The sequence below is a fragment of the Chelon labrosus genome (assembly GCF_963514085.1).
Source record: "Chelon labrosus genome assembly, chromosome: 5".
Lineage (NCBI taxonomy): Eukaryota > Metazoa > Chordata > Actinopteri > Mugiliformes > Mugilidae > Chelon > Chelon labrosus.
Genome location: NC_140341.1, coordinates 4,288,989 through 4,429,598, shown reverse-complemented (window position 1 = coordinate 4,429,598; position 140,610 = coordinate 4,288,989). Strand labels below are relative to the sequence as shown.

Here is a 140,610-nt window from a genome sequence, read left to right as displayed (position 1 = left end):
ACAAAACATTCTCCAAACTGACCATCCAGTTCAATTTACCACCTTTCTTAAGCTGTTTCAACATAAACTGAGCATTACAACAGTCATGGAGGGGGATATAGTGATGGATTTTTTTATTAGAATACCTTAATTTCACTATTGTGTCAATAAACACAAAATATACTGTATAGAGTATTTACTGTATATGTATGGATATTTCCCTACTTGGCCCTGTGGGCTGTCTTCGCGCCTTATCTGTTACGAGGACTGCACACATTTGACCAGAGATCTCGGATGTTATTCATGGTATCACCTGGAGCCCTTAAGCTTCTTCTGCTTTTTCTACTGTTTGTCCAACACTACTAACTCTGGCTGCTTAGTCACGACAGATTTGTCCGTCAGTATCTGGACGTCCCAGAAGATAAATCCAAATGAATCACCAAAGACCCCTCACACGTCCTCCACTCAGCATTCCAATGGCTCCCCTGTGGACGACGGCTCCTTCGTCCCTAAAGCCATCCTCCTCCTCAACTCCTCCCCACACACACTCTCTCTTTCTCTCTCTCTGACTCCCCCCCCCCCCCCAATACTCGTATACCAGAGACTCTTGGTTTATGTATTACACATTGTACCTCGGCTATAACTTGTAAATACATATTCCCTGTAACTTCTGTTTACTGTTTACATTTGCACTTTAGTCACTTTACTTATACAGACTGTTTACATTCTCCACAGATATTTTGGATAGTCATAACATTTATGGCATGGTAATTTGTATATACTTTGGATTTTGTATCTTGTTCTGTCCCTGTTTTTTTTGCAACTTAAATGTCTGTACTTGCACGTTAAGCTGCTCACTGTGCCTTAAATTGCCCCCCGGGGACAAATAAAGTTTTCTGAATCTGAATGTTAGTCCATCTCTAACCACGTCTTAAAGACATAAAAGCCCGGATGGCTTGTGACTTTCTACTTCTAAAATTAAACTGAAATGATTGTATGTGGATCTAAAATATTCAGCAACACACTAGTCATACATTTCATCTGAAGTGTATCACGCTGACACCCAATATTACGGGGATTTCTTTTTGAACACATAAAACAAGGGGCCAGGCCTGCCTTCTTTAAACTATGCAACATTGTCAAAATTAGGAATATCCTGTCTCAAAGTAATGTTGATAGTTCAAGCATTTCTTACTCTTAGGCTAGGTTACTATAATTCATAATTATCACAATGTCCACATAGCTTTCTAAAAATCCTCCAACTGATCCAAAATGCTGCAGTGATGAGAATTAGCATCATATTCTTCCAATATTAGCTCCTGCTCACTGGCTTCCAGAAAAAATCCCCCATACATACAAGGCCCTTTATAACTAAGTTCCATCCTATCAGGAATACCTCATAGTACCATATAGCCCCTGTAGAACCCTTAAAGGGGAACTACTGTTTTTTTACAACCTGGACCTTATTTCTGACATAAAATATGATCGTTTACTCACCCATATAACTTTGGTGTCATTTGGAGTCATTCGGATGATATTTAGATCCGCGTATATCCATATAGTGAGAGTGACTGGGGCACCGAAATGCAGCCTATAAAATAACGCATTACCTGCTGAGAAACTTGTTCATTTCACCAATATTTTGTTATGATACACTAGTGCTATTCCCCGTTGAGTCCGGAGTTACCTGTTATGTATTCGCGGACATGCAGCGGTTTGTTGTTCTTTGGCCAGCTCTTCCTCTCTGCCTCCGCATCCTCCTTTCAACGAGTTCCTCATCCGTATATTCTGGGTTTAAAACAGTAAGGACATCCATCATGAACAAAGTCGTCTTCCACAACCTCAGAATCGGAAAAATATTCAGCCATGTTGCAAAAAACTAGTAGTAGCAAATTACAGGTAAACAAGCGCGCTTAGAGATGACATCATCCAGGTCAGAGGTTAGTAGGTCAATCTACAGACCCCGGATGATGATAACTGGTAATTCCTGACTCAACAGGGAATAGCACTAGTGTATCATAACAAAATATTGGTGAAATGAACGAGTGCCGTGGCAGATAATGCGTTATTTAGAGGCTGCGTTTCGGTGCCCCAGTCACTCCCACTATATGGATATACACGGATCTAAATATCTTCTGAATGACACCAAATGACACCAAAGTAGTGAGTAAACTATCGTATTTTATGCCAGAAATAAGTCCAGGTTGTAAAAAACAGTAATTCCCCTTTAAGTAGAGGCTTAAACATAATTTATAGTCCCACATCACTTTGCAAGCGCAGGCACAACACAGCTCCAGACCTTAACCGCCTTAACCTGACGTGCATCTCCCCAGAATTGTAGATAATATTGCGGCAACGGAGTCCACAGTGGCTGTGATAAGTCTAAAATGCATTTCCTGCATGATGTGTCTCAGTGGCCAGACAAGCACAGAAAGTTCTACCTTGGTCAGCATCCTACGCACATCAGCACTTAGGTTTAAATGCCCAACAGCGTATTCTCCGAGTAGACCGGTAGTACACATGAGTCTTATTACACTGCTTTGAAACACAAAGATATGTAATATTGGCTCATTTTCCTCAATAAACAAATGCACAAGTATAATGTTTCAGTTGCATTTGTTTGATTGGGTTAGAAAATGATGCACATTAAGTTAAGAACTGATAACTGTAAGCTATGAACACTTGGCAGGTTGGTCGGGACATGACCACAGAAAAGAAACATGCAACTCCGTAAATCAGAAAGTTGCAGTTACAGGCCAGAAACATTAAAGAAAGGTACTCGCAATTCTACCGAGAATAAAACAGAGGAGGGGAGGGACGGTATAAGAAGATAAATCAGTGATACGACAGAGAGTTCTGGTCGGAGAGCTGCTGGTACTGCAGCTGTCTGATGATGGAGATCCAGGATGAAGTGGAGCTCTGTTTTCCACATCTCCTCAACACATCCTGCAGGAAGCCGACACTTGACTGGTTTGAAGTTGGGATCCTGAACATTCTGCTATCATTCATCTCTGTGATCACTGTGGCTCTCAACCTGATGGTCATCATCTCAGTCTCCCACTTCAGGCAGAGATTCCTTTCTCAACAACTATTACGACTGTTTTGTAATGATTTCTGTGAGATCAAATTTTCATGAATTTATGATTGGATGAATGGATGACTGAATTCATTCATGCATAATAGCTGAACAATGATTTGACACAGTTTATCTTCTAACAAACTACTTTGACAGTTTCAATATCCTAAGCAAGTGTGAACATTTTGACTGAACACATTTTGAAATGATTAATTTGTAATTGATGTTTTTCTGTCTCCTTCCAGGCAGCTCCATACATGCACTAACTTCCTCCTCCTCTCTCTGGCTGTGTCAGACTTTCTCGTGGGCCTGGTGTTAATGCCAGTAGAAATCTTTAGAAAAACAGCCTGCTGGATATTTGGGGATGCCATATGTGTTCTTTATTGTTTACTGGGATCAGTCATTGTCTGTGCTTCAGTAGGACATATAGTACTCATATCAGTTGACCGTTATATAGCTATTTGTTATCCTCTGCATTACCACACCAGAGTCACTGTGTCAAGAGTAAGACTCAGTGTCTGTCTTTGTTGGCTCTGTTGTGCTTTGTACGGCAGTTTTTATGTGAAGGATGTCCTGACTCAACCAGACGGAAGTAAGTCCTGCTACGGAGAATGTGTGCTTGTCATTGACTATGTTACAGGAACTATTGATGTCGTTTTATCCTTCATTGCTCCAGTTACTGTCATCATAATCCTTTACATGATGGTATTTGTGGTGGCCGTGTCTCAGGCTCGTGCCATGCGCTCTCATGTTACAGCTGTCACCGTCCAGGTTTCATTGACTCTGACAAGAAAGAAATCTGAGTTGAAAGCAGCCAGGACTCTTGGTGTTCTTGTAGTTGTATATCTGATGTGTTACTGTCCTTATTACTGTTACATTGTGTCTGAGGCTGTGCTCAGTACTACATCAGGAACTTTTGTAGTCTTCCTGGCTTATTTCAACTCTTGTCTAAACCCTGTGATCTATGCACTGTTTTACCCCTGGTTTAGAAACGCTATTAAACACATTGTCACTCTGCAGATACTGCAGCGTGGCTCCCGTGAGGCCAACATACTGTAGAGAGACTGTGACATGGCATTTTGATGAAACACTGAACCCTACCCCACAGAAACATCTCTGGGAAAAGCTAACGATGGTCTTATTCTATCAGACAATGCACTGACATCTGTTCTGGTTCTACTTGATCTTCAGAGACTCGAACAAATGTGTGGGATCAAAGAAACTGCACCAGAATGCTTTAGCACATGTGTTTCAATTTGTTTATAGTCACAGTTTTTGTTTTTTTTTGCTTTGTTTTCATCACTGAATGAAAATGAATCACACATGTTAGTCAATCTGTAACCGTGTCTTAAAGACATGAAGCAGAAAAACAGGCCCAAACCAGGACATTACTACCCTCATGTTTCATGGATGGATGAGGTTCTGACTCTGGAATGCAGTGTTGTTTCAGCTCCAAACATGACGCCTCTCATGTAAACTAAACAATTCTACTCTGGTATTATCTGTTAATAAAGCTTTTTTCCCCAATAGTTTTCTGGTTTGTCCACATGATGTTGACTAAACTGCAGACAGGCAGAAATGTTCTTTTTGGAGAGCAGTGTCTTTGTCCTTGCCACACCATGGTTATTCTGTGTTCTCCTGATGGTGGATTCATGAACATTAACATTAGCTAATGTGTGAGAGGCCTTTAGCTGATTAGAAGTTCCTTAGGGTTCCTTTGTGACCTCTCAGAATATTATGGAGTGAAGGCGAGCTCAGTGGCTTCTTTTACATCTCTTCTTAAAACTCACCTTTATCGATTGGCCTTTTCTTAATTTTGTTTTACCATTGTTGTATGATTACTTTGTTGTGGGTGGGTGATTTTAAATTTTAATTCCAATTTTATTTCTCTTGATGGTTTTATTATGATTGTTGCTAGGCATCTGACCCGTTTTATTTCTGCTGTTGTTATACAGCACCTTGTAACTTGTCTTGGAAAGGTGCTATATAAATAAAGTTATTATTACGTTGATTTGATACACTTCTGAAAGATTTACACTCTTATTGGGCCTTGAAATTACCTTGTAACCCCAGCAGTGGACTTACTTTTACAACACACAAAGAGACGATAACACAGGCAGACAATCCAATGAGCAGCACTCAGCAGGAACGATGTAACCAGGTAATCAGTCAGAAAATAGCAAACAGGGATCCAGAGAGCGGAGGCCGAAATCTTGGTCAAAGACAAAAGGCTGAGACGGTTACCAGGAGGCAGACGAAGCAGAAGAATCAGGGACAGGCGAGGGCGATACTGGGAATTCGGGCAGGAGAACGCTGGAAAGTCTTGCATGGCAAATAACAATCTGGCAAAGGAGTGAGTGTGGAGCTGGTGCCTATTTACTGGGCTGATTGCATGAGATGAGAGGCAGCTGTGTGCACAGGTGAGCTGAGTAGACTGACGAGGTGGGCGTGGCTGGCAGGCTGAGTAGGGCAGATCCAGGGTCAATGGAAAAATACTGAGAGTCTTGTGACTGAACTGTGACAGGTGGATGGGAATGGAGACAGAGAGTGGGACATACGATCATATGCTTTATAGAAGTAGCACATGAATGCATGGTTAGTGATGAGACATGAGAATAGAGGATAGGTGCTCAGTACATAATGGGTCCCCCAGTAGCCCAGATCTATAGCAGGATAAATAAGGGATGGTCCACGGTTGGCCTGTGCCAGCCGTAAATATTAGTTTCATCAAAACCAAAGTCACACGAGTCGTAACAAAGTCTTCTCCGAAGAATCGGTGCATCACAGAAGTCCTTGGTAGGGTCTTCCAAGGCAAATTGGTCTCAGGGGAGGGGCCAGACAAAGCCCGATTCAAATGGTAAATAGTAAATGGCCTTGTTTTTATATAGCACTTTTTTACCTATTGTTACTCAAAGCGCTTTACAGTCACAGACGCATCTACCCATTTGTTCACACAAGCACACACACATTCACACAACAGTGCCACACACTGGGAGCAACTGGGGGTTCAGTTTCTTGCTCAAAGACACATCGGCATGTTGCACATTCCGGGGATCAAACTACTAACTCTCTGATTTGTGGACAACCCGCTCTACCAACTGAGCCACAGCCGCCCCAAAGACCTCGATGAGGCCAAGTTACTACACCTCGCCAGGATTAGAGAAACCAGGGCACCCACCTGGAGCTTGCCGGTGAGTGTCTCGTGGCCAGGTCTTTCTTCATGGGGCTTAGCTGGGCTCAACCCAAAGAGCCAACATGGTGCTGCCTTCCTGTGGACCCACCACATGCAGGAGAAGTCATCTGGGTCGGATGCGATGTTAGATGGCCTTTTTGGTGGCCGTAGGGGGAGTCCGGAAGGGGCTCCATCTGGGGACTCCATAGTTCTTCAGGAGACTTCAACGCCCATGTGGGCAACGATGGAGTAACTTGGAGTGGAGTGAATTGGAGAAACGGCCCTAATATTAACCCGAGGTGTTTTGTTGTGCTGTGCTGGTCACCACCTGGTGGTGAATTGGATCAGGTGGCAGAGAAGGCTGCCAGTCAGTAAACACAAATGTGTATTGAGGGTAAACTGGGAATGACTGGGGGAGGCCTTTGTCCACAAGATCTTCAACTCCCACCTCTGGAAGAGATTCTAATGCACCCTGGGGATGGATAAGGACATCGAATCCAAGTGGGCCATGTTCAAATCCTCCTTGTCGATGCCTACCGTGGCAGCAACCTTCGAACCCGCTGGTGGAGGCCCATGGTGAGGGAAGCCATCAAGCTGAAGAAGGATGCCTGGTTGGCCCAGGGGACTCTGGAAATAGCAGGCAGGAATTGGGATACCAGAAGGACTGCAGCTTCTGCGGACTCAGAAGCAAAATCTCAGGTGTGGGAGAAGTTTGGAGAGGCTATGGAGACGAACTTTCGGTTGGCCTCTAAGAGGTTTTGGCAAACCGTATGGCGGCTCAGGAAGGGAAAGTAAGGCTTAGCCCAGACTGTGCTGAGTCTGGGAGGAGAACTGCTGACTCGGACTGGTGATGCTGTCGGATGGAGGAAGGAACACATTGAGGATCCCCTGAATCAAGAACGTCAAGAAGGAGACAGAGTCTGAGGACTTGGATGAAGTGTCATCCATATCCTTGGCAGAGATCGCTGAGGTAGTTAAAAAGCTCCCCAGCGGCAATGTCACATGCAGGTCTGGGACAGTACCTGTGGAGTGGCAGACTGGGGTGGAGGTATCCATTTTATTTTTAAAAAAGGGGAACTGTTTTTTGCACGCATTGGGACGGTTTGCAGCTGAGTTTGAAGTAGTATGGTGGTATCCATTTTATTTTTAAAAAAGGGGAACTGCTTTTTGCACGCATTGGGACGGTTTGCAGCTGAGTTTGAAGTAGTTGAGATGAGGGACAGCACTTCCAAGTCTGAGGCCACGGTGCTCTACCAGATAATGCTGGATTGTTTTTTAGGGGTTGGGGGTGAGTTCCTGCCTCAAGCAAGGGATCTCAAGCATCTTGGGGTGCTGTTTGCAAGTGATGGTAAAATGGAGCAAGAGATGGACAGATGGTTTGGTGCAGCAGCTGCAGTAAGGCGGGCGCTATATTGAACTGTAAAGCAACGCTATTGATTTACCAGTTTATCTTCATGCAATGCTTTTACACCATGTTTTTCTTCCCATCTGTACAGTATACTGTATGTATTCACTAAACAAGATCTGTAGCTTGTAATAATGTTTGAATTAGCGGTAGAAAGTGAATCTGAGGTAAGTTGGAAGAGAATGGACATAAACATTAAAGAAAGGTACTCATAATTCTTCTGAGAATAAAACAAAGGAGGGGAGGGATGGTATACCAAGATATATCAGCTAATCAACAGAGAGTTCTGGTCGGAGAGCTGCTGGTACTGCAGCTGTCTGATGATGGAGATACAGGATGAAGTGGAGCTCTGTTTTCCACATCTCCTCAACACATCCTGCAAGAAGCCGACACTTCATTGGATTGAAGTTGGGCTCCTGAACATTCTGCTACCGTCTATCTCTGTGATCACTGTGGCTCTAAACCTGATGGTCATCATCTCAGTCTCCCACTTCAGGCAGAGATTCCTTTCTCAACAACTATTACGACTGTTTTGTAATGATTTCTGTGAGATCAAAATGTCATGAATTTATGATTGGTTGAATGGATGACTGACTTAATTAATGCATTATAAGTGAACAATGATGTGACACAGTTTATCTGCTAACAAACTACATTATTATTATTCTTATGTAGATTGTTGGTGGTGTATAAGAACATAGCAGTTTCAATTTCCTAAGCAAGAGTGACCGTTTTAAATGAAGACATTCTGACATGATTAATGTATAATTTATGTTTTTCTATCTCCTTCCAGGCAGCTCCATACAACCACTAACTTCCTCCTTCTCTCTCTGGCTGTGTCAGACTTTCTCGTGGGCCTGGTGTTGATGCCGTTAGAAACCGTTAGAAAAACAGACTGCTGGAAATTTGAGAATGTCATATGTGTTCTTTATTGTCTCCTGGCTTCGATCATTATCTGTGCTTCAATAGGGAACATAGTACTCATATCAGTTGACCGTTATGTGGCTATTTGTTATCCTCTACATTACCACACCAGAGTCACTGTGTCAAGAGTCAGACTCAGTGTCTGTCTTTGTTGGCTGTGTTCTGTTTTGTACAGCATGTTCTATGTGAAGGACGTTTTGACTCAACCAGACAGAACTAAATCATGCTTCGGAGAATGTGTGCTTGTCATTGACTATGTTACAGGAACTATTGATGTTGTTTTATCCTTCACTGCGACAATTACTGTAATCATAGTTCTGTATTTGAGAATATTTGTGGTGGCTGTGTCTCAGGCTCGTGCCATGCGCTCTCACATTACAGCTGTCACAGTCCAGGTTTCAGTGACTCTAACAAGAAAGAAATCTGAGTTGAAAGCAGCCAGGACTCTTGGTGTTCTTGTAGTTGTATATCTGATGTGTTACTGTCCTTATTACTGTTACATTGTGTCTGAGGGCGTGCTCAGTACTACATTTGGAACTTTTGTAATCTTCCTGGCTTATTTCAACTCTTGTCTAAACCCTGTGATCTACGCACTGTTTTACCCCTGGTTTAGAAACGCCATTAAACACATTGTCACTCTGCAGATACTGCAGCATGGCTCCCGTGAGGCCAACATACTGTAGATAGACTGTGATGTGGCATTTTAATACAACACTGCACAGAAACAGCTCTGGGGAAAGCTAGCAATTGTCTTATTTTATCAGACAATGGACTGACACCTGTGCTGGTCCTGCTCCATCTCAGTGCAGCATTTGATACGACTGATCACAATGTCTTGCTACAGAAAGTAGTACAAATGTGTAGGATCAAAGAAACTGTACCAGAATGGTTTAGCACATGTGTTTCAGTTTGTTTATAGTCACAGTTTTTTTTCATCACTGAATGAAGATGAATCACACATGTTAGTCAATCTCTAACTGTGTCTTAAAGACGTGAAGACCTGGATGACTTGTAACTTTCTGCCACTAAACTGAAATGTTTGTATTTGGCTATAAAATATGGCTCTGAATTGGTGGATAGTTGATCTTGTTGAGGAAGGTTGCTGCGCTCTTAAGGTCCCCTAGCCATTGAGCATGGGTGTTATGTGACGTCTCCTTCTTCCATAAGCTTATCCAGTATTGCTCAGCCCCAGCAATGAGAGTACACTACATATAGTTTTCTACACTTTTGAGAATTTTTCCAGCAACTGCTGAACAGTTATCTTTAGGGGAGTGAACTTTAACCTATTCCTTAGTACAGAACCTTCAGTTCTGAGATGCTGATGTGTTTTCTCATGTGAACTGCTTGCTTCAGGTCCTTTCACTACTTTTCTATCGGATTAAGATCAGGACTTTGACTTGACTGTTCCAAAACATGACATTTGTACTTCTTTGCCCATTCTTTTCTAGAAGTCTTGTGTTGTCTTCTTGCATAACCCTCTTAAGGTTCAACTCATGGAGAGATGCCTTTATATTTTCTTTTAGATTTTTCTCATATAGTTCATAATTGTTGGGTCCATCAATGACCGCAAGACGGCCCAGATGCAGAAAAACAGGCCACAATTTTACTTTGGTCTCATCTATTTCTATCTACTTTTTCCCAATAGTCTTCTGGTTTGTCCACATGTTCTATTTGGAGAGCAGTGTCTTTGTCCTTGCCACACCATGGTTATTCTGTGTTCTCCTGATGGTGGATTCATGAACATTAGCTAATGTGAGAGAGGCCTTTAGCTGCTTAGAAGTTCCCCTGGGTTCCTTCGTTACCTCTCAGAATATTATGGAGTGATCTTTGTTGGTCGATGTCCATCAATGATGGCAAGATGGCCCAGATGCAGAAAAACAGGCCCAAACCAGGACATTACAACCCTCATGTTTCATGCAGGGATGAGGTTCTGAATCTGGAATGCACTGTTGTTTCATCTCCAAACATGACGCCTCTCATTTAGACCAAACAGTTATTCTGTTACACAAGCATTCTTACTTTTGTTTAATATTTCAATAAAACTTTAATCCACAAAAAACTGCAATCAAGTCAACACTAGCAAAAGCAGAACCAATCTCAGTAAACAAATGTCCTTAACGCATATTGGCATTAGGAAAAATCAGTTATACGCCCTATAATGTCAATACAGCTAAAAATCCCAAAAGAAGGAGAGCAAAGAAGAAAGCAAGCAGAACATATGAGCAAAAATGTAATGATTAAGGAGTCTTTTGAACTGCGAGTGCAGATTCAAAGCCGGATGGTTCTCTCTTGACAATAACAAAGTTATGTTTAATGTTGATGTGAAACGAGTTACTGGCCACCGGATACATTCTGAACAGCATTTGTTTATTTTGGATTGTTGCAATAATAATAACACATATTTGCATTGCTTCCCATCTTAATAAGAGTAACAAAAACTTGATTTAAAAAAAAAGTGTTATTTTGTTTAAATCTTGCATAAACTATGAAAATCGTGCAATTCATGCACAGATATTCCTGTACATTGTTTCAGGGGGGTTATGGTGTTCCATGAATGTTCTGCCTGCTAGCATCTTACACACTGCTGTTATGTGCTGGATTGTCTCAGGGGCATATATACTGTATGTCAATGGTGGGCTGTCAGGGCCAGCAAAGCCTTCTCTGCTGGCATAAACTTTAACAAAATCACAGACTGGCAGTGTAACTTCTGCCTGGGCCTTCACAGTTAAAAGCGCAGGTGGCAGAAGCTTGGAACACATTGTAATGATGCTGTTCCTTTAACCAATCACATTTCAAGCTAGTATTCTGAGGCCTTCTCTGTGGCCTGCGATAGCTTCAGCGTTTTCACGTCCTCTGATGGGACGGTCAGAGAGCCACTCTGTTTAAGCCAAGCTAGCAGTTCAAGTTCGTCTGTTGCGTGCTGCACAAGCGAATCTTCTCCGTTAACGTTTTGATGTTTTTGGAACTCACGACGGCGGAGAAGGAGACGCTATCGATTCTGATGCAGATCTTCTAGGAAAGACATTTTCCCAGCAGACTTTGAAGGACAAGCTGGATACTGCAGAAAAGGCAGGAACTCTGGCAAATAAAAATCAAAACTTTCAAAAGACAAAAAAGGTAACTAAAGGCAAAAAACACTTGAAACACTGAGGGTACTGGTAACATGCAGAGGAGCAAAAACACTAGAAACAGTGGAGACACACAGGGGTGGTAAAAACACAGTAGAACGACGCGACAAGGAATAAAGGGGAAGGCAGGGCTATATATGCACACACGAGGAAGAGGAGGTGACGAGACACAGGTGACAGAAATCAACAGACAGACAAGGAGGAAACCAATTACCTAATGAAAAGCACAGGGAAACACAGGGAGTAATGCAACAGGAAATCAAAAACTTAACAAAATAAAACAGGAAACAGGAAAACAAGAAACATGAACGAAACTCAAAACGTGAACACAGAAACCACAAAACCAGAACCATCACATGTCAGGCCTTAAATGAGAATGGATAAGTTGAATAGTACTTTAATAGGTTGGTTAACCCATCTTGCTACAGTAAAACTTGCAAATTCGCCTGTGTAGATGGCAAAGGTGTGACACTCCACTGTCCAATGTGAACAGAGAGGGATGACTCTGGAAGGAGGATAAGGGACTAGCAGAAAAACATGAATCAGGTGTGCCACGGCTGAAAGTTGGAGACTTCATCGTCCTTTCTGTGACGATGAAGACCCAGGACGAAGTGGAGCTCTGCTTCCCAGAACTACTTAGCCCCGGAACTAACACTGCACTGGTCCGAAGCTGTGGTCCTGAGCATTCTGCTGTCGTCCATCACTGTGATCACTGTACCTCTCAACCTGCTCGTCATCATCTTAGTCTCCCACTTCAGGAGAGATGAACTTTTCAACAAAATCTACAAAGTTATATATATAGAAGGTAGACATGCCTTTGTGCTAGTACTATAATATTGCACCCTTTCATCCACTGTTTATGAGTGGGATTTTTCACACACATACTACGGTAGGAAAAATAAAATGATTGGATTCCAGTTTAGGTTTAGGTTGTTTAGGTTTTAGGATCCTGTTATTGTGTATTCAGTATCACAGTGTTTTGCCTCATTGTTGTGTGATAAGATACGTTTGTGACTTTCCCGCTGGCATGGAGGAGCTCAACAAGTCATGCAAGGTGTTTTTGTTGTTTGAATTGCTCTAGAAGATGCTGACCTTTGCCATTTTTATGTGAGGCCCTGTGAGTAAATAATACTTTTTTTCTGTCTCCTTCCAGGGGCAGCACAGTGGCGAGGTGGTTAGCACTGATGCCTCACAGCAAGAAGGTTTTGGGTTCTAATCCATCAGCCTGACTGGTTCCTTTCTGTGTGGAGTTTGCATGTTCTCCCTGTGTCTGCGTGGGTTCTCTCCAGGCACTCCAGCTTCCTCCCACCGTCCAAAGACATGCTGGTTGGGTTCATTGGTGATTCTAAATTGGCCGTAGGTGTGAGTGTGAATGGTTGCCTGTCTCTCTGTGTTAGCCCTGTGATAGACTGGAGACCTGTCCAGGGTGGACCCCCCTCTCGCCCAATGACAGCTGGGATAGGGATGAATGACTGAATGTCTCCTTCCAGGCAGCTGCACACTTCAACCAACATCCTCTTCCTCTCTCTGGCCGTGTCAGCTCTGTTCTGCTCTCTGCAATAGTCTCTTTTTGAAGGATGAACTGACCATCACTGTCATCATAGCTCTGTACCTGAGAGTATTCGTGGTGGCCGTGTCTCAGGCTCTTGCCATGCGCTCTCACGTTACAGCCATCATGCTCCAGGCTTTATTGACAAGAAAGACATCTGAGTTGAAAGCAGCCAGGACTAACCCTAACCCTAACCCTGCCCATTTTACTGTGTCACCCTTGCTGGGGGTAAATAACATTGACCATCTTGACAACTCAATGTTCTTCTGGGAAACCTTTGGACCTGGCATTCGTGGCACAGACGAAAAGTCAAAGTAAGCAAGAAAGAAGAGCAAAGTAAGAGTGAGTAAAGATAAAAGAGAACAGAGAGGATGAAGAAAGTAAAGGAGACAATAAAGAACATTGGAAGCACTTTTGGGAGGGTTCATGAGACCATGATGAGGATGAAAAGGGTCTAATGTGTTGAGTAGGGGAGGAGAAACAACATGGCCCAATAGAGAAAAAACAGAGCGTAGACGAGTGACGAAAGTGTGCCCCAGAGAGAGATAATAAAAAGGACGTATGTCAGAGTTCTGGTCAGAAAGCTGCCCGGCTGCAGCTCTCTTCAGATCTCTGATGACGGAGGTCGGTGATGGAGCTGAACTCTGCTTCCCAGAGCTCTTCAACACCTCCTGCAGGAAGCCATCTCTCTCTTGGGCTAACCTTGTATTTCTGCGATTTCTGCTGTCCTCAGTATCGGTGGTCACTGTAGCTCTCAACCTGCTCGTCATCATCTCAGTCTCCCACTACAGGTATGAAATTGTAAAATTTAAAAACTGTTAAGGCTCAAATGACAAATACACAGTTGGATATAACCAGACGATTTGACTTTGAAGGTGTATATGCAGACAGAACTTTTGAAAACTGAAATACATATATTTGCTCCATTTTAAGTGCCTGTTTGTTAATTTTCCAGGTCTGTGCTCCCAGTGTTTAAGTTATTTTGTTCTATGCCTCCAGGCAGCTCCACAAACCCACCAACCTCCTCCTCCTCTCTCTGTCGGTCTCAGACTTCAGCGTGGGCCTCGTCTTCTTCCCTGGTGAAATCCTAAAAAAAACCGCCTGCTGGTTTCTTGGTAACTTCATGTGTTCACTTTACAAATACATCGTCAGCCTTGCCTTCACTGCTTCCGTTGGGAACATGGTACTCATATCAGTCGACCGCTATGTGGCTATTTGTTATCCTCTGCATTATGCCACCAAAATCACGCTGACAAGAGTTAGACTGTGTATTTTCCTCTGTTGGTTGTATTCTGCTGTCTATGGCACTCTTTTTGTGAAGGACGACCAAATTCAGAAAGGCAGCTTTCATACCTGCTACGGAGAATGTATATATCTCACTGGCTATATCTTAAATGTCACTGATCTGGTTTTAACCTTCACTGTTGCAGTTACTGTCATAGTACTCCTGTATCTGAGAGTGTTTGTGGTGGCTGTGTCTCAGGCTCGTGCCATGCGCTCTCACGTTAGAGCCTTAACTCTCCACAACTCGGTGACATCGAGGAAATCTGAGCTGAAAGCTGCCAGGACTCTGGGTGTTCTTGTAGTGGTGTTTCTCATATGTTTCTGTCCATTTTATTGTGCTGCTCTTGCAGGGGATGTCTCGTTCACTACTTCAGTCGTTGTGTTCTTTCTTCTCTCTTTCAACTCCTGTCTAAATCCTCTGATCTATGCCTTGTTGTATCCCTGGTTTAGGAAAGCTGTTAAACACATTGTGACTCTTCAGGTACTGCAGCCTGGCTCCTCTGAGGCCAACATAATGTAGAGAGGTCACAGCTGTAATGTGACAGCACATGGAGCAACGCTAAAACACAGCAGTCACAGGCAGTCACACTTCAGCCCACAGTGACTCCAACATTGAGGGAATCTGAGTTGAAAGCTTCCGGTCCTCTTAATGTTCTTATAGTTGTGTTTTCTCTATCCCCATTCTTAATATTCCATCTGGAGACTGTGGGCTCTGGCTTTTCTGTTGTAACCCCTGTTTAAACTATGTAATCCCTGGTTTAGGAAACTATCACATCCACTGTCATTCTTCAGATACTACAACTTGATGCCATACACCCCCGTACTGTAAAGACTGTGGAGTAAGATGAGATTGCTCTATGGAATCTCTTCTCGTTTGTCTGAATGTAAATATATATAGGTATTAAAAAAAATCTCTTTTCTTGTTCTTAAGAACAAACTGTGTGAACAACAAGTTACAAGCACAGTTTAGACTGTTAGGAACATTTTCTCCATGTTTCTCGTAGCCCTTAAATTCTTACTTACAACAACACATTAGGGGTCTTTGTCTCCCCAGTAAAGCCTTTTTTAACAATTAAGATGGACTTGTGACAGCTTGATAGTTAAACTAGCAGTTAAACTATCATTAGATTACACATATCGTTATCCTCATAGCATAATTCCCTAAATCATATATAACAAGAAAAAAACACAATTTATAGCAAGCACATTGGTATTTTTTATTGATTTTGTAACAGTGGCCAAAAAATAACTTAGGCAATTATGCTATGAGACTAACGATATGGTAGTTGTACATTGTATGGATTTTTCAAAGTGATTCACGTGTTTTGACATTAATTACAGGGTTAAAAGACAGACAAATAAAAATGGACAGCAGGCAACAAGTGAAGCAAAGTATCACTGGCGTATACACACATCACATCCAGCATGTAATTCCACTTCTTTAATGAACCCTCTTAGCAAATTGCTTGGCTTTATTAAAACTCCCAAATATGACTATATTTGATATGTTCAGTAACGGTGCACATTTAAAGCTCATGCAGTGAGTGTGAAACTGACACAATCACTGCATGAGCTCTAGAGCAGAGGTCTTTAAATCGAGGTCCACAGACCTGAAGGGGGGTTGTGAAATTCTTGGCTGATTAGACCGTTTGTCATACTTTCTTTAGATATTTAAACTGAAATGTCATAACATGAATGCAACATATTGTAGTGAATGGATAAATGGAGGCGCAGGATGTTATCTTTCAGTCAGAAATGCACACATTCAGCGACAGACAGGAGCTCTGTCAAGCTGGGCGCCTGTTGCCATGCTGCAATATTATTTGAAAAGAAGATACCTTTGTAAAAGGAAAAATAAAAAATAAAAAGAATAAATAAATGAAAATGAATCCTTGTGCAGTCATTTTTGCAAGATATTCCTGGCTAAAACAATGCAATCCTATCCACAACTTCTGAGACCAGTATATGATTATGCCAACAATATGGACATTGTTATGAGCCAAAATGGAATGTTTTGTAACTTGAACAAAGAAATCCCAAAAAACAAGGTAGGTGTATAAATGGCAGTGGTATCACCACCCTACCAACTCTACCGTGCACATGTTTAAAAAAAAATAAAAATGCATGAATATAAGAACCTGTTATATGAATGCACAATAACAAGATACGTGTATACATGGCACCACTCTGAGCAGCCCATCCCAGCTGTCATTGCGCAAGATGCAAGGTTCACCCTGGATTCGGCACCAGTCTATCTCAGGGCCAATACAGAAAGACAAACAACCATTCATACTCACAGCCACAGCTACGACCAATTATGAATCACCAGTTAACCCAACAAGCATGTCTTTGGACTGCGGGAGGATGCCGGAGCACTCGAAGGAAACCTGTAACTCAGGTTCACTTGGTGCTATATTCATTACAAAAGAAATAAAAGCTCAAAAGGAGACCGTTAGCATTAACTGTAGGTTAAAAGCAGTTATAGAAAATCTAGTCACTGATTTCAAGCATTGTATGTTCAACAACTTAAAGGGGAATTACCGATTTTAACAACCTGGACCTTATTTCTGCCATAAAATACAATTGTTTACTCACCCATCGAACTTTAGGGGCCTTTCGAGACGTTTGGACGATATTTAGATCTAGCGGAGCGCCACGTACATCCATATAGTGGGAGTGACTGGGGCACCGAAACGCAGTCTCTAAATAACGCATTATCTGCCGTGAAACTCGTTCATTTCTCCAATATGTTGTTATGATACGCTAGTGCTATTCCCCGTTGAGTCCAGAGTTACCTGTTATCATCATCCGGGGTCCATAGATTGACCTACTAACCTCTGACCTGGACGATGTCATCTCTGAGGGCCGTGCGCACCCCGTGTGGCTTGTTTACCTGTAATTTGCTACTGCTGTTTTTTGTAACATGGCTGAATATTTTTCCGATTCTGAGGTTGTGGACGACGACTTTGTTGATGATGGACGTCCTTATTGTTTTGAGCCAGAGTATATGGATGAGGAGCTTGTTGAAAGGAGGATGTGGAGGCAAAGAGAGGAAGAGCTGGCCAAAGAACAACAAACCGCTGCACGTCCGTGAATAAATAACAGGTAACTCCAGACTCAACGAGGAATAGCACTAGCGTATCATAACAAAATATTGGTGAAATGAACGAGTTTGGCGGCAGTTAATGCGTTATTTAGAGGCTGTGATTCGGTGCCCCAGTCACTCCCACTATATGAATATACGCAGATCTAAATATCTGATGAACATCTCCAAATGACACCAAAGTTATATGGGTGAGTAAATTATCGTATTTTATGCCAGAAATAAGGTCCAGGTATATATATATATATATATATGGCATGCCGTTCAGGAAATTAATCTTTGAATATATTGAATGAAACCTTGAATATATTGAATGAACATTTGAATATATGGAATGAATCTTTGAATATATTGAATGAAACTTTGAATATATTGAATGAACCTTGAATATATGGAGTGAACCTTTGAATATATTGAATGAATCTTGAATATATTGAATGAAACTTTGAATATACTGAGTGAATCTTTGAATTTATTGAATGAACTTTGAATATATTGAATGAATCTTTGAATATATTGAATGAACTTTGAATATATGGAATGAACCTTGAATATATGGAGTGAACCTTTGAATATATTGAATGAATCTTGAATATATTGAATGAACTTTGAATATATGGAGTGAACCATCAAATATATTGAATGAATCTTGAATATATTGATTGAACTTTGAATATATGGAGTGAACCTTCGAATATATTGAATGAATCTTGAATATATTGATTGAACTTTGAATATATGGAGTGAAACTTGGAATATATTGAATGAAAGTTGACTGACGTCAGACTTCACAGCAGTGCTTGCGCGGCCATCTTGTTTAGCTTGTGGATGCTGCAGCAAAAAGTGACAGAGTGACAACGAGTCAGGCCGCTCGCAATCTCGTTGCGGCAATATTAAACAATGAGGACATGGTAAACACACTGGCGAATGCGTGTACGGGCCAAAATCCTCCCGATACCCCTGCCCAATACCCTGCCCGTTCTTCTAACGAAGAAGGTCGTTCCTTTTTGCAGTCCGCTGTGTGAGTAACGTGCCCAAAGCTGACAATGTGTCGCCGATCATCAAATACGTTCAATACTAAACTAAATATTCAGCCTGCATTGGTCTATGAATGTGGGTGATTCTTTTTGCATCTAAACAATATATGAAGAGCTTCTCTTTCAGTTCACGAAATCCCTGTGATCGCAGCAGCTTCTCCAGTCCCGGAGAAGAGCCGCGTCAGAGCGCAGTGCCGTTACGCACGGCCATTCACTGTGTTTTGCCTTCATTAAATCACCTGAAAACTATATCAAGCTAACCATACAGACCTACATACAGACCTATACACACAGCAGAGTGTTCCGTTAATAGCTCTGCCATGGTTCAAAAGGAGCGAACTTCTTCGTTAGAAGAACGGGCAGGGTATTGGGCAGGGGTATCGGGAGGATTTTGGCCCGTACACGCATTCGCCAGTGTGTTTATCATGTTCTCATTGTTTAATATTGCCGCAACGAGATTACGAGCGGCCTGACTCGTTGTCACTCTGTCACTTTTTGCTGCAGCATCCACAAGCTAAACAAGATGGCCGCAGGCACTGCCGTGAAGTCTGACGTCAGTCAACTTTCATTTAATATATTCCAAGTTTCACTCCATATATTCAAAGTTCAATCAATATATTAAAGATTCATTCAATATATTCAAGGTTCACTCCATATATTCAAAGTTCATTCAATATATTCAAAGATTCATTCAATATATTCAAAGATTCATTCAATATATTCAAGATTCATTCAATATATTCAAAGATTCATTCAATATATTCAAAGATTCATTCAATATATTCAAAGATTCATTCAATATATTCAAGATTCATTCAATATATTCAAGGTTCACTCCATATATTCAAAGTTCATTCAATATATTCAAAGATTCATTCAATATATTCAAAGATTCATTCAATATATTCAAAGATTCATTCAATATATTCAAAGATTCATTCAATATATTCAAGATTCATTCAATATATTCAAGGTTCACTCCATATATTCAAGGTTCACTCCATATATTCAAAGTTCATTCAATATATTCAAATATTCATTCAATATATTCAAAGATTCATTCAATATATTCAAGATTCATTCAATATATTCAAAGATTCATTCAATATATTCAAAGATTCATTCAATATATTCAAGATTCATTCAATATATTCAAGGTTCACTCCATATATTCAAAGTTCATTCAATATATTCAAAGATTCATTCAATATATTCAAGATTCATTCAATATATTCAAGTTTCATTCCATATATTCAAAGTTCATTCAATATATTCAAAGATTCATTCAATATATTCAAGATTCATTCAATATATTCAAGTTTCATTCCATATATTCAAAGTTCATTCAATATATTCAAAGATTCATTCAATATATTCAAAGATTCATTCAATATATTCAAGATTCATTCAATATATTCAAAGGTTCACTCCATATATTCAAAGGTTCATTCAATATATTCAAAGATTAATTTCCTGAACGGCATGCCATAATATGTATATATATATATATATATATATATATATATATATATATAACTTTTAAACACTATCCCAGCAGGTTCATGCTTTGAGGTCCTCAGGCAGAGGTCTATTGTTTTAGGGGCCTGGTTGAAAAGCAAAGGGCACAGGGCCTTCTCAGTCAGGGCCCTTCAGCTGTGGAGTGATCTGCCAGAGGAAATCAGGTCAGCTAAGTCAACCATTTCCTGTTGTTTTTTTTATGTTTTTAACTGTTTCATTGTCTTAATCTTAATCATTCTGTTGTTTCTTGAAGACAGGCATTGTTGTGGTAGACATTTTGAGTTGTACACTTTCATGTTGAGTTGTTCATTTGTTGTGTTAATTGTCTCCGTGTCCCAGTAGACGAGGAGGGACAACAAGGTCCAAATGAGACATGGAGAGAAAAGAGGAGTGGTGAAGTGTGGGGCAGAAAGATAATAATAAGGACGTATGTCAGAGTTCTGGTCAGAAAGCTGCCTGGCTGCAGCTCTCTCCTGATCTCTGATGACGGAGGTCGATGACGGAGCTGAACTCTGCTTCCCAGAGCTCCTCAACACCTCCTGCAGGAAGCCGCCTTTCTCTTGGGCTGACATTGTCTTTCTCCGATTTCTGCTGTCCTCAGTCTCGGTGGTCACTGCAATTCTCAACCTGCTCGTCATCATCTCAGTCTCTCACTACAGGTAGATATAAACTTACTTTACTTACCTACAGTTTCTTTAAAATTGAGAAGTATTATAACTTAGCAGAAGACCTGACTTTGAAGGAGTGTATGCAGACCAAATTCTGAAAACTCAACTCAACATATAACCAATGGAAAGTCAGCATTTGCTCCATTTAAAGTGCTTGATTGTTAATTTTCCATGTGTTTGTTCTGTTATGTTTAGTTATGTTGTTCTATGCCTCCAGGCAGCTCCACCAACCCACCAACCTCCTCCTCCTCTCTCTGTCTGTCTCAGACTTCAGTGTGGGCCTCGTTGCCCTGCCTGGTGAGATTGTCCGAAAAACAGCCTGCTGGTTTCTTGGTGATTTCCTGTGTTCACTGTACAAATGTATTGTCGGAGTCATCCTCACTGCTTCAGTTGGAACCATGGTACTCATATCAGCCGACCGCTATGTGGCTATTTGTTATCCTTTGCATTATCCAACTAAAATGACTTTGACAAAAGTAAAACTATGCATTATTCTGTGCTGGCTCTATTCTATTCTCTATGGCAGTATCTTGGCAAGGGATGACCCCCTCACAAAATTAAACTATAATGCCTGCCATGGAGAATGTGTGTTTCTACTTAGCTTTATTGTAGATGTCTCTGATATGGTTTTTACCTTTATCCTTCCAGTTACCGCCATGATAGTTCTGTATATGAGAGTGTTTGTGGTGGCTGTGTCTCAGGCTCGTGCCATGCGCTCTCACGTTAGAGCCTTAACTCTCCAGAACTCAGTGACATCAAGGAAATCTGAGCTGAAAGCTGCCAGGACTCTGGGTGTTCTTGTAGTGGTGTTTCTCATATGTTTCTGTCCATTGTATTGTGCTATTCTTGCAGGGGATGGTTCATTCTCTACTTCAGTCATTGTGTTTTTTCTTCTCCTTTCCAACGCCTGTCTAAATCCTCTGATCTATGCCTTGTTGTATCCCTGGTTTAGGAAAGCTGTTAAACACATTGTGACTCTTCAGATACTGCAGCCTGGCTCCTCTGAGGCCAACATAATGTAAAGAGGCTGTGGAGTGACTGTTCAGCCTATGGCCACTGTACCTCGTGTGCACCTATGTTACAGCTGTCACATTTAAACAGCATTCAGTGATTCTAACACTGAGATAATCTGATTTAAGAATATTAATGATCTTGTAGTTGTGTTTAAAATGTGTCTTTGCTCACAGTGCTGTGTAACTCTTGCAGGGGACAGCTTGCTCAGTGCTCCATCAACTGCCTTTTTGTTCTGTCTGCTCTCTTTTGACTCAAGTTTAAACCATGCAATCATCACATTCAGCATGTTGTTGCATTCAGAATGTCATTTTTAGACAAAAAAATAAAAAAGTTACAAGCATCATTTCTACTGTTTGGAAGGTCTGAACCACCCACCCCCTTCATAAACCTCATGTTTTTGTGACAGGAATCCTTTCTACCTAATACAACAAAAGTGCTCTGAAAGCTTTTCAGGATTTAAAAATGAGTGTTACAACATTCACAGGCCGAGGAAAAGAGCAAAGCCCTGATCTCCTTTGCATGAAATCTTGCCCCCAACTGACTGAAAACATGAAGTTCATTTGGGAAGGTGACAGCAGAACTCGTCCGGTGTTCTTGGATTTAGTTTGATTCTAACCATTGACCCTGACCCCGGTGAAACTAACAACTCACATAATTTTAGGGGAGCTAGCTGCCCCATTGCTAAGAAACAACCTCAAGATCCCCACAAGAGTTTATAAAGTCTGCAACTCTGACCAGAGATTTTCAAGGATCTGTTCAGTTCAATTCAATTGTATTTATATAGCATCAACAATACAAATTGTCTTAAGATGCTTTACAAAATCCGGTCTGAAACCCGGCCTGAAAACCCCAGAGCAAGCATGAAGGCGACACTGGCAAGGAAAAACATGCTTTTAACAGGAAGAAACCTTGAGCAGTACCCAGCTCATATGGAGGGGTAGCAAATCTTGTGGCTTTGTTTTAAATGGCTAGATACAGAATGACCTGGATGACTCCTGTACCTTCCCTTTACATGGGCGTCCAGAAAACGGCTTACTTCTAGGTTCCACTATGATTTGCCACAGAGCCCACAGAGAAATGACTCAGATCACTCAGAACCATGTACTCATTGAGAGACTTCATCCATTATCTTTTCTTATCGTGTTCAGGATCATGGAGGGCTGTGGAGGCTTTCTCAGCTTGCATTGGGTGAGAGGCAGAGTAGACCTTGTACGGGTCACCAGTCTATCACAGGGCTAAAACAGAGACCCTGGCCCAGGCCATGCAGATTATTCAACCAACCTGACTCCCATTTAGAACCTCGTACTTCTTTTGCTGGAACATAAGCAGTGTTGTTTCAGTTGAATCGGATCAGGTCGAGTTGTCTGTGAGAATTTTAGCATTAGTTGAGTAATATCCGTTTTTATACAAATGTCCCAGGTTTTGGCTTTACAGTTGTGAAGGTTTTACTGACTGGACTTAGGTTGCAATGTCCCAAGAGCTTACAGGGGTCATGGATGAGCTGTTATGATTGAAATAAATGAAGGAAAGGAAATAAGGATGAAGAGCAACAGACATATGGTAGGAAAGGGTGAGACAGAGGGCTGGACAGAAGATGATAGTGTATTACATCATTGTCCAGCAGACAGAGAGAGATGACGAGAGGTGGAGAGGACCGGCAGAAAAAGATAAATTCGTCCAATGAAAGCTGAGAGTTTCAGACAGAGGGCTGCCAGCGCTCTTCTCTCTGACGATGGAGACCCAGGACCAACTGAACCTCTGCTTTCCAGACCTCCTCAACACCTCCTGCAGGAAACAAACGCTGCACTGGTCTGAAGCTGTGCTCCTGAACACCCTGCTGTCCCTCATCTCTCTGATCACTGCAGCTCTCAACCTGCTCGTCATCATCTCAGTCTCCCACTTCAGGCAGATATGAACATTTTATCACGTTTGATTAGTTTTGGAGTTGGCTGGTGTTTTTAAAACGATTTTTTTGGATCCTTTTGGATGGCACTACATAAAAACCCATTTGTCATGTTGTTTTCTGTCTCCTTCCAGGCAGCTCCACACACCCACTAACATCCTCCTCCTCTCTCTGGCTGTGTCAGACTTGGTCGTCGGCTTCCTATTGATGCCAATAGAAATCCTCAGAAAGACAGCCTGCTGGTTTCTCGGCGACCTCATGTGCTCTCTGTATAATTATGCGTTCTTCATCATTACTTTTGCCTCAGTGGGAGACATGGTGCTCATATCAGCCGACCGCTATGTTGCAATTTGTGACCCCATGCATTACCCCACCAGAGTCACTGAGAAAAGAGTTAAACTCTGTGTTTGTGTTGGCTCTCTTCTATTTTCTACAGCAGCGTCTTTTTAAAGGATGATTTGACCCAACCAGGCGAGCATAAATCCTGCTACGGAGAATGTGTTATCGCAATCGGCTACGTTGCAGGAGTTATTGACCTCGTTATAACCTTTATTGTTCCCATCACTGTCATCATAGTTCTGTACATGAGAGTTTTTGTGGTGGCCGTGTCTCAGGCAACTGTTGATATATATTTTTTACCTCCAACTCCAATATGAGCCGCTCAGGTCCACGCGCCATTGGTTGAAGTGCAGGCTGAAACTCAACACAGCTGACTAGCATGTTGCTGCCTTAATCACAAAACAACACCAACACACCTGCACACAGGTACAAATGCTATTGTAGCCCTCCCAACCAACTCTAATTTATTACAGAATGGTCCTGGTAAAATCCTGTATACCTGATGACACCTTTTGCATGGTAGCTGAATTAGAGGGAGTCTACAAAAATATTAATCTTTTAATGTATCTACCTTAACCAGAGCATATACTCTGCCTAGGGTGCAGAGAGGCCTGGTTAGCTTATTTTATAGCTATATTGTTATTGAGAACTTTAATACTCCCATGCATGTACCTTTAATACACTATAGCCCTAATACCACCACATTCAAATAAACATTGTAACTGCAAATACACATTGCAACAGGAAGAAATGTTTATTGTACAGACAAAAACATAGGCAATCACCCTTTACTTTGACCTGGTGACCCTTTGAGTCCTTGAAATAACAACCAAAAAATACACCCGGGGTTTTATAAGTTAATTATGGTACCATAACGTTGGCGCGCATGTTGAGTTGGAGCTCATGTGTCCTTATGAGAGTGTTTCTCAGTACTCACGGATAACCCCAGTTTCCTCGAACCCTGGGCTCAGAAGAATAAAGTGAAAGGAGATGAAGACAACTAGTCCTGCTGACACGTCCTCGTGCAGCAGCAGGTTCTCTGGCGACAACGTGGATCCTGAGCGCTCTCTACAGCAGCAGCAGACCAGCGGCAGGCATGTAGACAGGCATGTAGGCCCGGAGACACACTAAGCATAAATTCAAAACACTAATAAACTCACTGTTTGTTCTCATACATTTTCATATTGTCACCAGTTCAAATAATGCTCATACTCACTCAGGAAACTCGGCGCAAAATATTCCTCCCTCATACACACACGGTCTCCTTCTCCCCGCTAGCGGGAACCAGGCTAACTCTAGCTCTGTACCAACGATAATGGCGTCGTGGACATTCAGTACAATTCCCGGCTGAAACAGCTCTGAACTTGGCTTACTTTTTTTTTTTACATTTGGTACCGGTAACACACAAACAGATCCTCTGGTTTAAGGTTTTAGTAACAACAGTAACTTTCAACGGTTTCAAAATAGCTTACAACCACTTTTCCATGGGTCATGGGTCATGGGTCTCTCCCCGTTACTAGCCCGCACCTCGTCTTCTCTCTTTATTTAGTCCCACCCCCTTCAGAATCCGATAGGTAATTTACACTCCTCTCCAACAGGCACGAATTGGCTAACAACAGACTGTCACCTGGTTACTCAAATAAACAAAAGAAATGTCATGAGACATTCACAGGCCACTATGAACATGGGACCTTTTAGTACCTTCCCCAAATGAAATGCACTTATTAATTTCTCTGTATTAATTCAAGCTTATTTCACCATAGAAGTAATTTAACAGGCAATATTGCAAAATATACTTAATATTTGTAAACCAACACATGTAAATACATATCATTTAGAGCAGGGCGCTACACTATCAATAGAATAGACCACTGTGAGGTAGGCTCTGTGTAGACTGGTTGCAGGAGTATAAACCAAGATTTACCAACATTCATTATGAAACTGCTTGTTGCGTAATGAAAGCAGTAAGGATTAGAAATAACCAGCAGACAATAAACATAACTGAAAAAGCAACACAAACAACCTTTAACAGTTTTCCACACTGCAATGCTTCAGTGACTTGAGAAGATCCACATACAACCTGGTACAATATCCACAGGCCAACAAGCACTAGTCAGATGATATTTTTATGCAAAGTTGGCAGGATCCAAAGGCCTCAAGTTGTGTTTTTGCACAAGAACCATGTGTAGAACGCTGGTTTAGAGTAAAATAGATGAAAGTAATAAAAATACAACAGTGGTTTGTTTCTTGAGGACAGACATTGTCGTGCTACACATTCTGAGCACCAAGAAATGAACGATTGAGTCAGAAAATAACTCAGAGTTTTACACTTTCATGTTGAGTTGTTCGTTTGTTGTGTTAATTGTCTCCGTGTCCCAGTAGACGAGGAGGGACAACAAGGCCCAAATGAGACATAGAGAGAAAAGAGGAGTGGTGAAGTGTGTGGCAGAAAGATAATAATAAGGACGTATGTCAGAGTTCTGGTCAGAAAGCTGCCCGGCTGCAGCTCTCTCCTGATCTCTGATGACGGAGGTCGATGACGGAGCTGAACTCTGCTTCCCAGAGCTCCTCAACACCTCCTGCAGGAAGCCGCCTTTCTCTCAGGCTGACGCTGTATTTCTCCAGTTTCTGCTGTCCTCAGTCTCGGTGGTCACTGTAATTCTCAACCTGCTCGTCATCATCTCAGTCTCTCACTACAGGTAGATATAAACTTACTTTACTTACGTACAGTTTCTTTAAAATTGAGAAGTATTATAACTTAGCAGAAGAACTGACTTTGAAGGAGTGTATGCAGACCAAATTCTGAAAACTCAACTCAACATGTAACCAATGGAAAGTCAGCATTTGCTCCATTTTAAGTGCTTGATTGTTAATTTTCCACGTGTTTGTTCTGTTATGTTTAGTTATGTTGTTCTATGCCTCCAGGCAGCTCCACCAACCCACCAACCTCCTCCTCCTCTCTCTGTCTGTCTCAGACTTCAGTGTGGGCCTCGTTGTCCTGCCTGGTGAGATTGTCCGAAAAACAGCCTGCTGGTTTCTTGGTGATTTCCTGTGTTCACTGTACAAATATATTGTAGGAGTCACCGCCACTGCTTCAGTTGGAACCATGGTACTCATATCAGCCGACCGCTATGTGGCTATTTGTTATCCTTTGCATTATCCAACTAAAATGACTTTGACAAAAGTAAAAATATGCATTGTACTGTGTTGGCTCTGTACTAGTTTCTATGGCAGTATCTTGGCAAGGGATGACCCACTCACAAAATTAAACTATAATGCCTGCCATGGAGAATGTGTGGTTCTAATTAGCTTTATATCATATGTCTCTGATTTGGTTTTAACCTTTATCCTTCCAGTTACTGTCATGATAGTTCTGTATATGAGAGTGTTTGTGGTGGCTGTGTCTCAGGCTCGTGCCATGCGCGCTCACGTTAGAGCCTTAACTCTCCAGAACTCAGTGACATCAAGGAAATCTGAGCTGAAAGCTGCCAGGACTCTGGGTGTTCTTGTAGTGGTGTTTCTCATATGTTTCTGTCCATTTTATTGTGCTATTCTTGTAGGAGATGGCTCGTTCACTACTTCAGTTACGTTCTTTCTTGTCCTTTTCAACGCCTGTCTAAATCCTCTGATCTATGCCTTGTTGTATCCCTGGTTTAGGAAAGCTGTTAAACACATTGTGACTCTTCAGATACTGCAGCCTGGCTCCTCTGAGGCCAACATAATGTAAAGAGGCTGTGGAGTGACTGTTCAGCCTATGACCACTGTATATCGTGTGCACTTATGTTACAGCTGTCATATTTACACACCATTCAGTGATTCTAACACTGAGATAATAAGATTAGAGAATATTAATTAAGAATATTAATGATCTTGTAGTTGTGTTTAAAATGTGTCTTTGCTAACAGTGCTGTGTAACTCTTGCAGGGGACAACTTGCTCAGTGCTCCATCAACTGCCTTTTTGTTCTGTCTGCTCTCTTTTGACTCATGTTTAAACCCTGAAATCTGTGCCCTGTTTCATCACATTCAGCATGTTGTTGCATTCAGAATGTCATTTTTAGACAAAAAAATAAAAAAGTTACAAGCATCATTTCTACTGTTTGGAAGGTCTGAACCACCCACCCCCTTCATAAACCTCATGTTTTTGTGACAGGAATCCTTTCTACCTAATACAACAAAAGTGCTCTGAAAGCTTTTCAGGATTTAAAAATGAGTGTTACAACGTTCACAGGCCGAGGAAAAGAGCAAAGCCCTGATCTGCTTTGCATGAAATCTTGCCCCCAACATGAAGTTCATTTGGGAAGGTGACAGCAGAACTTGTCAGGCGTTCTTGGATTTAGTTTGATTCGAACCATTGACCCCGACCCCGGTGAAACTAACAACTCACATAATTTTAGGGGAGCTAGCTGCCCCATTGCTAAGAAACAACCTCAAGATCCCCACAAGAGTTTACAAAGTCTGCAACTCTGACCAGAGATTTTCAAGGATCTGTTCAGTTCAATTCAATTGTATTTATATAGCATCAATAACAATACAAATTGTCTCAAGATTCTTTACAAAATCCGGTCTGAAACCCGGCCTGAAAACCCCAGAGCAAGCATGAAGGCGACACTGGCAAGGAAAAACATGCTTTTAACAGGAAGAAACCTTGAGCAGAACCCAGCTCATATGGAGGGGTAGCAAATCTTGTGGCTTTGTTTTAAATGCTTAGATACAGAGTGACCTGGATGACTCCTGTACCTTCCCTGTACGTGGAGTATGAAAGGACGTCCAGAAATCGACTTACTTCTAGGTTCCACTATGAAGGGCCACAGGGCCCACAGAGAAATTACTCAGATCACTCAGAACCATCTACTCATTGAGAGATTTCATTCATACCCTACTTTAAGATCAGCCAGGATCAGCAATGGCTTGTGTGAGAAACTAATAAAGCCACTTCTTTTCTCGTAAAAAAAAACGTCTAGCCCCTTTTGCACCAGGTTGAGGTAGGACATTGCAGTGTGCTTGCTGAAAGACTCAGGCATACAAAACATTATTTTATGTTGGTGGTTTTGAATGACCCCATGAGTGTATCATCCATTACCCTGGCCCAGGCCATGCAGATTATTCAACCAACCTGACTCCCATTTAGAACCTCGTACTTCTTTTGCTGGAACATAAGCAGTTTTGTTTCAGTTGCATCGGATCAGGTAGAGTTGTCTGTGAGAATTTTAGCATTAGTTGAGTAACATCCGTTTTTATACAAATGTCCCACGTTTTGGCTTTACAGTTGTGAAGGTTTTACTGACTGAACTTAGGTTGTAATGTCCCAAGAGCTTACAGGGGTCATAGATGAGCTGTTATGATTGAAATAAATGAAGGAAAGGAAATAAGGATGGAGAGCAATAGACATATGGTAGGAAAGGGTGAGACAGAGGGCTGGACAGAAGATGATGGTGAATTACATCATTGTCCAGCAGACAGAGAGAGATGACGAGAGGTGGAGAGGACCGGCAGAAAAAGATAAATTCGTCCAATGAAAGCTGAGAGTTTCAGACAGAGGGCTGCCAGCGCTCTTCTCTCTGACGATGGAGACCCAGGACCAACTGAACCTCTGCTTTCCAGACCTCCTCAACACCTCCTGCAGGAAACAAACGCTGCACTGGTCTGAAGCTGTGCTCCTGAACACCCTGCTGTCCCTCATCTCTCTGATCACTGCAGCTCTCAACCTGCTCGTCATCATCTCAGTCTCCCACTTCAGGCAGATATGAACATTTTATCACGTTTGATTAGTTTTAGAGTTAGCTGGTGTTTTTAAAACAATTTTTTTGGATCATTTTGGATGGCACTAACATAAAAACCCATTTGTCATGTTGTTTTCTGTCTCCTTCCAGGCAGCTCCACACACCCACTAACATCCTCCTCCTCTCTCTGGCTGTGTCAGACTTGGTCGTCGGCTTCCTATTGATGCCGATAGAAATCCTCAGAAAGACAGCCTGCTGGTTTCTCGGCGACCTCATGTGCTCTCTGTATAATTATGTGTTCTTCATCATTACTTTTGCCTCAGTGGGAGACATGGTGCTCATATCAGCCGACCGCTATGTTGCAATTTGTGACCCCATGCATTACCCCACCAGAGTCACTGAGAAAAGAGTTAAACTCTGTGTTTGTCTGTGTTGGCTCTCTTCTATTTTCTACAGCAGCGTCTTTTTAAAGGATGATTTGACCCAACCAGGCGAGCATAAATCCTGCTACGGAGAATGTGTTATTGCAATCGGCTACGTTGCAGGAGTTATTGACCTCGTTATAACCTTTATTGTTCCCATCACCGTCATCATAGTTCTGTACATGAGAGTTTTTGTGGTGGCCGTGTCTCAGGCTCGTGCCATACGCTCTCACGTTACAGCCGTCACTGTCCAGCGCTCAGCGACTCTACCAATGAAGAAATCTGAGCTGAAAGCAGGCAGGACTCTCGGTGTTCTCATAGTTGTGTTTCTGATATGTTTCTTCCCATATCACTGTGTCGCTCTCACTGGGGAAGACTCTGTCAGTAGCTCATATGAATCGTTTACCCTCTATCTGTTCTATTTCAACTCCTGCGTCAACCCTGTCATCTATGCAATGTTTTACCCCTGGTTTAGAAAAGCTATTAAACTCATTGTCACTCTGCAGATTCTTGCGCCTGACTCCAGTGAGGCCAACATACAGTAGCCGGGCTGTGTACGAGATCTTCGAGTTTTTTTTGTGTGTGTGTTTTCTATGAATTACTGCAGCTCAGAGTCACTATAAGCACCATGAATTGCTGAAAGGCAATTACCTAGTTTCTTTTCTCGTAGGAGACCCATTTCTCTTTTGCTCCACAGGGCTGTGCTTCATGTCATCCAATCAATCGCTGTATTTGCATCATGCTTAAACAGCAAACTGTTTTCAGATCATGCAATTGCCATTCATCTCCGGTTTATATCACAATTTGACAAATAACTTTTCTTGTATACCTTTCTGATAAATTAATGAATTCATTTATAGGCAACTGATGCATGCATAAATGTGTCAGTTACTGCAGTCTCACATATGAGGGGACTCAAAATGATTCTGGGCCCTAATTTTTCGACTTGCAGTATTTTTTAACACGATTAAGCAACTACAGTTCTATTCTGATATATGATGCACCAAAGACTAATGTCAACCAATAAAATTAGTTGAAATGTCACTTAAAATGTTTTTATTTAAAGTGGTTAAAAGGGTTATTTAAGGGCTGTAAACAATCTGAAAACTGTTAAATATAAACTGTAACTGGTCAAAAAAGGGCATCTGCCAATGAATAGCTCCTTTTAAGAACAAGGTAATTCAGTGCTTTACATAATAGAAAGAATCAAGAAGGAACAAAATATCACGTATATTCAATATAAGGTGATGTTACATTCAGTGGAAAACAGAAAACAAACTAAATCTTACAAGCAAGAAGATGACAACACAAGAGATTAAATGTAGATCCCACTGAGTAATATAAATACGTAGTTGGCAGTTTTAAGATTTATGGTTAGTGTTTTCCAGATATGTAGAGCATAGAAACTAAATCATGCTCCTCCACACTTGGCTTTGACTCTGGGAAAATGGATGATGTGTTGTTTCACTCACAATATAGACCAGGATGATCCAGTAGGAGCTTATCAGGCAGATACTAGCTGATGAAACTGACTGAGAGCCTGTCACACAGGTTGAGAGGTCACAGAGGTGGTCTACTCAGTAGCCTTCAAATTTGTAGTAAGAACCAAAGAGACAGATTTTCAAATAGCTGTATATACATAGTTTGTATATATATACATAGACTGTTCAGTAACTGTGCAATTATGACTTTAGTTGAAATATGCACTTGCAATTTAGACAAACTCACACCCTCAGAGCAGACAGCAGCCTTGTGCACCCGCACTTAGACATATTCTGATGAAAAATGTTTTAACGGTTCGGTTGTTGATTAGATCAAAAGCTAGCATACACCAATCAGCGACAACATTAAGAGGAGAAGTAAAGAAGTAAAGAGAAGTAAATAACATCGACCATCTTGTGACAATTCAATGTTCTGCTGGGAAACTTCTGGACCTGGCATTCATTGGTGTGGATGTTACTTAGACATGTAGCACCCACCTAGACCAGACCAGGCACCCCCACCCCATAGCAATGACACTCCTTGATGGCAGCAGCCAACCCCAGCAGGATGCAGCCTGACACAGGCACACACACAAAAACATTTTAGGAACAACTAAAAAAAAAACATGAAGAACAGCACAAGGTGTTGACCTGGCCTCTAAATTCACTAGATCCCAAACTGATCAAGTATCTGTGGGATGATCCACAGAGGCCCCTCCCCTCAGCCCACAGGACCCAAAGGCCCCCACTAACATCATTCTGTTGCCAGACACCACAGGACACCCTCAGAAGGCCCATGTCCATTCTCTGATGAGTCACAACTGTTTTTGAAAAATCCTAAAGTCAGATTTGCCCGAAGGCCCTAAATTGAAGGCTGAAATGTTGTTGCTCTTCATTTCTTGACTGTGTAATCATTATGACTGTGTCATTCCTTCAGGAGACAGGCATGGTCGGGGGAGAACCCTGAAAGAAAGTTGGTTAATTCAGACATATAATTCAGAAAAAGACGGGACAGGAGGCCAGAAGGCTCGAATTGTGTGAAAATGCAAGTGTGAGAGGAGTTAAGGAAGGCTGTGGAGAATTATTGGTTATCCTGAAGGGAGTTCTAGTTCAGCAAGGCTTTGGCTCAGGTTGTGATCAGTAGGAGAGGAGAGCAGGTAACTCTGTCTGGAGATACTGTTGAGCAAGGTAAAGAGAATTTTGAAGAATTTGTGAACACATCTTCTGTACAGACGTGAGCATCTCTCTGTGTTAGCACTGTGATAGACTGGCGACCTGTCCAGGGTGTACCCCACCTCTCACCCAGTGACCGCTGGGATAGCCGACCCTCTCAAGGGCAAGTGGTTACAGAAAATAAATAAATGAATGAATGAATGAATCTTCTGTAGAGGAGGAAGTGGTTGAAAACTTCAGTTATATCTCTGGCAGGGGTCGCGTTAACTGAATATTTTCCGTCATTGACCGTTTTTTTAAAATGGTGACGGAAAAATCTGAAGACAGATTTGACAGATTGCAATTTACACCCCAGACCACTTGGTGGCGAGTGAGCATATTAATTAGCTCTTGTCTCTCTTGATTAGTAGTGTAAGAATCGGTTAAGAGTTGGTTAAGTTTCGTTTATCTGCCGGTCGAGTGAGTAGCTGCTGACTCTCGGTTAAGCAGGGATCCACGAGCAGTGGTTATGAGTCGGTTAAGTTTCGATTCTCTGCATATTGTGTGTAAGTGAGTGAGTGTCTGAGCTCCTCAGTTTGCTAGTGGTCAAGTCGGGTAGTACATTTTGTTTTTGTGCCGAGTGAGATGTAAGATGTTTGAATGGTGCCATTTATTGATTATATATCAATCAAACGTGGTAGGACTCAACTGAGCCGGTTAAATAGACTCTAGATTCATGATTCTTGAGTCGTCTTTGATGGCCGGTTACATGAGCCGAATCTTTTTTTCCACCGCTACTGAATATTAATTAAAAATGAATGAAAATTAAATGCCATTGAATATGTCATTATTATAATTAAAAAAAATATATAAATAAATAAAAAATAAAAATAAAGTGACGGGTAAAAATGGATTATGATGGGATTTTTATGACCCTGTCAGTGAAAATGACAGACAACGAAAAAGTCTAGCGCAACCTCGGATCTCTGGTAGAGGTCCGTTAATGGTGCGTTCACGTCAGCAGTCAGAGAGCGACAAGCTACAATACATTTTCAATTGAAACCAGTCACATGAAGCATAAAGCTGACCTCTGACACTTGCCACTACTTGTCGGGGAAGGTGGGCAACCTGAAAGTTGCGTCCTCTGACGTGGTGATGCATCAACCGATCACAGCTGTTTGCTTCACTTGTTTCAGTCCTGTCAATGGCCAATGAGCGCTTGGGTGACTTTCCAATGGGGACTCTGCAACAATATTCGCTTGTAGCTTTTGTCTTTCTTAGTGTGAACGTACCATGAGGCAGTTAAAAAGCTCCTCTTCAAGAACGACACTGTGCTCAACCTACACACAACACTGAAGAGTCCAGTAGGTCAATAAAACCCAATGTCCAGAGCTTTCAGCATTGTTCTTCTAAGGGATGACCATAGGGTGGGCTCTGATTATTAAGCCTTTGCTATTATCAAGCATACTTTTATGCATGCTATGACTGGAGGTAAGCATACATGGACATTTGTTTTGACAACACGACCAAGCCCAAGAGAAAACGAACCACTGAACAAGAACATGGACAAGGATGCAGAGTGCAATAATAAATTACATACAGAATAGAAAATAAGGGTCCAGTTTTTTTGGCAACTGTGTGGCACATTTGCCATTTGGACAGTCTTAAATTTTAGCCTGCATTTGGACATCATTTGAGCCTTGCTATGGACATCTGTGTCTAAATGTTAAGAAAATCTTTTTTTTTTTTTTTTTTTTTTACTCACTCTAAAGTTCTAACATTAACATTTATTTCAAAAGTCGTCATGCCGCGGTTGGAGTCTGGGTGGGAGGATAGTTTTTTGTGTCCAATAGACGGCAAAAGAAAGTTGAAGGGAGTGGTTAAAGTGAGAGAGTTCCATGTTATATGGCTTATTTTATGTTCAGAAAGCTGGCAGAGGTGCAAGTCTCTGAAGATGGAGACAAATGACAAAGCAGACCTCTGCTTTCCACAACTCCTCAACACCTCCTGCACGAAGCCTGCGTCTCCACGGTCTGAACTTGTGTTCCTTTACATCCTGCTGTCCTGCATCTCTGGGCTCACCGTGGCTCTCAACCTGCTTGTCATCATCTCAGTCTCCCATTTCAGGTAATGATACATTGCTCTGGTTTCTTGTTACAGCTACCATTGACTGAATTTGGGTTTGAGGTAGTAATTAATGTACTCTGGCCCACTATTTTTGCAGAGTAATGGTCGAATGTTTGGCACCAGAGACCACTGGTCATTTTGTCATTCAGATGTGAGACTTTGATGATATATTGATTTGTTTTCCTTCTTGTATCTCTCCACAGGAGGCTCCACACTCCCACTAACATCCTCCTCCTCTCTCTCGCTGTCTCAGATTTTCTCGTCGGCTTCCTACTGATGCCGGGAGAAATCCTCCAGCAAACAGCCTGCTGGTTTCTTGGCGATATCATGTGTTCCCTGTATAATTATGTGTCCTTTATCATTACTTCTGCCTCAGTAGGAGATATGGTGCTCATATCAGTCGACCGCTATGTGGCTATCTGTGACCCTCTGCATTACTCCACCAGAGTCACTGAGAAAAGAGTTCAACTCTCTGTTTGTCTGTGTTGGCTCTGTTCTGTTTTCTACACAACTTTTATTTTAAAGGATGATTTGATTCAACCGGGCAAGCATAATTCCTGCTACGGAGAATGTGTTATTGCAGTCAGCTATGTTGCAGGAGTTATTGACCTTATTTTAACCTTTGTTGTTCCCATCTCTGTCATTGTAATTCTCTATATGAGAGTTTTTGTGGTAGCCGTGTCTCAGGCTCGTGCCATGCGCTCTCACGTTGCAGCCGTCACCGTCGAGGTTTCATTGACTCTAGCGACAAAGAAATCCGAATTAAAGGCTGGCAGGACTCTTGGTTTTCTAATAGTTGTGTTTCTAATATGTTTCTGTCCATATTATTGTGTTGCACTTGTTGGGACCGACTCAGTCAGTAGCTCCTTGTTTGTCCTGTATCTGTTCTATTTTAACTCCTGTATAAACCCTGTCATCTATGCACTGTTTTACCCCTGGTTTAGAAAAGCTATTAAACCTATTATCACTCTGCAGATACTGCAGCCTGGCTCCCGTGAGGCCAACATACTGTAGAGAGGCTGTAAAATAAGACATACATTTGTAGACATACACGTTGATACATGTTGATAAAATAATGTTGTTCTGTGAAATAACGATTTTCGAAATTCATATTTTTAAATGTAAATAAGTTTAAATATAATCACGTCTCTTTAAGTAGATGCTGTTTCTTTCTACACTGACAGTCACATTTCCCTTCATTTCACTTCCTGCAACGGTAACAGACCTGCTGAGACCTGGTGTTCTTCGTCTACCACAGAACCATTTAACTATTGTAATTGTACTTATGTGGTGTTTCCATGGTTATTTATATTGTGACTTTTTATACTTATTTGGTAATGGACTTCCATTGACGTGATTCATTCCCTACCTTCTTAGGCAGTTCGTTGAGATGGTTGTTGTTGGGCTAAGCCTAAGCTCGAACCATAAACTAATTGTAATCTTTCCCCTAAAATTTAATCTTATTTAACTGTTAAAGCGTTCTGGGAAAACAACAATGAAAAATTGTTCCCCACAAATTGATAAAAACAAGATGACACACACACACACCTACAGTCTTTAAGTGACACACAACTGTTGTCCTTTAGTCAGATTAGTTCAGTTCATCATCAAGGTGGAAAGAGTGTTTCCCTATCCAGCCCCTCCCCCCGCGACCCTTCACAGGACAAGTGGTTACAGGAGATGAATGAATGAATGAATTAATTAATAAATGCTTTTTGAATACATATAATTGACTGTTTAATGTTGCACAAGAGTGAATGTGGCCAACCTCCACCCTGAAGAACTCTTTGATGGTGTAATTTCATTGCTCCTCAAAATTCCAAATTTGATGAAACTGATCATTTGATTTTATGATTCTGATCGTGAACACCATGTCCCAACACAAGCAAGCACAATAAAGGTGCACAGCCCCACATTAATTATTGCCGGCCATGTGAGGCCCAGCATTCCATGTGAAGCATTGTACAGTGGACAATTGTTCATAACTGTGCATTTCATTCTATACCAATTATATAACTATAACTATATAACTATATATATATATATATATATATATATATATATATATATATATAACTATATATATATTTATATACAGTATAGATAGATAGATAGATAGATTTATGCAACACCACAAGTCATAGATTTATTCATGTCTAACTACAGCAATTTGAGAGATTTGGACTATCAGCAAAGGCTTTCCTACAATCGAGGGCATTTACACAAGCAGATTCAGAAAAGGACTGTGAGTATCAGCAAAGACTCTTTCCACCTTGATGATGGACTGGTTACCCGACTTCCATTGGGACAAAAGACTGTGCGGAATCAGGATCGGTAACAGCTGCTTTCCAGAAGCTGTTAGCTTCACAAACTCTGCCATATACTAGACGCTTTTTCACCTTTTGTGAGTTGTGAGGCAACCCCCAACTCTATTAGTTTGTCTCTCAACAGCAGGGACTGGATGGTGATGAACGCGCTGGAAAAGTCAAAAAACATGATCCTCACAGCAGCATACCCCTCGTCCAAGTGTGAGAGAGTCCGATGGAGCAGGTAGAGGATGGCCACCTTTTCCTGGTATGCAAACTGCAGTGGGTCTAGAGTGTGGCGAACGTGGGACCTGATGTGATGGAGTAGCAGCTGCTTCATGGTCTTCATGAAGGGCAACGGTTTGTAGTCGTTCATCTCCCTTGGGTCTAACTTTGTGGGGACAGGGATGATGCAGGATGTCTTACACTGCAAGGGGACCCTCCTAAGGTGTAGACCCAGGTTAAATGCATGCTGAAGGGACTCCCTCAGCTCAGAAGTACAGGTCCTAAGTAATCGTGTGGACACTCCATATGGGCTGACTGCTTTGTTGGGACGGAGCCTCCTTAGCTGACTGTGGAAGGTGATGGTGAGAGTGAGGTGCCATTAAGTCTGGTGTTGGTGGGTCTTCATGCCATCCCACACCTCTTTAGTGCAGCCATCCTTCAACTTTTGCTCCACCTTAGATCTGTATATCTCCTTCGCCTCTTTCATCTGGACCTTGAGTTCCTGATGCATGTGTTTCAGCTACTCCTGGTCACCGTCCTCAAAAGCCCTCTTCTTCTAGTTAAGGAAAGTATTGATTTCACTGGTGATCCATGGCTTATTGTTGGGGTAGCAGCATGCAGTTCTGGTAGGAACAACAACATCCATAAAGAAGTTGATGTAGTCGGTGGTGCATCCAGTGACTCCCTCTAAGTCCTCACTGCAGGCCTCCTGCAGCACTCCCCAATGGTGGAAGAGGTTTAACCATGTATGCACCCTTCACGTTTGCATACAGAAGATCAATAGTCCTATTTGCCCTGGTAGGACAACCCACATACTGGACGAAAGCAGACAGTGTAGAGTCCTCGTGGCGCCACGTGGTTGAAGTCGCCAGAGACCAGCATGAAGGCATCGGGGTGCTGCATCTGAAGTCTGGCGACAGTTGACGTCACAGGTGATGTAAACAGACACAGCGATTGCATGTGAGAACTCCCTTGGCACGTAGTATGGCCGGAGACTCACGGCTAAAAGTTCTATATCACAACAGCAGATGGTTACATGCCCTGGGTTACTCCACCTAGAGTAAATAAACAGTCCAAGCCCTCCACCTTTCCTTTTCCCACTTGCCTTGTTGTCCCTGTCCACTCTGACTGTAGTGAAGCCCGGTAGATCCACGTTAGCATCAGGGATGCTAGGCGTTAACCACGTCTCCATGAAGCACAGCAGACTGCATTCCCTGTAGATTCTGTCCAACACTCCAGCCAGTTCATCCGTCTTGTTGGCCAGTGAGTTCACATTCCCCATGACCACTGATGGAAAGCAGGGCTTGGATCTCCACTGCATTGTTAAACACATAGCCTTCAGCTTGGCGCGGGCTCTGCAGCCCCAGTACGGCCATCCTACCTCCTCAGGTAAGTGGGGTGTGTAGGAGGCAGGTGATCCCTCGTATAGACGATACTACCAACATAGTTATTCATTAAAAGTTTCGGAACCATGGATACCGAAAATACACAGACCGTGTAAGAGATAAAAAGTAATAGTAATACTAAAAGAAAGTTTAAAGCAAATCCAATCCGTGCACCCAACACACACACATGCATACACTTACAATCACACACACATCACTTCAGTTAGATTATTCTAAATATTGTGTGTCTTTCACTTGATTTCATCATGCAGCACAGACATTGCAAATGTCCGGATCTTTTCCCTTGGCAGAGTGAGGGAGGGAAGGCAATGTGTTTAACCCTCCTCTTTCTCCTTGGTCAAAAGTGAGAGAGTCATCAGCTACATAGCCTTTTTGTTAAGAAAGCTGGCAGAGCTGCAAACCTCTGAAGATGGAGACCAAGGACGAAGCAGACCTCTGCTTCCCACAGCTCTTCAACACCTCCTGCAAAAAGCCAACGTCTCCTCACTCTGAACTTGTGCTCCTTCACATCGTGCTGTCCTCCATCTCTGTGCTGACTGTGGTTCTCAACCTGCTCGTCATCATCTCAGTCTCTCACTTCAGGCAGGGATTTATTTATTTATTTTCATTTTACAGCTACTGTGGATGTAATGTAAATTGTCTTTGAGCTAGCAATGATAGATGTTGCACTCAGACTTTTACTGAAAACTCAAATCGTGTTTTACAACAGTCTACTTAATTTTCTCTCTGCTGTGACCTCAGTAGCTTTAAGTGTCTGCAATTCACCTGGTATTGATGTGAAAAATTAGAAAACATTTTAAACTCATGTTGTTTGAAATGTTCTTTAGGTTGTTTCCTTTGAGGATTTGATTTTTATTTTTTTTTTTCCTCTCCCTGCAGGAGGCTCCACACTCCCACCAACTTCCTCCTCCTCTCCCTGGCCGTCTCAGACTTTCTTGTCGGCCTCCTGCTGATGCCAGGAGAAATCCTTGTAAACAAAGCCTGCTGGTTTCTCGGTGATCTCACATGTTCTCTCTTCAATTATGCCTCTTACCTGGTCACCAATGTCTCGGTAGGAGACATGGTGCTCATATCAGTCGACCGCTATGTTGCAGTTTGTGACCCCATGCATTACTCCACCAGAGTCACTGAGAAAAGAGTTCAACTCTGTGTTTGTCTGTGTTGGTTCTGTTCTGTTTTCTACAACTCTCTCATTTTAATGGATGATTTGACTCAACCAGGTAAGGATAAATCCTGCTACGGAGAATGTGATATTTCAATCAGCTACATTGCAGGAGTTATTGATCTTGTTTTAACCTTTATTGTTCCCATCTCTGTCATCATAGTTCTGTACATGAGAGTATTTGTGGTGGCTGTGTCTCAGGCTCGTGCCATGCGCTCTCACGTTACAGCCGTCTCAGTCCATGTTTCATTGAATCGAGCAAACAAGAAATCTGAGTTGAAAGCAGCCAGGACTCTTGGTGTTCTTGTAGTTGTTTTTCTAATATGTTTCTGTCCATTTTTTTGTCTCTCTCTTGCCAGTAGCGAATCGATCAGTAGCACATCTAAGACATTTGTCCATTATATGTTCTATTTTAACTCCTGTCTGAACCCTGTCATCTATGCACTGTTTTACCCATGGTTCAGAAAAGCTTTTAAACTCTTGGCCACTCTGCAGATACTGCAGCCTGGCTCCAGTGAGGCCAACATACTGTAGAGAATATGAAATGAAATCAGCTGAATGCACAAATATTTACATGTTCAAATGATCATGTTGTTCAGTGAGAGAATGATCACATTCTGATTCAGTTTCAGATTAATCGCTCATCTTTCAGTAGAAGCTGTGTTTTTTCTTCCAAGTATCCCTGATGTTCATTTTCAGCTTTTATTTTGAAAGGGGGGATTCGTTTTTATATTCAATTTCATTAGTGTACAGCATTGTTGTTTTAAGGATTATTTGTCTCAACCAGGTGAGCATAATTCCCGCTAAGGAGATTTCATAATCGTAATCACCTTTATTACAGGAGTTATTGTTTTAAATTTGTTTAGTTAGAATCATCATAATTCTGTACCGAAGGGTATTTGTGGAGGCTGTATCTCAGGCTCGAGTCACGTGTTCTCACAACAGTCACAGTCCAGCTTTCAGTGACTCTGTCAATCATCAAAATAATTTATTGAAGGCAGCCAGGATTATTGGAGTTTGTAACATTTGTTGTGTCTCGTGTGCGTCTTCCCATTTTATTTTGTGTTTCTGAACCAGGAATGATTCAGTCAGTAATTTATCAGCCTCCTTTGTCCTCAATCTTGTAAACACGTGTAAATCTGATAATCTATGCCATTTTTACCTCTGATTTAGAAAAGTTTAATAAACCCATTGTCACTATTCAGATACTGCAGCTAGACTCCTGTGAGGCCAACATACATAACGTGCAAATCTGGAAAGTTTAACTGTAATTGTTGTCTCATATTAAATGTACCACTGTTCAAAGTAACAATAAGCACCATGAACCGCTTTAAGTCAAATCACCCAGTTTGTTGTATTCTGAGAATTGACATACATTTAATAACCTTTTTCTTTTGGCGTCTTTTATTCCACGCCACGGTCACGACAACATTCATCTGAGGGATTTCACTCAAATTTTCTATTTCAACTTTTTGAATCAGCTATTTAAGAAGTTTTTATATCACTCAAATTAGTCAATATCCCCGTCATCTCTTCATCTTCATCCTCCTCCTCAGCTTCAGCAGGGATGTCCAGACCGCCCTCTCCCCAGCCACTTCCACCAGCTCCTCTGGAGGAATCCCCAGGCGTTCGCAGGCTAGACAAGAGAGTCATGTCCTGGGTCATCTCCGGGTCCTCCTGCCGATGGGACATGCCCGAAAAGGCCTCAGCGACTGCCCTGGCTGCGGACCGCTCCGCTCAGACCCACAGACCAACCATGCCCTGTAGACCTCCTTCTTCAGCCTGACGGCTCCCCTCACCTCCGGTGTCCACCAGTGGGTTCAGGGATTACTGCCGCGACCAGCAACCAGCAACCAGCAACAAACGACCTTGCAGTTGCAACATGCAACAGTCGCCTCCACAATGGTGGAGCAGAACAAAGCCCAGGGCACTCAAACTCCTCCACCACGGCCTGCCATCTCAGTTTTATATTATCACTTGACAAATATATACTTTTTATTAAATTATTTGCAACAAAATTGACAATTTTGCAGAAAGGGCATTTTTAAATTATTTTTGGGATCACTTCACAATGCATTGTTTAAGGTTGAGCAACAGTGGCTCAATGATTTAGTGATGCAACAGTGTCTCATCATACACTATAGTAACCTGAGCATCAATAGACATATAACAAGTGTAAGTACATATTAAAATGCCAAGCATCAACTGATAAAAGGAAACTTTTTTTTTTGTATGACCACTATAAACAAAAGGATCCAGTGCATTACACATTGAGCACAAACACAAATACAAAAATTGAAAAGAAATAGAGATTTAAAGATTTTACTTAATTGAAACCAGACAAACAAAATGGAGCTAAACAGAATAAAATGTACAGTGCAAAGATATTCAGTGATAAATATGAACGATCTGAATAGTTGTGATAAAATTGTGACAAAGACTGGCAGTGGACGGATTCATCCTTTCACGACCCAGGCCTATAAATCTATGCCCGGTTCTAAATGGACAATCTCCCAGTGCCCTTACAACAGAAGGTCATCTCAGAGAATCTCAGCTGAGCGAAGAACACTGCAATGACAGTGAAAGAAGCCCAGCAAAGACTGCACTTCATCAGAGTGCTGAAGAAGGCTGGACTTACACATCAGCCCATCATCCAAGCCTACAGAGGACTTGTTGAAAGCATCCTCACCAGCGCCATCACACTGTGGTATGGCAACACCACCCTGGCTGAGAGGAAGCTGCTACAACAGGTATTCAAAGCCGCAGAAAAGGTCACTGGCACTGGTCTTCCCCCCGTGGATTCTATGTACAACCAGTACTGCTGATGGAATGCACAGAGCAACTTTATAGACAAATACCACCCAGATAATGCTCAGTTCCAGTGGGTGGACTCAGGCACCACATGCTGGTGAGCATCAGCGCCCACAGAGCCCGTCTGCACAAGGCCTTCTTCCCAGCTGTAAGAATAGTGGCACAATGAGCACCGCTGCTATATGGCAATAAATGACCTTGAATCATAACTGTGCAATATTAATCTCCACATCCTGGTTGAAATTAGGAATAATTCATTTGTCTTTGGACTAATTGTGATGAATATATAAATCTTTTGCCAGTCTATCACTGGATTGGGCATCCAGCTGTACACACAAACAAGGCCCTACATCGTGTCACACAAAAAATGTGCTACTGCTATTGCTCTACACCAGTCTAGTTTAACTTACTCTAGGACTTCGGTCCAGCATTTGAATACCAAGTAAGGTATTCAGTTCCAGCCTAAGTTAACTTTAAGAATCACGCCTCTAACTGTTACTGCCCTGCATTTCAGTTATTGCAGGTTGTGTTTTTGGTAAGTAAATTTGTTAACCTGAATTTACTGTTACCAAATTTGTTTTGCCCACTGGAGCCACTAGATGGTGCCATAGCTACTTTTCTAGCCTTAGAAGCTACATAGCTACTTAGCATAGCATTGCTAAACCCATTGCTTTGTTGTTGTTTTCGACACCTTACCTCCATCCCACATAACAATGGAGAACCCCTGTGTAGAGCAATTAATTACTTCCCTTGCACAGAGCCTAAACCTAGGCTACTCTGAATTCATTAGCAAGTTGAATTTCAGTGAGTGCAGGGAAGAGATAGATTCTCTACTGAATGACAGGTGCGATGCACCTTTCACAGGCAATCCAGCCTTGCCTTTCAGAGCAAAGTAGCCCTAGAGAAAGAAGTCCCTTAAAGCGCAAACGGCTTGTCTCCTCCATGAGGTACAAATGGCCAATAATAAAGCTATGCGCTACTTATCAGACCTGCACTCAGCAGAGTCAAATCTTTGTGCACACAAAGAAGAATTGTTAAGGCTTAAATCGGGTTGTCTTTCCCCACCACAGTTGTTAAGCCAATGTGATTCTGGCTATTCAGATTCACACTCCTCCTCACACTGAGCGTAACCACCATGTCCGTCAACTCCCCCGAGATAGGCATTCACACAGTCGAAGCTGTAGAAAGCCCTATTCAGAAATTATGGCCCAGCAGTATGATCAGCCAATAGACTGCTCAGACGATGATCGCAGCATCTCTGAGTGCAGTTTAGATGATCATAATTCAACAGACAGTGACAATGCCTCTGAATACCTCTTTGCCTCTGGCTACACTGAGCATTACAGCCCTGAGCCACAAGTTCATAAAAGTGAGTGAACCACAAAACTCTTGGACGTTTGGAAATGGTTTTATCATTGTAGGTGCCAGTCTTTTTTATGGAAGCTCACCATGCATAACCGAGTTAACCACATGTTTGTCTTTGTCTTGGAAACAAAGGACACCACTGGAAACCTCAAGTCCCACAATCCTCCAGGTGTGAAAACTGACCCAGCAGTTCACTGGCCGACAGTAGCATGTGACCTCTGAGGTCATCAGGTCATATAAAATGCATTGTTTGGCCTGTGGTCTCTTACTCTTACTCTCTTCTCCTCCACTCCACACCTTCATGTGGAGACCCCCAGCTGCTCGGCTGCAGCTGGGTGCCAGGTAGTCTGCTAACAAAGAGCAACTACCCCAGGCCTGTTCTCCTTACAGCAGCGAAGCGAGATCCTGCTTGAGGAATCTGCACCAGCTCTTTTAGCCAACAAACAGAAGGTTTGCAGGCTAAACCCCCAAGCACCAGGAGCCACAGCTTAGCACCAGGCTGCTAACAAGCCACTTCAAAGGACTCGAGGAGCGGCCAGTTTCCCTCCAACGTCTGCCATCAGGAATACACAGCAAGGACTTTAACTTTGCCCAGCTCAGCCCTTCCATCAGGAACCGCCAGCTACAGGTGTAATGTGTGTGAGGTTGGACCCAAGAACAGCACAGACTGAGACCAGTGTAGGAACAGTTCAACAGTTTATTGACCAAGCCGGGTTGCAATAAATCCACAGCAGGTACACCTGAAATAGTCCACAACAGAGCCAGCCAAAACTGTCCAACTCTCCAGCAGAAACCTCTGGGGAGGGAATCCAAGCAAACAGAAAACAGACAGGGGGCGAGCAGGCAGATGAGTCAGGGACGGAAGACTGGTCAGGTTACCTGGGCAGGAACGACGAGGACGGGTCAGGGACAGGCAGGGTCGAAACCGGGAAAGCAATCCGCAGATTAATGCGCGAGAGTTTAGCATGCTGCTGAAGACAATCTGGCCAAGACTGAGTGGAAGGAGTGGGTATAAATCAGGAGAGGGAACACAGGTGAAGGTGGTTGCACTGATTAGGTGGGAGTGGCAGGCAGGTGATCAGGTGAAGGAACACAGGTGAAGATGGTTGCAGTAATCAGGTGGGAGTGATCGGCAGGTGAGTGGAAAAGTACTGGCAGGAGGGATGAAAACCAGGAGCGGATCATGACAACAGGAGCAACACACCAGAAATGGACTTTTCCACCAAAACTGGTAATATGACCTGGTGACTGGTATAGTCTCGCTAAGCATTGGACTCTTAAGATTTGATTCGATGTGATATTTGTTTTACTGAGTTGTTGCGATCGTAAGGTTACAATAGTGATTTGATGTTAGTTTAGATTATGCAACACACAGACTCAGGGTCTCTTGCATACTAAACTGACCATTCTTCCCTTAACCTGGCACCTCATAAACCCGTATCACATTCCACACATCTACTAGCCAGCACATGGTCTGAGTGTCCCTACTCAACAGCCATCTTGTTTCCTTTGTGTTCAGGGCCTCAAGGCCCCAGCGGCCATCTTGACACACCCACACCCAGTGGCCATTTTGACACACAGACACACACACACGCACACACACACACAGACCTGTATAAAGTATACTGTAGTTAGAATGAATGTTTTTGCTTTTATTCTTGTCAATAAATGTCTTTTAAACATACCTGTTGCCTGTGAAAGTTGCACAAGAGTGAATATTGCCTGTCAAAAACTCCAAATTCCTTCACCTTAACTAGTTGTTAATGTGGTAATTTTGGTTATAGTTATTAAGTTAATTATTAATCAGAAATCCAAATTGACAATTTAGTATAATTTTATGAGACTGATTTGATTAATTGGCTATCTTTTCCCTTCTTAGAAGGGTGGGGACCCCAAGGTGATCTAGTAATTCAGATCCAATTATTTAATAATAAATAATTATTTTTGATAATTATTAATTATTCATGATAGCCAAACCCCAATATTGAGTGCCTTAGTACACAGGCCCAACATAAATGGTGCCCCATGTGAGGCAAATACTGTTGGCAATTATTCAGAATTGTGCAATATTCATTTCAGCATAATTTATTATATATTATATAATTTATAATATTTTTGAACAACTTTTTGACTTGCCAAAAGTCTTCACGTTCAATCACACTAGTCTACCACAGGAATAGATGTTCAGTTGTACTAACAAACAGGTACAGCGTGGTGATAGTTAATTCATTCCTAAATTGATAATTTATTAATAATAACTACCGTTTTAAGTCCCATAGTGGTACTTTAAGAATTGCTTTTGCTGCCAGATAATACAAGTTGAACCTGCTTTTCATAGTTGTAATAACTTCCGCATTTGAATACCACGTATTCAGCGTGCCACCGGCCCTGTGTGAAAGAACTTGTGCCCGGCTGTTACTGCCATGCATTTCAGCCTAAGTGAGATAAAGAGTCTGCAATAGAGCCACAGTGTGCTACCAGCCCTGTGAAATATAAGTTATATACTTAGCCATTACAAACACGTGTTCCAGCCTAAGTAAACTTTAAGAATCACGCCTCTAACTGTTACTGCCCTGCATTTCAGTTATTGCAGGTTGTGTTTTTGGTAAGTAAATTTGTTAACCTGAATTTACTGTGATACCAAATTTGTTGTGCCCACTGGAGCCACTAGATGGTGCCATAGCTACTTTTCTAGCCTTAGAAGCTACAAAGCTACTTAGCATAGCATTGCTAAACCCATTGCTTTGTTGTTGTTTTTGACACCTTACCTCCATCCCACATAACAATGGAGAACCCCTGTGTAGAGCAATTCATTTCTTCCCTTGCACAGAGCCTAAACCTAGGCTACTCTGAATTCATTAGCAAGTTGAATTTCAGTGAGTGCAGGGAAGAGATAGATTCTCTACTGAATGACAAGTGCAATGCACAGACTGAATCCAAAGGCCCATTGTTAAGATGTTTACTTCTGAACTTTCACAGGCAATCCAGCATTGCTTTTCAGAGTAAAGTAGCCCTAGAGAAAGAAGTAGAGTCCCTTAAAGCGCCAACGGCTTGTCTCCTCCATGAGGTACAAATGGCCAATAATAAAGCTATGCGCTACTTATCAGACCTGCACTCAGCAGAGTCAAATCTTTGTGCACACAAAGAGGAATTGTTAAGGCTTAAATCGGGTTGTCTTCCCCACCACAGTTGTTAAGCCAGTGTGATTCTGGCTATTCCAATTCACACTCCTCCTCTGGTGAAAGGTTAACACCCTCTCCAGTTAGAAGATGGGTACAGTTCCTAGCCGACCCTAAGTTCCTGGGAATGGAGTCAGCTCCTCAACCTCCTCTAGAAGGGAGAGGTAACGGTTACCTGACGTCCCATCTCTCTGACATAGACCGTGAAGGGATGTGTAGTTTATCATCCAGAAGATATTCTGCCCAAACTTCTTTTCAGCCTGTGATACATGACACTCTCATCCGTGACCATCTCTCCGAAGGGGGGACCAGAACACACCAGGTTTGCTCAGCCCCTGCCTTTCCACCAGAGATAACTGTTGCACGTGATGCACCTGCCCGGACACCACAGTGTTTCCGCTTTAAAGTGCTTGAGTTCCTTCCTAAGGCCATTGAACATTTTGATCCAGACAGCTGTAATCATAACGTTGACAATTATGTTAGGGATTTAGACCGCGCCCTAATTGATTTGCCCCATGCAACCCAAAGGGAAAAAGTTAAACTTGTATGGAAAACAAGCTCTAAAGCTGTCCATAAGTTTATCCAGTCACAACCTCCCACAGTCAGAGATGACAACTCAGAGCTCCGTCAAGCACTGCTAGAAGAATTCTCTTCTATTGCTGATGAGATCGGCTCAATGGATGCAGGCCTCCAAATTAAACACATCCGTCATGAGCATCCCACAGATTACTACAATCGTTTGAGACATGTGTACTTCCAGGGCAAGAATGCACCAGGCTTAGAAGAAAACTCCACCTTCAAGTCCTTATTCTTGCGGAACGTGCATCCATGTGTACACACTCACGTTGTACTCATGACACGCCAAGGTGACCCCTCGATGCAGGACATCAGAAAGATGACACAGATGGCTTGGGAAATTGTTGTCACTTCCAAAGCAAGAGGCCAGAAATTATGGCCAGCAGTATGATCAGCCAATAGACTGCTCAGACGATGATCGCAGCATCTCTGAGTGCAGTTTAGATGATCATAATTCAGCAGACAGTGACAACGCCTCTGAATTCCTCTTTGCCTCTGGCTACACTGAGCGTTACAGCCCCGAGCCACAAGTTCATAAAAACTTAAGACAACATAAATTCAGAGTTCCTTCGTCACAGTGATAACACAGTCCATCCCTGTACAGCCAATATGTACTAAGTACTTTACTTTCTTTGCAGTTAAGTAGGCAAACTTGTTGATTTGTTAGCAACAGCAGCAAACTCCATAGTTTTCAACTCACTAATAAATAATTATTTTTGATAATTATTAATTATTCATGATAGCCAAAGCCCAGTATTGAGTGCCTTAGTACACAGGCCCAACATTTATCTTATTTACACCAATTAGGCATAACATTATGACCACTGACAGGTGAAATGAATAACATTGACCGTCCTGTGACAATGCAATGTTCTGCTGGGAAACTTTTGGACCTGGCATTCATTAGTATGGATGTTACTTAGACATGTACCGCCCACCTAGACCAGACCAGGTACCCCCACCCCATAGCATTGACACTCCTTGATGGTCAGCAGCCATCCCCAGCAGGATGTTCTGGAATGACAATAAGCCTTGAAACCTTAAATTTACTGTGAGAACTACTGTGAAACTGTGAGAATTTGAGTTCAGCATTTGACTAACACAGTGTGCCACCAGCCTAGTCAACAATATAGAACTTATTACTGCACATATGTATTTGCTCTGACCTGACATGTGTTCATTTCCATACACCCATTCAAAGACAGGCAGAAACATCTTTCTGGTGTGCACCCAACACATCACAGATTCAAACACCTACACTCACACACACTCTTTGACTTTAGTTAGATTAGTTTGAATATTGTGTGTGTTTCACTTAATTTCATCATTCAGCACAGATATTGCAAATGTTGGGACAAGATCTTTTCCCTTGACAGAGTGAGGGAGGGAGAGCAGTGTGTTTTGACCACGGAGAAAGAGGAGGGTTAAAGAGAGTCACCAGTTACATATCGATTTTGTTAACAAAGCTGCAGATCTCTGAAGATGGAGACGGAGGACGAAGCAGACCTCTGCTTCCCACAGCTCTTCAATGCCTCCTGCAAAAAGCCAATATCTCATCACTCTGAACTTGTGCTCCTTCACATCGTGCTGTCTTCCATCTCTGTACTGACTGTGGTTCTCAACCTGCTCGTCATCATCTCAGTCTCTCACTTCAGGCAGAGATTTTTATTTATTTATTTTTTTTCATTTTACAGCTACTGTGGATGTAATGTAAACTGTCTTTGAGCTAGCAATGATAGATGTTGCACCTGGACCAGATGTTGCACTTTGACTTTTACCGAACACTCAAATCATGTTTTACAATAATCAACTTAATTTTATGTGTGCTGTGACCTCAGTAGCTTTAAGTGTCTGCACTTCATCTGGTATAGATGTGAAAGATCAAAAAAAACATTTTTAACTCATAGTTTCAGAAATGTTGATTATGTTGTTTGTTATGAGGATTTGATTATTTATTTATTTTCTGTATGTCCCTGCAGGAGGCTCCACACTCCCACTAACATCCTCCTCCTCTCTCTGGCCATCTCAGACTTTCTTGTCGGCTTCCTGTTAATGCCAGGAGAAATCCTTAACACAGCCTGCTGGTTTCTCGGTGACCTCGCATGTTCTCTGTATAATTATGCCTCTTACCTGATCACCAGTGTCTCGATAGGAGACATGGTGCTCATATCAGTTGACCGCTATGTTGCAATTTGTGACCCCATGCATTACCACACCAGAGTCACTGAGAAAAGAGTTCAACTCTGTGTTTGTCTGTGTTGGTTCTGTTCTGTTTTCTACACTGCTCTCATTTTAAAGGATAATTTGACTCAACCAGGCAAGGATAAATCCTGCTATGGAGAATGTGCTTTTGTAATTAACGATACAGCAGGAGTTATTGACGTTGTTTTAAGCTTTATTGTTCCCATCTCTGTCATCATAGTACTGTACATGAGAGTATTTGTGGTGGCTGTGTCTCAGGCTCATGCCGTGCGCTCTCACGTTACAGCTGTCTCAGTCCAGGTTTCATTGACTCTGGCAACAAAGAAATCTGAGTTGAAAGCAGCCAGGACTCTTGGTGTTCTTGTAGTTGTGTTTCTAATATGTTTCTGTCCATTTTTTTGTGTCTCTCTTGCCAGTAGTGAATCGATCAGTAGCTCATTTTGGACTTTTGTCCATTATCTGTTCTATTTTAACTCCTGTCTGAACCCAGTCATCTACGCACTGTTTTACCCCTGGTTTAGAAAAGCTATTAAACTCATAGTTACTCTGCAGATACTGCAGCCTGGCTCCAGTGAGGCCAACATACTGTAGAGAATCTGAAATGAGATCAGCTAAATATACAAATAGTTACAAATGATCATGTTGTTCAATGAGAGAATGATCACATTCAGAAAGTTTCAGATTAATCGCTCGTGTTCAGGTAGTAGTCTTGTTCATTTTCAGCTTTTCCATTTAACAGGGGCATTTCCTTTCGTATTTTACCATATTATACACGGCTACATTGTTTTAAAATTTTTTTCTTCCAGTTAAGGTCATCATAATTCTGTATATGTGGTTGTATCTCAGGCTTGGGTCATGCATTCTCACATTGACAAAGTCAGTGAAAGCTGGACTGTGATCGTTATTCCGAATCTCATCCATGTAAACACTTATTCCGATCATGACTTTCGGGTGCCGGCCAAGGTTTGCGGCCTTTCCGCCATTCCACTAAGTGCTCCTCGGCTTCCTTTTCAGTCCCTTCCAAAAAATCTTTAATCGAAAAACTGCGGACGCAGTTGAGGGCCAAAATACTATGGGCCCCTCTATCCCCACCCTCTGTCCATTCAAGCAGGACATAACGGATGTCCAAGGGTGATAGCGCCATGTTTGCTCCCAGCTGCTTGCCGCTGTTTATCTTTGCCACTTCTGCTAAGCCGCTACTGTAGAGGGGACGGTAACTTCCGCTTCCAGGGCAACAGTTCAGAAACTTCCATGGGAGCAGCAGAGTAGTGAAATGCTTGCCAGTATAAAAAGAAGCAATAAAAAAAGCAATAGCTATGAATCCAATACGTTACATATATACTTTTTTTTTCTTTCTTGTAAGGGACTTTGGACAAATATGCAGTTATTACCTTGAGAATAAAAAATATGAGCTAGGCATCATGCATAACAGTTGCAAAAGTGAGATATGAGCTGTACAATAGGTATGACACCTGCCACTGGGTATATGAGCTATATAGGAGACATATCTTGTATGTACATATAGGGCTTATATGTGGATATAAAGAAGAAATATAGGAGACCTATGCCCTGTATATGCACATATATGCCCCTGAATTTGGCCTATATGCAGCCTAAATGCTGCATATATGTGGCATATATACGCATACGTATATGCTATATATATGCGGCATATATATTATCATATATGTGCATATATAATGCATATATGCACAGATAAACTGCATATGCGGATATATCCTCATATTGGTTCTTTCCGTGTGGGTTACCCCTGGTTTAGAACAGCTATTAAACTCATTGTCACTCTGCAGATACTGCAGCCTGGCTCCAGTGAGGCCAACATACTGTAGAGAATGTGAAATGAGATCAGCTCAATGTACAAATATTTACATGTTCAAATGATCATGTTGTACAGAGAGAGAATGAACCTCAAATTAATGCAACACCAGATGGAAATAAATCTGCAATGATTAAAACAATTTATTAATCAGATCTAACTCAAACTATTTGAAAGATTTTTGTTATTGATAACTACCACCTTGGCCCTACATCGTGTCACACAAAAAGTGTGCTATTGCTCTACACCAGTCTAGTTTAACCTACTCTAGGACTTCGGTCCAGCATTTGAATACCAAGTAAGGTATTCAGTTATCTTATTTACACCAATTAATCATAACATTATGACCACTGACAGGTGAAATGAATAACATTGATCATCTTGTGACAATGCAATGTTCTGCTGGGAAACTGTTGGACCTAGCATTTCTGTGGATGTTACTTGTAGCGCCCACCTAGACCAGACCAGGCACCCCCACCCCATAGCAATGACACTCCTTGATGGCAGCAGCCAACCCCAGCAGGATGTTCTGGAATGACAATAAGCCTTGAAACCTTAAATTTACTGTGAGAACTACTGTGAAACTGTGAGAATTTGAGTTCAGCATTTGAATGTCAGGTATTGTTGTCAGAAGTGGTCATTATTTTAAGTGTGCGCCTTTTTGGACTCTAATACAGTGTGCCACCAGCCTAGTCAAGAATATATAAACTTATTACTAGACGTTATTGACATACATCTCGGTATGCTTAAGAAGCAGAGAGAAAGGTAGAGTCATATGTGACATATAACCACAAAAGTGCAGGGGAGACTCAAATGTCCTGCTCCATGTACTTGCTCTGACCTGACATGTGTTCATGTCCATGCACCCATTCAAACACATGCAGAAACATCTTTCTGGTGTGCACCCAACATACACAGATTCAAGCACCTACACTCACACACACTTTAGCTTGAGTTAGTTTAGTATGAATATTGTGTGTTTCACTTAATTTGATCATTCAGCACAGACATTGCAAATGTTGGGACAAGATCTTTTCCCTTGACAGAGTGAGGGAGGGAGGGCAGTGTGCTTTGACCACGGAGAAAGAGGAGGGTTAAACTGAGAGAGTCACATATCTGTTTTGTTAAGAAAGCTACAAATCTCTAAAGATTGAGATGGCGTATGAAGCAGACCTCTGCTTCCCACTGCTCTTCAACGCCTCCTGCAAAAAGCCAACGTCTCCTCACTCTGAACTTGTTCTCCTTCACATCGTGCTGTCCTCCATCTCTGTGCTGACTGTGGTTCTCAACCTGCTCGTCATCATCTCAGTCTCTCACTTCAGGCAGAGATAGTTTTGTTTTACAGATAGTGTAAACGTAATGTTAACTGTCTTTGAGCTAGCAATGAATGGCGATGGACCTGGGCAAATTAGACTTTTACCGAAAACTCAAACGTTAGACTTCTGACTCCAGAAAACCCAAATCATGTTTTCCAATAACTGACTTCAGTTTGTGTCCACTGTGACCTCAGTAGGTTTAAGTGTCTGCATTTCACCTGGTTCAGAAGTGAAAATCAGAAAACATTTATTCTGTTCTTTTTATTCTATTATTAAACTCATATTCTTTGAAATGTTGTTTACTTTGTTTGTCATGACGATTTGTTGGTTTATTGATTGTGTTTTTTTGTGTGTCTCCCTGCAGGAGGCTCCACACTCCCACCAACATCCTCCTCCTCTCCCTGGCCATTTCAGACTTCCTCGTCGGCCTCCTGTTGATGCCAGGAGAAATCCTTCGAAACACAGCCTGCTGGTTTCTCGGTGATCTCACATGTTCTCTGTATAATTATGCCTCTTATGTGATTACCATTGTCTCGGTAGGAGACATGGTGCTCATATCAGTCGACCGCTATGTTGCAATTTGTGACCCCATGCATTACCCCACCAGAGTCACTGAGAAAAGAGTTCAAGTCTGTGTTTGTCTGTGTTGGTTCTGTTCTGTTTTCTACTCCTCTTTCATTTTAAAGGATGATCTGACTCAACCGGGCAAGGATAAATCCTGCTACGGAGAATGTGATGTTTCAATCAGTTACATTGCAGGAGTTATTGATGTTGTTTTAACCTTTATTGTTCCCATCTCTGTCATCATAGTTCTGTACATGAGAGTATTTGTGGTGGCTGTGTCTCAGGCTCGTGCCATGCGCTCTCATGTTACAGCCATCACAGTCCAGGTTTCACTGACTCTAGCAAACAAGAAATCTGAGTTGAAAGCTGCCAGGACTCTTGGTGTTCTTGTAGTTGTGTTTCTAATATGTTTCTGTCCATTTTTTTGTGTCTCTCTTGCCAGTAGCGAATCGATCAGTAGCTCATCTATGAGTTTTGTCCATTATATGTTCTATTTTAACTCCTGTCTGAACCCTGTCATCTATGCACTGTTTTACCCCTGGTTTAGAAAAGCGATTAAACTCATTGTCACTCTGCAGATACTACAGCCTGGCTCCAGTGAGGCCAACATACTGTAGAGAATCTGAAATGAGATCAGCTGAATGTACAAATATTCACATGTTCAAATGATCATGTTGTTCAGTGACAGAATGATCACATTCTGATTCAGTTTCAGATTAATCGCTCGTCTTTCAGTAGAAGCTGTGTGTTTTTTCTTCCAAGTATCCCTGATGTTCATTTTCAGCTTTTATTTTGAAAGGGGGGATTTGTTTTTATATTCAATTTCATTAGTGTACAGCATTGTTGTTTTAAGGATTATTTGTCTCAACCAGGTGAGCATAATTCCCGCTAAGGAGATTTCATAATCGTCATTACCTTTATTACAGGAGTTATTGTTTTAAATGTGTTTAGTTAGAATCATCATAATTCTGGATTTAAGGGTATTTGTGGAGGCTGTGTCTCAGACTCGTGTCACGTGTTCTCACAGCAGTCACAGTCCAGCTTTCAGTGACTCTGTCAATCATCAAAATAATTTATTGAAGGCAGCCAGGATTATTGGAGTTTGTAACATTTGTTGTGTCTCGTGTGCTTCTTCCCATTTTATTTTGTGTTTCTGAACCAGGAATGATTCAGTCAGTAATTTATCAGCCTCCTTTGTCCTCAATCTTATAAACACGTGTAAATCTGATAATCTATGCCATTTTTACCTCTGATTTAGAAAAGTTTAATAAACCCATTGTCACTTTTCAGATACTGCAGCTAGACTCCTGTGAGGCCAACATACATAACGTGCAAATCTGGAAAGTTTAACTGTAATTGGTGTCTCATGTTAAATGTACCACTGTTCAAAGTCACAATAAGCACCATGATCTGCTTTAAGTCAAATCACCCAGTTTGTTGTGTTTTGAAAAATGACAAACATTTAATAACCTGTTTCTTTGGGCGTCTTTTATTCCGCACCATAGTCACGAAAACATTCATCTGAGGGATTTCACTCAAATTTTCTATTTCAACTTTTTGAATCAACTATTTAGGATGGTTTTATATCACTCAAATTAGTCAATATCCCCGTCCTCTCTTCATCTTCATCTTCATCTTCGCCCGCTTATCTGGGCCCAGGTCACGGGGGCAGCAGCTTCAGCAGGGATGTCTATCAGCTTCTCCAAAGAAATCCCGCAGGCCAGACTAGAGAGTCGTGTCCTGGGTCATCTTCGGGTCCTCCTGTCGATGGGACATGCCCGAAAAGGCCTCAGCGACTGCACTGGCTGTGGACCGCTCAGACTCACAGACCAACCATGCCCTTTAGGCCTCCTTCAGCCTGACGGCTCCCCTCACCTCTGGTTTCCACCAGTGGGTTCCGGCCATTACTGCCACGACAAGCACCAGCGACCTTGCAGTTGCAACATGCAACAGTCGCCTCCACAATAGTGGAGCAGAACAAAGCCCAGGGCACTCAAACTCCTCCACCACGGCCTGCCATCTCATTTTTATATTATCACTTGACAAATATATACTTTTTATTAAATTATTTGCAACAAAATTGACAATTTTGCAGAAAGGGCATTTTGAAATTATTTTTGGGATCACTTCACAATGCATTGTTGAAAGTTAAGCAACTGTGGCTCAATGATTTAATGATGCAACAGTGTCTCATCATACACTACAGTAACCCGAGTATACATAGACCTATAACAAGTGTAAGCACATATTAAAATGCCAAGCATCAACTGATAAAAGGAAACTTTTTTTTTGTATGACCACTATAAACAAGGGGATCCAATGCATTACACACTGAGCACAAACACAAATACAAAAATTGAAAAGAAATGCTGAGATATAAAGATTTTACTTAATTGAAACCAGACAAATAAAATGGAGCTAAACATGATAAAATTTAGAGTGCAAAGATATTTAGTGATAAATATGAATGATCTGAATAGTTGTGATAAAATTGTGAAAAAGACTGGCAGTTGGCAGATTCATCCTTTCACAACTCAGGCCTATAAATCAGAGCTGAGAAACTGTTGGAACTGGGATTTGTGGTGTTGGGATCTGAACCTGGTGGTGAGCTATGGAAGCTCACCACGCATAATCAAGTTAACCACATGGCTGCCTTTGTCTTGGGAACAAAGGGAAGCACCAGAACTCTATTACCCACAATCCTCCAGGTGTGAAAAACTGACCAAGCAGTTCACTGGCTGACAGTGGCATGTGACCTCTGAGGTCATCAGGTCATATAAAATGCACCGTTTGGCCTTTGTTCTCTCTCTTATTCTCTGATCCTCTTACCCTCTTCAACTCCACACCTCCACGTGGAGAACCCCAGCTGCTTGGCTGCAGCTGGGTGCCAGGCCTGTTCTCCTTACAGCAGCGAAGCGAGATCCTGCTGAGGAATCTACACCAGGTCTTTTAGCCAACAAACAGAAGGTTTGCAGGCTAAACTCCCAAACAACAGGAGCCACACGGCTAGTTAGCACCGAGCTGCTAACAAGCCACTTCAAAGGACTTCAAGGAGCGGCCAGTTTCCCTCCAACGTCTGCCATCAGGAAAACACAGCAAGGACTACAACTTTTCCCAGTTTGGCCTTCCATCAGGAACTGCCAGCTAAAGGAGCAACACACCAGAAATTGACTTTTCCACCAAATCTGGTAGTATGACCTGGGCCTAGTTAAGCTAAGCAAAGCATAGAACTTAAACTTTGATTTGATGTGATATTTGTTTTATTGAGTGTTTAGTATAGTGATTTGATGTTAGTTTAGATTATGCAACACATAGACTCAGGGTCTCTTGCATGCTAAACTAACCATCCTTTCTCTAACCTGGCACCTCTTATCACATTCCACCAAGGCATTTGGCCAGCACACGGCACATGAGTGTCCCCACTCAGCAGCCATCTTGTTTCCTTTGTGTTCAAGACCTCAAGGCCCCAGCGGCCATCTTGGCACGCCCACAACCGGCGGCCATCTTGACACACCCACAACCAGCGGCCATTTTGGCACGCACACACACCCACACACACACACACCTGTATAGAGTAGACTGTAGTTAGCTTGTATGTTTACTTTTATTCTTGTTAATAAATGTCTTTTAAACATACCTGTCTGTTTAATTTTGCACAAGAGTGAATATTGCCAACCTCTACACTGTCAAGAACTCCAAATTCCTTCAACTGTAACTAGTTGTTAACATGGTAATTTTGGTTATAGTTAAGTTAATTATTAATCCGAACTCCAAATTGACAATTTAGTATAATTTATGAGACTGTTTTGATTAATTGGCTATCTTTTCCCTTCCTAGAAGGGTGGTGCCCCGAGGTGATCTAGTAATTCAGATCCAATTATTTAATAATAAATAATTATTTTTGATAATTATTAATTATTCATGATAGCCAAACCCCAATACTGAGTGCCTTAGTACCAGGCCCAACAGTGGGGATGTTACTTAGACATGTAGCATCCACCTAGACCAGACCAGGCACCACAACACTATAGCAATGACACTCCTTGAAGGCAGCAGCCATCCCCAGCAGGATGTTTTGAATGACAATAAGCCTTGAAACCTTTTGGACTCTAACACAGTGTGCCACCAGCCTCGTCAAGAATATAGAGCTTGTTACTAGCCGTTATTGACATGCATCACGGTATGCTTAAGAAGCAGAGAGAAAGGTAGAGTCATATGTGAAGTATAACCACAAAAGAGCAGGGGAGACTCAAATGTCCTGCTCCACATATGTAATTGCTCTGACCTGACATGTGTTCATGTCCATGCACCCATTCAAACACAGGCAGGGACATCTTTCTGGTGTGCACCCAACACATCACAGATTCAAACACCTACAATCACACACACTCTTTGGCTTTAGTTAGATTAGTGTGAATATTGTGTGTGTTTCACTTAATTTCATCATTCAGCACAGACATTGCAAATGTTGGGATAGGATCGTTTCCCTTGACAGAGTGAGGGAGGGAGGGCAGTGAGTTTTGACCACGGAGAAACAGGAGGGTTAAAGTGAGAGAGTCACCGGTTACATATCTGTTTTGTTAAGAAAGCTACATATCTCTGAAGATGGAGATGGAGGACGAAGCAGACCTCTGCTTCCCACAGCTCTTCAACGCCTCCTGCAAAAAGCCAACATCTCATCACTCTGAACTTGTGCTCCTTCACATCGTGCTGTCCTCCATCTCTGTGCTGACTGTGGTTCTCAATCTGCTCGTCATCATCTCAGTCTCTCACTTCAGGCACAGATTAACTTCTCAGAATCATGTTTTCACAGCTACTGTAGATTTAATGTAAACCGTCTTTGACCTAACTTTGAATTGCACCTGGGCGAATTCGACTTTTACTTAAAACTCCAATGTTAGACTTGTGACTCCATAAAATTCTAATTCTGTTTTCCAGTAACTGACCTCAGTAACTTTAAGTGTCTGCAGGTGACCTGGTACAGATGTGAAAGATCAGAAAACATTTAAACTCATATTTTTAGAAAAATAATTCATGTTGATTTGTGATGATTTGTTGGTTCATATGTTCTTGTCTCGCTGCAGGAGGCTCCACACTCCCACCAACATCCTCCTCCTCTCCCTGGCCATCACAGACTTTCTTGTTGGCCTCCTGTTGATGCCAGGAGAAATCCTTCGACACACAGCCTGCTGGTTTCTCGGTGATCTCACATGTTCTCTGTATAATTATGCCTCTTACCTGATTACCAGTGTCTCGATAGGAGACATGGTGCTCATATCAGTCGACCGCTATGTTGCAATTTGTGACCCCATGCATTACCCCACCAGAGTCACTGAGAAAAGAGTTCAAGTCTGTGTTTGTCTGTGTTGGTTCTGTTCTGTTTTCTACTGCTCTTTCATTTTAATGGATGATTTGACTCAACCAGGCAAGGATAAATCCTGCTATGGAGAATGCGATATTTCAATCAGCTACATTGCAGGAGTTATTGATGTTGTTTTAACCTTTATTGCTCCAGTCTCTGTCATCATAGTTCTGTACATGAGAGTATTTGTGGTGGCTGTGTCTCAGGCTCGTGCCATGCGCTCTCACGTTACAGCCGTCACAGTCCAGGTTTCATTGAATCTAGCAAACAAGAAATCTGAGTTGAAAGCAGCCAGGACTCTTGGTGTTCTTGTAGTTGTGTTTCTAATATGTTTCTGTCCATTTTTTTGTGTCTCTCTTGCCAGTAGCGAATCGATCAGTAACTCATCTATGACTTTAATCCTGTATCTGTTCTTTTTTAACTCCTGTCTGAACCCTGTCATCTATGCACTGTTTTACCCCTGGTTCAGAAAAGCTATTAAACTCATTGCCACTCTGCAGATACTGCAGCCTGGCTCCAGTGAAGCCAACATACTGTAGAGAATATGAAATGAGATCAGCTGAATGTACAAATATTCACATGTTCAAATGATCATGTTGTTCAGTGACAGAATGATCACATTCTGATTCAGTTTCAGATTAATCGCTCGTCTTTCAGTAGAAGCTGTGTTTTTTCTTCCTAGTATCCCTGATGTTCATTTTCAGCTTTTATTTTGAAAGGGGGGATTTGTTTTTATATTCAATTTCATTAGTGTACCGCATTGTTGTTTTAAGGATTATTTGTCTCAACCAGGTGAGCATAATTCCCGCTAAGGAGATTTCATAATCGTCATTACCTTTATTACAGGAGTTATTGTTTTAAATGTGTTTAGTTAGAATCATCCTAATTCTGTATTTAAGGGTATTTGTGGAGGCTGTGTCTCAGGCTCGTGTCACGTGTTCTCACAAAAGTCACAGTCCAGCTTTCAGTGACTCTGTCAATCGTCAAAATAATTTATTGAAGGCAGCCAAGATTATTGGAGTTTCTAACATTTGTTTTGTCTTGTGTGCGTCTTCCCATTTTATTTTGTGTTTCTGAACTAGGAATGATTATGAGTAATTTATCAGCCTTCTTTGTCCTCAATCTTGTAAACACGTGTAAATCTGATAATCTATGCCATTTTTACCTCTGATTTAGAAAAGTTTAATAAACCCATTGTCACTTTTCAGATACTGCAGCTAGACTCCTGTGAGGCCAACATACATAACGTGCAAATCTGGAAAGTTTAACTGTAATTGTTGTCTCATATTAAACGTACCGTTGTTCAAAGTAACATTAAGCACCATGAACAGCTTTAGTCACCCAGTTTGTTATATTCTGAGAATTGACAAACATTTAATAACCTTTTTCCTTTGGTGTGTTTTATTCCACGCCACGGTCATGACAACATTCATCTGAGGGATTTCACTCAAATCTTCTATTTCAACTTTTGAATCAGCTATTTAAGATGTTTTTATATCACTCAAATTAGTCAATATCCCCGTCATCTCTTCATCTTCATCTTCGTCTATCCGGGCCCGGGTCACCGGGGCAGCAGCTTCAGCAAAGATGTCCAGACCGCCCTCTCCCCAGCCACTTACACCAGCTCCTCCAGAGGAATCCCCCAGGCGTTCGCAGACCAGACAAGAGAGTTGTGTCCTGGGTCATCTCCGGGGCCTCCTGCCGATGGGACATGCCGCTCAGACCCACAGACCAACCATTCCCTGTAGGCCTCCTTCTTCAGCCTGACGGCTCCCCTCACCTCTGGTTTCCACCAGTGGGTTCAGGCCATTATTGCCACGACAAGCACCAGCGACCTTGCAGTTGCAACATGCAACAGTCGCCTCCACAATGGTGGAGCAGAACAAAGCCCAGGGCACTCAAACTCCTCCACCACGGCCTGCCATCTCAGTTTTATATTATCACTTGACAAATATATACTTTTTATTAAATTAATTGAAACAAAATTGACAATTTTGCAGAAAGGGCATTTTTAAATTATTTTTGGGATCACTTCACAATGCATTGTTTAAGGTTGAGCAACGGTGGCTCAATGATTTAGTGATGCAACAGTGTCTCATCATACACTATATTAACCTGAGCATCAATAGACATATAACAAGTGTAAGTACTAAAATGCCAAGCATCAACTGATAAAAGGAAACTTTTTTTTTTTGTATGACCACTATAAATAAGGGGATCCAGTGCATTACACACTGAGCACAAACACAAATACAAAAATTGAAAATAAATATTTAAAGATTTTACTTAATTGAAACCAGACAAACAAAATGGAGCTAAACAGAATAAAATGTACAGTGCAAAGATATTCAGTGAGAAATATGAATGATCTGAATAGTTGTGATAAAATTGTGACAAAGACTGGCAGTGGACAGATTCATCCTTTCACGACCCAGGCCTATAAATCTATGCCCGGTTCTAAATGGACAATCTCCCAGTGCCCTTACAACAGAAGGTCATCTCAGAGAATCTCAGCTGGGCGAAGAACACTGCAATGACAGTGAAAGAAGCCCAGCAAAGACTGCACTTCATCAGAGTGCTGAAGAAGGCTGGACTTACACATCAGGCCCCTCATCCAAGCCTACAGAGGACTTGTTGAAAGCATCCTCACCAGCGCCATCACACTGTGGTATGGCAACACCACCCTGGCTGAGAGGAAGATAGATAGATAGATAGATACTTTATTAATCCCGAGGGAAATTCAAGAAAGCTGCTTCAACAGGTATTCAAAGCCGCAGGAAAGGTCACTGGCGCTGGTCTTCCCCCAATGGATTCTATGTATAGCCAGTACTGCCGATGGACTGCAAAGAGCAACTTTACAGACAAATACCACACAGATAATGCTCAATTCCAATGGGTGGACTCAGGCACCACACGCCCATCTGCACAAGGCCTTCTTCCTTGCTGTAAGAATAGTGGCACAACCTCAGGGATTCGCCCCCAGGACCTTGTCTGATACGTATTTGTGCATATATTAGATATAATGTCAATATGCATTATTTTGTGCTGCATTGTTACATACTATATGGCAATAAATGACCTTGAATCATAACTGTGCAATATTAATTTCCACATCCTGGTTGAAATTAGGAATAATTCATTTCTCTTTGGACTAATTGTGATGAATATATAAATCTTTTGCCAGTCTATCACTGGATTGGGCATCCAGCTGTACATACAAACAAGGCCCTACATCGTGTCACACAAAAAATGTGCTACTGCTATTGCTCTACACCAGTCTAGTTTAACCTACTCTAGGACTTCGGTCCAGCATTTGAATACCAAGAAAGGTATTTAGTTATCTTATTTACACCAATTCGGCATAACATTATGACCAGTGACTGAATAACACTGATCATCTTGTGACAATGCAATGAGAAACAGAGCTGAAAAACTTTTGGACCTGGCATTCATTGGTGTGGATGTTACTTAGACATGTAGAACCCACCTAGACCAGACCGGGCACCCCCACCCCATAGCAATGACACTCCTTGAAGGCAGCAGCCATCCCCAGCAGAATGTTCTGGAATGACAATGAGCCTTGAAACCTTTTGGACTATAACACAGTGTGCCACCAGCCGCGTCAAGAATATAGAACTTGTTACTAGCCGTTATTGACATGCATCATGGTATGCTTACGAAGCAGAGAGCGAGGTAGAGTCATACGTGAAATATAACCACTAAAGTGCAGGGGAGACTCAAATGTCCTGCTCCACATACATATTTGTTCTGACCTGACATGTGTTCATGTCCATGCACCCATTCGGACACAGGCAGAAACATCTTTCTGGTGTGCACCCAACACTTACAGATTCAAACACCTACACTCACACGCACTCTTTGGCTTTAGTTAGATTAGTATGAATACTGTGTGTTTCACTTAATTTCATCATTCAGCACAGACATTGCAAATGTCGGGACAATATCTTTTCCCTTGGCAGAGTGAGGGAGGGAGAGCAGTGTGTTTTGACCACAGAGAAAGAGGAGGGTTAAAGTGAGAGAGTCACCGGTTACATATCTGTTTTGTTAACAAAGCTACAGATCTCTGAAGATGGAGATGGAGGACGGAGCAGACCTCTGCTTTCCACACCTCTTCAACACCTCCTGCAAAAAGCCAATATCTCATCCCTCTGAACTTGTGCTCCTTCACATCGTGCTGTCCTCCATCTCTGTGCTGACTGTGGTTCTCAATCTGCTCGTCATCATCTCAGTCTCTCACTTCAGGCACAGATCAACTTCTCAGAATCATGTTTTCACAGCTACTGTAGATTTAATGTTAACTGTCTTTGACATAGCTTTGAATTGCACCTGGGACTTTTACTTAAAACTCCAATGTTAGACTTGTGACTCCATAAAACTGTTTTCCAGTAACTGACCTCAGTAGCTTTTAGTGTCTGCAGGTGACCTGGTACAGATGTGAAAGATCGGAAAACATTCAAACTCATATTTTTAGACAAATAATTTATGTTGATTTGTTGGTTCATTGTTTTTTCTCTCCCTGCAGGAGGCTCCACACTCCCACTAACATCCTCCTCCTCTCCCTGGCCGTCTCAGACTTCCTTGTCGGCCTCCTGTTGATGCCAGGAGAAATCATTCGAAACACAGCCTGCTGGTTTCTCGGTGATCTCACATGTTCTCTGTATAATTATGCCTCTTACGTGATTACTAGTGTCTCGGTAGGAGACATGGTGCTCATATCAGTCGACCGCTATGTTGCAATTTGTGACCCCATGCATTACCCCACCAGAGTCACTGAGAAAAGAGTTCAGGTCTGTGTTTGTCTGTGTTGGCTCTGCTCTGTTTTCTACAACTCTCTCATTTTAAAGGATGATTTGACTCAACCAGGCAAGGATAAATCCTGCTACGGAGAATGCGTCATTTCAATGAGCTACATTGCAGGAGTTATTGATGTTGTTTTAACCTTTATTGCTCCCATCTCTGTCATCATAGTTCTGTACATGAGAGTTTTTGTGGTGGCTGTGTCTCAGGCTCATGCCATGCGCTCTCACATTGCAGCTGTCACGGTCCAGGTTTCATTGAATCTAGCGAACAAGAAATCTGAGGTGAAAGCAGCCAGGACTCTTGGTGTTCTTGTAGTTGTGTTTCTAATATGTTTCTGTCCATTTTATTGTGTCCAACTTGCCGGGAGCGACTCAGTCAGTAGCTCATTTTGGACATTTGTCCTGTATCTGTTCTGTTTTAACTCCTGTGTAAACCCTGTCATCTATGCACTGTTTTACTCCTGGTTTAGAAAAGCTATTAAACTCATTGTCACTCTGCAGATACTGCAGCCTGGCTCCAGTGAGGCCAACATACTGTAGAGGATGTGAAATGAGATCAGCTAAATAAACAAATATTTACATGTTCAACTGATCATGTTGTTCAGTGAGAGAATGATCACATTCAGAAAGTTTCAGATTAATCGCTCGTCTTTAAGTAGAAGCTGTGTTTTTTTTTCCCTTTCTTGCAGTCCTGTTCATTTTCAGCTTTTTCCTTTAACAGGGGGCATTTGCTATCATATTTTAATTTCATTAGTGTACAGCAGTGTTGTTTTAAGGATTATATGTCCCAACCAGATGAACATAGTTCCTGCTACAGAGATTTCATTATTATAATCAGCTACATTACAGGAGTTATTGCTTTAAACTGTTTTTCTTCCAGTTACCGTCATCATAATTCTGTGTCTGACGGTATTTGTTGTGGTTGTGTCTCTCTTACTTTTGTCAATCATCAAAAGTGAAGAACTGAATGCAGCCAGGACTATTAGAGACTATTTGTAGTGTGTCTTTTGTGCTTCTGCCTGTTTTATTGTGTGTTTCTTACCCAGGAATGACTCGATAATTAATCAGCATCCTTCATCCTCAATCCTTTCAACACGTGTAAATCTTGCAATTACCGCTTATATTAAACGTACTGTTGTTCCGAGTCACCCTAAGCACCATGAACTGCTTTAAGGCAAATCACCCACTTTCATTCTGTGGACTGACACAATTAATAATCTTTTTTCTTGGCGGCTGTTGTTCAGTGGCACGGTCACAACAACCATGATAATGTACATTTGCTGAAGTATTTAAATCTAATTTTCTATTCCATTTTTTTTTTAAATGTAAATTGTTTTTAAATCATTAGACAATAATAAGATTCAAGTCATGTCACTTCCACAATATGTTCATGAAAACATATGGAGTGCTACATATGTATTGACATTACACAAACTACTACTACTACTACTACTACTACTACTACTACTACTACTACTACTACTACTACTTTCACTGCTCTAACTACTTCTAATACAATATATCCTTCGTGGTTTGCCAGGATGTGTCTCTCACCCTGCCAAGCCTAAATACCATTTTGACACCACACCACCCAGGTGGACTGAGATCAGGCAAGTGGTAGACAAGGCAAGATCTGCATCAGCACCAGTTCTGAATTGTGTGCCCTACAAAGTAGGTACTGAAGCTCCTGTGGAACCTGATAAAAGTCATCTGGAAGATTCAAGTCATCCCATCTGAGTGGACCAAAGCAGTGACACTTTTATCCCAAAAGAACAAGATTACCGTAACATCAACCAGTCCGGAGGAATTGCCCTACTGAATGTGGAAGGGAAGATTTTCTTCTCAGTGGTGGCGAAACAAATGACCAGCTATCGCCTAGAAAACAGCTACATTGACACCAACTGCCAGAAGGCAGGCATCCCGGGATTCCCCAGCTGTGTGGAGCAGTCAACTATGATCTAGGACTAGACTCAGACAGCCAAGTGTGAAGTTCTACCTCCATGTTGTCTGACTGGATCTGGACAATGCCTATGGCTCTGTCCCCCACCAGCTCATCACCTTTGCATTCTTCCACATCCCAATCTGCATCCAGAGCTTGGTGTCCAACTACCTTAGCAGTTTCCAAGTTTGCTACACCATCCAGGAGGCTGCGACTGGCTGAGAAGGGCATCACAATGGATTGCTCAATCTCTCCAATCCTCTTCACAGCAGCCTTCAAAGTCATTCTCACTGGATGCAGACGGATGATGCAAAGAGTGAGATCACAGTCAGACCAACGACTACCAGCCCTGCGAAGCTACATGGACGATGTCACAAGCCTTCTCCAAACAGCGGCTTGCAATACCAGGCTCCTGAGAAGGTTTGAAGAACTCTTCGGATGGGCGAGAATGATAATAAAACCACCAAAGACTTGCAGACTCTCAATCCGGAAGGGAGCCAGGAATGATCCCATCTCCTTAACAGTGAATGGAGAAAGAATTCCACTACTGGCAGAACAATCTGTCCAAAGTTTGATTAGACTGTATACGGCCGATCTATCAGACAACCATATGCTTGCCACTGCCATGAAACAGCTCTCTGAGGGCCTGGAGAGGATCCACAAAAGCCATATTCCAGGGAAGCTCAAGGTCTGGTGCTACCAATTCCCCCTCTACCAGCACCTAATGTGGCCGCTGAAACTGTGTGAGATCACAACATCCACAGTAATGAAAATGGATGCCAAGGCCAACAGCTTCATCCACAAGTGGCTTGGCCTTTCCAACACAGCCTCAGCTACCACTGAAGTTGATCAACCTGGGCTATGGACAGGAGAAGGCAAGGCTTAAGCTAGAACTGGGAGACTCAACCAATCCATCTGTAAAAAAACACAGACGCCCCAGTCTGAACAGGACGCAAGTGGAAGGCTGAAGAGGCAGTCGACCAGGCTATCAGCAAGCTGATGTACGATACGATCGTAAGCAGGACACAGTCAGGAAGATCTAGCCTGGGGTGGGGAGCCAGGTTTTGGTCAGAAGTTTTGGTCAAAAGCCAGACAAAAGGAGAGGAAAGACCTGGTGGTTGCAGAGGTGCTCAGGACGGAGGAGCAGTATAAGATCCGCTCACAAAGCCAGCGACAGCAAGGAAGTTGGACAACCTGGGAATGAGTCACTGACAGGACCATCAAATGGACCGACATGTGGAAGATGCCTCAAGCAAGGTTAAGCTTCCTCATCCCCAGTCCTAGCTTTTGACAAGACAAAAGAGAAGTACACCGAAGTGACAGCTGAGTGTTGAGAGGCGGGATGGTCGACTGTCATCTGTCCTGTGGAGGTTGGCCGCAGGGAATTCATTGGAACATCCATCCAGTGCCTCCTGAGGAATGTGGGTGTGGCCGGGTCAAAGTTGAAGAAGGCATCAGAGGACTTGGCATAAGAGGTAAAAATGAGAGTGACCGCACAAGAGAAAGCTGCATGAAAAAAAAAAAAAAGCCAACTGTTCTTCCCAACAGTAAGCCATGTCTACATAAATATCTTTTTCCTCACTATGCGAAGTTGACACGTGGTAGTGACAATGCGTCAGAGGGCAGAATGGTCACAGAAATACAGAGGTACTGTTTTACTAAAGGTTTCTCCCATTTTGCTCAGAAATTTGTGTGATTTGTGCCACTAATAAAATGGGAAGAGGGATTCGGGCCCCACAGACCGCTCATCCACATTCCAACAAACCATTTGATCACTTGCACATGGACTTTATTGAATTGACACAGAGTGAAGGCAAGAAATATTGTCTAGTGATCGTTGACATGTTTTCTAAGTGAGAAACCAACGCTATGTCCGGTGGTAATGGGTGGTTGGCTTCAATGTGGTGCATGATGAGTCGTTCAAAGCACTTCACAATATGAGTCAATGCAACTGGATGGAGGTAATTTAAGCACACTGCAGGAGACTTCTTTGGCACTGGTATGATGCTGGAGGTCTTAAAGAGTGTTGAAGAGACTCACTAAGGTATTTGTTCTGACCTGACATATGTTCATGTCTTGCATCTATTCAAACACAGGCAGAAACACCTTTCTAGTGTGCACCCAACACACATTCATACACCTACACTCACACACACTCTTTGGCTGTAGTTAGATTACTTTGTTCTGAATGATGAAATTAAGTGTGACGCACACACAATATTCAGACATTGCAAATGTCTGGATCTTTCTCCTTGGCAGAGGGAGAGCAGTGTGATTTGACCATGGAGAAAGAGGAGGGTTAAAGTAAGAGACTCATCAGTTACATAGCCTTTTTTGTTAAGAAAGCTGGAAGAACTGCAAATCTCTGAAGATGGAGAACGAGGACGAAGCAGACCTCTGCTTTCCACAGCTCTTCAACACCTCCTGCAAAAAGCCAACGTCTCCTCACTCTGAACTTGTGCTCCAACGCATCGTGCTGTCCTCCATCTCTGTGATGACTGTGGTTCTCAACCTGCTCGTCATCATCTCAGTCTCTAACTTCAGGCAGAGATTATTTATTTTATTTTTTTCATTTTACAGCTACTGTGGATGTAATCTAAACTGTCTTTGAGCTAGCAATGATGGATGTTGCACCTGGACCAGATGTTCCACTTACACTTTTACTGAAAACTCTAATCATGTTTTACAGTTACAATCAACTTAATTTTCTGTCTGCTGTCTGCTGACTTCAGTAGCTTTAAATGTATGCACTTCACCTGGTATAGATGTGAAAGATTAGAAATTTTTTAACTTTTTTTAACTTGACTTTTAACTTTAACTTGAAATATTGATTATGTTGTTTGTCATGACGATTTGATTATTATTTTTTGTATCTCCCTGCAGGAGGCTCCACACTCCCACTAACATCCTCCTCCTCTCCCTGGCCATCACAGACTTCCTCGTCGGCTTCCTGTTGATGCCGGGAGAAATCATTCGAAACACAACCTGCTGGTTTCTCGGTGATCTCACATGTTCTCTGTATAATTATGCCTCTTATGTGATTACCAGTGTCTCGGTTGGAGACATGGTGCTCATATCAGTCGACCGCTATGTTGCAATTTGTGACCCCATGCATTACCCCACCAGAGTCACTGAGAAAAGAGTTCAACTCTGTGTTTGTCTGTGTTGGCTCTGTTCTGTTTTCTACACCGCTCTCATTTTAAAGGATGATCTGACTCAACCAGGCAAGGATAAATCCTGCTACGGAGAATGTGATGTTTCACTAATTTACATTGCAGGAGTTATTGATGTTGTTTTAACCTTTGTTGTTCCCATCACTGTCATCATAGTTCTGTACATGAGAGTATTTGTGGTGGCTGTGTCTCAGGCTCGTGCCATGCGCTCTCACGTTACAGCCGTCTCAGTCCAGGTTTCATTGACTCTGGCAACAAAGAAATCTGAGTTGAAAGCAGCCAGGACTCTTGGTGTTCTTGTAGTTGTGTTTCTAATAAGTTTCTGCCCGTATTACTGTGTCTCTCTTGCCAATAGTGAATCGATCAGTAGCCCATCTATGAGTTTTGTCCATTATATGTTCTATTTTAACTCCTGTCTGAACCCTGTCATCTATGCACTGTTTTACCCCTGGTTCAGAAAAGCTATTAAACTCATTGTCACTCTGCAGATACTGCAGCCTGGCTCCAGTGAGGCCAACATACTGTAGAGGATGTGAAATGAGATCAGCTCAATGTACAAATATTTACAAATGATCATGTTGTTCAGTGAGAGAATGATCACATTCAGAAAGTTTCAGATTAATCGCTCGTCTTCAGGTAGTAGTCTTGTTCATTTTCAGCTTTTCCATTTAACAGGGGCATTTCCTTTCATTCATTCAATCCTCTTCTGTACCCGCTTATTCCTGTTAAGGGTCGCGGGGGTCTGCTGGAGCCTATCCCAGCTGTCATCGGGCGAGAGGCAGGGGTACACCCTGGACACAGAGAGACAGACAACCATTCACACTCACACTCACACCTACGGCCAATTTAGAATCACCAATGAACCTAACCAGCATGTCTTTGGACGGTGGGAGGAAGCTGGAGTACCTGGAGAGAACCCACGCAGACACAGGGAGAACATGCAAACATCACACAGAAAGGCCAGAACAGAGCCTTGGATTCGAACCCGGGACCTTGTCAGTGTGAGGCATCAGTGCTAACCACCTCGCCACTGTGCCGCCCGCATTTTCTTTCATATTTTACCATATTATAATCAGCTACATTTCAGGAGTTATTGTTTTAAACTTTTTTTCTTCCAGTTAAGGTCATCATAATTCTGTATATGTGGTTGTGTCTCAGGCTTGGGTCATGCATTCTCACATTGCCAAAGTCACTGAAAGCTGGACTGTGACTGTTGTAATCATCAAAAGTAAAGAACTGAACGCAGCCAGGACTAATGGAGACTATTTGTAGTGTGTCTTTTGTGCTTCTGCCTATTTTATTGTGCGTTTCTTATCCAGGAATGACTCGTTCAGTGATTTATCAGCATCCTTCGTCCTCGGTTCTTTCAACACTTGTGAAGCCTGCAATTATTTTCTCATCTTAAACTTACTGCTGTTCCAAGTCACCCTAATCACCATGAACTGCTTTAAGGCAAATCACCCACTTTCATTCTGTGAACTGACACACAGTTAATAATCTTTTTTCTTGGCGGCTGTTGTTCAGTGGCACGGTCACAACAACAACCATGATAATGTACATTTTCTGAAGTATTTAAATCTCATCTTCTATTTCAAAATGTTTAAACAACATTGTAAATTGTTTTTAAATCATTCAAATTACACAACATCAAGATTCAAGTCATGTCACTTCCACAATATGTTCATGAAAACATATGGAGGTGTGAAATACTGTTTATCCTAGTCCTACTGTGCTACATACTACTACTACTACATTCACTGCTCTATCTACCTCTACTACAATATATTACAACACCGAAAAGCACACCTGTGCTTACATCCAACACTGAAAACGTACATGAATGAATGTATACTGTTATTAGTACAAACAACTGTACTCCGTAATTGATATGTACAAATACACAGTATAAGTGTAAGTACAAAAGCTAACTACACGATGAATGATGACTGGATCACAAAATTATTGTTATTGATATATGTAACTGTACCGCAGGTCCAAGATCTATCTGTGTAGTGAATGAACATTGTTATTGAGAAATATTCAGTGTACAGAGAACATTAGTTGTTTCAGGTAGAAGAATATTATATCTCTATCTGTCTCTCTCTCTATATATATAGATATATATGTATATATATCTATATATATCTATATATATCTATATATATCGATATATATATATATATATATATATATAAGTTAACTCTAATGTATGTTCAATGTATGTTACTGCTACTGGATGTTTGAATTTCCTGCGGGATCAATAAAGTATCTATCTATCTATCTATCTATCTATCTATCTATCTATCTATAGCTATCAGGGTTCGCGTTAACCGAATATTTTCCATCATTGACCGTTTTTTTTAAAATGTGACGGAAAAATCTGAAGGCCATCCGTCATTTTGACAGATTGCAATTCACACCCCTGACCACTTGGTAGCGAGTGACCTTATTAATTGGCTCTTGTCTCCCATCGCAGCTTGCGTTCCAAACTTCACGGAACTTTTGTCGGTGCATGATTTCCTGGTACACCGATTACACTGATGCACACGTCAGCTAACGGCTACCAAAATGGAATTTGCATACCACCGAAGCACTTTAACCCTACGGTACCATCTAAGAGCGGTTTACGCTAGCAGTCCTGTTCTGAGTACGGACAAGACGTGTCGGCAGCCGAAACTTTTTTTTTTTTTTTTTTTGGTTACCATTTAAAGTCAATACTGTTCTGAAAAAAGTGCTTAAAGTTAATGAAACTTTAATGAAAATTAAATGCTATTGAATATGTCTTTATTGTGATTTTAAAAAATTAAACTGACGGGTAAAAATAGATTATGACGGAATTTTTATGACTTTGTCAGTCAGAATGACCGACAACGAAAAAGTCTAGTGCAACCTCTGATAGCTATATATATTATTTTTAGTTTTTTTTTAAAAACTTTATTTTTCAAAGTTTTCACAATACAATTTTACAAACAACAACCCTGATCCCACCCACCCACCCCAGGGGACACATAATACACACACATACAAGGTTAAAGAGAAAGGAAATTTAAAAAAAATTAAAAAAATAAAAATAAAAAAAGTCTGCCACCTTTGAGGCTAAATTTGACATACTGAAAGACACCCTATAAGTTTTGTTAGTGACTGCTTATACATAATGTAATTATACTGCACCAAGCTTCCTGCCACACTGGCTGTCCTGTGTGCAGTCGAGGATCAGGAGAAGGGTAGATTGTCTGTGAATTGTATGAAAGGACTCCAGGTGTTATGAAATTTGTCAGAGGATTTTCCCCTAGAGTATCTAAGTTTTTCTAGGGGTAGAAAAGCAAGGACTTCCTTTACCCAGCAAAGGAAAGATGGGGGATTAGCAGACTTCCATTGCCGTAGAATAAGTCTCCTAGCTAAGAGTGAAGCAAACGCAATGGCACGTGCTTGGGATATAGAGATCTGAACCTCCCCAGCTGTAACACCAAAGACAGTGGTGATAGGGTCAGGTGAGATGGGCCTGCCACATATATGTGTAAAAGCCTCAAAAATCTGGATCCAGAAATTTGTCAATGCTGGGCAAGATCAGAACATATGCCCAATAGTACCTATGCCTTGATGACATCGCAAACAATGAGGGTCAGTGTTGGGATAGATGGCAGCCAACCGATCCCTAGAGAAGTGAAGCCGGTGTACGATCTTAAATTGAGCTATATATATTATTGATGTCAAAAGACAATTTTTTTTAAAAATCAGATTAATCACATGGTTGCTGTGGATTAATTTAGATTAATCACAATTAAACATCATTCATTTTTAATCTATGTTAATCACGATTTATTTTGCATGAGCAAACAGACTCCAGAAAGAAGGGAACATGCACTTAACTTTTTGGCTTTTTTTTTTTTTTTTTTTTTTTTTTTAAACTGTTGAAGGCGTTAAGTTGTTTCAAGTTGTTTTGTTGAAATAAACATTTATCCACATTAATGTGGCCCTGTTCCTCCTCTTTCAGCCAGCTACTAAGACAAACTAAGTTGATGACACTGTCTGAGAGGAGAGCTGACTGCTTCTTATTTACAATGTTAGAGTGGCAGGCAAACTAAAAGAGGTCCAGCATTGGTGGGTGGTTGGCTTTAATGTGGTGTATGATTAGTTGTTCAAAGCACTTCACACTATGAGTCAATGTAACCAGGTGGATGTCATTCAAGCACACTGCAGGAGACCTCTTTGGCACTGGTATGATGGTGGAGGTCTTAAAGCACTCGGGTTCAACTGATTAACTCAGAGAGGTGTTGAAGATGTCTGTGAAGACCTCTTTCAGATGATCTGTATAATCTTCCAGTACTCTCCCAATTATGTTGTCTGGTCCAGCAGCCTTGTGGGGACTGATCTTAGAAAGGGTTTTCTTCACATAACCCAAGTAAAGGCAGAGTCGCTGGGTTGTGGGGGATTAAGAGCAGTGGTTTAGTTCAGTGCTTTGAACCGTGCATTGTAGTCATTCAGTCTGTCTTGGAGGGAAGGGAATTGACACAGACTTGTGGTGGTGACTGGGATGGTTGAAGTTCGCCTCCATAGGTGCTGTGTGTCTCTGGTGTTGGTGAGGTGGTTTTTAATTTTCAGGGTGTGCTGATGTTTTGCCTCCCATGGGGGAGGTTAGTCCTAGCTGTCCTGAGGGCTGCTCTCTCTCCTGATCGGAAGGCGTCGTCCTGGTATTCAGTCAAGTTGTCAAGAAATGGCCATTATTTTAAGTGCACCCCTTTGAGACCAACACAGTAGTAAGTTCTATATTCTTGACTAGGCTGGTCGCTCACTCACTGTTATTGACACGCATCTCAGTCTTGTGAAGAAACAGAGTAAAATGTAGAGTCACATGTGAAATATAACCACAAATGTTCAGGGGAGACTCAAATCTCCCGCTTCACTAATGTATTTGTTCTGACCTGACGTGTGTTCATGTCCTGCATCAATTCAAACAGACGCAGAAGCATCTTTCTGGTGTGCACCCAACACACACATATTCTAACACCTACACTCACACACACACTTTGGCTTGAGCTAGATTAGTTTGAATATTGTGTGTGTGTTTCACTTAATTTCATCATTCAGCACAGACATTGCAAAAATCCAGATCTTTTCCCTTGGCAGAGTGAGGGAGGGAAGGCAATGTGTTTTGACCAAGGAGATAGAAGAGGGTTAAAGTGAGAGAGTCACCGGTTACATATCTTTTTTTGTTAAGTGCTGCAGATCTCTGAAGATGGAGAATGAGGATGAAGCAGACCTCTGCTTTCCACAGCTCTTCAACACCTCCTGCAAAAAGCCAACATCTCCTCACTCTGAACTTGTGCTCCTTCACATCGTGCTGTCCTCCACCTGTGTGCTGACTGTGGTTCTCAACCTGCTCGTCATCATCTCAGTCTCTCACTTCAGGCAGAGATAGTTTGCATTACGTCTACAGTAGCTGTAAACTGTCTTTGAGCTAGCAATGATAGATGTTGCACCTGGACAAATTAGACTTTTACTGAAAACTCAAATCATGTTTTACAGTAATCAACTTAGTTTTCTGTCTGCTGTGACCTCAGTAGCTTTAAGTGTCTGTAATTCACCTGGTTCAGATGGGAAAGATCAGAAAACATTCAAACTCATATTTTTTGAAATGTTGTTTAGGGTGTTTATCAAAATTATTTCTTTGTATCTCCCTGCAGGAGGCTCCACACTCCCACTAACATCCTCCTCCTCTCCCTGGCCATCTCAGATTTTCTGGTCGGCCTCCTGTTGATGCCGGGAGAAATCCTTAAAACAACCTGCTGGTTTCTCGGTGATCTCACATGTTCTCTGTATAATTATGCCTCTTACGTGATTACCAGTGTCTCGGTAGGAGACATGGTGCTCATATCAGTCGACCGCTATGTTGCAATTTGTGACCCCATGCATTACCCCACCAGAGTCACTGAGAAAATAGTTCAACTCTGTGTTTGTCTGTGTTGGTTCTGTTCTGCTTTCTACTCCTCTCTCATTTTAAAGGATGATCTGACTCAACCAGGCAAGAATAAACTCTGCTACGGCGATTGTGGTATTTCAATGAACTACATTGCAGGAGTTATTGATGTTGTTTTAACCTTTATTGCTCCCATCTCAGTCATTATAGTTCTGTACATGAGAGTATTTGTGGTGGCTGTGTCTCAGGCTCATGCCATGCGCTCTCACGTTACAGCCATCACAGTCCAGGTTTCATTGACTCTAGCAAACAAGAAATCTGAGTTGAAAGCAGCCAGGACTCTTGGTGTTCTTGTAGTTGTGTTTCTAATATGTTTCTGCCCGTATTATTGTGTCTCACTTGCCGGTAATGACTCAGACAGTGGCTCATCTATGACTTTTGTCCTGTATCTGTTCTATTTTAACTCCTGTCTGAACCCTGTCATCTATGCACTGTTTTACCCCTGGTTCAGAAAAGCTATTAAACTCATTGTCACTCTGCAGATACTGCAGCCTGGCTCCAGTGAGGCCAACATACTGTAGAGGATGTGAAATGAGATCAGCTAAATATACAAATATTTACAAATGATCATGTTGTTCAGTGAGAGAATGATCACATTCAGAAAGTTTCAGATTAATCGCTCGTCTTCAAGTAGTAGTCTTGTTCATTTTCAGCTTTTCCATTTAACAGGGGCATTTTCTTTCATATTTTACCATATTATAATCAGCTACATTTCAAGAGTTATTGTTTTAAACTTTTTTCCTTCCAGTTAAGGACATCATAATATGTGGTTGTGTCTCAGGCTTGGGTCATGCATTCTCACATTGACAAAGTCACTGAAAGCTGGACTGTGACTGTTGTAATCATCAAAAGTAAAGAACTGAATGCAGCCAGGACTAATGGAGACTATTTGTAGTGTGTCTTTTGTGCTTTTGCCTATTTTATTGTGCATGTTTTACCCAGGAATGACTCGTTCAGTGATTTATCAGCATCCTTCGTCCTCGGTTCTTTCAACACGTGTGAAGCCTGCAATTATTTTCTCATCTTAAACTTACTGCTGTTCCAAGTCACCCTAATCACCATGAGCTGCTTTAAGGCAAATCACCCATTTTCATGTATTCTGTGAACTGACACACAATTAATGATCTTTTTTTTTGGCGGCTATTGTTCAGTGGCACGGTCACAACAACAACCATGATAACGTACATTTGCTGAAGTATTTAAATCTCATCTTCTATTTCAAAATGTTTAAAAAAACATTGTAAATTGTTTTTAAATCATTCAGATTACACAACAAGATTCAAGTCGTGTCAGTTCCACAGTATGTTCATGAAAACATATGGAGGTGTGAAATACTGTTTATCCTAGTCCTACTGTGCTTCATACTACTACATACTACTACTACTACTACTACATTCACTGCTCTATCTACCTCTACTACAATATATTACAACACCGAAAAGCACACCTGTGCTTACATCCAACACTGAAAACGTATATGAATGAATGTATACTGTTATTAGTACAAACAACTCTCCTCTGCAATTGATATGTACAAATACACAGTATAAGTGTAAGTACAAAAGCTAAAGACACGATGAATGATGACTGGATCACAAAATTATTGTTATTGATATATGTAACCTAACGGCTACCAAAATGGAATTTGCATACCACCAAAGCACTTCAACCCTACGGTACCGTCTAAGTGCTATTTACGCTAGCAGTCCCGTTCCGAGTACGGACAAGACGTGTTGGCAGCCGAAACTTTTTTTTTTTTTTTGGCTACCATTTAAAGTCAATACTATTCTGAAAAAAGTACTTAAAGTTAATGAAACTTTAATGAAAATTAAATGCTATTGAATATGTCTTTATTATCATTTTAACAAATTAAAGTGACGGGTAGAAATAGATGACAGGATTTTTATGACTTTGTCAGTCAAAATGACCGACAACGACAAAGTCTAGCGCAACCTCTGATAGCTATATATATTATTGATGTCAAAAGACTTTTTTTTTTTTTTAATCAGATTAATCACATGGTTGCTGTGGATTAATTTAGATCAATCACAATTAAACATCATTCATGTTTAACCTATATTAATCACGATTCATTTTGTATGAGCAAACAGACTCCAGAAAGAAGGGAACATGCACTTAACGTCTTGGCTCTTTTTTTTTTTTTTTTTTTTTAACTGTTGAAGGCGTTAAGTTGTTTTGTTGAAATGAACATTTATCCACATTAATGTGGCCCTGTTCCTCCTCTTTCAGCCAGCTACTAAGACAAACTAAGTTGATGACACTGTCTGAGAGGAGAGCTGACTGCTTCTTATTTACAATGTTAGAGTGGCAGGCAAACTAAAAGAGGTCCAGCATTGGTGGGTGGTTGGCTTTAATGTGGTGTATGATTAGTTGTTCAAAGCACTTCACACTATGAGTCAGTGTAACCAGGTGGATGTCATTCAAGCACACTGCAGGAGACCTCTTTGGCACTGGTATGATGGTGGAGGTCTTAAAGCACTCGGGTTCAACTGTTTTACTCAGAGAGGTGTTGAAGATGTCTGTGAAGACCTCTTTCAGATGATCTGCATAATCTTTCAGTACTCTCCCAAGTATGTTGTCTGGTCCAGCGGTCTCGTGGGGACTGATCTTAGAAAGGGTCTTCTTCACATAACCTGACTAAAGTAGTAGCTGGGTTGTGGGGGCTTAAGAGCAGTGGTTTAGTTCAGTGCTTTGAACTGTGCATTGTAGTCATTCAGTCTGTCTTGGAGGGAAGGGAATTGACACAGACTTGTGGTGGTGACTGGGATGGTTGAAGTTCGCCTCCATAGGTGCTGTGTGTCTCTGGTGTTGGTGAGGTGGTTTTTAATTTTCAGGGTGTGCTGATGTTTTGCCTCCCATGGGGGAGGTTAGTCCTAGCTGTCCTGAGGGCTGCTCTCTCTCCTGATCTGAAGGCGTCTTCCTGGTATTCAGTCAAGTTGTCAAGAAATGGCCATTATTTTAAGTGCACCCCTTTGAGACCAACACAGTAGTAAGTTCTATATTCTTGACTAGGCTGGTCGCTCACTGACTGTTATTGACACGCATCTCAGTCTGGTGAAGAAACAGAGTAAAATGTAGAGTCATATGTGTAATATAACCACAAATGTTCAGGGGAGACTCAAATCTCCCGCTTCACTAATATATTTGTTCTGACCTGACGCGTGTTCATGTCCTGCATCAATTCAAACAGACGCAGAAGCATCTTTCTGGTGTGCACCCAACACACACATATTCTAACACCTACACTCACACACACACTTTGGCTTGAGTTAGATTAGTTTGAATATTGTGTGTGTGTCTCAGTTAATTTCATCATTCAGCACAGACATTGCAAAAATCCAGATCTTTTCCCTTGGCAGAGTGAGGGAGGGAAGGCAATGTGTTTTGACCAAGGAGATAGAAGAGGGTTAAAGTGAGAGAGTCACCGGTTACATATCCTTTCTTGTTAAGAAAGCTGGAAGAGCTGCAAATCTCTGAAGATGGAGAATGAGGATGAAGCAGACCTCTGCTTTCCACTGCTCTTCAACACCTCCTGCAAAAAGCCAACGTCTCCTCACTCTGAACTTGTGCTCCTTTACATCGTGCTGTCCTCCATCTCTGTGCTGACTGTGGTTCTCAACCTGCTCGTCATCATCTCAGTCTCTCACTTCAGGCAGAGATAGTTTGCATTACATCTACAGTAGCTGTAAAATGAAACAGTCTTTCAGCTAGCAATGATAGATGTCGCACCTGGACAAATTAGATTTTTACTCAACTCGAATCATGTTTTACAGTAATCAACTTAATTTTCTGTCTGCTGTGACCTCAGTAGCGTTAAGTTTCTGCACTTCACCTGGTTCAGATGTGAAATTTCAGAAAACATTCAAACACATATTTGTTTGAAATGTTGTTTAGGTTGTTTGTCATAATGATTTGTTGGTTTGATTGTTTTTTGTATCTCCCTGCAGGAGGCTCCACACTCCCACTAACATCCTCCTCCTCTCCCTGGCTGTCTCAGATTTTCTTGTCGGCCTCCTGGTGATGCCTGGAGAAATCCTTAAAACAACCTGCTGGTTTCTCGGTGATCTCACATGTTCTCTGTATAATTATGCCTCTTACGTGATTACTAGTGTCTCGGTAGGAGACATGGTGCTCATATCAGTCGACCGCTATGTTGCAATTTGTGACCCCATGCATTACCCCACCAGAGTCACTGAGAAAAGAGTTCAACTCTGTGTTTGTCTGTGTTGGTTCTGTTCTGTTTTCTACACCGCTCTCATTTTAAAGGATGATTTGACTCAACCAGGCAAGGATAAATACTGCTACGGCGATTGTGGTATTTCAATCAGCTACATTGCAGGAGTTATTGATCTTGTTTTAACCTTTATTGCTCCCATCTCTGTCATCATAGTTCTGTACACGAGAGTATTTGTGGTGGCTGTGTCTCAGGCTCATGCCATGCGCTCTCACGTTACAGCCGTCTCAGTCCAGGTTTCATTGACCCTAGCAAACAAGAAATCTGAGCTGAAAGCAGCCAGGACTCTTGGTGTTCTTGTAGTTGTTTTTCTAATATGTTTCTGCCCGTATTATTGTGTCTCACTTGCCGGTAGTGACTCAGACAGTGGCTCATCTATGACTTTTGTCCTGTATCTGTTCTGTTTTAACTCCTGTGTGAACCCTGTCATCTATGCACTGTTTTACCCCTGGTTCAGAAAAGCTATTAAACTCATTGTCACTCTGCAGATACTGCAGCCTGGCTCCAGTGAGGCCAACATACTGTAGAGGATGTGAAATGAGATCAGCTCAATGTACAAATATTTATATGTTCAAACAATCATGTTGTTCAGTGAGAGAATGATCACATTCAGAAAGTTTAAGTATAACCACTTGTCTTTAAGTAGAAGCTGTTTTTTTCCCCTTCCTGGTAGTCCTGATGTTGATTTTCAGCTTTTAATTATTTGCTTACAGTTGTGTCATTAGTGTGGTTGGAGCTGGATTTCTTCGTCGAGTTGTGGGTCAGCAGGGTAAACAGCAGTGGACAGAGTGTGCCAAATGTGACTGATTGCAGGCTTTCCTATCGGTTAGGAAGTCCAGGACTCAGTTGCAGATGGAGGAGTTGAGGCCCAAGAGGCTTTTTCATGAGGTGTTGTGGGATGATGGTGTTGAATGCTGAGCTGAAGTCCATGAACAACATTCTAACATAGCTGTTCTTGTTTTCCTGATGCGTCAGGGTCAGATGCAAAGCCAGTAATGCTGTAATGGAATGTAATGGAATATTCTGTATCACACGGTACCTTACACCATCAACACCGTGCTCTGCATGTGCTCATGATTTGGAATGTGTTTTTGTGTGTTTGAACCCTGATTTAATGTGTGGAACTGGTACCCGTCACTTGTTTTAAAATACTGCATAGCTGATAAGTTGAGTCGTTGCCATTGACATTTACACTGCCTGGCCAAAAAAAGAAAAGAAAAAAAAAAAACTCACACACTCTAATATTTCGTTGGGCTTTGATTCCAGCACAAATTTGCTGTGGCATTGTTTCTATAATCTTCTCCAATGTCACCAGATTTATTTCCATCCAGTGTTGCATTCGTTTTTCACCAAGATCTTGTATTGATGACGGGAGAGTCTGACCACTGCACAAAGCCTTATCCAGCACATCCCAAAGATTCTCAATGGGGTTAAGGTCTGGACTCTGTGGTGGCATTGTCATCTTGGAATATGCCCGTGCCATCAGGGAAAAAACAATCCATTGATGTTAGCTGACCTCATTCTTTGGGCACATAATGTTGCTGCAGCAACCCCAGATCATAGCACTGCCCCCACAGGCTTGTACAGTAGACACTAGGCATGATGGGTGCATCACTTCATCTGCCTCCTTTCTTACCCTGATGCCCCATCACTCTGGAACAGGGTAAATCTGGACTCATCAGACCACATGACCTTCTTCCATTGCTCCAGAGTCCAATCTTTATGCTCCCTAGCGAATTGAAGCCTTTTTTTTCCAGTTAGCCTCACTGATTAGTGGTTTTCTTAAGGCTACACAGCTGTTCGGTCCCAATCCCTTGAGTTCCCTTCACATTGTACATGTGGAAATACTTTTACTATTAAACATAGCCCTGAGTTCTACTGTTGTTTTTCTTCGATTTGATTTATTTACGATTTTTTGTGACCACATTTCTTCCTCGAAGACGATGGTTCCTACTATCCTGAAAGCTGAAAGATAATCGCCCATGCAGTAATTATCCAATAGGAAGCTCGTACCTATTTGCTTAGTTAAATCCAGGTGGTGACTAGTCGTTCAAAGCACTTCACAATTTGAGTCAATGCAACAGGGTGGAAGTCATTCCAGCACACTGCAGGATACTTCTTTGGCACTGGTGTGATGGTGGAGGTCTTAAAGCATTCAGTTGCAACTGTTTCACTCAGTGAGGTGTCTGTGAAGACCTCTTTCAGATGATAACATGATCTACATAGTCTTTCAGTACTCTCCCAAGTATGTTGCCTGGTCCAGCAGTTTTGTGGGGACTAATCCTGGCTGGGGACTTCAACCACGCCGACCCAAACACTGTGTTTCCCAAAATACACCAACACATTGACTTTCCTACATGAGGAAAAACACATTGGACCATGTTTATACCACAGAGAGAAGAGCCTACAAGGCCCTCCCCCTCCCCCACCTCGGTGTCTCTGACCACATCACTGTTATGCTGATGCCAGCAGACCACTGGTTAAAGTCACCAAACCAGTTCAGAAGCAGGTACGGGTGTGGCCGGAAGGGTCTTCAGAGGCACGTCAAAACTGTTTCAGTACCATCGACTGGAATATGTTCAAGCAGGCTGCAATGCACAACAACACTACAGACCTCCAGGAGTACACAGAGCCATGGCTGACAGGGGAGGTCTACAGTAGTCTGGCTTTCGCCAGCCTGATCTGACGGCGGATTCTTTCCGCCCTGCAGATCAGTCTGGAAACCCACACATTCATTTCTCCTGCAGCCGATCCACTTTTTCTAGAGCCAATCACAAACGGGCTTATCCGCCTGGCGCGCTGACGTCAGAGAAGTGACGGTAAAGTCGGCAAGCAGCTTGTTGTTTACATGAAACATGGCAGCCACCAGAGCACGGCTATCCGTCGACGCCGCTGTCGCTGCTGTTTTAAAAGATTTCAAAGGCAAGTTTTCTTTGAAAATGGAACAGAAACTTGCACTGGAAGAATTCATACAAAAGAAAGACGTGTTTGCCGAGTTTCGCGTCGCTCTGCAAAGTACGTCACCCGGATCGATGGTCTGATTGGTGAATGACTATCCAATTGCGTACAGAGTCATTTGAACTATGCCCGTTGTTCACGCCTCTTGTGCAGTAGAAATTACATGGCAGACTCCCCAGACTAAGTTCAAAAATTGAACTTAGTCTGACGAAAGCCAGACTAGGTCTACAGGCTCCCGAAGGCTCGAAACGGTGCCTTCATAGCTGACAAGGTGGGGTTGAGGACAGCTAGGGCCAACCTGTCCAAAGGGCATCAGAGAGGCCAAGAGGCAGCACTCCAGAAAGGATAGCCCATTTCTTCACTTGCTCCACTTACTCCCATTCTCATGAAGTGCTTTGAATGGCTGATCACGCATCACATCAAGTGAAGAAGACCCAACAGTGCCTCTACTTCCTCCGCAAACTCAGGAAAGCCAGAGCACCAGTCCCCATCATGTGCACATTCTACAGAGGCACCATTGAGAGTAGCTTGACCAGCTGCATCACTGTGTGGTACAGCGCCAGGACCAGCAGACTCAAGGACAGCTTCATCCACCAGGCTGTCAGGAAGCTCAACTCTCTACCTGCTCTGCCCCCTCTCCCCATTCTGCTCCCTGCACACACTAAATCAGGACTCTGACCTGTATGTATGTGTGTATATATATTTCTTCTTCTCTTTTTAATCTCATATTTGCACATTTTATGTTTAAGTTGCTGCACTGTAGGCCTTTGAGGAAAGACATTTCAGTCCTGTGAATGTGTTGCACATGTCAGAATTGACAATAAAGCTGACTTCAGTCGGAGTTAAGGGGGAGGGGAACTGACACAGTGACTGGAATGGTCGGAATACCCCTCCACAGGTGCCGTCTCTCTGGTGTTGGTGAAGTGGTTTTCAATTTTCAGGGCGTGCTGATGTTTTGCCTCCCATGGGGTTAGTCCTTGCTGTCTTGAGGACTGCTCTCTCCTGATCTGAAGGCGTCATCCTGGTATTCAGTCAAGTTGTCGGAAATGGCCATTATTTTAAGTGCATCCATTTTAGACTAATACAGTGAGTAACCAGCCTAGTCAAGAATATCGAACTTACGACTGACTGCTATCGAGATTGATCTCAGTCTCGTTAAGAAACAGAGAGTGTGCACCCAACACACACATTCAAACACCTACACTCACACACACAGACACACTTTAGCTTAATTAATTTCATCATTCAGCATTGTCTGTGCTGAATGATGAAATTAAGTTGACAGAGTGAGGGAGGGAGGCCAGTGTTTCGACCAAGGAGAAACAGGAGGGTTAAAGTGAGAGTCACCGATTACATATTTTTTGTTAAGAAAGCTGCAAATCTCTGAAGATGGAGACCAAGGATGAAGCAGACCTCTGCTTGCCACAGCTCTTCAACACTTCCTGCAAAAAGCCAGACTCTGAACTTGTGCTCCTTCAAATCGTGCTGTCTTCCATCTCTGTGTTGACTGTGGTTCTCAACCTGCTCGTCATCATCTCAGTCTCTCATTTCAGGCAGAGATTGTTTCGTTTTACAGCTACTGTAGATTTAATGTAAACTGACGTTATGCTAACAATGATAAATGTTGCACCTGGACTTTTAAGGAAAATCATATTTTACAATAATCAACTTAATTTTTTGTCTGTTATGACCTCAGTAGCTTTAAGTGTCTGCACTTCACCTGGTATAGGTGTGAAAGATCACACACATTCAAACTCATATTTTTTGAAATGTTGTTTAGGTTGTTTGTCATAATGATTTGTTGGTTTAATTGTTTTTTGTATCTCCTGCAGGAGGCTCCGCACTCCCACTAACATCCTCCTCCTCTCCCTGGCTGTCTCAGATTTTCTCGTCGGCCTCCTGGTGATGCCCGGAGAAATCCTTAAAACAACCTGCTGGATTGTCGATGATCTCACATGTTCTCTGTGGAAATATGCCTCTTACCTGATCACCAGTGTCTCGGTAGGAGACATGGTGCTCATATCAGTCGACCGCTATGTTGCAATTTGTGACCCCATGCATTACCCCACCAGAGTCACTGAGAAAAGAGTTCAGGTCTGTGTTTGTCTGTGTTGGTTCTGTTCTGTTTTCTACACCTCTCTCATTTTAAAGGATAATTTGACTCAACCAGGCAAGGATAAATACTGCTACGGAGAATGTGGTATTTCAATCAGCCTCATTGCAGGAGTTATTGACCTTGTTTTAACCTTCATTGTTCCCATCTCTGTCATCATAGTTCTGTACATGAGAGTTTTTATGGTGGCTGTGTCTCAGGTTCGTGCCATGCGCTCTCACGTTACAGCCGTCTCAGTCCAGGTTTCATTGACTCTAGCAAACAAGAAATCTGAGTTGAAAGCAGCCAGGACTCTTGGTGTTCTGGTAGTTGTGTTTCTAATATGTTTCTGCCCATTTTTTTGTATCTCTCTTGCCAGTAACAAGTCGATCAGTAGCTCATCTATGACTTTTGTCCTGTATCTGTTCTATTTTAATTCCTGTGTGAACCCTGTCATCTATGCACTATTTTACCCCTGGTTTAGAAAATGTAGTATAAATATCTACATGTCAGAGAATGATCACATTTCGAGGGTTTCAGTATAACAAGTTAGGGTTAGGGTTCGTGGTAATACTGATGTTGATTTTCAGCTTTTAATTAAACAGGGATGATTTGCTTTCATAGTTTACAGCATAGTTTACATTAGTGTACAGCAGTGTTGTTTTAAGGAGTATTTGTCTCAACCAGATGAGAATAGTTCCTGCTAGAGAGATTTCATTATTGTAATCAGCTACATTACAGGAGTTTGTGCTTTAGGAACTGCCAGGAATTTCTAACATTTGTTGTGTCTGATGTGATTCTTCCCATTGTATAGTGTGTTTCATAACCAGGAATGATTTGATCAGTAATTCATCAGCGTCCTTCCATATCCAATCTTTTCAACACATGTAAATCCAATAATCTGTGCCTTTTTTAGGCCTGATTTAGAAAAGTTAATCAACCCACTGTTACTCTTCCGATACTGCAGCCAGACTCCTGTGAGGCCAACATACTGTAGAGACTGTGAAATGAGATCTGCTCTGTGGAGTGAAAATATCATGATCGTGTTAGGCAGTGAGATAACAGGCTAATCTGGAAGGTTTTACTGTAATTGTCTCATTAATAATCTTTTTCTTTTGGCATCTTTTGTTCCACACCACAGTCACAACAACTTTCATCTGCCACTGTTCCCAGTTCCCAGCCACTGTCAGAATAAAAGCACAGGATGAGGAGGGAAGGACCAACCACATATCACAATTCACCTTACAACACAGCTAAAAGATAAGCTACAATGAACAATGTACAACACCCTATTTGTTTTGTAACAATGTGTTACAGTTTTTCATATCCCATATCTTAAAATAACAATGTGTAATATGGGCAACTGAACTGTTTACACTGCACAACCTCAGTGAGTTGATCCTGAGACCATGTCTGATATTGATTTGTGCATATACAGTTGAAATCAGATGTTTACATACACTGTGTTAAAAGACACAAACATTGTTTCCTCACTGTCTGAAGTTAAATCAGATTAAACCTTTCTTGTTCTAGGTCAGTTAGGATAACCAAAATGATTTCTATTTGCTAAATGCCACAATAATGAGAGAGAGAATTTGTTAATTTTTTATTACTTTCTTCAAAGTCAGAAGTTTACATAAATTGCCTTAGTATTTGGTAGCATTGCCTTTAAACTGTATGACTTGGGTCAAACGTTTTAGGTATCCTTCCACAAGCTTCTCGCAATAGTCTGCTGGAATTCTGGTCCATTCCTCCTGACAGAACTTGTGTAACTGAGTCAGTATTGTAGGCCACCTCGCTCACACGCGCCTTTTCAGATCTACCCACAAATCTTCTATGGGATTGAGATCGGGGCTTTGTGATGGCCACTCCAAAACATTGATTTTGTTGTCCTTAAGCCACTTTGTAACTACTTTGGCGGTATGCTTAGGGTCATTGTCCATTTGGAAGACTCATTTGCGTCCAAGCTTTAACTTCCTGGCTGATGTCTTGAGATGTTGCTTCAATATTTCCACATAATGTTCTTTCCTCATGATGCCGTCAATGTTATGAAGTGCACCAGTTCCTCCTGTGGCAAAAAACAGCCCCACAACATGATGCTACCACCCCCAAACTTCATATTAGGGATGGTCTTTACAAGGTTCCCCCTTTTTCCTCCAAATGTAAGGATGGTCCTTATGGCCAAACAGTTCCACTTTAGTTTCATCAGACCACAGGACATGTCTCCAAATATTAATGTCTTTGTCCCTGTGTGTATTTGCAAACTGTAATCTGGCTTTTTTTATGTTGCTTTTGGAGTAATGGCTTCTTTTTCGCTGAGTGGCCTTTCAGCCCATGTCAGTACAGGACTCGTTTCACTGTGGAGAATGACACTCTCTTACCAGCTTCAGCCATCATCTTGACAAGGTCTTTAGCTTTTGTTCTGGGGTTGAATCGCACGTTTCGGACCAAAACACGTTCATCTCTGGGACATAGAACCTGTCTCTTTCCTGAACGGTATGATGGCTGGACATTCCCATGGTGTCTATACTTGCGTGTAATTGTTTGAACAGATGAACGTGGCACCTTCAAGCATTTGGAAATTGTACCCAAGGATGAACCAGACTTGTGGAGCACCACAATTCTCTTCCTGATATCTTGGCTGATTTCTTTTGATATTCCCATGATTTCAAACAAGGAAGCAGTGTGTTTGAGGTGTAGCCTTAAAATATTTCCACAGGTGTGCCTCCACTTAACTCAAATGTTGTCTGTTAACCTATCAGAAGCTTCCAAAGCCATAACATCATCATCATCAGGGCTTTTCTTCATTGCTTAAAGACATAGTAATATTTGTGTATGTAAACTTCTGACTTTGAAGAAAGTAATAAAAAATTCTCTAAGAAATTCTTTTTCTCATTATTGTGGCATTTAGCAAATAGAAATAATTTTGGTAATCCTAACTGACCTAGAACAGTCTAGTCTGATTTAACTTCAGACAGTGAGGAAAAAATGTTTGTGTCTTTTAACACAGTGTATGTAAACATCTGGTAAACAAAATCAACTCCTCCTAGCCCATTCATCCAATTCTCACCAAACTTGGACCATATTATTTATGGACAAAGATTCATTCTAGGTTAATTCTTTAAAGGTTAGTTGTTGATAGTCATTGGATGGTGACAAAAATGGCTTGGCCAGGTATCTGATGTCTTCATGTTGGTTGGTAGCTATATTTCTTTGTTTAGCTGCTGTGTGGGCTGCACAAGTCAGCAGCATTTGGTTAGTTCATATTTCACAAAAAGGTTTGTTAGGTTTTTCAGCTGGACATGGCCCCTAAATGTGCTTTGCCTTGGATCTTGGCAAAGGGGATTGTAATATCTAATCCTGTGCATTACCACCCATCCAGACCAGACCAGGCACTCCCAACCCACAGCAATGACACTCTTTGATGGCAGAAGCCATCCCCAACATTATGTTCTGCAATGACCAACCTTGAAGCCCTAGGAACTGTGAGAATTTGAGTTCAGTATTTGAATGGTATTGTTGTCAGAATTAGACATTATTTTAAAAGCGTCCCTTTTAGAATATACAACTTTTTACTAGCCGTAATTGACATGCACCCCAGTCTGATGAAGAAACAGAGAAAATTTAAGAGAAATATAACCACAAATGTGCAGGGGAAACTCAAATCTCCCGCTCCACAAATTAATTTGTTCTGACCCGACATGTTTTCATGTCCATGCACCCATTCAAACACAGGCAGAAACATCTTACTAGTGTGCACCCAACACACACACATTCAGACACCTACAATCACACACACATTCAGACACCTACAATCACACACACACACACACACACACACACACATCACTTTAGTTAGATTAGTTTGAATAGTGTGTGTGTGTGTTTCCATTCGGTGCAGACATTGCAAATGTCAAGACAGGATCTTTTCCCTTGACAGAGTGAGGGAGGGAGGGCAGTGTGCTTTGATGATGGAGAATGAAGAGGATTAAAGTGAGAGCGTCATCACATATATTTTGTTAAGAAACCTGGAACAGGTGCAAATCTCTGAAGATGGAGACCAAGGATGAAGCAGACCTCTGCTTTCCACAGCTCTTCAATGCCTCCTGCAAAAAGCCAACGTCTCCTGACTCTGAACTTGTGCTCCTTCATATCGTGCTGTCCTCCATCTCTGTGCTGACTGTGGTTCTCAACCTGCTCGTCATCATCTCAGTCTCTCACTTCAGGCAGAGATTTTTTCATTTATTTTTTTTTTTCATTTTACAGTTGCTGTAGATTTAATGTAAACTGACTTTGAGCTAGCAATGATAGATGCTGCACCTGGACAAATTAGACTTTTACTGAAAACTCAAATCGTGTTTTACAATAATCAACTTAATTTTCTGTCTGTGTTTGTCTGACCTCAGAAGCTTTAAGTATCTACACTTCATCTAGTACATATGTGAAATATTAGAAAAAATTCAAACTAATTTTTAGAAAAATAATTTATGTTGATTTCTGATGATCACCTGGTTCAGAAGTTAAGAATCAGAAAACATTTTACGTTAGTTTACTTGTTGTTTATTTTGTTTGTCATGAGGACTTGTTGGTTTATTGATTGTTTTTTGTACCTCTCTGCAGGAGGCTCCACACTCCCACCAACATCCTCCTCCTCTCCCTGGCCATCTCAGACTTTCTTGTTGGCCTCCTGTTGATGCCGGGAGAAATCCTTCGAAACACAGACTGCTGGTTTCTTGGTGATCTCACATGTTCTCTGTATAATTATGCCTCTTATGCGATTACCAGTGTCTCTGTAGGAGACATGGTGCTCATATCAGTCGACCGCTATGTTGCAATTTGTGACCCCATGCATTACCACACCAGAGTCACTGAGAAAAGAGTTCAACTCTGTGTTTGTCTGTGTTGGTTTTGTTCTGTTTTCTACACCTCTCTCATTTTAAAGGATGATTTGATTCAACCAGGCAAGGATAAATCCTGCTACGGAGAATGTGATATTTCAATCAGCTACACTGCAGGAGTTATTGACGTTATTTTAACGTTTATTGCTCCCATCTCTGTCATCATAGTTCTGTACATGAGAGTTTTTGTGGTGGCTGTGTCTCAGGCTCATGCCATGCGCTCTCACATTGCAGCCGTCACAGTCCAGGTTTCATTGACTTTGACAAGAAAGAAATCTGAGTTGAAAGCAGCCAGAACTCTTGGTGTTCTTGTAGTTGTGTTTCTAATATGTTTCTGCCCATATTATTGTGTCTCACTTGCTAGTAATAACTCAGTCAGTAACTCATCTTGGACTTTTGTCCTGTATCTGTTCTATTTTAACTCCTGTGTGAACCCTGTCATCTATGCACTGTTTTACCCCTGGTTTAGAAAAGCTATTAAACTCATTGCCACTCTGCAGATACTGCAACCTGGCTCCAGTGAGGCCAACATACTGTAGAGAGGCTGTGAAACAAGAAAGGTCGATTGATGAATATGATCATGCTGTCCAGTGGGAGAATGATCACATTCAGAAAGTAACCACTTGTCTTTAAGTAGAAGCTGTGTTTTTCCCTTCCCTCGTAGTCCTGATACTCATTTCGGGCACTCACATAGATGAGCATTTATTCGTTATAGAGATTTCATAATCGTAATCAGCTCCATTACAGGAAATATTGTTGTAAACCTTTTCCTTTCAGTTCCAGTCATCATAGTTCTGTATATGAGGGTCACAGTCCAGCTTTCAGTGACTGGCAGTCAGGATTGTTGCAGTTTCTAATATTTGCTGTGTCCGTTTTATGCTTCTGCCTTTTTTATTGCCAGAATGACTCGATCAGTAGTTTATCAGCCTCCTCAGAACGATCGAATCTGGAAAGTTTAACTTGTTGTCCACATCTGTAGAGTGACACTCATTTAATACACTGCCTGGCCAAAAAAGAAAAAAAAAGAAAAGTCTCCACCTGAATTTAACGAAGCAAATAGGTAGGAGCCTCCTATTGGATAATTACTGCATGGGTGATTATCTTTCAGCTGGCAACAAGTTATTTAACCCCAACTGATGCAATGAGTAGCTTCTCATTTCTTAAACAACCATGCTGAAAGACACATCCTGTGGTCGTGGAAAAGATGTTAGATTTTTTTCTCTGCTTGATGCATGTCAATGATTTGACCCTTCTCAAACAGACTAAGGAGATTGTAGAAACTACTAAAATTGGGTTAAGAACTGTCCAACGCATTATTAAAAACTGGAAAGATAGTGGGGAAATATTTCCTTCAAGGAAGAAATGTGGTCAGAAAAAAATACTGATTGATCGTGATCGGCATTCACTTAAACATTTGGTGAAATCAAATCGAAGAAAAACAACAGTCGAACTCAGGGCTATGTTTAATAGTGAAAGTAAGAACATTTCCACACGGACAATGTGAAGGGAACTCAAGGGATTGGGACCGAACAGCTGTGTAGCCTTAAGAAAACCACTAATCAGTGAGGCTAACCAGAAAAAAAGGCTTCAGTTTGCTAGGGAGCATAAAGATTGGACTCTGGAGCAATGAAAGAAGGTCATGTGGTCTGATGAGTCCAGATTTACTCTGTTCCAGAGTGATGGGGGCATCAGGGTAAGAAGAGAGGCAGATGAAGTGATGCACCCATCATGCCTAGTGTCTACTGTACAAGCCTGTGGGGGCAGTGCTATGATCTGGGGTTGCTGCAGTTGCTCAGGTCTAGGTTCAGCAACATTATGTGTCCAAAGAATGAGGTCAGCTGACTACCTGAATATACTGAATGACCAGGTTATTCCATCAATGGATTTTTTCTTCCCTGATGTTCACGGGCATATTCCAAGATGACAATGCCAGGATTCATGGGGCTCAGATTGTGAAAGAGTGGTTCAGGGAACATGAGACATCATTTTCACACATGGATTGGCCACCACAGAGTCCAGACTTTAACCCCATTGAGAATCTTTGGGATGTGCTGGAGAAGGCTTTGTGCAGTGGTCAGACTCTGCCATCATCAATACAAGATCTTGGTGATCCAAATGATTATCTCTATCATCACTTGACAAATATTCACTTTTTAATAAGTTATTTATAGCTTCTTTGCATATGAATGTTTAACACTTATATAAATATGTGTGCAAACATGACAATTTTGCAGTGTTTCACTCCACAATGTATTGTTTAAGGTTAAGCAACTGTGGCTCTGTGATCTAATGATGTAACAGTGTCTCATCATGCACTATAGAGGACCTAGACTTTTAAACGAGTGTGAGCACACATTAAAATGCCAGTTATTAGAAGCAGTCAGGGACAATCTGAGGCTCTAAATGCATAAACATGAACTGGTAAAAAAGGCAAGTCGAGTTGTATAGCACCTTTAAACAACAAGGTAATTAAGTGCAAATATCAAAATATCCAAGATGTTACTTTAAGATTATTTTCATTTAAGCAAAAGGAAGATAAAACAGGGAGAAATGTGAATGCTTTGTCCTTATTTGGGTTGGACCAGAAATGTTTCTTTTCCCCCTAGATACCTGGAGAATAAAAATGTAATTATCCTGTATGTGTTTTGTGGTGTCGGGACTCTGGGGGGCATGCAAGTAAACCTGTCCCAGATGATATGAGAGGCTTATATGGTTCATGATGTAAACACGGATCAGAAATTTATTTTTGGCCTAAACTGCTCAGTGTCTCATAAACCAATGGTAGTTTTTCCTCAGTTGTTGACAGACGTTGCGCTAGACTTTTTCGTTGCCGGTCATTTTGACTGACAGGGTCACAAAAATCCCGTCATAATCTATTTTTAAACGTCACTTTAATTTTTTAAAATGATAAGACATATTCGATAGCATTTAATTTTCATTAAAGTTTCATTAACTTTAAGTACTTTTTTCAGAACAGTATTGACTTTAAATGGTTAAAAAACAAAGTTTCGGCTGCCGACACATCTTGTCCGTACTCGGAACGGGACTGCTAGCGTAAACAGCTCTTAGACGGTACTGTAGGGTTGAAGTGCTTCGGTGGTATGCAAATTCCATTTTGGTAGCCGTTAGCTGACGTGTGCATCAGTGTAATCGGTGTACCAGGAAATTGTGCTCCGACAAAAGTTCCGTGATGTTTGGAACGCAAACTGCGATGAGAGACAAGCGCCAATTAATAAGGTCACTCGCCACCAAGTGGTCAGGGGTGTGAATTGCAATCTGTCAAAATGACGGATGGCCTTCAGATTTTTCCGTCACATTAAAAAAAAAAAAAACGGTCAATGACGGAAAATATTTGGTTAACGTGACCCCTGGTTGTTGACGACAATCAAGTAGATATATTTTTCTAAATCATGCTTTGACATAATTCATTTAATTTCTGGTTTATTCTTCAGGTAATAATAGGCTTATTTTAGATTAGATTTAACCTTATTGTCATTGCATATAGTGCAGGTAAATACACAATGAAATGCAGTTTGGCATCTATCCAGAACTGCAAATAGCAAAAGTGCAAAATTAACACAATAAGTATTTTGCAATAATACAGTGGCGGGCCATCAGGGCCAGCAAAGCCTTCTCTGCTGGCCTAAACTTAATCAAAATCACTGATTTACATTTTATTATTTTCCCATTAATCTTATCAAATAATTCCCAATAGAGCTTTTATCCAGTCATATTTCAGCTATCATGTGTTGCCAGAGTCAAAGAACTCTGCCTGGGCCTTCACAATTAAAACTGCAGGCGGCTGAAACCTGAAACACATTTGCCCCGCAACCCTTCACAGGACAAGCGGTTGCAGAAGATGAATGAATTCTTAGGCCTTCCCTGTGGCACACGGTAGTGTCAGTGTTTTCGCGTCCTCTGATTGGAGGGTCAGAGAGACGCTCCATTTAAGCCAAGCTAGCAGTTCAGGTCCATCTGTTGCGAGCTGCACAAGCAAATCGTCCCCGTTAACATTTTGATAGCTATTTTTAAACTCACGATGGCGGAAGGAGGAGAGGCTATCGATTTGGTTGGAGATCTTCTTAGAAAGACATTTTCACGACGGACTTTGAAGGAAAAGCTGGATATTTTGAGGAGCTAGCTGACCCAGCCAGGAAAACTTTCAGGACAGCGACTATGAGCCCTACCCTTGGTTAACAGGCTCCGAGGAGAACTATAAATTGTTAAGTTCTGGTGAGTAAAATTAATTATATTTACATCTTTTATGTATACTTTTGCCATTTTATTGGGTTGACATTGATGCTTCTACTGGATTTGATGTATGCAGTGCTGGTGGCTGCAGTGAGTGAGAGGAGACTTGATGAATTGCTTTAGTAATGGCATTCATCTCGCTATGAGACAAAACGTCCTGATTTATAGCATATCTATATGTCGTTGATGGTTTCTAGCAGTGGCATCATAGCGCTCTATTAAGAGGTGTTTTGAAAAAGGTTGGAGGTCATTGAAGGCCAAGGTGGAAAGTGCACGGTCCGCCACTGCAATAGTAGTGTACACTGCCGGGCCAAAAAAAAAAAAAAGTCGCCATCACAAAAAAAGGTCACCCACTCTAATATTTCATTGGACCACCTTTAGCTTTGACTACAGCACACATTTGCTGTGGCATTGTTTCGATAAGCTTTTGCAATGTCACCAGATTTATTTCCATTCAGTGTTGTATTCATTTTTCACCAAGATCTTGTATTGATGATGGGAGAGTCTGACCACTGCACAAAGCCTTCTCCAGCACATCCTAAAGATTCTCAATAGGGTTAAGGTCTGGACTCTGTGGTGGCCAATCCATATGTGAAAATGATGTCTCATGCTCCCTGAACCACTCTTTCACAATCTGAGCCCCATGAATCCTGACATTGTCATCTTGGAATATGCCCGTGAACATCAGGGAAGAAAAAAAATCCATTGATGGAATAACTGAATAACCTGGAACAAACTCAGATGTCAGGTTGGTACACAGCTGACAGCCCTATTTGACATCTGTTAGAATTCATATTATGGCAAGAACCAATCAGCTAAGTAAAGAGAAATGACAGTCCGTCATTACTTTAAAGACTGAAGGCCAATCAGTCCGTAAAATTGCAAAAACTTTGGATGTGTCCCCAAGTGCAGTTGCAAAAACCATTAAGTGCTACGACAAAACTGGCTCACATGACGACCGCCCCAGGAAAGGAAGACCACGGGTCACCTCTGCTGCCTCAGAAATCACAAGTTAACAGCACCTCAGATTAGAGCCCAGATGCCACACAGAGTTCTAGTAGCGGACGCATCTGACCTAAACCCGACTGAGGTGGTTTGGGATGAGATGGACTGCAGAGTGAAGGCAAAAGGGCCAACAAGTGCTCAGCATCTCTTGGCATTCTCCCGTTGAGCTTCATGAGGTAGTCACCTGAAATGGTTTTCCAACAGTCCTGAAGGAGTTCCCAGAGTGTGCAAAGCAGTAATCAAAGCAAAGCGTGGAGTTATTTCACACATTTTTGTTAACTACATAAGTGTGTGTAAATGTGTGTTCATTCATAGTTTTGATGCTTTCAGTGAGAATATACAATGTAAACAATCATGAAAATAAAGAAAAACCATTAAATCAGAGGGTGTGACGTTATGTATAAAAGAAGTCATATTGAAGAGGCTTGACAACTACAATCACACACACTCTTTGGCTTTAATTAGATTAGTTTGAATGTTGTGTGTTTCACCATTCAGCGCAGACATTACCAAGGGAAATTATCCTCTCCCGACATTTGCAGAGTGAGGGAGGGAGGGCAGCGTGCTTTGACCAAGGAGAAACAGGAGGGTTAAAGTGAGAGGGTCATCAGATACATATATTTTTTGTTAAGAAACCTGGGAGAGGTGCAAATCTCTTAAGATGGAAACAGAAGCAGACCTCTGCTTGCCACAGCGCAACACCTCCTGCAAAAAGCCAGACTCTGAACTTGTGCTCCTTCACTTCGTGCTGTCCTCCATCTCCGTGCTGACTGTGGTTCTCAACCTGCTCGTCATCATCTCAGTCTCTCACTTCAGGCAGAGATTGTTTCATTTTACAGCTACTGTGGATTTATGTGAACTGTCTTTGAGCTAGCAATGATGAGATGTTGCACCCAGACAAACTAGACTTTTACTGAAAACTCAAATAAATGTTTTACAATAATCAATTTTCTGTCTGCTGTGACCTCAGCAGCTTTAAGTGTCTGCATTTCACCAGGTATAGATGTGAAATATTAGAAAACATTCAAACTCATTTTTAGAAAAATCATTTATGTTGATTTGTGATATTTTGTTGGTTCATTGTATTTTCTCTCCCTGCAGGAGGCTCCACACTCCCACCAACATCCTCCTCCTCTCTCTGGCCATCTCAGACTTTCTCGTTGGCTTCCTGTTGATGCCCGGACAAATCCTTCGAAACACAGACTGCTGGTTTCTCGATGACCTCACATGTTCTCTGTGGAAATATGCCTCTTATGTGATCACCAGTGTCTCCATAGGAGACATGGTGCTCATATCAGTCGACCGCTATGTTGCAATTTGTGACCCCATGCATTACCCCACCAGAGTCACTGAGAAAAGAGTTCAACTCTGTGTTTGTCTGTGTTGGCTCTGTTCTGTTTTCTACACCGCTCTCATTTTAAAGGATGATTTGACTCAATTAGGCGAGAATAACTCCTGCTACAGAGAATGTGATATTTCACTCAGCTACATAGCAGGAGTTATTGATGTTGTTTTAACCTTTATTGCTCCAGTCTCTGTCATCATAGTTCTGTACATGAGAGTATTTGTGGTGGCTGTGTCTCAGGCTCGTGCCATGCGCTCTCACATTGCAGCCGTCACGGTCCAGGTTTCATTGACTCTAGCAAACAAGAAATCTGAGTTGAAAGCAGCCAGGACTCTTGGTGTCATTGTAGTTGTTTTTCTAATATGTTTCTGCCCATATTATTGTGTCTCATTTGGCAGCAAAAACTCACCTTGGACTTTTGTCCTGTATCTGTTCTATTTTAACTCCTGTTTAAACCCTGTCATCTATGCACTGTTTTACCCCTGGTTTAGAAAAGCTATTGAACTCATTGCCACTCTGCAGATACTGCAGCCTGGCTCCAGTGAGGCTAACATACTGTAGAGAGACTGAAACAAGATACCTCAATCGACTAATATGATCATGTTGTTCAGTGAGAGAATGATCATATTAAGAAAGAAACCACTTGTCTTTAGGTAGAAGCTGTGTTTTTCCCTTTTCTGTTGGTCCTGACACTCATTTTCTGATTATATTAAACTATGAAAGCAAATCCCCATGTTTAATGAAAATCTGTGTACAGCAGTGTTGTTTTAAGGATTATTTGTCTCAAATAAAAGAGCATTTATTCCTGCTATCTAGATTTCAATCGTAAGAATCGTAATCAGCTCCATTACAGGAAATATTTGTGTTACCTTTTTCCTTCCAGCTACAGTCATCATATTTTTGTATATGAGGATCACAGCTTTCAGTGATTCCGTCATTCGTGAAAGAAATTAACTGAAGGCAGTCAGGACTGTTGGAGTTTCTAATATTTGCCGCGAGATGTGTAAATCCACTGATCAATGAACTCTTTTTACCCGTTTTAGAAAAGCTGTTAAACCCACTGTCACTCTACAGATACTGAAGCCTGACTCCTGTGAGCCCAAGATACTGTAGAGAGACTGAAATGAGATCTGAGCTGTGGACTGAAAATGACATGATCATGTGATGTTGTGCATTTAGAGAATGATCAAATATGGAAGGTTGAACTAGTTGTTTCATATTTAAAAAAAAAATTAGTACTGCTCACCATAGTCACATAAGCAACATGAGCTGCTTTCAGGCACATCACCCCCTTCATCTGTAGAGTGCCACTCATTTAATATTTCCTCTTTGTGTCTTATATACATATATCCAAATGATTATTTTTATCATCTCAGTTTTATTTCATCACTTGACAAATATTCACTTTTTAATACATTACTTACTGTACAGCCCTGCATATAAATTGATTACATTTATAATGTGTGTGAAAACATGACAATTTTGTTTTTCACTCTACAATGCATTGTTTATTGTTACGCAACTGTGACTCTATGATCTAATGATGCAACACTGTCTCATCATGCACTATAGTAACCTGAGCATTAACAATCCGACGTGGACTTTTACACAAGTGTGAGCAGATATTAAAATACCAATTATTAGAAGTCACGGACAGTCTGAAAATGCATAAACATGAACTGGTAAAAAAGGCAAGTTGAGTTGTATAGCACCTTTAAACCACAAGGTCATTCAGTGATGCATATAGCAATCACAAAAAAAATACAGGCAAAATATGAAAATATCCAAAAATTACTTTCATTTAAACAAAAAGAAGCTAAAACGGGTGGAATATGAATGTTTTGTCCTTATTTGAATTAGACCAGAAATGTTTATTTTTCCCCAGATACCTGGAGAAAAAAAAAATATAATTATGCTGTATGTGTTTTTGGCGTCTGGACTCTGGGGACATGTAAGTAAACCTGTCCCTGATGATGTTCATGATGTAAACACAGATCAGAAATGTATTTTTGGCGTAAACCGCTCAGTGCTTCATAAACCAATAGTAGTTTTTCCTCAGTTTTTGACATACAGAAAGTCAGTGTAAACATCTGAGAATAATAAACTTCTTGGTAAGGACACGTGGACAATAGAAGTGCAAGGAGAGCATTACAGGAGTCAAGCCAACTGAAGACAAACGAGTGGATATGCTTTTCTAAATCATGCATAGATATAACTCATTTATTTTTTATTTATTCTTCAGTTAATAACAGGTTTATTTAGATTAGACTCAACCTTATTGTCATTACATATAGTACAGGCTGATACGCAATGACATGCAGTTAGGCATCTATCCAGAACTGTAAATAGCAAAAGTGGTTTGGCACAGAAGATCTGTAGCAGACCAGTGGAGGCAGGCATTGGGGGTCTGGATACCCAAGGCAGAGAATTCCACTAAGCTGAAGCAGTTCAGAAGCATCTCGCTACTCAGCGTTGAGAGGAATATCTTTTTCAGCATCCTATCCAGAAGACTTCCTCCTCAAGAATGCCTACACTGACACCTTGATCCAGAAAGGTGGACCCTGGTGTATCAGGGTGCCTAGAACACACTGGAATAGTTTCCCACCTGATCAGGGAGGTGCGGGAGGGAAAAGGAGACCTGGTTGTGCTTTGGCTTGACCTCGCTAATGCATACGGCTCCATACCCCACAAGCTGGTGGAGACTACCCTGGAAAAATACCATGTGCCTGGAAGATCAAGGACCTCATCTTGAAGTACTACAACAACTTCAGGCTTAGAGTCACTTCTGGGAGTGTAACATCAGATTGGCATTGGCTTGAGAAGGGGATTATAACCGGGTGCAGTTCAGATGCTCGCCATTGCAATGACCATGGTGGCCAAGGTAGATGAAACGGAATGTAGAGGCCCTCTTTCCAAGTCTGGCAGTCGGCAGCTCTGAGTGGCGCGCTCCCGCGGCAGTCGGCTTGTTTACCTGTAATTGGCTCGTGCTATGGTTCGTCCACAACCTCAGAGTAGAAAAATATTCGCAAAAAACTAGCAGTAGCAAATTACAGGTAAACAAGCCGACCGCGCGCCGCTCAGAGATGACATCGTACAGGTCAGAAGACAGATCAGATAACAGGTAACTCTGGACTCAATGGGGAATAGCACTAGCGTATCACAACAATGTATTAGAGGCTGTTTCTCGGTGCCCTGATCTCTCTCACTATATGAATATACGCTGATCTAATTATCTCCTGAACGAGTGCAAATGAAACCAAAGTGATATTGGTGAGTAAACAATGGTATTTTATGCTAAAAATAAGGTCCAGGTTGTAAAAAAACAGTAGTTCCCTTTACGACGGCTGTTACCACAGTGGTCAACAAAGACCACTCCATAATAGTCAGAGGTCACAAAGAAACCCAAGGGAACATCTAAGCAGCTCTCTCACTTTGGCAAATGTTAATGTTCATGAATCCACCATCAGGAGAACACTGAGCAACCATGATGTTCATGGGAAAGTGGCAAGGACAATTGACAAACATTTAATAAGTTTTTTCTTTTTGCGTCTTTTATTCTACGCCACAGTCACAGTAACATTCATCTGAGGGATTTCAATCAAATTATCTATTTCAACGTTTTGAAGGAACTATTTAAGTAGTTTTTATATCACTCAAATCAATCAAGACTCAAATCTCCCGCTCCACAATTGTATTTGTTTTGACCCGACATGTGTTCATGTCCATGCACCCATTAAAACACGGGCAGAAACGTCTTTCTGGTGTGCACCCAACATACACAGATTCAAACACCTACAATCACGCCCACTTTATGGCTGTAGTTAGATTAGTTTGAATACTGTGTGTGTGTCTCACTTAATTTCATCATTCAGCACAGATATTGCAAATGTCAGGGTAGGATATTTTCCCTTGGCAGTGTGAGGGAGGGAGGGCAATGTGTTTTGAACAAGTTAAAGTGAGAGAGTCACCGGTTACGTATTATTTTGTTAAGAAAGCTGGAAGAGGCGCACCTCTTTGAAGATGGAGACTGAAGCAGGCCTCTGCTTCCCACACCTCTTCAACACCTCCTGCAAAAAGCCAACGTCTCCTCACTCTGAACTTATCCTTCTTTACATTGTGCTGTCCTCCATCTCTGTGCCGACTGTGGTTCTCAACCTGCTCGTCATCATCTCAGTCTCTCACTTCAGGCAGAGATTATTTCGTTTTATAGTGCTACTGTAGATTTAATGTAAACTGACGTTGAGCTAGCCATGATATTGCACCTGGACCAGATGTTCCACTTACACGTTTACTAAAAACTCAAATCATGTTTTACAATACTCAACTTAACGTTACTGAGGTCACAGCAGACTAACAGAACAAGTCTGTTCTGTTAGTCTGCTGCTAGCAGATTAAGTATCTGCACTTTACCTGGTTCAGATGAGAAAGATCAGACATTTAGATTGTTTGTAATGAGCATTTGTTTGTTGGTTTACTTTTTTTCTTTTATATCTCCCTACAGGAGGCTCCACACTCCCACCAACATCCTCCTCCTCTCCCTGGCTGTCTCAGATGTTCTTGTCGGCCTCCTGCTGATGCCGGGAGAAATACTTCGAAACACAGCCTGCTGGTTTCTTGCTGATGTCACATGTTCTCTGTTTTATTATGCCTCCTTCCTGATCACCAGTGTCTCGGTAGGAGACATGGTGCTCATATCAGTCGACCGCTATGTTGCAATTTGTGACCCCATGCATTACCACACCAGAGTCACTGAGAAAAGAGTTCAACTCTGTGTTTGTCTGTGTTGGCTCTGTTCTGTTTTGTACAACTCTCTCATTTTAAAGGATGATTTGACTCAACCAGGCAAGGATAAATCCTGCTACGGAGAATGTGTTATTTTTATCAACTACATTGCAGGAGTTATTGATGTTGTTTTAACCTTTACTGTTCCCATCACTGTCATCATAGTTCTGTACATGAGAGTTTTTGTGGTGGCTGTGTCTCAGGCTCATGCCATGCGCTCTCACATTGCAGCTGTCACAGTTCAGGCTTCATTGACTTTGACAAGAAAGAAATCTGAGTTGAAAGCAGCCAGGACTCTTGGTGTTCTTGTAGTTGTCTTTCTAATATGTTTCTGCCCATATTACTGTGTCTTACTTGCCGGTATTGACTTAGTCAGTAACTCATCTTGGACTTTTGTCCTGTATCTGTTCTATTTTAACTCCTGTTTAAACCCTGTCATCTATGCACTGTTTTACCCCTGGTTTAGAAAAGCTATTAAACTCATTGCCACTCTGCAGATACTGCAGCCTGGCTCCAGTGAGGCCAACATACTGTAGAAAGACTGAAACAAGGTACCTCGATCGACTAATATGATCATGTTGTTCAGTGAGAGAATGATCATATTAAGAAAGAAACCACTTGTCTTCAAGTGGAAGCTGTGTTTTTCCCTTTCCTGGTAGTCCTGACACTCATTCTCAGATTTTCATTAAACATGGGGATTTGTTGTCATAGTTTAATATAATCAGTGTACAGCAGTGTTGTATTAAGGATTATTTGTCTCAGATGAGCATTTATTCCTGCTATCGAGATTTCATAATTGTGATCAGCTCCATTACAGGAAATATTGTTATAACCTTTTTCCTTCCAGCTACAGTCATCATATGTTTGTATATGAGGGTCACAGCTTTCAGTGACTCTGTCAGTCGTCAAAGAAATTAACTGAGCACTTAGAACTGTTGGAGTTTCCAATATTTGTCGCGTCTGATTTGTGCTTCTGCCCTTTTTAGTGTGTTTCTTAACCAGGAATGACTCCATCAATAGTTTATCAGCCTCCTTTGGCCGCGACATGTGTTTTTACCCGTTTTAGAAAAGCTGTTAAACCCACTGTCACTATACAGATACTGAAGCCTGACTCCTGTGAGGCACAGATACTGTAGAGAGACTGAGAAATGAGATCTGAGCTGTATGTTGAAAATGACATGGTCATGTGATGTTGTGCATTTAGAGAATGATAAGATCTGGAAAGTTGAACTTGTTGTTTCATATTAAATACTACTAATAATAAAAAAAAAAAAAGTACTGCTCACCAGAGTCACATAAGCACCATGAGCTGCTTTCAGGCAAATCACCCCCTTCATCTGTAGAGTATATATATATATATATATTCACTTTTTAATACATAACTTATATCTTCCTTGCATCTTTCACTCCACAGTGCATTGTTTAAGGTTAGGTAACTGTGACTCTATGATCTAATGATGCAACAGTGTCTCATCATGCACTATAGTAACCCAAGCATTAACAGACCGACGTAGACTTTTACACAAGTGTGAGCAGACATTAAAATGCCAATTATAAGAAGCAGTCAGGGACAATGTAATTGAGTGCTTTTATGAATCAATCTAAAAAAAATAAAAGCAAAATATTAAAATATCCAAGATGTTACTTTAAGATTATTTTCATTTAAACAAAAATAAGCTAAAACAGGGGGAATATGAATGCTTTGTCCTTATTTGAGTTGGACCAGAAATATTTCCTTTTCCCCAGATACCTAGAGAATAAAAAATGTATCCTGCTCCATGTATGTGTTTTTTGGTGTCTGGACTCTGGGGACATGTAAGTAAACCTGTCCCTGATGATGTTCATGATGTAAACACAGATCAGAAATTTATTTTTGGCCTAAACCGCTCAGTGCTTCATAAACCAACAGTAGTTTTTCCTCAGTTTTTGACATACAGGAAGTCAGTGTAAACATCTGAGAATAATAAACTTCTTAGTAAGGACACATGGACAATAGCCGTGTAAGGAGAGCATGACAGGAGTCAAGTCAACTGAAGACAAACAAGTGGATATATATATAAATATAAATAAAAGAATTATTTCTATCACGGGGCTAACACAGAGAGACAGACAACCATTCACGCTCACACCTACGGTCAATTTAGAATCACCAGACCAGGCGACCCCACCCCATAGCAATGACACTCAACCTATATCAACAATAAACCACCATTTTTCTGATGTGCGCCCAACATACACAGATTCAAACACCTACACTCACACACAAACACTTTATGGCTTTAGTTAGAATATTTCATCATTTGGCAGACAGATTGCAAATGTCGGGACAGGATCTTTTCCCTTGGCAGAGTGAGGGAGGGAGGGCAATGTGTTTTGACCAAGGAGAAAGAAGAAGAGGGTTAAAGTGAGAGAGTCACCAGTTAAATATTTGTTAAGAAAGCTTAAAATCTCTAAAGATGGAGACGGAGGACGAAGCAGACCTCTGCTTTCCACACCTCTTCAACGCCTCCTGCAAAAAGCCAACGTCTCTTCACTCTGAACTTGTTCTCCTTCACATCGTGCTGTCCTCCATCTCTGTGCTGACTGTGGTTCTCAACCTGCTCGTCATCATCTCAGTCTCTCACTTCAGGCAGAGTTTGTTTTGTTTAACAGAGAGTGTGGATGCAATGTAAATTGTCTTTCAGCTAGCAATGAATGGCAATGGACCCGGGCAAATTAAACTCTTACTGGAAACTCAAATGTTAGACTTGTGACTCCAAATAACACAAATCACGTTTTCCAATAACAGACTTCAGTTTCTCTCAGCTGTGACCTCAGTGGGTTTAAGTGTCTGCATTTCACCTGGTTCAGAAGTGAAAAATCAGAAAACATTTAAAATCCTATTTTAGGAAATGTTTACTTGATTTGTCATATGTATTTGTTGGTTTATCAGTTGTTGTTTTTTTGTCTCCCTGTAGGAGGCTCCACACTCCCACTAACATCCTCCTCCTCTCCCTGGCTGTCTCAGATTTTCTCGTCGGCCTCCTGTTGATACCTGGGGAAATTCTTCGAAACACAACCTGCTGGTTTCTCGGTGACCTCGCATGTTCTCTGTATACTTATGTCTCTTACCTGATCACCAGTGTCTCGGTAGGAGACATGGTGCTCATATCAGTCGACCGTTATGTTGCAATTTGTGACCCCATGCATTACCCCACCAGAGTCACTGAGAAAAGAGTTCAAGTCTGTGTTTGTCTGTGTTGGTTCTGTTCTGTTTTCTACAACTCTCTCATTTTAAAAGATGAATTGACTCAACCAGGTAAGGATAAATCCTGCTATGGAGAATGTGATGTTTCAATCAACTACATTGCAGGACTTATTGATGTTGTTTTAACCTTTATTGTTCCCATCACTGTCATCATAGTTCTGTACATGAGAGTATTTGTGGTGGCTGTGTCTCAGGCTCGTGCCATGCGCTGTCATGTTACAGCTGTCACAGTTCAGGTTTTATTGACTTTGACAAGAAAGAAGTCTGAGTTGAAAGCAGCCAGGACTCTTGGTGTTCTTGTAGTTGTGTTTCTAATGTGTTTCTGCCCGTGTTATTGTGTCTCACTTGCCAGTAAAGACTCTGGGAGCAACTTAGTCAGTAGCCAATCCTTTGTTTTTGCCCTCTATCTGTATGGTTTTAACTCCTGTCTGAACCCTGTCATCTATGCACTGTTTTATCCCTGGTTTAGAAAAGCTATCAATCTTCTTGTCACTCTTCAGATACTGCAGCCTGGCTCCAGTGAGGCCAACATACTGTAGAGAATGTGAAATGAGATTCGCTTCCCTTCGTGGAAGTTGTGGAAGGCTAATTTTTAGCTTTTCACTAATCGGGGGATTTGCTTTCATAGTTTAATGTCATTAGTGTAAAGCAGATTTGTTTTAAGGATTATTCATCTTAATAAGATGAGCATAATCATTTTTGTAACAGTTTTTCAATAATCCTTGTTCTGTATATATGACGGTATTTGTGATGGATGTGTCTCAGGCTCATGTCGTCTATTCTCACGTCTATTCAACAGTTGCAGTCCAGCTTTCAGTGACCGTCAGTCATCAAAATAATTTACTGAAGGCAGCCAGGATTATTGGAATTTGTAACATTTGTTGTGTTTTTGTGCTTCTGCCTTTTTTATCGTGTGTTTCTAAACCAGGAATGATATCAGCGTACTTCATCCTCAGGCTTTTCTGTTTTTAAAACGTGTAAATCCTATGATCAATGTACTGTTTTACTGCGTGTTTTAGAAAAGCTATTAAAGTCACTGTCACTGTTCAAATACTGCAGCTGGACTCATGTGAGGCCAACATACTATAGAGAATGCTGAAATGAGATTTCTTCTATAGACTGAAAAAGAATGATCAAATCTGGAAAGTTTAACTCTAATCGTTTCATCATATTAAACTTGCTGCTGCTCAGAGTCACACAAGCAACAGGAACTGCTTTAAAGACAAATCACCTACTTTCATGTTATCTGTGAACTGACACTCATTTAAGATTTTTTTTTTCTCTGCCTATGACCATGTCAGTGTCATAATCACAGTCTGGCTGAATTATGGTCTATTTTATTTATTTTTTTCCCCCCTTTTTCCACTTTGGAACCCACAAATAATCCACAGTCAGAGAGCTTGTGAACAAATGGAGGAGATTGAAGATTACTTTTTTAGAAAAAAAAAAAAGGTACTGCTCACATAAGCACCATGAATTGCTTTCAAGCAAATCACCCCATTCATCTGTAGAGTACTCATTTAATACTTCCTCGTTGTGTCTTATGATATATATAGATATATAGAGATATGGATATAGATATAGATATATCACATTACTTATATCTTCCTTGCATATAAATTTATTACATTTATAATGTGTGCGCAAACATGACAGTTTTGCAGTGTTTCACTTCACAATGCATTGTTTATGGTTAGGTAACTGTGACTTTATGATCTAATGATGCAACAGTGTCTCATCATGCACTATAGTAACCCCAGCATTAACAGACCGACGTAGACTTTTACACAAGTGTGAGCAGATATTAAAATGCCAATTATTAGAAGTCTCGGACAGTCTGAAAATGCATAAACATGAAGTGGTAAAAAGGGCAAGTTGAGTTGTATAGCACCTTTAAACAACAAGGCAATTCAGTGATGCATATAGCAATCACAAAAAAATACAGGCAAAATATTAAAATATCCAAGATGTTACTTTAAGATTATTTTCATTTAAACAAAAAGAAGCTAAAACGGGTGGAATATGAATGCTTTGTCCTTATTTGAATTAGACCAGAAATGTTTCTTTTTCCCCAGACACCTGGAGAATAAAAATGTAATTATGCTGCATGTGTCCATGTATGTGTTTTTGGTGTCTGGACTCTGGGGACATGTAAGTAAACCTGTCCCTGATGATGTTCATGATGTAAACACAGATCAGAAATGTATTTTTGGCCTAAACCGCTCAGTGCTTCGTAAACCAACGGTAGTTGGTAGTTTCCTCAGTTTTTGACATCCAGGAAGTCAGTGTAAACATCTGAGAATAATAAACTTCTTAGTAAGGACACATGGACAATAGATGTGTAATGAGAGCATTACAGGAGTCAAGCCAACTTAAGACAAACGAGTGGATATGTTTTTCTAAATCATGCGTAGATATAATTCATTTATGTTTTATTTATTCTTCAGTTAATAACAGGTTTATTTAGATTAGACTCAACCTTATTGTCATTGCCTATAGTACAGGCTTATACGCAATGACATGCAGTTAGGCATCTATCCAGAACTTTAAATAGCATAAGTGGTTTGGCACAGAGGATCTGTAGCAGACCAGTGGAGGCAGGCATTGGGGGTCTGGATACCCAAGGCAGAGAATTCCACTAAGCTGAAGCAGTTCAGAACCATCTCGCTTCTCAGTGTCGAGGGCAAGATGTTCTTCAGCATCCTATCTAGAAGGCTAACACACTTCCTCTTCAAGAATGCCTACATTGACACCTTGGTCCAGAAAGGTGTACTCTGGTGTATCAAGGTGCCTAGAACACACTGGAGTCCCACCTGATCAGGGAGCTGCGGAAGGGAAAAGGAGACCTGGTTGTGCTTTGGCTTGACCTCACTAATGCATAGGGCTCCATACACCACAAGCTGGTGGAGACTACCCTGGAAAAATACCATGTGCCAGGAAGATCAAGGACCTCGTCCTGAACTACTACAACAATTTAAGGCTTAGAGTCACTTCTGGGAGTGTAACGTAAGATTGGCATTGGCTTGAGAAGGGGATTATAACCGGGTGCAGTTAGGATGTTCGCCATTGCAATGAGCATGGTGGCCAAGGTAGATGAAACGGAATGTAGAGGCCCTCTTTCCAAGTCTGGCATTTTGCAGCCCCCTGTCAGAGCCGTTATGGAGGATTTCACTGTCACCACAACATCGGTGCCTGGAAGGCGATGGATACTTCAGGGCCTGGAAAAGCTCATCTCCTGGGCAAGAATGAGCTTTAAACCAGCCAAATCCAGGGCCATGTTGCTGAAGAAGGCCAAAGTGACAGACAAAGTACCATCAAAAAGCTTGAGATTTGGCTGTCTTACCTGGGAGATTTAAGGCGTGGATTTACCAGCATGCCATCCTACCCCGAGTACTCTGGCCTTCTGGTGTACGAGGTGCCCCTTTCAACAGTATGGAGAGGAAAATCAGCTACCTCTGCAGATGGCTCGGTCTGCCTTGCAGCCTCTGACGCACAGTACTGTACGGGAAACTCCAGCTCACTTTCAGCAGCCTTGACAAGGTTTTTAGGGTTTCTCAACAATAGAGGCTTTGCTCTGTCGGGAGTCCAAGGACTCGAAAGTGTCATCAATGGGCATCGTGGTCCGAACACGCAGAAACTGGAGAGCCCAGGAAGGCCTGGAAGTAGCACAGTCCCAGCTGAGACACAGCACCTTGGTGGGCACAGGGGCAACGGGGCATGCGGTTGGGAGCTTCCGCTCAGCCTCATTACGAGAAGGCACACAGAAAGGACAAAAGCCAGCTAGTCTTGAAGGAGGTGCAGGCAGGATTGAGTGGACAGCGCTGGACAGGATGGTGTCCTGGGTTGAGATCTGGCAAGCATTACCCCAGTGCATCAAGTTCATGATTCAAGCTGTGTATAATGTTCTATCCAGCCCAGCAAATCTCCATCTCCGGGGCGTGGGTGACTCTCCAGCTTGTCCTCTGTGCTCTGGGAGAGGTTCACTCAAACACATCCTCAGCAGCTGCCTGCTATTCTATTCTATTCTTCATAACATGTTTGTGGAAGTGTATGCATGGACAACATAACATTTTGAGGACCAAAAAAAAAAAAAAAAAGTTGCTCTTGCTCATCAGGGGGCGGCACAGTGGGGTGGTGGTTAGCACTGATGCCTCACGGCAAGAATGTTACGGGTTTGAATCCATGGGCCTTTCTGTTTGGAGTTTGCATGTTCTCCCTGTGTCTGCGTAGGTTCTCTCCAGGTACTCCAGCTTCCTCCCACTGTTCCGCCTTGCAGCGTTGAGTGTTTTTAGTCGGACCCGTTTCAGTGACGGACCAGTTCGAACACAATGCGGAAATGCTCTACTAGTCTGCTTCATCACGGAGCGTGGTTAAATCTTTGTCTGTAAGTAAATACCTGTCAATATCGTGGTTTAAGTGTGTGATGTACATGTTTGCTTGCGATAATGTATTTTATTACGTTTGTGATCGTATCAGATTTATAGAATTACATTCGCGATCGAAGCCTTGTGTGTTGCCGACGTACTATTTAAACTGCTCGGTACGGAGCTTCGGCGCTACGGCTTAGATCAATCAGCGGATTTGTTTATATTTATTGAATAATGTAGATAACGTGTGTAGCAGTGAATTGGATGATACTATGGATGTTTATTTTCTGTACATTAAAAGCGTCTGTAGTTTTAGTGTTTAAAAGACGAGATGTTATACTTTATAATGTTTATTTTCTGTTTATTTTTTCAGTCTTACAAAAAAAACTTGTATGGAGAAAGCTTTACGAAATAAAACTGAGGAAGAAAAGAAAGAACAAAAGATAACCTCAATCCTCAACAAAATTTCAAGAGTTTTTTCTTCTGCATACTGTTAACTATCTGTCTAGCCGTACAAAGTGGACGTGGTACTGCGAGGTCCAAAGACATGCTCGTTAGGTTCATTGGTGATTCTAAATTGACCGTAGGTGTGAGTGTGAATGGTTGTCTGTCTCTCTGTGTTGGCCCTGTAATAGACTGGCAACCTGTCTAGGGTGGACCCCGCCTTTCGCCGGATGACAGCTGGGATAGGCCCCAGCACCCCCTGTGACCCTTCACAGGACAAGTGGTTACAGAAGATGAATGAATTAATGATATTGCTCATCAGGCTGGAGAAGTTACAAAACCATTACAAAACCAACACTTTGTCAGAGTGTGGATTATTTGTGGATTCCAGATGGTGAACAAATGGAGGAGATTTAAGACAGCTGTTACCCTCCACAGTGCTCCACCAACAAAGACCACTCCATAATATGTTAATGTTCATGAATCCACCATCAGGAGAACACTGAACAACCATGATGTTCTTGGGAAAGTGGCAAGGACAATTGACAAACATTTAATAAGCTTTTTCTTTTTGCGTCTTTTATTCTATGCCACAGTCACAATAACGTTCATCTGAGGGATTTTAGTCAAATTTTCTATTTCAACTTTTTGAACTTAAACATTTTTCTATCACTCAAATTAGTCAATATCCCCGTCATCTCATTTGTATATCACTTGACGAATCTAAACTTTTTATTAACTTAATTGTAACTTCTTTTCATTTGAATCCACTGTCCAAATGTGACAATTTCAGTTTCATATAAAAAGAGTGTTTTGAAATTTTTGGCATCACATCACAATGCATTTAAAGGGGAACTACCGTTTTTTACAACCTGGACTTTATTTCTAGCATAAACTACCATCGTTTTACTCACCAATATCACTTTTGTTTCATTTGCATTCATTCTTGACATAATTAGATCAGCATATATCCATATAGTGGGAGTGTTCAGGGCACCGAGACGCAGCCTCTAAATAACACATTATCTGCTGTGAAACTCGTTAATATCGCCAAAATTTTGATAGATTATGATACGCTAGTGCTATTCCCCGTTGAGTCCGGAGTTAGCTGTTATCATCATCCGGGGTCTGTAGATTGACCTACTAACCTCTGACCTGAACGATGTCATCTCTGAGCGGCTCGCACACCCGCGATGGTCAGCTTGTTTACTTGTAATTTGCTAGCGCTAGTTTTTTGCAACATGGCTGGATTTTTTCGACTCTGAGGTTGTAGATGAACCATAGCAGTAGCAAATTACAGGTAAACAAGATGACATCATCCATGTCAGAAGACATGATCTGGGGTCTGTAGGTCAATCTACAGACCCCAGATCATGACGATAACAGGTAACTCCGGACTCAACGGGGAATAGCACTAGCGTATCATAACAAAATATTGGTGAAATGAACGAGTTTCATGGCAGATAATGCGTTATTTAGAGGCTGTGTCTCAGTGCCCTGAACACTCCCGCTATATGGATATACGCTGATCTAATTATCTCCCGAACGAGTGCAAATGAAACAAAAGTGATATTGGTGAGTAAACGATGGTATTTTGTGCTAGCAATAAGGTCCAGGTTGTAAAAAACGGTAGTTCCCATTTAAGGTTAAGCAGCTGTGGCTCAATGATTTAATGATGCAACAGTGTCTCATCATGCACTAGTAAGCTGAGCATCAATAGACCTGTAACAAGTGTAAGCACACTTTAATGCCAAACATGAACATTTAATGCCTGATGAAAGGATTTTTTTTTATGACCACTCTAAACAAAGATATTCAATGCATCACGCACTGAGCTCAAACCAAAATACAAATATTGAATAGAAATGTTGAGATATAAAGATTTTACTTAATTGAAACCAGACAAATAAAGGGGAGCTGGACAGGATAAAATGTACAGTGCAAATATATTCAGTGAGAAATATGAAGGATTGAATGGCTGTTATACAATTCTGAGAAAGACTGGCAGTGGACAGATACATCCTTTCACGACCCAGGCCTATAAATCCAAGCCCAGTTTTAAATGGACAATCTCTCAGTGCCCTTGCAACAGAAGGTCGTCCCAGAACACTGCAATGACAGTGAAAGAAGCCCAGCAAAGAGTGCTGAAGAAGGCCGGACTTACACATCAGCTCCTCATCCAAGCCCACAGAGGATTCTGACCCACTGTCAGAATAGTGGCACAGGATATTAAGGAGGGAAGGAGCTGCCACATGTCACAAACAGCTAAAAGATAAGCTAAAATGAACAATGTGAAATACCCTGTATTTTATAAAAATCTGATATACTTTTTCATATTCCACATCTCATCTAACAATGTAATATCAGCAATTGAACTGTTCACACTCCACAGCCTCCGTGATTTGACCCCAAGACCATGTCTGATACTGATTTGTGCATATGTTGCTTTTTTATTTTTCTGTGATATATAAGTCCACTTTCTAACTTCAGTAATTTTTTGTATTCAGTTGCAATTTGTTTTTATTATCGGAGCCTGGTGAGGAATTTTGTTGTCTGGTGCCACACGAACAACCTACAGCTCATCACCTCAAAGACTAAGGAACTGGTCATTGACTTTGGGGGGGACAGACCCAACCCTAGACCAGTTCTGTTAGGAGCGGAGGAAGTGGAGGTCGTGCAGACCTTTAAATATCTTGGGCTGTGGATAGACAACAAGCTGGACTGGACGAGCAATACGGGGCAGTTGTACAAGAAGGCCCAGAGCAGGATGTATTTCCTGAGAAAGCTAAGATCTTTTAACATCTGCAAGAAGCTACTAGGGATCTTCTACCAGTCTGTGGTCGCGAGCGTTCTGTCTTACGCTGCGGTGTGCTGGGGCGGGAGCACCTCAAAAGCAGACCTCTCAAAGTTGGAGAAGCTGATCAGGCGGGCTGGCTCGGTGGTTGGCACGAGGCTGGACCCGCTGGCAACTGTAGCAGAGGAGAACACTGAAAAAACTTCTGGGTATCCTGGACAATGCCAGCCACCCTCTGCACACGACCATCAGCAGCCAGAGAAGCATCTTTAGCAAGAGGCTGCTCCTCCCAAAGTGCAGGACCAACAGACTGAGGAATTCCTTTGTCCCCCGTGCTATCATACTGTTCAGCCACTCACATGGGGGGAGGAGGACAAAAAGAAGGGACTGTAGGACGGGGGGGCAGTCAGTTACCCTTCCTCTGAATAATGTGCAATAACGTGCAGTCTGTTTTTTCTCGTTATGTGCAATAACAAACCATTCACAAACACAATACTTGTTGATCTTTATTGGGTGTTGGGTAGTAAGGGGTTATTTACTCGTTTTTATTCAATTCTTGTACATGTATGTCCGACAGTGCTGTGTGCGATGGAGATGTCAATTTCCCTGCAAAAACCTTCCAAAGGGATTAATAAAGCTGGCTGGATGTTTTGAATGCCTGCTTTTTCATATTCTTTGAAATGTGTGCGTATTTCCTTGAGTTAAGCCTACTAAAAATAGGTATTCAGTTACACCAATTAGGCATAACATTATGACCACTGACAGGTGAAATAAATAACATTGATCATCTTGTGACAATGCAATGTTCTGCTGGGATACTGTTGGACCTGGCATTTCTGTGGATGTTACTTGTACCTCCCACCTAGGCCAGACCAGGCACCCCCACCCCATAGCAATGACACTCTACCTATACCAACAATAAACCTTGAAACCTTAAATTTACTCTTAAGAAACTGCGAATTTGAGTTCAGCATTTGAATGCCCAGTATTGTTGTCAGAAGTGGTCATTTTGAGCACGCCCCTTTTAGACTCTTACAGTGTGTCACCAGTCTAGTCAAGAATATAGAAATATTACTAGCCGTTATTGACATGCATCCTGGCATGATTAAGAAGCAGACAGAGGTAGAGTCATATGTAAAATATAACCACAAATGTGCAGGGGAGACTCAAATGTCCTGCTCCACATATGCATTTGCTCTGACCTTACATGCGTTCATGTCCTGCACCCATTCAGGCAGAGGAAAAAAAAACAAAAAACATCTTTCTGGTGTGCACCCAACATACACAGATTCAAACACCTACACTCACACACGTTATGGCTTTAGTTAGAATACTGTGCATTATTGTGCAATTTCATCATTTGGCACAGACATTGCAAATGTCGGGACAGGATCTTTTCCCTTGGCAGAGTGAGGGAGGGAGGGCAATGTGTTTTGACCAAGGAGAAAGAAGAAGAAGGTTAAAGTGAGAGAGTCACAAGTTAAATATTTAAGAAAGCTTAAAATCTCTAAAGATGGAGACGGAGGACAAAGCAGACCTCTGCTTTCCACACCTCTTCAACGCCTCCTGCAAAAAGCCAACATCTCTTCACTCTGAACTTGTGCTCCTTCACATCGTGCTGTCCTCCATCTCTGTTCTGACTGTGGTTCTCAACCTGCTCGTCATCATCTCAGTCTCTCACTTCAGGTAGAGTTTGTTTTGTTTAACAGATAGTGTGGATGCAATGTAAATTGTCTTTGAGCTAGCAATGAATGGCAATGGACCCGGGCAAATTAAACTCTTACTGGAAACTCAAATGTTAGACTTGTGACTCCAAATAACACAAATCATGTTTTCCAATAACTGCCTTCAGTTTCTCTCAGCTGTGACCTCAGTGGGTTTAAGTGTCTGCATTTCACCTGGTTCAGAAGTGAAAAATCAGAAAACATTTAAAATCCTATTTTAGGAAATGTTTACTTGATTTGTCATATGTATTTGTTGGTTTATCAATTCTTTTTTTTGTCTCCCTGTAGGAGGCTCCACACTCCCACTAACATCCTCCTCCTCTCCTTGGCTGTCTCAGATTTTCTCGTCGGCCTCCTGTTGATACCTGGAGAAATTCTTCGAAACACAACCTGCTGGTTTCTCGGTGATCTCACATGTTCTCTGTTTACTTATGCCTCTTACCTGATCACCAGTGCCTCAGTAGGAGACATGGTGCTCATATCAGTCGACCGCTATGTTGCAATTTGTGACCCCATGCATTACCCCACCAGAGTCACTGAGAAAAGAGTTCAACTCTGTGTTTGTCTGTGTTGGTTCTGTTCTGTTTTCTACACCGCTCTCATTTTAAAGGATGATTTGACTCAACCAGGTAAGGATAAATCCTGCTATGGAGAATGTGATGTTTCAATCAGCTACATTGCGGGACTTATTGATGTTGTTTTTACCTTTATTGTTCCCATCACTGTCATCATAGTTCTGTACATGAGAGTATTTGTGGTGGCTGTGTCTCAGGCTCATGCCATGCGCTCTCACGTTACAGCCATCACAGTCCAGGTTTCACTGACTTTGACAAGAAAGAAATCTGAGTTGAAAGCAGCCAGGACTCTTGGTGTTCTTGTAGTTGTGTTTCTAATGTGTTTCTGCCCATGTTATTGTGTCTCACTTGCCAGTGACGACTCCGGGAGCAACTTAGTCAGTAGCCAATCTTTTGCTTTTGCCCTCTATCTGTTCTATTTTAACTCCTGTCTGAACCCTGTCATCTATGCACTGTTTTACCCCTGGTTCAGAAAAGCTATTAAACTCATTGTCACTCTGCAGATACTCCAGCCTGGCTCCAGCGAGGCCAACATACTATAGAGAATGTGAAATGAGATCAGCTGAATGTATAAATATTCACATGTTAATATGATCATGTTGTTCAGTGAGAGAATGATCACATTCAGAATGTTTCAGTATAATCCCTTGTTTTCCCTTCGTGGTAGCCTTCATGCTAATTTTCAGCTTTTCACTAATCGGAGGATTTGCTTTCATAGTTCAATGTCGTTGTCAAGGATTATTCATCTTAACAAGATGAGCATAATTATTCCAGGTTTTTGGAACAGTTTTTCAATAATCATTGTTCTGGAGGGCATTTGTGATGGATGTGTCTCAGGCTCATGTCGTCTATTCTAACACTACAACAGTAGCAGTCCAGCTTTCAGTGATCCTCAGTCGTTAAAATAATTTACTGAAGGCAGCCAGGATTATTGGAGTTTGTAACATTTGTTGTGTTTTTGTGCTTCTGACCTTTTTATTGTGTGTTTCTAAACCAGGAATGATATCAGCGTACTTCATCCTCAGGCTTTTCCATTTCAAAATGTGTAAACCTATGATCAATGTACTGTTTTACTGTGTGTTTTAGAAAAGCTATTAAAGTCATTGTCACTGTTCTACTGCAGCTGGAATCATGTGAGGCCAACATACTATAGAGAATTCTGAAATGAGATTTCTTCTATAGACTGAAAAAGAATGATCAAATCTGGAAAGTTTAACTCTAATTGTTGCTGCTGCTCAGAGTCACACAAGCAACATGAACTCCTTTAAAAACAAATCACCTACTTTCATGTTATCTGTGAACTGACACTCATTTAAGATTTTTTTCTCTGTTTATGACCATTTCAGTGTCATAATCACAGTCTTGCTGAATTATGTTCTAATTTTTTTTATTTCAGATTTTTTCCCAATTAAAAAAAAAAAAAAAAAAAAGTTACAAAACCATCTCTGAACACTTTGGAACCCACAAATAATTCACAGTCAGAGAGCTTGTGAACAAATGGAGGAGATTTAAGATGACTGTTACCATTTTAGAAAAAAAAAAAAAAAAAAAAAAAAAAGGTACTGCTCACATAAGCACCATGGTCTGCTTTTGAGGAAATCACCCCCTTCATCTGTAGAGTGCCACTCATTTAATACTTCCTCTTTGTGTCTTATGATAGATATAGAGAGATAGAGATAGAGATAGAGAGAGATAGAGAGAGATCTCAAAGTGATTATCTATATCATCTCAGTTTTATTCAATTTCAATTTTCAATTTTATTTATATAGCGTCAATAACAATACAAATCGTCTCAAGACGCTTTACAAAAACCCGGCCTGAAACCCCCAGAGCAAGCCTGAAGGCAACGGTGGCAAGGAAAAACTCCCTTTTAACAGGAAGAAACCTCGAGCAGAACCCAGCTCATATGGAGGGACCCATCTGCCTAAGGCCAGCCAGGTACAGACAGAAGAAAGAGAGAAGAGAACAGCAAAGAGAGAAGAGAACAGCAAGATAAACGTACATCTGTCATAGATACACATATCTGACTAAAGTGTACATGTGGAATCTTATGATACAAACTGATGATGTTACATGACAGTTTGAAAATGTAAGAGGAATCATAGGCAGGTTGGAGAATTGTTCATTCAGGTAGGAGTGGATAACTGCAGGATTCCATGAAGACTGGGCAGGCTGATGAGACCACGACAACAGATGTAGTATAGAGCTCCACAGGAAACACACCACTCCAGGCCAGAGATACTCACAAGAAGAGGGGAGAAGTGGGGGGGAAGGGGGGTGGAACACACACAGCAGTAAACATTCTACATAGTAATAGCACAGAATTGTATGACTAGTAGTATATAGGAAATTAGAGGGCAAGAACTCTGTGCCAGAGAAAAGAAAGTGGAGGATGCGAGAGAGGAGAGAGAAGAAAGAAGGAGGACATGTGTTTGGTGCATCGTCCCCCAGCAGCCTAGGCCTATAGCAGCATAACTAAGGGATGGTTTAGTCCAGCCCTAACTATAAGCCTGATCAAAAAGGAAAGTCTTAAGCCTGACCTTAAAAATAGAGAGAGTGTCTGCCTCCCGAACCCAGACTGGGAGCTGGTTCCACAGGAGAGGAGCCCGATAGCTAAAAGCTCTACCTCCCATTCTACTTTTTGAAATTCTAGGAACCACAAGTAGGCCTGCACTTTCAGACCGAAGTGATCTGTTGGGATGATATGGTACAATGAGGTCTTTAAGATATGATGGAGCTAGGCCTTTAAGGGCCTTGTATGTAAGGAGGAGGATTTTAAATTCTATTCTAGACTTTAAAGGGAGCCAGTGAAGAGAAGCTAAAACTGGAGTAATATGATCTCTCTTGCTAATTCCTGTCAATGCTCTTGCTGCGGCATTTTGAATCAACTGGAGGCTTTTTAAAGAGCTATTTGGACAGCCAGACAGTAATGAATTACAGTAATCCAGTCTGGACGACACAAATGCATGAACTAGTTTTTCAGCATCACTCTGAGACAGGATGTTCCTAATTTTGACAATATTACGCAGGTGAAAGAAGGCAGTCCTGGTCACTTGCTTTATGTGACATTTAAAGGACATATCCTCATCAAATATAACACCAAGGTTTTTTACAGTAGTACTGGAGGCCAAGGTAATGCCATCCAAAGACACCATGTGATTAGATAATGAATCTCTGAGATGCTTAGGACCGAATACAATAACTTCTGTTTTGTCTGAGTTTAAGAGTAGGAAATTACAGGTCATCCAAGCCTTTATGTCTTTAAGGCATGCTTGGAGTTTAACCAACTGATTAGTTTCATCTGGTTTCATAGATAAATATAGCTGGGTGTCGTCTGCATAGCAATGAAAGTTTATGCCATGTTTTCTAATAATCTTGCCTAATGGCAACATGTATAACGTGAAGAGTATTGGTCCTAGCACAGAACCCTGAGGAACTCCATATCTTACTTTTGTATAAGTAGAGGAATCATTATTGACATGAACAAACTGGAATCTGTCAGACAGATAGGATTCAAACCAGTCTAATGCAGTTCCTTTAATCTTGACCTCACTTTCAAGTCTCTGTAGTAAAATATTATGATCAATAGTGTCAAATGCAGCATAAGGTTTTGCAGAACAAGTATAGAGACAAGTCCACTGTCTGAAGCCATGAGGAGATCATTGGTAACTTTAACCAGAGCTGTTTCTGTACTATGATGAACTCTAAAACCTGACTGAAACTCTTCAAACAGACCATTCTTGTTTAAGTGGTCACACAACTGATTAGCAACAACTTTTTCTAGAATTTTGGAAATAAAAGGAAGGTTGGAGATTGGTCTATAGTTGGCTAAAACATCTGGATCTAGAGTGGCTTTCTTGAGTAAGGGCTTAATTACAGCAATCTTAAAAGACTGAGGCACATATCCTGTTAATAAAGATAAATTTATCTGGTTCAATATGGAGGTGTTAATTAATGGAAAAACTTCTTTGAGCAATTTAGTTGGGATTGGATCTAGAAGGCAGGTTGATGGTTTAGATGCTGTAATTGTTGAAGAGAGCTCAAGAAGATCTACTGGGGAGAAGGATTCCAGATATTGATAAGGTCTTACAAAAGTTTCTAATGTCGCTGTACTTGCATCTTTAACAGCTGTTGGAAGGATTCCTTGAATATTTTCTCTAATGCCGACAATTTTATTAAGAAAGAAGCTCATGAAGTCATTACTACTGAGGGCTAAAGGAATAGATGGCTCAACAGAGCTGTGGCTCTTTGTCAGCCTGGCTACAGTGCTGAAAAGAAATCTGGGGTTGTTCTTGTTTTCTTCTATTAATGATGAATAATATGCTGTTCTAATACTACTGAGAGCTTTTTTATAAGTTGTTAAACTATCTTTCCAGGCTATGCGAGCTTCTTCAGAATTAGTAGAATGCCAAATTCTTTCTAGCTTTCGGACTGCCTGTTTTAAACTGCGCAACTGTGAATTATACCACGGAGCTAGCCTCCTCCTATTTATGACCTTCTTTTTCAGAGGAGCAACTAAGTTTAAAGTTGAACTAAGCGATGCTGCAGTGCCATCGACAAAATAATCTATTAGTGCAGGGGTTAAATTGTGGTTGCTGTCGTCCACAACATTGGTACATGGCACTGAGGTAAATAAAGAAGGAATTAATTCTTTATATCTAGTTACAGCATTGTCAGACAAATATCTACTGTAATGAAATGTCTTTTCAGTTCGTGTGTAATCCATTATTGCAAATTCAAAGGTTATGAGGAAATGATCAGACAAAAGAGGGTTATGAGTAAATACTGTTAAACCTTCAGTTTCTATGCCATATGTTAGGACAAGATCTAAGGTGTGATTAAAACTGTGAGGTGATCCGTTTACATTCTGAGAAAAGCCAATTGAATCTAATAATGATGTAAATGAGGAGCTAAGGCTGTCACTGACAACATCAACATGGATGTTAAAGTCACCTACTATAATGACTTTATCTGTTCTAAGAACTAAATCACATAAAAACTCAGAAAACTCAGCTAAAAACTCAGAATAAGGAGCAGGTGGGTGATACACCACAACAAAAAGAATTGTTTTTTGTATTTTCTGGTCTGGATGGGGAAGACTAAGAGTAAGACTTTCAAATGAATTAAAGCTCTCCTTAGGTCTAGGATTAATAGATAAATCAGAGTGGAAGATTGCTGCCACTCCTCCTCCTCTACCTGTGCTTCTAGGAATATGATAATTACTATGACTGGGTGGAGCAGACTCATTTAAACTAACATATTCATCATCCTGCAGCCACGTTTCAGTCAAACTAAATAGATCAATCTGATGATCAGTTATCAGATCATTCACTAAAAGAGATTTGGATGAGAGAGATCTGACATTTAAAAGACCACATTTAATTTTCCTATTCTTCTGTTCTACCAATGAACTTGTACTGATTTGTATCAGGTTCCTATGAGAAACTCCTCTGTTGTTATTTTTTGGTTTAAATACTCTGGGAGCAGACAGAACATCTATAGAGTTGATAGAGTTTAGGGTGTGAGACAGTCCTAGAGAAGCGGCAGAGAAGTGTGTAAGACTACAACTCCGCCTCCTGGTCTGAACTCTGGGTTGTCATGGTTTCGGGGGGTTAATAAAATCGGCCATATTCCTAGAGATGAGAGCAGCACCCGCTAAAGTTGGGTGGATGCCATCTCGCCTAATCAGACCAGGCTTTCCCCAGAAAGTGTGCCAATTGTCAATGAAGGCCACGTTGTTTTCTGGACACCACCTTTTATGTTGACAAATATTCACTTTTTAATACATTACTTATATCTTCCTTGCATATAAATTTCTTACATTTATAATGTGTGTGCAAACATGACAATTTTGCAGTGTTTTACTTCACAATGCATAAAGCTTAGGTAACTGTGACTCTAGGATGTAATGATGCAACAGTGTCTCACCATGCACGATAGTAACCCGAGCATTAACAGACCGACGTAGACTTTTACACAAGTGTGAGCAGATATTAAAATGCCAAATATTGGAAGTCATGGACAGTCTGAAAATGCATAAACATGAACTGGTAAAAAACGCAAGTTGAGTTGTATAGCACCTTTAAACAACAAGGTTATTTTTTTTAGGGTACTTTTTTTTTTTCTAAAATGGTAACAGTCATCTTCAGTCCTCTCCATTTGTTCACAATCTCTCTGACTGTGAATTATTTGTGGGTTCCAAAGTGTTTAGAGATGGTTTTGTAACTATTTTTTGTTTTTATTGGGAAAAAAATCTGAAATAAAAAAATTAGACCATAATTCAGCAAGACTGTGATTATGACACTGAAATGGTCATAAACAGAGAAAAAAAATCTTAAATGAGTGTCAGTTCACAGATAACATGAAAGTAGGTGATTTGTCTTTAAAGGAGTTCATGTTGCTTGTGTGACTCTGAGCAGCAGCAAGTTTAATATGATGAAACGATTAGAGTTAAACTTTCCAGATTTGATCATTCTTTTTCAGTCTATAGAAGAAATCTCATTTCAGCATTCTCTATAGTATGTTGGCCTCACATGAGTCCAGCTGCAGTATTTGAACAGTGACAATGACTTTAATAGCTTTTCTAAAACACACAGTTAAACAGTACATTGATCATAGGATTACACGTTTTGAAACAGAAAAGCCTGAGGATGAAGTACGCTGATATCATTCCTGGTTTAGAAACACACGATAAAAAAGGCAGAAGCACAAAAACACAACAAATGTCACAAATTCCAATAATCCTGGCTGCCTTCAGTAAATTATTTTGATGAGTGACGGTCACTGAAAGCTGGACTGCGACTGTTGAATAGACATGAGAATAGACGACATGAGCCTGAGACACATCCATCACAAATACCCTACAGAACAATGATTATTGAAAAACTGTTACAAAAATGATTATGCTCATCTTGTTAAGGTGAATAATCCTTTAAAAAAATCTGCTTTACACTAATGACATTAAACTATGAAAGCAAATCCCGATTAGTGAAAAGCTGAAAATTAGCCTTCCACAACTTCCACAAAGGGAAGACAAGGGATTATACTGAAACATTCTGAATGTGATCATTCTCTCACTGAGCAACATTATCATATTAACATGTGAATATTTATACATTCAGCTCATCTCATTTCACATTCTCTACAGTATGTTGGCCTCACTGGAGCCAGGCTGGAGTATCTGCAGAGTGACAAGAAGTTTGATAGCCTTTCTAAACCAGGAGTAAAACAGTGCATAGATGACAGGGTTCACACAGGAGTTAAAACAGAACAGATACAGGACAAATGTCCAAAATGAGCTACTGACTGAGTCGCTCCCGGCAAGTTGGACACAATAAAATGGACAGAAACATATTAGAAACACAACTACAAGAACACCAAGAGTCCTGGCTGCTTTCAACTCAGATTTCTTTCTTGTCAAAGTCAATGAAACCTGAACTGTGACAGCTGTAACATGAGAGCGCATGGCATGAGCCTGAGACACAGCCACCACAAATACTCTCATGTACAGAACTATGATGACAGTGATGGGAACAATAAAGGTTAAAACAACATCAATAAGTCCTGCAATGTAGCTGATTGAAACATCACATTCTCCATAGCAGGATTTATCCTTGCCTGGTTGAGTCAAATCATCCTTTAAAATCAGAGCGTTGTAGAAAACAGAACAGAACCAACACAGAGAAACACAGACTTGAACTCTTTTCTCAGTGACTCTGGTGGGGTAATGCATGGGGTCACAAATTGCAACATAGCGGTCGACTGATATGAGCACCATGTCTCCTACTGAGGCACTGGTGATCAGGTAAGAGGCATAAGTAAACAGAGAACATGCGAGATCACTGAGAAACCAGCAGGTTGTGTTTCGAAGAATTTCCCCAGGCATCAACAGGAGGCCGACGAGAAAATCTGAGACAGCCAGGGAGAGGAGGAGGATGTTAGTGGGAGTGTGGAGCCTCCTACAGGGAGAGAGAGAGAAAAAAAAGAATTGATAAACCAACAAATACATATGACAAATCAAGTAATCATTTCCTAAAATAGGAGTTTAAATGTTTTCTGATTTTTCACTTTTGGACCAGGTGAAAGTCACAAGTCTAACATTTGAGTTTCCAGTAAGAGTTTAATTTGCCCGGGTCCATTGCCATTCATTGCTAGCTCAAAGACAATTTACATTGCATCCACACTATCTGTTAAACAATACAAACTCTACCTGAAGTGAGAGACTGAGATGATGACGAGCAGGTTGAGAACCACAGTCAGCACAGAGATGGAGGACAGCACGATGTGAAGGAGCACAAGTTCAGAGTGAAGAGATGTTGGCTTTTTGCAGGAGGCGTTGAAGAGGTGTGGAAAGCAGAGGTCTGCTTCGTCCTCCGTCTCCATCTTTAGAGATTTTAAGCTTTCTTAAATATTTAACTGGTGACTCTCTCACTTTAACAGTCTTCTTCTTTCTCCTTGGTCAAAACACATTGCCCTCCCTCCCTCATTCTGCCGAGGGAAGATATCCTGTCCCGACATTTGCAATGTCTGTGCCAAATGATGAAATATTCTAACTAAAGCCACAAGGTGTTTGTGTGTGAGTGTAGGTGTTTGAATCTGTGTATGTTGGATGCACACCAGAAAGATGTTTTTTTTTTTCCTCTGCTTGAATGGGTGCAGGACATGAACACATGTAAGGTCAAAACAAATACATTTGTGGAGCAGGACATTTGAGTCTCCCCTGCACATTTGTGGTTATATTTTACATATGACTCTACCTCTCTCTGCTTCTTAATCATGCCAGGATGCATGTCAATAACGGCTAGTACTATTTCTATATTCTTGGCTAGGCTGGCGGTATGCTGTTAGTCTAAAAGGGGTGTGCTTAAACTGACCACTTCTGACAACGTGGCATTGAAATGCTGAACTCAAATTCTGAGTTTCTTAAGAGTAAATTTAAGGTTTCAAGGTTTATTGTTAATATAGGTAGAGTGTCATTGCTATGGGGTGGGGGTGCCTTGTCTGGCCAAGGTGGGTAGTACAAGTAATGCCAGGTTCACACAAATGCCAGGTTCAACAGTTTCAACAGCTGGCTAGCTTTATTGATCCCCTTGGAAGGTTTCTGCAGGGAAATTGACATCTCCATGGTACACAGCACTGTCGTACATACATGTACAAGAATTGAATAAAAACGAGTAAATAACCCCCAAATACCCAACACCAAAAAAAGATTAATAAGTATTGTGTTAATGGTTTGTTATTGCACGTAAAGAGAAAAAACAGACTGCACGTTATTATTGCACATTCTTATTGGACATTATTCAGAGGAAGGGAAACTGACTGCCCCCCTGACAGTGGATTCAAATGAAAAGTTACTAAAGTTAATAATTAGCCAAGAATATAGAAATATTACTAGCCGTTATTGACATGCATCCTGGCATGATTAAGAAGCAGAGAGTGGTAGAGTCATATGTAAAATATAACCACAACTGTGCAGGGGAGACTCAAATGTCCTGCTCCACAAATGTATTTGTTTTGACCTGACATGTGTTCATGTCCTGCACCCATTCAAGCAGAGGAAAAAAACATCTTTCTGGTGTGCACCCAACATACACAGATTCAAACACCTACACTCACACACGTTATGGCTTTAGTTAGAATACTGTGCATTATTGTGCAATTTCATCATTTGGCACAGACATTGCAAATGTCGGGACAGGATCTTTTCCCTTGGCAGAGTGAGGGAGGGAGAGAGGGAGGGCAATGTGTTTTGACCAAGAGAAAGAAGAAGAGGGTTAAAGTGAGAGAGTCACCAGTTAAATATTTGTTAAGAAAGCTTAAAATCTCTAAAGATGGAGACGGAGGACGAAGCAGACCTCTGCTTTCCACACCTCTTCAACGCCTCCTGCAAAAAGCTAACGTTTCCTCACTCAGAACTTGTTCTCCTTCACATCACGCTGTCTTCCATCTCTGTGCTGACTGTGGTTCTCAACCTGCTCGTCATCATCTCAGTTTCTCACTTCAGGCGGAAATCATTTCATTTTACAGCTACTGTAGATTTAATGTAAACTGACATTGAGCTAACAATTATATTGCACCTGGACAAATTCAAACTTTTACTGAAAACTCAAATCATGTTTTACAATAGTCAACTTAATCTTCTGTCTGCTGTGACCTCAGTAGCGTTAAGTATCTGCACTTTACCTAATAAATCCTCTTTGACTTATGTTATATATATTATATATTACATATTATATATCCAAGCAAAATATTAAAATATCCAAGATGTTACTTTGAGATTTTAATTTAAACAAAAATAAGCTAAAACAGGGGAATATGAATGATTTGTCCTTATTTGAGTTAGACCAGAAATGTTTCTTTTTCCCCAGATACCTGAAGAATAAAATTATAATTATGCTGCATGTGTCCATGTATGTGTTGCAAGAAAACCTGTCCCTGATGAGGTTCATGATGTAAACACAGATCAGAAATGTATCTTTGGCCTAAACCGCTCAGTGCTTCATAAACCAACGGTAGTTTTTCCTCAGTGTTTGACATACAGGAAGTCAGTGTAAAGATCTGAGAATAATAAACTTCGTAGTAAGGACACATGGACAATAGATGTGTAAGGAGACCATTACAGGAGTCAAGCCCACTAAAGACAAATTACATGAATTATGTCTAAGCATGATTTAGACAAACCTATCCACTTGTTTGATTTATTCTTGAGGTAATGCTCATTTTAGATTAGATTCAACCTTACTGTCATTGTATATAGTGCAGGTATATATGGGTGGTAGGTGGAGAAAGGCTGCATGGAGGGTTTTGCCTCCCCCCATTTAGGGCCTACATGGACGACATGACGACTACAATGTCAACTGCTCCTTTTACCAGAAGATTGCTGGATAAGCTAAATAGCAACCTGCAGTGGGCTAGGATGAAAGTGAAGCCTATTAAATCTAGGAGTATTTCCATTGTTAAACGAAAGGTAGTAGATAAGAAGTTTGTTATAAATGATGAGGTGGTGCCCACAGTCCGAGAGAAGCCAGTGAAGAGTTTGGGAAGATGGTATGATGCAAGTCTCAGTGATAAGGCACAGTTTGAAGGGTTGAGGCAGGAAATGATTCAAGGCATTTCAAGCATAGAGCGGTCAGGGCTACCAGGGAAGTTAAAATTATGGTGCTTGCAATTTGGTTTACTGCCCCAGCTAATGTGGTCGCTAACAGTGTATGAGGTTGCCCTGTCAAAGGTAGAAAAGTTAGAAAGGATGATTAAGTCATCTATCAGCACTGTTGAGTGTGAAGGCTTCGGGGAACTGCTTCAGGTCCTTGAGCCATCATATGTATTGCCAACCAGAAAGGTTAGTGTAGAAAATGTCTACATAAGTAGTTAAATATATTGATTTGCTTTTGGCTTAACTTGGTTAAAATTTCAGACTGTCCAAGAAAAATGGTGGGCAAAATATGAGAAGGAACGAGAACAGGTGAAAATGGAAGTACAGCAAGCTGTGGCAGTGAGTATAACAGCTGACATGTGGACATCTGTGAATATGGAGGCTTACTTGGCTCTTACCTCTCACTACATTAATGAGAATATGCAGTTGTGTATATTTGTGTTGGGAGTGCAACACTTTCCACAAAGTCACACTGCAGACAATTTGGCCAAAGTCAAAAGGGGCATGATGGATGACTGGGCCATAACTAATAAAGTAAAGTGTCTTGTGACCGACGCAGCACCAAACATGATTGCATCTACAAAACATCTCCATATTCGGCATTGTGTTTTGCATTGCATACACTCTAAATTTAATAGTAAAGTCATGTGATCAAATCCCTGCATTTACAGAAATCAGACACAAATCTAGGCAAATCGTAACATACTTCAGATCATGTACCACAGCCAAAGAGATGCTTGCTCAAGTGCAGCAACAGTTGGGACGGCCAACCCTGAAACTTATCAATGAGGTACCAACACGTTGGAACAGCACATATGAAATGCTGGTGAGGCTAAAGGATGAGAAGGAACCAGTGTGGGTATGTCTTGCCTTACTAACAACAGACATAACTCCACTTACGGCTGATGAGTTTATCATAGCAGAAATACTTCTTGTGCTTGCTCCTTTCCATCAAGCCACAGTGGAGTTGTCTGGGGAGAAGAGAGTTTCAGGATCAAAGGTCATCCCCATGATGAAAATGCTATGTCATGCACTTGAGCGCAACGCTTCAACTTTGCACACACAGGCAGCAATACACCTCCATGAACACCTTAGGTGACGAGTCACAGACACTGCTTCCAATCTGGAGTCATTAAGTGTGCTGACCCTATCAACACGTCTGGACCCCAGATTTAAATCACTCGGATTTCGGAGGTCCTCAAAATGCAGTGAAGCAGTCAATAGACTGAAATTGGAATGTGCAGCTGTAATTGGGCGCACATCAACTGAGCCACAGCCTGGACTTTCTTCACAACAGTTATCGGCACCCACTTCAGGCATGTTATGTTCAGTTTTATCAGTTTATTTGTGCATGTATTTGCTTGCAAATCATGTACTGATTTGTAATTGATGACTAAAACTAAAATGCCAATTTGTCGTCTTTTTTGATAACCTGTGGCAGCAGCTCGATGAGGAAGTTGGCAGGGAGGCCACCAACGCCACAGCAGATTCCATTATTGAGGTCCAGAGATACCTTGTCGAGGGCAACCTGCCAAGATCTCAGGATCCCTTGAAATATTGGGCCAGCCAAAAACTCATTTACCCAAACCTCTTCAGGCTGTCCCTACATGCCAAGACACAGGAAAAACTTTGTAGATAAAAAAAACAAAACAAACAAAACAAACAACAACCCTCACCCTGGGTTTGGGTAATGTGCCACAATGCTTCACAAGGCCTCATCTACCCATCACTAGTAGATATGGACAGGAGTCCAAGTCTAGATGCTGGCGGGGGTGGTGGAGAAAGTGATAAATTTGGGAGGTGGCTGAAGGAGACTTCTGATGAAGACTCCTATGATGCCCATGGAGAGGAGGGTCGCGAAATAGACAGACTCTGAACGCTCATTTCCTCCCATTGGCCACACTGACGGTAGTATCCCTGTCACCCTCTGCTTCTCCTCCTGTCTCCTGCACGTCCTGTCACATGCTTAGTTACTCCACTGCATGATTTAACGGTGATGGTACTTATAATAAATGTAGTTTATTCGTAGCATTGAGGTGAGGCTCTCTGAACTGGAAGCACGGCTCCGCACCATGGAAAATAAACCAGCAGCTAACCAGGGTGGCTGGGTGATGGTACAAAGGAAGTATAGTCCTACCCGGTCCATAGATCACCAACCCCTTCATGTTTCGAACTGATTTTCCCCACTCAGCAACACACCCACTGAGAAACCAATTCTGGTAATTGGCAACTATTTTGCAGAACGTGAAGATAGAGAATCCAGCGACCATAGTTCGATGCATTTCAGGGACCATAGCGGGCAACACTAAATCTTACCTTAAACTGCTGGCTAAAGCTAAGGTTAAATATGGTAAAGTTGTTATTCACATCGGCAGTAATGACACCCGGTTACATCAATCGGAGGTCACCAAACTTAGAATTCCGATTCTAAACACCAAGACAAATTCCCGGTATGTGTGAGCATATGTGGCAATAAATAGGATTCTAATTATATTATTTATTTGAAAAATACTAAACTATCAGTAGGATCTATGTATTTATTGGAAGCATCAACTATTCATTGGAAGCTTCACACCGATTCTCTGAAAAAAAAAAAAAAAAAAAAAAAAAAAACTTGACATGCTCGTATATTTTCTTTAGTTTTCTGGAAAAAAAAAAAATAACACATTAAAAACGTGTTACAATCCAAACTAGTGACAACAACATCCAACTACATCTGGAAACTGGACGGTTGATGCCGCACTGTCCACAGATGGTGAATTAACCACAGACTGGACGGAGCAGCTTTTTCTAAATACAGTACGCAAATCACAGACTGATTAGTCTGTAGTCACCACAAGACAACCAAAAGACTTCCACTTTATGTCATGTCAGTTCCTTCACTTCATATGGTCGCATCTCATCCTCATTCTTGTGCCTTTAAAACCTCCTTCAGAAAAACATCCCCTGGAAAAGTACAAGCATGAGACAAAAAGAGATATATTGTTTTAGTTTGGCTCCATCCACTAACATGGAGGGGGTGGAGCTTATGACCAATACTGCAGCCAGCCACCAGGGGGACCTCTACATGCTTTGGCTTCACATTAAAGGAACTATCATGGCATCCACTTTTTTTTTTTTATAAATACAGTCAATGGTTGACGTAAATATCCCTGAAGAATTGAACAGGAGCAGCTCAGAACAGCAATGTCATCAAAGTCCTTACTCGTGAAAACTGTTTTGAGAAGTGGGAGGTTTGATACAGGCCAGTAACTGTGCATTATTATAACAATCAGTAGTCCCCGTCAGGAAGAGGAGGGGTTGGGGTAATTTCTCCATTATATAACTCATTTTGTTAGAAGGCTGGTAGAGGTGGACATCTCTGAAGATGGAGACCAAGGATGAAGCAGACCTCTGCTTTCCACAGCTCTTCAACACCTCCTGCAAAAAGCCAACATCTCCTCACTCTGAACTTGTGCTTCTTCAGATTGTGCTGTCCTCCATCTCTGTGCTGACTGTTTTTCTCAACCTGCTCGTCATCATCTCAGTCTCCCACTTCAGGCAGAGATTAACTTTTCTTTACAGCTTCTATAGATTTAAAATGAATTGTCTTTGATCCACCATGACCTCAGTAGCTTTAAATGTCAAGACTTGTACTTTTCCTTTTTAACAGGTGCTTGGGTTGTTGGGTCATTTAAACATGATGCTTTACTTATGTTTTTGTTTTGCAGGAGGCTCCACACTCCCACTAACATCCTCCTCCTCTCCTTGGCCGTCTCAGATTTTCTCGTCGGGTTCCTGTTGATGCCCGGAGAAATCATTCGGAACACAGCCTGCTGGTTTCTCGGTGATCTCGTGTGTGCTTTGTATAATTATCTATCCTTCATTGTTACCTCTGCCTCAGTAGCTAACATGGTGCTCATATCGATTGACCGCTATGTGGCCATTTGTGACCCCATGCATTACCCCACGAAAGTCACTGAGAAAAGAGTTCAACTCTGTGTTTGTCTGTGTTGGCTCTATTCTGTTTTCTTCAGCAGTTTCATTGTAAAAGATGACCTGAATCAACCAGGATGGAAGAACTCCTGCTACGGAGAATGCATCATTGTTGTTGACTACATTTCAGGAATCATTGACCTCATTTTGTCCTTTATTATTCCAGTAACCGTCATCATAGTTCTGTACATGAGAGTTTTTGTGGTGGCTGTGTCTCAGGCGCGTGCCATGCGCTCTCACGTTACGGCCGTCACACTCCAGGTTTCAGTGACTGTAACATCGAGGAAATCTGAGCTGAAAGCAGCCAGGACTCTGGGTGTTCTCATAGTTGTGTTTCTCATATGTTTCTGTCCATATTACTGTGTCGCTCTTGCTGATGAAAACTCACTCAATAGCTCAGCTGCAGCTTTTGTCCTGTATCTGTTCTATTTTAACTCCTGTATAAACCCTGTGATCTATGCACTGTTTTACCCCTGGTTCAGAAACGCTGTTAAACTCATTGCCACTCTGCAGATACTGCAGCCTGGCTCCTGTGAGGCCAGCATACAGTAGGAAAATGGAATATGTGCTACAAATGATTTTAAACTAAAGGATAATTTTGGTGTTTCTCAACCTGTGACAATCTTTTTATCCTCAGTATTTGAGACAAATATTCTGAATTGGCTGAATAGTGAAAATCTCTATAATTAACACAAAAGTTTTTACACTGCAGCATTTTTTTTCCCTGTGCCACAGATATTTCTGCAAATTGGGTTTCTTGTTGCATAACCTCATCTTAAATTAATCAAACTTTTAAATGTCACATGTTTTGTTATGTTATGTTTTTTTTTTCTAAATTGCAAAATGGGTTGATGAAATATCACATTATCAGCCACAACATTATGACCACTGACAGGAGAAGTGAATAACATTGACCATCTTGTGACAGTTCAATGTTCTGCTGGGAAACTTCTGGACCTGGCATTAATTGGTGTGGATGTTACTTAGACATGTACCCACCTAGACCAGACCAGGCACCCCCACTCCATAGCAATGACACTCCTTGATGGCAGCAGCCATCCCCAGCAGAATGCAGCCTGACACAGACACACACACAAAAACACTTTAGCAACAACTTAAAAAAAAACAAAAAAAAAAAAACACGAAGAATGGCACAAGGTGTTGACCTGGCCTCCAAATTCACTAGATCCTAAACTGATCACGTATCTGTGGGATGATCCACAGAGGCCCCTTCCCTCAAAGCTTAAGCTGAACTAACAGACTCTTTGAGACACTTCTCTGACAAGAGGCAGCAGTCCATTAGTACGAAAGCGTATTGCTGCCACACACACACACACACAAAGACTTATTACGTAATCACGTGAAAGTTTCTTGTTATAACAATATATTTTTCACGTTTTAACAAGATAAGTATCACGTTATTACATGAAATTATCACGTTATTTCATGATAATGATATTTTCACGTTATAACAGGAAATGATCACGTTATTTCATGATAATGTTCACGTTATAACGTGAAAATATCATCATCATGAAATAACGTGATAATTTCATGAAATAACATGATAATTTCATGTAATAACGTGATACTTATCTTGTTAAAACGTGAAAAATATATTGTTATAACATGAAACTTTCACGTAATTACTTAATATTGAGCCTTTTTTTTTCTAAAGTGTGGCAGCAGTACGCTTCTGTACATTAGGCTGTCCACCGTCATGACTAACGTTACACATTGTGTCCTAGTGTTAAATCGTTTCCTCATCCATTTTGAGAAACGGACAGACATGACTCCAAGCAGGATGTCTATTTGCTGAAAACTTTTAGGTCCCTGAAGTATCCATCATAATATTTATTTATTTTTGAAAACTCCTTAACTGGATCTTTGCATTTGTCTCTCTTTCATAGAAACGCATTAACTGGTGTTCTCATCACGCAACAGTCCAGCTGTAGTTCCTCAAAAGGCCACCAGATGTTGCCGTTTTCTCATCCACTCTGGGAATCATTTTATCTCCGCTTTCTAAGATGATTAAATATCAACCTCTCAAATGCCTTTATTAGGATATTAACATGTGAAGCTGCTAACTGAACACAGACAAACTTGATGTGCTTGGATATTTTTTCTTGTTTAGTTTTCTTGAAGAAAATGTGAATACAAAAATAAAAACGCATTTCACAATCCAAAGTGACAACATCCAACTACATCTGGAAGCTGGACAGCTGACGCAGCACTCTCTACAGATGGTGATTTAACAACAGACTGGACTGAGCAGCTTCTTCTAAATACAGTACGGCAATTTCCATCCAGTGTTGCATTAATTTTTCACCAAGATCTTGTATTGATGATGGAGAGTGACCACTGCGCAAAGCCTTCTCCAGCACATCCCAAAGATTCTCAATGGGGTTAAGGTCTGGACTCTGTGGTGGCCAATCCATGTGTGAAGATGATGTCTCATGCTCCCTGAACCACTCTTTCACAATCTGAGCCCCATGAATCCTGGCATTGTCATCTTGGAATATGATCCATTGATGGAAAAACCTGGCCATTCAGTATATTCAGGTAGTCAGCTGACCTCATTCTTTGGACACATAATGTTGCTGAACCTAGACCTGAGCAACTGCAGCAACCCCAGATCATAGCACTGCCCACACAGGCTTGTACAGTAGACACTAGGCATGATGGGTGCGTCACTTCATCTGCCTCTCTTCTTACCCTGATGCCCCCATCACTCTGGAACAGGGTAAATCTGGACTCATCAGACCACATGACCTTCTTCCATTGCTCCAGAGTCCAATCGTTATGCTCCCTAGCAAATTGAAGCCTTTTCCCAGTTAGCCTCACTGATTAGTGGTCTACACCGTACATGTGGAAATGCTCTTACTTTCACTATTAAACATGGCCCTGAGTTCTACTGTTTTTCTTCGATTTGATTTCTCCAAATGTTTAAGTGATCGCCAGTCATGATCAATCAGTATATTTTTCTAACCACATTTCGTCCTGGAAGACGATGGTTCCCCACTATCCTTCCAGTTTTTAATAATGCGTTGGACAGTTCTTAACCCAGTTTTAGTAGTTTCTACAATCTCCTTAGATGTTTTCTCTGCTTGATGCATGCCAATGATTTGACCCTTCTCAAACAGACTAACATCTTTTCCACGACCACAGGATGTGTCTTTAGACATGGTTTTTTAAGAAATGAGAAGCTACTCATTGCATCAGTTGGAGTTAAATAACTTGTTGCCAGCTGAAAGAATCACCCATGCAGTAATTATACAATAGGATAATTACTTGTTTATCTAAAACCCCCTGCAGAAAAACATCACCTGGAAAAGGACAAATATGAGACATAAGGAGATATATTGTTTTATTTTGGCTCCATCCACTAACATGGAGTTGGAGCTTATATGACCTATATATCTGATACAATCCATGTACTATATGGACGCCGGATCGTTATTGCGTCCCGAGACTGTTATAGCCGTTTTTTTAAACCCTCAAATTAAAGACGTTTTTAGTGGATTGGTACTTGTTTAGTTCACTATCGCAGCTCTGCTGGATCTGCAGAAATCGGCAGCTGTTTAACCCATTCAGGCCTAAACACTCTTCTGTAAACCCCCTCTCAAAACCTGAGGTTTTTCAGAATATGTCAACACTTAAACCTTAATTTCTCAGGCTCTGTAGCAGATAAAAACATGAGATAAAAGCATTTGACAGCTTACTTCTTTGGCTTTCAACTTGACTGACTTGCTAGGGCATAATCTTCAAATGCATTTTTTTTTTTTTTAAAAAAATCAATAAACTCCAAAAAATTTTAAAATTTTGAAAATCAGTAAAGATCTATTTTTTCAATTACTTCGTCAATATCACTTCCTTCACTTGAGTCAGCCGTGACAGATCGCTAGCACGGTGTTTAAAATGTTCGATCAAAACATACTCCACGTGTAGACTTATTTCGACCAATCACAAAGCGTTTTATTAGTCACATGAGTTTAAAAAAAAAAATCCCTAAGCATCTCTGTCACTCACCCAAGAATATTTCAGCCAGTCACAGTGCATATAATTGGCCATGTGCCTCGAAAAAGACGACAACGCTCAAAATGACACAGATGCGTTTGCCGGCCTTAATGGTAAACACGCACAGATGCGTGATCCGGTCTGAATGGGTTAACCTATTTTCATATAGTGCTTTGATATGGCCTGCACTGTTTGCAGCGGTACGAGCGCTCAGACAAACTGACAGCACTTTGCAAAGTTGCACCATCAAACTTCACCATCAGCTGGGAGGAGCCACAAATTTAACCATCTGATCCACTCACCGAAGCAGGCCCAGAAATGGGCCTCTCTCGGTGAGTGTTGATCCCGCCTACATTCCACTGGTAGTCACTGCTAGCCTGCAGTAGCGTTTCTCCATGCTGCTACTATACGCTATAGCACCAAAGACCTCTTTACATGCCATAGCTGTATCTTTTTTCCCCCAGAACACACCACCTCTGAACGAGCCATGCCTCCACTCACCTCATCTCCAGGGTATGATGGCTGTCTGCACAAATCACAGATCATCTTTCAGCTGGAAGGCAGAATCTCCATTTCACATCAGATCATAAATGGAGAATTCATGGACTCCATGTATGCTGGTGCGACTGCAATAACGGCCTCAAATGACTCCGTTGTCATCCTGGGCAAGAAGTCTGCTCCTGTATCCACTGAGGAATTTGATAAGACTGTCCCTGCTGCTGCAACTGATGTCTCTGCTGACCAGTGGGATCACCCAGAGCCAAGCTGAAGGTCCTACTGGGACCTGCCTCCACCCCTGGCAGACATGGTGGAAAACTCCTTAATCGCCCCCATCTACCTAAAGTCCGCAAGTTGTCCATATCCAAAATGTTTTCCAGCCTCAGGGAGCAGGACCCTCTTCTGCCCCATCCTCTTTGTTGCTCCTATGGCGCTGATTTTCGGCAACTCGCTGGTGAGAAACATCCGTTTTTTTTCCAATGCCATTACCCACTGCATGCCTGGGGCCACAACTGTTGATATCCCGGACAAACTTCCCAGTCTCTTAACATCACTTCCATTGTCCATCACAAAGATAATTGTCCATGATGGCACATGTGACATCAATCGCCGGCATTCAGAGTTTACAAAGGCCAATTTTATTGGTCTGTTTGATCTCATCAGCGGCGGAAAATCCACTTTCATCTTCGGCCCCATCCCCACATCCTGCAGTCAATGTGTGGCTCCCTCAAAATTAGCTTTATCCACAACTTCGACTCATTTTGGTCCTGATCCTCTCCATTTTCACCTGATGACCTCCATCTAAACAAGTCTGGTAGCTGCTTGCTTGAAATCAACATACAGCATGCCATATCATATCAGCTGTCCCTCCGTGTATGACCACTAACATCATTTCCATCACCTGGCCTCTCTGCGCCCCTACCCCTGTCCTCTCAGTACAACCTAGCACGTTCAATTAGTGCTGATGCCCTCTCGCAGAAGGATGTTCAAACCACTCATCCTCTGTTATTTCCTGGCTGCTTTTCCTCACCCTCCTCACCCTCGTCTTTGTGTTAGTCTGCAGTTACCACTGATCTCACCAGCTCCCCCTCTAGGCCATCCTGGTGCAGTACATGCCCCATCTGCACCATTATATCCTCCAGTAGGCCCGTCCTGCCTTTAGATGACTTTCTGGTTAATATTAAATGTCACACTGGCTCCCCCTTGGGGTGTGATCTCACTGCTGCAGAGCCTCTTCCCATTCCTGCCATAAACTCAGCTACACAATTCTCCAATGCATTCATGCACACTCATTTTCCTCGTATCTCTGATGCCCTTCCTTCTTGTGCTGACACTGAGGAGCTAGTCTCACTCTTCAATTCCTCCTGTTCCAATACTCTTTACTGTGTAGCTCCCTTACAACTAAAGAGGCATAAACACAATATGCATAAATAAAATAAAAATAAAACAGCAATAGTAAATATGGAACTCCGCACTCAAATATACAAAAATATATATACACTGTATATACACAACAGGAACATTTACAGTGGGATGGTGGTGAGTTTGATGTGTTCATGGGGGTGCCCTGGCATTGCTGAACAGCCGCACTGCGTTTGGGAAAAATTAAAAAAATAAATGTTCGCCATGGGAGTGGTCCTGCACTTGATGAATCGCAGCCGCCTGCCAGAGGGGAGTCTGTTAAATAGAGTCATGGCACAGCAGTAAAGTCGAGTAGTCGGTATTAGCCCTGCTAAGCATATGGCAAAAAATTGCATGCTGGGGCAGCAGGCTGCGAGCAGCAGACGCAAATAGACTCAAACTGATCCGCAAGGCCAGTGATGTTGTTGGACTCTTTAAACACAGTGTCAAAGAGGAGGATGCAGGCAAGAGTTAAGACCATCCTGGACAACACATCTCACCCACTCCACAACATACTGGTCAGTCTAAAGAGTACCTTCAGTAACAGACTCATTCTACCCAAATGTACAACAGAACGCCACAGGAGGTCATTCCTGCCTGTGGCCATCAAACTTTATAACTCCTCCCGCTGAGTGTTGGTCACTCTTAACACCTTTAACACTTCAGACGCCATTAATTTATTTGCAAACTCTCTGTATATTGTGAATACTTCTGCAAGATTGTTCCTTTACTCTAAATGCATCTTACTTATTACTTTATTACTTATTTTTTATATATTTTTGTATTACCTTTACTCAACTAGCAACTGTCACTTTACGGGAGCAACAGCAACAAAACAATGTCCTTGAAGGATTAATAAAGTATTCTGATTCTGAAATAGGATTATGACTGATATTATTAGAAAACTTCTAAACTATCAACAGGATCTGTATTTGTCTGTATTTATCGTTAGTGTCAACTATTCGATCCGTTTATTTAGTGGAAGCTTCACACAGATTCTCTGAACTGACAGATGCCCACGAGGTCCGCTGCAGTTCCTCGAATGGCCACCAGACGGTGCAGTTTCTTCAACCACTTTGAGAATCCCTTTATTAAAGACACTGAGTTAACCACACACTCCGGACTGTCCCACTTTGTTTAGAGACAGCTAACTAACCACAGACACTTGGCTGTTCTGCAGTTATATCACAAACAGTGAAGTAACCACCGATTGAAAACCTGAAACAGCTATGGACATGTCTCCAAGCAGGTACTTTTCCAGGATGTGTGCATTTGCTGAAAACATTTAGAGGTCCCTGACGTATCCATCACAACATTTATTTGGAAAACTCCTGAACTGGATCTTTGTATTTGATGGGAACATCTGTTCTCTCATTGGCGTGAAAGAGAGAGGCGCTCAGTCCAGCTGCAGCTCCTCAAAAGGCCACCGGATGTTGCCGTTTCCTCATTCACTCTGGGAATCCCTTTATCTCCTCTTTCCAAGATTAAATATCAAATGCCTTTATTAGGATATTAACACATGAAGCTGCCAGCTGAACACTTTAAAAGAACTTGATGTGCTTGATCATTTCCCCTAAAGTGTCAATAATGTCAAACTACATGCAGTACTACAGAGAGGCACCAGGGGGAGCTCCACATGCTTTGGCTTCACTTTTGAGGAGCCGTCATGGCGTCCACTTTTCTTACAGTCAATGGTTGACGTGAATATCCTTGAAGAATTGAACAGGAGCAGCTGGGAACGGCAATGTCCTCAAAGTCCTAACTCGGACCTACGGGAAGTGGGAGGTTTGATACGGGCCTATAACTGCAGTGCAACAGTCAGAGTAGTCCCTGTCAGGAAGGGGAGGGGTTAGGGTAATTTCTTCATTATATAACTAAAAGCTGACAGAGGTGCGGATCTCTGAAGATGGAGACCAAGGATGAAGCGGACCTCTGCTTTCCACAGCTCTTTAACACCTCCTGCAAAAAGCCAACATCTCCTCACTCTGAACTTGTGCTTCTTTACATCGTGTTGTTCTCCATCTCTGTGCTGACTGTTTTTCTCAACCTGCTCGTCATCATCTCAGTCTCCCACTTCAGGCAGAGATTAACTTTTCTTTACAGCTTCTATAGATTTAAAATTAATTGTCTTTGAAGTAGCAAAGAATGATTTTTCACCTTGACACCAATGACCACTGATCACCTTTCATCAGCTTCAATTTATATCCACCATGACCTCAGTAGCTTTAAATGTCAAGACTTGTACTTTCCCTTTTTAACAGGTGCTTGGGTTGTTGTGTCATTTGAAACACGAGGATTTACTAATGTTTTTGTGTTTTGCAGGAGGCTCCACACTCCCACCAACATCCTCCTCCTCTCCTTGGCCGTCTCAGACTTTCTCGTCGGCTTCCTGTTGATGCCCGTAGAAATCATCTGGAACACAGCCTGCTGGTTTCTCGGTGATCTCGTGTGTGCTTTGTGTAATTGTGTATCCTTCCTTGTTACCTCTGCTTCAGTAGCTAACATGGTGCTCATATCGATTGACCGCTATGTGGCTATTTGTGACCCCATGCATTACGCCACCAGAGTCACTGAGAAAAGAGTTCAACTCTGCGTTTGTCTGTGTTGGCTCTATTCCATTTTCTTCAGTAGCTTCATGGTAAAGGACGACCTGAATCAACCAGGTTGGAACAAGTCTTGTTACGGAGAATGCATCATTGTTGTCGACTACATTTCAGGTATCATTGACCTCATTTTGTCCTTTATTATTCCAGTAACCGTCATCATAGCTCTGTACATGAGAGTTTTTGTGGTGGCTGTGTCTCAGGCTCGTGCCATGCGCTCTCACGTTACGGCCGTCACACTCCAGGTTTCAGTGACTGTAACATCGAGGAAATCTGAGCTGAAAGCAGCCAGGACTCTGGGTGTTCTCATAGTTGTGTTTCTCATATGTTTCTGTCCATATTACTGTGTCGCTCTTGCTGATGAAAACTCACTCAATAGCTCAGCTGCAGCTTTTGTCCTGTATCTGTTCTATTTTAACTCCTGTATAAACCCTGTGATCTATGCACTGTTTTACCCCTGGTTCAGAAACGCTGTTAAACTCATTGCCACTCTGCAGATACTGCAGCCTGGCTCCTGTGAGGCCAACATACTGTAGGAAAATGGAATATGTGCTACAAATGATTTTAAAGGATAATTTTGGTGTTTCTCAGCCTGTGACAATCTTTTCATCCTCAGTATTTGAGACAAATATTATGAATCTCTGACATCTACAGGCAGTACGGTGGCACAGTGGGTAGCGTTGGTGCCTGCGTGGGTTTTCTCCGGGCACTCCGGTTTCCTCCCATCATCAAAACATGCTAGGTGTTAGGCACCGGTCAGGTTGGCCCACAGTGGCGGCGCGCGCAAGTGCAGCGGCTCAGGACCGACCCTCCATGTCTGACCATGCAATCTCGTTATATGATACTTGTATAATATAATGACAAATAAAGGCTCTTTATCTTTATCTTTTTATGTCATTCATACCATTCTCTGTCCAGCTGTACAACAACTCACCTTTCTGTAACAGATAACTCCATGTTAATGGACACTACTGCACTTCTTACACCTTACCCTGTATATATAATTTATATTCTTCCGTCTCTATTTCTTGTACATTTGTCCATATGCTAATTTGTACATTTTGCTTATACTATTTTTATTTTACTAGATTTTATTTTAACCCTAACCCTTTTTATTTCTATTTTATTTAATTTATTTTTTTTTTTATCTGAGGTTCTTTAGAGTGTTTTTTATGTACAACTAAGCTACTGTGACCAAGCAATTTCCCTTGTGGATGAATAAACTTTATCCAAGTCCAAGTCTGTCTATTAACGCAGAAAGAAAAGCTGCAATGTAAAATTTTTACTGTGCCACGGACATTTCTGCAAATTGGTTTTCTTGTTTTATAATCTCATCTTAAATTAATCAAACCTTTACATGTTTCTAAATTGCACAAAATGAGAAAGTTTCAAAATTAAAAATGAAATATTACATCAGCCACAATATTATGACCACTGACAGGAGAAGTAAATAACATTGACCATATTGTGACAGTTCAATGTTCTGCTGGGAAACACCCTCAGAAGGCATGAGTCACCGCAAGGGAGACTCACAATATTATGACGGTGGTCATAATGTTATGCCTGATCGAAGTTCTCTCCAATGTCGTCCTTCCTCTTGTTTGGAAGTGGGACTTTTAATGATGATTAATTTAACAAATTAACATTAATCTGCATGAGACAGAAACAGCAGTCAGAGATGAGGCAGTAAAGGAATGTTCTAACAGACAGTGAAGTAACCACATGCTCTGGACTGTCCAATTGTTTTTAAGACTCTTTGAGCCACTTTCCTCTGGCCATCCACCCTCATGACTAATACGTCACACTGTGTCCTAGTGTTACATCAACAGATCTGTTACTGAAAGCTTTAAACAGATTCTCCAAATCGACTCTGATAGAGACGCTCATGTGATCGGGTGCAGTTCCTCTAATGGCCACCAGGCGGTGCCTTTTCCTCATCCACTTTGTGGTTAGTTCACCGTCTCTAAAAGTGTCGGTACAAGAAGGATTCACAGACACTTGGCTGTCCTGTAGTCATCGCAGACCGTGAAGTAACCATAGATTGAAAGTCTCCAAGCAGGCACGCTCATCAGGCCAGCTGCAGCTCCTCAAAAGGCCACCAGATGGTGATGTTTGCTCATCTACTCTGGGAATCCTTTTATCTCTCCTTTCCAAGATGATAAATTAAATACCAGCCTTTCTCACGCCTTTATTAGGATATTAATGGGTAAAGAATGACAAACAAAAAATAAAAACACCACGTTTTGTGATCCAAACTAAAGTGACATCATAGAACTACAGCAGGAAACTGGACAGTTGATGCAGCACTGTCTACAGACTGAATTAACCACAGACTGGACTGAGCAGCTTCTTTTAAAGACAGTAAACAAATCAGGCTGAGTAGTTCACGGTCTAGTTACCACAAGACAACCAAAAGACTTCCACTTTCTGTTATCACTTCCTTCATATGGTCACATCGCGTCCTCAGACTTGTTCATCTAAAACCTCCTGCAGAAAAATATCCTTTGTAAAAGAACATGAGACAAATATAAACAGTCGGTGGTTACAAGCTGTACATGAATGCCAGGGACACCGTGCATCATGGGGTTCTGAGAGTCACCACAAACTGGCCTGCTTTATGTTCAGGCCGCCATTTTTTGGCAGGATTCCTACGAATTCGTTTTCTTTTAGGCTTAAAATGTGGAAAACAGTCTCCGCTCCAAGATATACTACAATTTGTGCTTCTAAGGTACGAATTGCACTGGGAAAGACGGCGTTTAGGTTTGCTGCTTAAACGTCCAAACTTAGTGTCCCTGAACTGGTTTTTAAAAAGGATGGCGAAATCAGTTGTGTGCATTGAGCATGCCTGAGCATTTCTGCATTATGCAACTTTGATTTTTTGTTTTTGTCAATTCTTGTTGAGATTATGTTGCTTTCCCCCTTCATCTGCAACTCTCTTCAATCTCTGCTGTACATGAGATGGAAGAGAGTCATTGTGTCGTGTCAGTCACATGAGATGAACTGAA

At 41.5% G+C, this 140,610-nt stretch overlaps 21 protein-coding genes across 21 annotated transcripts; 20 read left to right on the top strand and 1 right to left on the bottom strand.

The window, feature by feature from the left end:
* The first annotated feature begins 2,821 nt into the window (after positions 1-2,821).
* On the top strand, positions 2,822-4,145 carry LOC311488633 (trace amine-associated receptor 3-like). Its single transcript, XM_084545449.1, has 2 exons — positions 2,822-3,045; positions 3,301-4,145. Exons 1-2 carry the CDS (start codon positions 2,870-2,872, stop codon positions 4,112-4,114), a joined length of 990 nt encoding a protein of 329 aa, XP_084401575.1. The 5' UTR covers positions 2,822-2,869; the 3' UTR covers positions 4,115-4,145.
* Positions 4,146-7,955: 3,810 nt separating this feature from the next.
* LOC311488639 (trace amine-associated receptor 13c-like) lies at positions 7,956-10,115 on the top strand (the record flags this gene model as incomplete). Its single annotated transcript, XM_084545455.1, has 2 exons — positions 7,956-8,128; positions 8,426-10,115. 2 exons carry the CDS (start codon positions 7,956-7,958, stop codon positions 9,237-9,239), a joined length of 987 nt encoding a protein of 328 aa, XP_084401581.1. The 3' UTR covers positions 9,240-10,115.
* Positions 10,116-13,191: 3,076 nt separating this feature from the next.
* Positions 13,192-15,358, top strand: LOC311488626 (trace amine-associated receptor 13c-like). The gene is made up of 2 exons (XM_084545442.1): positions 13,192-14,024; positions 14,233-15,358. Exons 1-2 carry the CDS (start codon positions 13,795-13,797, stop codon positions 15,035-15,037), a joined length of 1,035 nt encoding a protein of 344 aa, XP_084401568.1. The 5' UTR covers positions 13,192-13,794; the 3' UTR covers positions 15,038-15,358.
* An 11,120-nt stretch (positions 15,359-26,478) lies between these two features.
* LOC311488752 (trace amine-associated receptor 13c-like) lies at positions 26,479-30,787 on the top strand (the record flags this gene model as incomplete). Its single annotated transcript, XM_084545603.1, has 2 exons — positions 26,479-26,798; positions 29,971-30,787. The coding sequence occupies exons 1-2, from the start codon at positions 26,623-26,625 to the stop codon at positions 30,785-30,787; spliced, it is 993 nt and encodes a 330-aa protein (XP_084401729.1). The 5' UTR covers positions 26,479-26,622.
* A 4,042-nt stretch (positions 30,788-34,829) lies between these two features.
* LOC311488641 (trace amine-associated receptor 13c-like) lies at positions 34,830-36,016 on the top strand (the record flags this gene model as incomplete). The annotated part of the gene is made up of 2 exons (XM_084545457.1): positions 34,830-35,002; positions 35,206-36,016. The coding sequence occupies 2 exons, from the start codon at positions 34,830-34,832 to the stop codon at positions 36,014-36,016; spliced, it is 984 nt and encodes a 327-aa protein (XP_084401583.1).
* A 3,332-nt stretch (positions 36,017-39,348) lies between these two features.
* LOC311488628 (trace amine-associated receptor 13c-like) lies at positions 39,349-40,639 on the top strand (the record flags this gene model as incomplete). The annotated part of the gene is made up of 2 exons (XM_084545444.1): positions 39,349-39,521; positions 39,819-40,639. The coding sequence occupies 2 exons, from the start codon at positions 39,349-39,351 to the stop codon at positions 40,633-40,635; spliced, it is 990 nt and encodes a 329-aa protein (XP_084401570.1). The 3' UTR covers positions 40,636-40,639.
* Positions 40,640-49,514: 8,875 nt separating this feature from the next.
* On the top strand, positions 49,515-55,320 carry LOC311488632 (trace amine-associated receptor 13c-like; the record flags this gene model as incomplete). The annotated part of the gene is made up of 2 exons (XM_084545448.1): positions 49,515-49,687; positions 53,752-55,320. The coding sequence occupies 2 exons, from the start codon at positions 49,515-49,517 to the stop codon at positions 54,566-54,568; spliced, it is 990 nt and encodes a 329-aa protein (XP_084401574.1). The 3' UTR covers positions 54,569-55,320.
* Positions 49,772-50,825, top strand: LOC311488705 (trace amine-associated receptor 13c-like; the record flags this gene model as incomplete). The annotated part of the gene is made up of 2 exons (XM_084545557.1): positions 49,772-49,791; positions 49,871-50,825. The coding sequence occupies 2 exons, from the start codon at positions 49,772-49,774 to the stop codon at positions 50,823-50,825; spliced, it is 975 nt and encodes a 324-aa protein (XP_084401683.1).
* Positions 55,321-58,205: 2,885 nt separating the features above from the next.
* LOC311488319 (trace amine-associated receptor 13c-like) lies at positions 58,206-65,333 on the top strand. Its single transcript, XM_084544948.1, has 2 exons — positions 58,206-58,729; positions 63,857-65,333. Exons 1-2 carry the CDS (start codon positions 58,557-58,559, stop codon positions 64,671-64,673), a joined length of 990 nt encoding a protein of 329 aa, XP_084401074.1. The 5' UTR covers positions 58,206-58,556; the 3' UTR covers positions 64,674-65,333.
* On the top strand, positions 58,995-60,001 carry LOC311488321 (trace amine-associated receptor 13c-like). The gene has a single exon (XM_084544950.1). It carries the CDS (start codon positions 59,016-59,018, stop codon positions 59,850-59,852), a length of 837 nt encoding a protein of 278 aa, XP_084401076.1. The 5' UTR covers positions 58,995-59,015; the 3' UTR covers positions 59,853-60,001.
* Positions 65,334-67,783: 2,450 nt separating the features above from the next.
* Positions 67,784-69,802, top strand: LOC311488318 (trace amine-associated receptor 13c-like). The gene is made up of 2 exons (XM_084544947.1): positions 67,784-68,616; positions 68,956-69,802. The coding sequence occupies exons 1-2, from the start codon at positions 68,444-68,446 to the stop codon at positions 69,770-69,772; spliced, it is 990 nt and encodes a 329-aa protein (XP_084401073.1). The 5' UTR covers positions 67,784-68,443; the 3' UTR covers positions 69,773-69,802.
* Positions 69,803-73,278: 3,476 nt separating this feature from the next.
* LOC311488320 (trace amine-associated receptor 13c-like) lies at positions 73,279-77,161 on the top strand. Its single transcript, XM_084544949.1, has 2 exons — positions 73,279-74,654; positions 74,930-77,161. The coding sequence occupies exons 1-2, from the start codon at positions 74,482-74,484 to the stop codon at positions 75,741-75,743; spliced, it is 987 nt and encodes a 328-aa protein (XP_084401075.1). The 5' UTR covers positions 73,279-74,481; the 3' UTR covers positions 75,744-77,161.
* Positions 77,162-78,722: 1,561 nt separating this feature from the next.
* On the top strand, positions 78,723-80,490 carry LOC311488751 (trace amine-associated receptor 13c-like; the record flags this gene model as incomplete). The annotated part of the gene is made up of 2 exons (XM_084545602.1): positions 78,723-78,904; positions 79,185-80,490. The coding sequence occupies 2 exons, from the start codon at positions 78,723-78,725 to the stop codon at positions 80,002-80,004; spliced, it is 1,002 nt and encodes a 333-aa protein (XP_084401728.1). The 3' UTR covers positions 80,005-80,490.
* Positions 80,491-83,732: 3,242 nt separating this feature from the next.
* Positions 83,733-85,389, top strand: LOC311488074 (trace amine-associated receptor 13c-like). The gene is made up of 2 exons (XM_084544580.1): positions 83,733-83,988; positions 84,268-85,389. The coding sequence occupies exons 1-2, from the start codon at positions 83,825-83,827 to the stop codon at positions 85,070-85,072; spliced, it is 969 nt and encodes a 322-aa protein (XP_084400706.1). The 5' UTR covers positions 83,733-83,824; the 3' UTR covers positions 85,073-85,389.
* Positions 85,390-88,281: 2,892 nt separating this feature from the next.
* On the top strand, positions 88,282-96,587 carry LOC311488750 (trace amine-associated receptor 13c-like; the record flags this gene model as incomplete). The annotated part of the gene is made up of 2 exons (XM_084545601.1): positions 88,282-88,753; positions 95,783-96,587. Exons 1-2 carry the CDS (start codon positions 88,581-88,583, stop codon positions 96,585-96,587), a joined length of 978 nt encoding a protein of 325 aa, XP_084401727.1. The 5' UTR covers positions 88,282-88,580.
* Positions 96,588-100,026: 3,439 nt separating this feature from the next.
* On the top strand, positions 100,027-101,992 carry LOC311487681 (trace amine-associated receptor 13c-like). Its single transcript, XM_084544034.1, has 2 exons — positions 100,027-100,213; positions 100,528-101,992. Exons 1-2 carry the CDS (start codon positions 100,047-100,049, stop codon positions 101,342-101,344), a joined length of 984 nt encoding a protein of 327 aa, XP_084400160.1. The 5' UTR covers positions 100,027-100,046; the 3' UTR covers positions 101,345-101,992.
* Positions 101,993-103,197: 1,205 nt separating this feature from the next.
* LOC311488286 (trace amine-associated receptor 13c-like) lies at positions 103,198-104,594 on the top strand (the record flags this gene model as incomplete). Its single annotated transcript, XM_084544908.1, has 2 exons — positions 103,198-103,437; positions 103,766-104,594. The coding sequence occupies exons 1-2, from the start codon at positions 103,265-103,267 to the stop codon at positions 104,592-104,594; spliced, it is 1,002 nt and encodes a 333-aa protein (XP_084401034.1). The 5' UTR covers positions 103,198-103,264.
* Positions 104,595-112,663: 8,069 nt separating this feature from the next.
* LOC311488097 (trace amine-associated receptor 13c-like) lies at positions 112,664-115,278 on the top strand. The gene has a single exon (XM_084544606.1). It carries the CDS (start codon positions 113,629-113,631, stop codon positions 114,499-114,501), a length of 873 nt encoding a protein of 290 aa, XP_084400732.1. The 5' UTR covers positions 112,664-113,628; the 3' UTR covers positions 114,502-115,278.
* Positions 115,279-118,195: 2,917 nt separating this feature from the next.
* Positions 118,196-121,967, bottom strand: LOC311488749 (trace amine-associated receptor 13c-like; the record flags this gene model as incomplete). The annotated part of the gene is made up of 1 exon (XM_084545600.1): positions 118,196-121,967. One exon carries the CDS (start codon positions 121,965-121,967, stop codon positions 121,101-121,103), a length of 867 nt encoding a protein of 288 aa, XP_084401726.1. The 3' UTR covers positions 118,196-121,100.
* A 6,154-nt stretch (positions 121,968-128,121) lies between these two features.
* Positions 128,122-129,726, top strand: LOC311488096 (trace amine-associated receptor 13c-like). Its single transcript, XM_084544605.1, has 2 exons — positions 128,122-128,651; positions 128,822-129,726. Exons 1-2 carry the CDS (start codon positions 128,479-128,481, stop codon positions 129,636-129,638), a joined length of 990 nt encoding a protein of 329 aa, XP_084400731.1. The 5' UTR covers positions 128,122-128,478; the 3' UTR covers positions 129,639-129,726.
* A 7,150-nt stretch (positions 129,727-136,876) lies between these two features.
* On the top strand, positions 136,877-138,603 carry LOC311487854 (trace amine-associated receptor 13c-like). The gene is made up of 2 exons (XM_084544252.1): positions 136,877-137,081; positions 137,325-138,603. The coding sequence occupies exons 1-2, from the start codon at positions 136,909-136,911 to the stop codon at positions 138,139-138,141; spliced, it is 990 nt and encodes a 329-aa protein (XP_084400378.1). The 5' UTR covers positions 136,877-136,908; the 3' UTR covers positions 138,142-138,603.
* The last annotated feature ends 2,007 nt before the right edge of the window (positions 138,604-140,610 follow it).

What these genes read in the sequence shown, in the direction of transcription:
- LOC311488320 (XM_084544949.1), top strand. Translation starts at nt 74,482, where the DNA reads ATGGAGAATGAGGATGAAGCAGACCTCTGCTTTCCACAGCTCTTCAAC. An exon ending in ATCTCAGTCTCTCACTTCAG is followed by an intron (nt 74,655 to 74,929) that starts GCAGAGATAGTT and finishes ATCTCCCTGCAG; the next exon opens with GAGGCTCCACACTCCCACTA.
- LOC311488319 (XM_084544948.1), top strand. Translation starts at nt 58,557, where the DNA reads ATGGAGATGGAGGACGAAGCAGACCTCTGCTTCCCACAGCTCTTCAAC. An exon ending in ATCTCAGTCTCTCACTTCAG is followed by an intron (nt 58,730 to 63,856) that starts GCACAGATTAAC and finishes CTCTCCCTGCAG; the next exon opens with GAGGCTCCACACTCCCACTA.
- LOC311488626 (XM_084545442.1), top strand. Translation starts at nt 13,795, where the DNA reads ATGTCAGAGTTCTGGTCAGAAAGCTGCCCGGCTGCAGCTCTCTTCAGA. An exon ending in ATCTCAGTCTCCCACTACAG is followed by an intron (nt 14,025 to 14,232) that starts GTATGAAATTGT and finishes CTATGCCTCCAG; the next exon opens with GCAGCTCCACAAACCCACCA.
- LOC311487854 (XM_084544252.1), top strand. Translation starts at nt 136,909, where the DNA reads ATGGAGACCAAGGATGAAGCGGACCTCTGCTTTCCACAGCTCTTTAAC. An exon ending in ATCTCAGTCTCCCACTTCAG is followed by an intron (nt 137,082 to 137,324) that starts GCAGAGATTAAC and finishes TGTGTTTTGCAG; the next exon opens with GAGGCTCCACACTCCCACCA.
- LOC311488321 (XM_084544950.1), top strand. Translation starts at nt 59,016, where the DNA reads ATGTTCTTGTCTCGCTGCAGGAGGCTCCACACTCCCACCAACATCCTC.
- LOC311488097 (XM_084544606.1), top strand. Translation starts at nt 113,629, where the DNA reads ATGTATTTGTTGGTTTATCAATTCTTTTTTTTGTCTCCCTGTAGGAGG.
- LOC311488074 (XM_084544580.1), top strand. Translation starts at nt 83,825, where the DNA reads ATGGAGACCAAGGATGAAGCAGACCTCTGCTTGCCACAGCTCTTCAAC. An exon ending in ATCTCAGTCTCTCATTTCAG is followed by an intron (nt 83,989 to 84,267) that starts GCAGAGATTGTT and finishes TATCTCCTGCAG; the next exon opens with GAGGCTCCGCACTCCCACTA.
- LOC311488096 (XM_084544605.1), top strand. Translation starts at nt 128,479, where the DNA reads ATGGAGACCAAGGATGAAGCAGACCTCTGCTTTCCACAGCTCTTCAAC. An exon ending in ATCTCAGTCTCCCACTTCAG is followed by an intron (nt 128,652 to 128,821) that starts GCAGAGATTAAC and finishes TTTGTTTTGCAG; the next exon opens with GAGGCTCCACACTCCCACTA.
- LOC311487681 (XM_084544034.1), top strand. Translation starts at nt 100,047, where the DNA reads ATGGAGACTGAAGCAGGCCTCTGCTTCCCACACCTCTTCAACACCTCC. An exon ending in ATCTCAGTCTCTCACTTCAG is followed by an intron (nt 100,214 to 100,527) that starts GCAGAGATTATT and finishes ATCTCCCTACAG; the next exon opens with GAGGCTCCACACTCCCACCA.
- LOC311488318 (XM_084544947.1), top strand. Translation starts at nt 68,444, where the DNA reads ATGGAGAACGAGGACGAAGCAGACCTCTGCTTTCCACAGCTCTTCAAC. An exon ending in ATCTCAGTCTCTAACTTCAG is followed by an intron (nt 68,617 to 68,955) that starts GCAGAGATTATT and finishes ATCTCCCTGCAG; the next exon opens with GAGGCTCCACACTCCCACTA.
- LOC311488633 (XM_084545449.1), top strand. Translation starts at nt 2,870, where the DNA reads ATGATGGAGATCCAGGATGAAGTGGAGCTCTGTTTTCCACATCTCCTC. An exon ending in ATCTCAGTCTCCCACTTCAG is followed by an intron (nt 3,046 to 3,300) that starts GCAGAGATTCCT and finishes GTCTCCTTCCAG; the next exon opens with GCAGCTCCATACATGCACTA.